This window comes from Tamandua tetradactyla, chromosome 3 (assembly GCF_023851605.1).
Source record: "Tamandua tetradactyla isolate mTamTet1 chromosome 3, mTamTet1.pri, whole genome shotgun sequence".
NCBI lineage: Eukaryota > Metazoa > Chordata > Mammalia > Pilosa > Myrmecophagidae > Tamandua > Tamandua tetradactyla.
Genome location: NC_135329.1, coordinates 18,692,209 through 18,836,387, shown reverse-complemented (window position 1 = coordinate 18,836,387; position 144,179 = coordinate 18,692,209). Strand labels below are relative to the sequence as shown.

The following is a 144,179-nucleotide window of genomic DNA, read 5'->3' as shown; positions in this document are numbered from 1 at the left end:
AATATAGTATGGTCTCTTAGAAAATACTCATAAGAAAATTGGAGCCTAGTTAGTAGGTTCTTATGGCTGTCACACTTAGTCCAGAGTTGTAAGCGTATATCTAGATTCTGAGATGCTGTGCTATATACATATAAGCTGGTATTTCCCAGGAACTTTAGGTACCTCTGTGACACCTAAAGACTCAGCTGGAGTTCTGTGGCTCTGAAAGTCATCACTGCTACATACAATAACTGTTAAAGTAACCAAAAAAGAGGTCAGACTTCAACTAGAGATAAAAATGACGCAGATTTGGTTGGAACTAAGGTAGATCAGAATACAGGGCAAAGGATGATAGTGTGTGTACTCTAGAGTTTCATCTACTGTATGAGACCACAGGCAGAGAAGTTGATTGTTTCTAGAACCCAAATCTTCTGTAACACACAATCTAAATCAACCTGCCTGGATAGGTCATTTAAACAATCCAAGGACATGGAGCCCAGAACAGGAACGAGGCCTCATAATTCTGTATAGCTTAATGTAATACCTGGATACGTCCCAGACCATGGTGAGCTGATACTTAAAAAGTATTGGCGGGCGGGCCGCGGTGGCTCAGCGGGCAAAGTGCTTGCCTGCTATGCCGGAGGACCTCGGTTCGATTCCCGGCCCCAGCCCATGTAACAAAAACGGAGAAACAGAATACAATAAAACAAGAAAATGTTTAAAAATGTTTCCCTTTCTTCCTTCCTTCCTTCCTTCTCTCTGTCTTTCCTTTAAAAAAAAAAAAAAAAAAAAAAAAAAAAAAAAAATTATTGGCAAAGTCCCTTGAGGGACTGGAGAAAAAAATATGGAACAACTAAACTTTTCCTCCTTGGAAACCCTTGGTACTCTCTCAAACATTAGGGACTCCCCAAGAAAATAGGCCAAGCACATGATTTTGAGGCTTGCCCTTATGAAACTTATTTTTATAGTGGAGAAGATAAAACTACCTATAAAAATTATGCCTTAGACTTACTCCCAGGAAACCTCTTCTGTTGATCAAATGTGGCCTCTCTCTCTCTAAGCCCAACTCTACAAGGAAAATCATTACCCTCTTCCTACATGGGACATAACATCCATGGGTGAAAGTCTCCCAGATAACACGGGACATGACTCCCAGGGATGAGCCTGGCCCAGGCACCATGGGACAACAATGCTTTCTGGACCAAATGGGGGAAAAGAAATGTTACAGAATACGGTTATCAGTGGCTAAGAGATTTCAAATGGAGTCAAGAGGCTATTCTGGAGGCTACTCTTATGCAAGCTTACACTAGATATTGCTGATTGCCATGGTTTGCTAAATCCCAACCACTATCATTCCCGTTAACCTTAAAGAACACCCAAGGCTCTATCTTCTACAAAAGTTTCACACTGAATTTACTTTACAGAAATCGAAAACCTTCAGATGGCTCCTAGGCCAGATAAATTCTGAAACCCAAAGGTGCCAGCCTCTGGGTTCAAGAACATTAACCAGTTCCATTCCCCTATCCCATATTGTCGACACCCCTTATCTTTTTTTTTTTTCATTTTTATTGCTACAACAACACACAAGCACATACATTCTCAACATACAATCATTCAACATGGTGTACATTCAACATGGTGTACAATCAATGGCTCACAATATCATCACATAGTTGTATATTCATCACCATGGTCATATTTTAGAACATTTGCATCACTCCAGAAAAAGAAATAAAAAGAAAAAACTCATATATACCATATCCCTTACCTCTCCCTCTCCCTGACCACTAGTATTTTCCTCTATCCAATATATATTTTTCTAATTTTAACATTTGTTCCCCCTATTATTTATTTATTTTTAATCCATATGTTTCACTCATCTGTCCATACCATAGATAAAAGGAGCATCAGACACAAGGTTTTCACAATCACACAGTCACATTGAGAAAGCTATACAATTATACAATCATCTTTGCAAAACATGGCTACTGGAACATAGCTCTACAGTTTCAGCCCTTAAACTAAAAAGGGGATATCCATACAATGTGTAAGAATAACCTCCAGGATAACCTCTCAACTCTGTTTGAAATCTCTCAGTCACTGACACTTTATTTGGTCTCATTTCTCTCTTCCCCCTTTCAGTCAAGAAGGCTTTCTCAATCCCTTGATGCTGAGTCCCAGCTCATTCTAGGATTTCTGTCCCACACTGCCAGGGAGGTTTATACCCCTGGGAGTAACGTGATACCCCTTTTCAAGATGAAAAAGTTAGAATGAACACAGTCGAAATATCCCTAAAGATTGGGAGAAGGAACAAAGGAGAAGGAGGAGATAATAACAGAGAAATTAGGGTTTAAGAAATGAGTATGACTACTGAATTGTTATACTGATATTTTTTTTTAGTCTCCAATGTCTTGGAGCAGCTAGAAAGAAAAACCTTAAATTGTGGAACTGTAACCCATACCAAATTTTGAAATCTATTTTATAAATACTTTTTAAAATTGTACTTTAAAATCTATTGCTTTTCGTGTATATGTTATATATCACAATAAAAAATGTAAAAAAAAAAAGGAGGGGGAAGACCCTTCCGCTGCTCTTCCTTTCTTCCTCCTGCCAAGACCATGATGTGTTGGCTGGAGCTTTAGCAGCTCCTTTTGACAATGAGTTTGAAGACTGTGTTCAAGATTTGGGTGCAGAAAACTAGAGGGATTATTCTTGATAACTTTGTGGATCCACCAATCCATCCCTGAATTACCTACTCCTGACCTTTTCTATGTAAAAGAGAAATTAATTTCTATTTTGCATCATCGTTGTTCTTTAATTTACGTGCAGGCAAACATATTCCTAACTAGTACAGATGGCTTCACACTGTCTGGGCTGGCGAATACATAAACCAGACTCTCTCTCTTTCTCCTGGGTACTTTGTGGATTCTCCAGACACTCTCCTGCTGGGCCCCTCCAAACAAAATCCCCATGATACGGATGAATCACTCTGATCTTCTCTTTAATCTGCCGCCTCTGAAGCTACTCTACCAGCTCTCTGCTGAGTATATCTCTTGAACAGAAGTCAAATGGTTCCAAGTTGGCCCTCCATGCCCGCCTGGGTCATATCCGATCCATGGGGATGGATATATGCATCCTTCTCTCCACCTAAGCCTGGGGTGCAGCCGTCTGCCAACAGCAAGTTGCTCTCCTTCACTCCATCACCAAAATAACTCGCCAGAGAGTTGAACATGAGTCTGCTGTCCTCCCAACTCCAGGGGACACAAAGCATGCTCTGTCCAGGCAGCTTGCTGAACCTGCTCTCTCCAGGAAAGAGTAGCTCTCATCCAGAAAGAGAAAATGGTAACATTTGCAGCAGAGACTTCTTCAAATAAATCCCCTTACAAATCCCGTATCAATGCTTTTTATACTCTTTAAAGTGAAGAAGGATCTTCAAGAGCTATGAACCTGCTGTTCAGATATTTCTTTGAAAACTTCCATTTTGGTCTTTCTCACAACTTATTTTGGTAACTGCTATCTAGTGTATCTTGAGGCATTAGTCAAAATTTCCAATTCAGCAGCCTGTCAGAAACACAATAAATTATTTAGGGATGCACACTTGGGGCAAAATGCGAAATAAAAGTGAGGAAATGATTAATACAGTACTTGGCAGAGCAGCTACCCCTGGGGAGAGAAGGAAGGAAATACAACCAGGAAGCACATGCAAGGAGTTTCAAAGGGAATGTTCTAGATCCTTATCTGGATGGTTATTCATTTTTATTATTCTTTTTAGTTGAAATGTACATGCATTTTTCATATATGCATATATATTCGTATCTTATTATTTTAAAAATAAACAAAAGGAAAAACTTAAACAAGATAAAACCTACACTCCATAGCAAAAGAATTTGGAAATAAGATTGCACTCTGAGGACTAGGCTATGAACACAAGACAAAGTGCAGGAAGCTGGTCAAAGGTAACTTTTAGAAGGGGGTTGAAGGATTTCCTCAAAGGGTCAGGGTATTGTTCTTTGGAACTCCTGCAGTGGTGGTTAGTTCTGGGACCTACAAAATTCCCTTAACACGTCTAATCTACTTAATCATCTGGACGAAGGAGGAAAACAGACTTGATCACCTGCACCCTCAGAGCTATCTGTAGTAGAGAAGTCTGCAAGCCCTCAGAGCTGAAAATGAGCTTCGGTCAAAAGGCTCAAGTGAGCTGATCTTGCTGGCAAGGCTGTACTTTGGCAAGACCAAAACTACGTGAGCCAGAGGGACATTTTTATAAAGTCTTCTGAATTCTTTTTGCATTTATTTTGTACTTGCCAAAGCAACTTTCTGATTATGATCCGGCCTCTATGGAGCTTTCCTTCAGGAGGAGAAAGTGCTGACTGTGGACATCTTGTTGTCGTTATGAAAATGTTAGCCTTACCATAAAGCATGACGATCAGAGCTAAGACTTCTGTCGGGCTTATCCCACTTGATCCTCACTCACATCGATCTTAATCCTATTGAGAGACAGCGTGGGGATGTGATAAAGGGCAACAGACTGCTGAGATTCAATTCCTGCTGCTAACCCTCAATAGCTGTATATAACCTCGGTTTCCTCATCTCTAAAATGAGGATACTAATTATTGTGAAGATTAAATGAGTTAATACACCTAAAGCACTGAGAAGAGTGTCTGGCACATAGCAAGCACAACGTAACTGTTTCTTATTATTCACATTTCACAGTCAAAACAATAGAGGTTCAGTGGTAAAGGAACTTGTCTAAGTTCCACAGCTAGTAAATGGCAGGTAGCCAAACTCATCTGCTGAACTTCAGGCTCCATGCACCTACCCCCCACGCTGTCCAAACCTGGAGTGCTCCAGCTCCCATACCAGTTATCAGCCAAGGTATACCAGCCTGTGTGCCTTCCGGATCCTCCCCCAATTGGGGGCCCTTTGGTTAGATGACTTACTCAGGGCCTGGTGAACACCCTACCTAGACTTCTGCATGACAAAACCAGGCTCTCCAGCTGGGCCCTGGTGTGGCACAGCCACCGCCACCTTTCATTTGGATAATTCCATGACAGCTATCTGCTCTCCTATCTAATGCCCTACTGAACTCTGAGATTCTCAAAAGCAGATTCTGGAACTTTTCTTCATGGGTTCTCAGTTTCAAGCAATATGCCAGTTAGCCATTGCAAAATGTAAACTCCTGTAAACCCACATAAATTTAGATTATACCAATTCTGTCTTCAGCTGGCCAAAAGGCAGGAAGCTTTCCTTTGACATCTTTCTAAGTTATCCAGCAAGATACATCTGTGAAAGGCCTAGGAAACAGGAAACGGTTCAAAACATCATCATCCAAGACTCTCCACCATACTGGGAAAAAAAAGGAGGCAGAGCCCCAGTTCTATTCCTGCCACTAACACCATTGTGAACCTGGGCGAGCTATTTAGACTTTCCAAGCTTCAACTTCCTCCATTTGTGAAGCAGAAACCTGGACCAGAGGGTCCATAAGCTCCCTTGCATTCCTTGGTCTTTTCATTTACATTTTAATTCAGAACTGATTCTCATTTTGATTTGATCACATTAAAAAATAACTCAAAACAAATTCTCACGTTTAGAAGACAGGCACACTGCTTTCCATAATGCATAAATGGACATCAGTGTCGTGGCTATTTGCAGTTGTGACGGGATAAAGGCACTTTCAAAAATGCCAACATGAGCTATGGACACCACTGGGAGAGAAAAGCCAATTAGCCTGATAACTATACTGAAAGTATGGCTTAAAAGGTTTTTCTCCCTGAGAATAATAAGCAAAAACTGAGCCTACTCTTAATCTGGTTTGTGCCAATCAGCCCCAGATTGCATGTACAAGTAGGCGCGTGTCTGCGTGTATGGAGGGGTGTGGGTGTGGTCATAGTAGGCTGCAGATTTTTTTTAGAAATTTAAATAATAAATGAGAAAATACTGCGAACACCTCAAAAGGGCAACGTTGATTAGAGTGGCAATCTCAAAACGATGTTAGATAAATTATCAGAGATACTAGAATGATTCATAACCTTATTTTTAGCCCCATACTGATAAAATGTTTGCTATTAAATTAATGGGGGAAATACATTTTTGATTTAGACTGCACAGAACAAATAAGTTGAAAAGCACATAATGGAGCACATGGACTTCCAGGTGATAGTGGTTTGATATCTAAAAGCTTCCTTTTTATCAGCAGCATGTATAAAATGTGACCAGTGGCTGGGTTTTCTCTTCTTCCAAACATCAAAGCTTGAAATGTATATTTTTATCCTTTAATACTATTTTAAGATACCTTACTTTAATAAACTTCATGAAATAACTCATGTATATTGCTGTTCAGAAGACTGATTCATGAAAAATGCAAACTAAAGGTAATAGATCTCTCCATTTTATATATCTTTAAAAGATTTCAGAGTCTCTGTAGCATGGTCCCTCTTCAAGGTCCAATTGTGCTGCACCCTTCATCAAACTTTCGCTGGGGCTCTGAGAGCTCTGAGAGATGCAGGGAGTAGGGGGTGGAGGGGGACATGTGAGCCAGGAAAGTGGAGCACGTCACAGAGATGACCAGGCTATCAGGCTGAATGATAATGCCACTGAACACTTGCCCAATTAGACTTCACGCACAGGGGGAAATATGCTTTAATATTTAACAAAAGCAATGGTGTAATCAGCGTACACAAATCAGACCTGATAAGGAATACTGCTTATTAAAGAGAGAGAGACAGATGACTACGGGAAAGATAGAAGCATTAAAGATCAAATCTCATAGGCTCCAACTGTGAATCCCAACAGCTTACTTTAAAATTACCGCATCAACCCCTGAAACTCAATGCACTCTTTAGCCCCATCCCCTTGCTCAGTAGATTATAGATGCACGCACAACATCGATGTAATAAAATATGTTGGTTGCAAATAGATCATCTTTGCTCTTTCTCAAAACCGTCTTTTCTAACCACTTTTGCTGATGTCAAACTCCCAGTGAGTCAAGATGTCCAGCATCTCTCTTATAATCATTTCAGTTAGATCATTTGTCCTCTATTTTATTACCTTCAAGAACACTTAATGTGCTGGAAGCCTTCCTGGCTCCATTAAATCCATCCAGCCTACCAGAGGATTATGAATATATCATTTGTTTATAAGTAGGTTTTAAGGAAACAGGGTGTACATGCACGAATATAGTTAAAAATAGGCATGCTTCTGAACTGCAGATTATGGTAAGAAATTTCTATGGTTGGGTTTTCTGTTTGGTTTCTCCGAGGTGAGCTTTACACTCAAACACAAGGACCCTCAAGAGTAACTTGCCTATTCATGAACACGGTTGCTTACTAACCCTGATCTCTACTAAACTGCCACATTTATTCATTCCACACATATTTATAACACATTGTGCTACACTCTTTGGAAGACATCAAAAACTGATGTAAACTGTGGTCCGTGGGCTCCAGAAGTCTACTACAGACAGGTCCAAGTATGACACAAATGCAACTGCGATACGCCCCGTGATACACCGTGTTACATTTGGTTCCACTGGGAACCCCATGCCAGTCTTGGGAGTAGGGGCGCTACAGGTCAACTGGTCAATGTTTAAATGCTGGTTCTGCCACCCACAGTCCTCTGACCTGGCCGAGGAATTTCATCTAGCTGAAACTCAATTTCTTCAATTATTTCTGTACGGTTATTTTTTTTTTAAATCTACACGTAAAGTGCTTCATATGGTGTTTAACACACAGTAGACTTCTTCCTCACCTTTTGCCTTTTCTATATTCCTGGGAGAAAAAAGTGGCCTTGTTTTAATTGAAAAACCAACTATTTAACCCCTGACTCAGCTGCAAAGGTACCTATATCCAGACTTGATCTCTCTCTTTTGGCACATACAATCCCATTTTTCCTTTGTGTCCCTAAACAAATGTCTCCAGAAGTATTCTTACCAGGTCTTTCCAGAAACATGGATTTGAAGTGCAGAGAACAAAGGATTTCAAATTTTAGTTCAGTAGCTCGATACATGCAGATGAAACTGACTCTAAATTGACAAATTTAGAGTCAATTTGGTTCATGAAGCTCATTGCTATTTCCATTTCTGATGGTTTAAAAACAACAGAGAATAAAAACCAATCCCCTTGGCCTTGAAGTGGGCACTAGTAGCCTACTATCCTCATGGAAGATGTTCCACGTGTCAAAGCTATGGCGTATCAATATATTTTCATTTCATTTCACTATGCTTGAAGCAGGAGCTCCATAACCAGATTCTGAGCAACTGAGAGCAGGTAGCTGTGTGAGTGGCATCAATTTAAGGACATCTTAAAAATACCTGCCAGCCTGCCATGGTATCTAATGATATTGCATGACCCATCAAGAGCAGCAGAATGGAAACAAAGCACCCGGGTTCCATTCCTAACAACGTCACTCCTCTAAGCTCCTGAATCATCTCAGATAAGTCACTTTACCTCTGCGGGCCTCCATCTGCTCATCTGAAAATATGGAGTTAGACCAGATGATCTCAGACATACTATTATTTCTCTTCATGTATCCCTACTAACTCCAGCAAGTTACTGACAAGAACATCCAATGAAGTCAGCAGATCTCCAGGAACCAAGGGTTCCTCTTAAATGCACAATTTTGCCATTTCAAAGATTACAAGCTTGTATAAATTGTATAATTGAGCATGACAGTCTTATTCAAAGTTTCTCCATTCATTCTCTGACCCTCATTCCTAAGGGATGGAAAAGCAAGGAAAGAAAAGGTAATTTGGAGCAGCAGCCATTCCTGCCCATTGGCCCAAGAATAACCCCACAGGTCACTTATCAAGAACAGGCAGAAAGGGGCTAAAGAAGCTGGTGTCCCCTAGGTGCCTTCAGCCCAGGCTGGACCATGTCCACAGACTGAGCAAGTACTTCCCCATGCTTTCTGACAATGAGACTGCTTATGAAAGACTGCCAAGCCCTGGTGAAAAGTACACACACTCACCCCATGAGCGTTACTCCATGACCACTAATTGCCTTTAGCATCCCGAGATGATGGGAAAGCAATCACAGCCCTGGTGCTCCATGAGCAAATAATTTCTACAGTTGATTCATGTAGTCATTGTCTTGAGCAGGAGAGAAATCAAAAAGCAGAGAGCTCCTGCATCTCCTCCTACCTCATTTCCATCAACACACTGAACATGAAGACACCATCTTGCCATAAGGGACTAAGGAAGTATTTGCCATGGCCTCTGTTACCCACACTTGGAAGAGCCCGGACATTTGGTGCAGACTTCTTAGAGGAAGGCAAAAGGGTAATTCCAGTAAAGTCAGAAAAATTCCCCTGTATACCTAAGGATATTAAGAGGGGAAAAAAAAACTCAGTATTTTTAATTACTTAAGTGACTAATACACTTCCTACAAAGAAAAACTATTTTTGATATAACCCAAGACCCAAGATGCTGCGCTTACTTTCATGGTCAGATTTTGGCTCTGGCCACCATTTGGATTGATGAATCAATTCACGGTCTGCAAGTTTTATGGCTTCACATTTGAAAGGCCCTTGAGTCTCAAAGATCAAATTCTTATTTTATGGATTAAGAACTTGCTCATAGCCACAGAGTGAGTCAGCTCTGGAATCCTTTTCCCACCAACCTGTCTACACCTCCACCTACAGGTGAAACACCAACAAATCTGCTCCAACTCAGGTCTTTCCTGTCATTGGTCTCACAAACCCGTTGGCTCTGAGTTTAGTGAAAAGACAAAAGGAACCTCTCTGCCAGGGAGTATGCTTTAGATAGAAGCCAGAGCTTGGAAAGTATAGGCACAGACAAAGAAATGTTCCAAAACATATCTTCTCTCTTGGTTCCACATTATGTAGACACAAATCTCCTCAAATAAACTGTATTTCTATGCAAATACAATGTCCAAAGATACCCTGGGTGTTCTGAGTTACTCGTGTCTATGGAGGCCTAGGAAAATGTACTTATTTCCTGTCTACTCATATATACATTACATGGTAAATAAGCAAAGGAAAGTTGCTATCCTCTGATCAGCTAATTAAAACACCAAAGCACATTAAAGAATACATTTTTCAACAGCAAATCTCAGTCACTGTCTCATTTCCCTCAGTACTAAACTATCAGCTACATAAATCTACCAGGTGATTATCTGGAATTTGTTTCCATATCCAAGCACCTTAGCATAATGACACATGCACACTAAGTATAAGACATATTTGGTTGATTATAATAGTCTAGAACTTAAAATATTAAAAAACCATCTAAGAGTAGTATTGGAATATTCAAGATTCAGGGCAATATAACATGGAATATTCCTCCTTCTAAATGCTCCTCGATCTCTGCTTTCTCTTTCTTGCTTCTTTCATGTGCTCTTTAGTAAAAATAAGAGCTGACATATATTAAGTATCTTCTATGTACTAAGCATTTACACACATTAGCTCAATCAGGAAATCACCCAATGAGATGGACACTATGTTCCTTTTTATAGATGAGAAAGCTGAGATTTAAAGAGTTAAGCAACTTCCCCAAGATCACATAGTTAAGAAAGCGGCGTTCTGTTCCTGGGTAAACCGACTCTATCCCAAAAAGCCTCATATCAGAGGCGCTGCTTCCGCAGTCAGTTCACTGCTTCCCGTATGTATTTTCTCACTGATTAGAATGTTCATCACACATGCATCCTATTAATCTCCCCAAGAAACTAACTTGGGTTTCATTTTAAAGGATACTCCACTTCCCACCAAGCCTTTCTCCCGGTTACACAAATATTTTTTTTTAAGTTGGCCGGTTCGTTTCCTTTAATACACTCTGTTAGTTCTATAAAATGGGCTTTTGAAAATTACGGTAACTTGGTTTAAACAAACAGTTCCCCAATTCGATACTGTTTCTAAATTTTTTGCATTTTTAACCAAACCAAACCCTGAATCAAGCTTCTCTTGCACCTGGGCAAGTTCTGTTTGCTTCTTCACAGAAGGGCTAGTTTATGCCTATGTGCCGATGCATAATAAATACTGAGTCAAAACCTCCTGCTGCCTGGCTGAGGTAGATGTTCCCGAACTGGAATGATTTTGTAACACCCGCACTCCCTTCCTGCCACCCACAGCATCTACCCGGGACACAAACAAGGCCGTTCATTATCATAAAACCACTAGGAATCTCTCTCTGAAAACACTCCCTGACCTAACAACACCGTCCCCTATACAGAAAGGCCTGCAGGAACCGCTAGGGGGGCTCCCCTGGGGTTGCCTCCTGCCTCCCAGTGAAGCAGGACTGGATGTATTTAGCCAAACCCTCAATGGGGGGAGGACGGGGGTAGAGGGGCAGAGCCCAGTTGGAGAAGGGGGTTTTGTCTATCGTGGGACACCAGCTACCCCTGGAAGATCTAGAATGGAAATTAGCAGACAATGAATACTGCTGAATTAGCTACTTGCTGACAGTGGATGCACTCACTACTATGTAGCCTTTGGAAAAACCCTGCAGTGAGAGGCGAGGGAGCTGGAAGTATATAGGAGGCAATGCACCAATGTGGGGATGCAGAAGGGCTGCGGATCTCTTCCTAGCTCTTTAGCAGAGCCTGCCCAGCCTGGCACCGCGCATCTGAGCCAGCCAACCAAACCTCACGTGACTCAAGACCACGGTGCTCCTGTTATCGCCTTGTTCTCTACCAAGACCCCAATCCCCTTCCGAAAGCCCACCTCAAACTTCATTACTAAATCGTTCCCTGTTCTAGTTTGCTGGCTGCCAGAATGCAACACACCAGAGATAGATTGGCCTTTAACAAAAGGGGATTTATTTTATTAGTTCTTCAGAGGAAAGGCAGCTAACTTTCATCTGAGGTTGTTTCTTACGTGGGAAGGCACAAGGTGGTCTCTGTTGCCCTCCTCTCCAGGCCTCTGGGTTCCAACAATTTTCCCTGGAGTGATTCCTTTCTGCATCTCCAAAGGCCTGGGCTGAGCTGCGAGTGCTGAGAGAGATATGCTGAGCTGCCTGGGTTGTGCTACGTTGAGTTTCTCATTTAATCACCAGCCAATTAAATCAAATGTCATTTATTGCAGCAGGCACGCCTCCTAGCCGACTGCAGATGTAATCAGCAACAGATGAGGTTCACGTACCATTGGCTCATGTCTGCAGCAACAGAACTGGGTATGCTCACCTGGCCAAGTTGACAACTGAATCTAACTACCACATTCCCAATTTCCACGAGACCTGAGTTCTTGGCTGCTTCTAGTCAAAGACTTACCCTCACACCTTGGCCCCAAAGCTGATTCCACATCACAGGCACCTATCCTGGGCTCCAAGCTACTGTTGCGTCCTCTTCTGGCCAGCCCAGATAGCAGCCCAGTGGAACAGGGACCCTTGTACTGGCACCAGCCCACATGTCACTCACACATCACTGCTAGGTTTGTCCCAGGCCCCATGAGAGAGAACCAAAAAATAACATTTGGGGGGGGGGGGAAGTGGGGGGGCGGGGGGGACGTGTGCAGGTCCCGGGTATCAAACCCAGGTCTCTGGTATGACAGGTGACAATTCAAATGACCAGAAAATAACAGTTTAAATGAATTGATCACACTCCCCTAGGATTTCAGAAATGTCCGTCTCTATCAGCCCCGTCCGTGTGTCTGGGAGGAGAGAAGAAGAAGCAGAGGACGGTGAAATGAGAAGTAAGAAGAGGAAGGGCACTGCTGACCACCTCCTAGGGGCTCAGCGCTTTACCGGTGGACCTCGTTTAACTCTTGCAACAACCCTATAAGCTGTTATTATCCCCATTCTGCACACAAGGAAACTAAGCCTCAGAAATATTCAACAACGGGGCCAGGCCCACTCGGTCAGTAAGTGGCAGAGCCAGGATTCAAACCCCAGACTGTCCAGCCTCAAAGCCTCAAATGCATTCCTCCCTGGCTCACGGCCTTGCGCATCTTTTACTCCCTGCAGTATCCAGCAAAATGCTTTCACATAGCAGGGGCTTAATATTTGTTGTATGAATGCATGAATGTTGAATCAAGCCTTCACACCTTAAATATTCTACAACCCACACACTTGATTTTATTCATATATTCTGCTTATAACATGCCTGCAAAGCGCCTTGGTAAGAAGTTAAATGTTGTACAGAAATAAGTTCTACTATATTGTGTTTTCAACTACTAGAAAAAGCCACAAATACAAACCTATAAATAAAAATTGCTCAAGCAGACCCACTGTTAAAAAATTCACTTGTCATCTTATTCCAGCGTGCCTAGAGATGGAATCAAATACAGTTATCTACCTAAAATCAATGTGTTCAGGTTTTTTAACCCTCAGAACTCCAAGACATTTCCAGGCTGCCAAGTCAGTGAGTTTTTACATTGGGAAAGATAGTGAAGAGGTTATAAGCTCAAGTCCTAGGAGTCTGTCAGAGAGGAATTGAAAGTCCCAGCTCTACCACTTGACCTTAATCAAGTAACTTCCCCTCTCTAAACGCTGGTTTTCACATCTGGTAAAATGCAGACAATAAGAGTGCCTACTTCATCAGGTGTTGTGCTGATTAAATGAATAACTCACACACCACACTTAGAGCACCTGCTACGTAGTTAAGTGTTCAGTCGGTGTTAGCCATTTTTATCACCTGAAGAGTGCAACTGTAACGCAAGTGCAACAAGAAACCTTAAATGAATTACTTGCCTTGGCAAACATCAATCTAAGCGTTAAGTTCACCTAAATCCTCGGTTCCAGATGATCGTGACTCTTAGTGTTATCTTCCCTGAAAGCAATGGAGGCAATAAAAAGAAGAAAAACCACCAGCAGTTGTACATACCCTTTACAAACAAGAGCATCCAACAGTGTTGTGCAGATGGCACCCGCACAGGAGTACTGAGTAGGGAGGTGAGCAGGGGCTGAAAAGCAGTCCATGCTCTGCTGACCAAGCTGTGCTCCATGACACTGAACTGTCCACCAGAGAGGAAAGGGCACCGTTTTTTTTTATTGCACAATGGCACCTTACGGGCTAGCAGCAGCCCGGTTTGCATGTATTAACTGACACATCAACTTGAGCAAATTTCTAATGAATGAGAGACTGAAGCAGAAAGCCACTTTTGAGAGTCTGCAGGACCTAAGTCAAAGACCACCATTTTAGTAATTTCATGAACAAAATCGCCACCAAACAACCGCTCCTAAGGCCCACAGGCCTGCCTCGTGAGCACACTCGAAGTTGGGTCCTAATGTTCAGTAGGAAGAGAAATCCACCACCACCTCCTCCCTGTTTTTCACTCCCTTTTCCTTCATCAACCCAGATGTCCCTGACCGTAAAAATGAAACAAAGAATCAGACGTGACCCCAGGGTAAACAAATGTTATGCTTTCACTGTCTAAAAACAACAAAAATTATCAGTGAGGCAAAGCAATGTTTTGTTAAGTGTAAGTTTCAAAACATTTCATTGAAACTTCTCTCAAACGACTGCCATGTATGTACATTCAGGAAGCACCTCCAAGCGTATATTGCTAAAATGTCTCCCAGGTATAAAGACTCAGTCATTTCCTTCCACCTCAGGCACTGATAATCCTGGTCAGCACAACTGCTCTTGCCCAAACTAAATCTCCTGGTTGAACACAAAGGTTGAAACGCCTTGCTTTTGGCCTAGATTCTGCTTCAATCTGGGAAAAGGAAGAGGAAGCAGAGAGATGCCACGGCCTTCCCTGGCTATGTGTTTGGAGGTGAAAGCACCATTCTTTCCAGTTCTGAAGAAACGTTCGCTTGTGCAAGCAGGATCTGTGTAACATTTTGATAGGTGCAGAATCCTAAAAATAATGCACAAAGTTTAGCTGAATCAGGGGCACATGATAAAAATTATCTGCAACCTTCATACAAAGTTATCCCTCTTACCCCGTTCCTGAAGGAGCACTGACCTAGACCATTCTGGATAGAAAAACAGGGAAAACCAGATAGTCTTGTTTCGAAATCCCTTCATGCGCAAATCAGCATTGGGTGTCTGATAATTTTCGGAACCCAGGGACGTACTGCTAAGTAAGATAAGCCCCTTGGTAAGATTTAAGGCTGCAATGTGCAGAACACTTTTCTAGACGTTGCTAGGTTTACTTCATAGATGAATGTGTTTTGTCACTTTAATTAAATTTCATTGAAAACCTGAAAATATAATGCTCTCACTCATTTACAGACAACACAGCGATATTTTTAGTAACAGCGTTTGCTCACATACTCTGTCTGTATTTTTCTACCACAAAGCCAATTATATCTCACATATAAAAACACCAACACACCTTCAAGTTGTTCAATGACAGTTCCCAAGCCAATAACTTCATTCAAACTAGGATTTAGAAATAAGACATCTAGTTAAAAACTCACACAGAAGAAAGCTACCTTTCAATGATGCGTCTTGGAAAGTGAAAGAATGCATTTTTAAGGTGGACTTTAACATGGCACGCTTTTAAAAAAGAAAAGACACCAGAAGTTTTTACTGGTCAGACAAAATTCCTTAAAACACTTCATACTGTTTGTTAGTACTATAAGTACCTATTTAGGAAAAGGAGCGATTTTAAAACACATTAAAAGATAAAAATAAGTTCCACCAAAGACATAGAAAAATACTCGAATTTATCATACATTTGAACACAAGAATATACAAAGTGAAAAGTCCAATTTTTAAATCTCCTTAAGCCCTTAACTCTGAAGATATTCTAAAATAGTACCGAATCCATCATTTAAGAGCAGTTTCATTTATTTTTAGGCCTTTGGCAATGATTTTCACACAAGGTCGCCCTTTTTTAATAACGTATATCTATATCGAGAAACCCAAGAAGTTAAATTCCTTTGCTACCCTAAAGGAGAGAATAATGGTAATAAGTGACAGCCTGGAGTGAGACATTGTGCAAAGGCCGCCCCCTAGCGGTGACACTAATGCTCCACCTGGGCTTTATACAGTTTATTCACCTGCTTCATTGTGAGGGCAAAGTTAATAGGTAATCAAGTCTGTCTGAGCTTTGCCTCCTTCATAACCTCTATTAGCCCTAATACATAGCGCTATCATTTAGAATCCCAAGGCCCATTCATAAGGAATATAAAAGAAGGATGTGGCCTGAAGAATAACTTTGTCACAGTCTGTATTTCGGACCAACAAATATTCATTGAGCTCTTCCACCCTGCCAGGCACCGAGCTGCGTGTGGACAGGCGGAGGTTAACAGGAGAGATAAGGCCCCTCCCACATCTTACTGTTATTTCTTTTCAGTGCAACAACATTTCATTAAGGAGACAGCTAGAAACAACAGGCAGACTGGGAAGTACAGTTCAGCATATGACCTTATGACCGGTCCTCGCCAAGAGGAAAAACCTAAAGTACTGTCCACCCCCAAAATGTCAGCTCCTCGTTTTGGCACTCCCACGTGGGGCAGCATCTCAAGTTGTTCAATGAAGGATGGTTGAGTGAATGAATGAATGAAAGATAAGAGTGCATAGAAGAAGGAATCTTACATAAAAATTTTAAATGTGCTGAAACATGACAGATTTGGGGACTCCTTAAAGTACAGGAAGGCAAAGCACAGGGCACATTCATGGAGCACTTAATGTACTCCAGGTACTGGGATAAGTTCCTGAATGTTAGTTCATCTCTCAGGCACCTCTATAAGGTAACAAGTATTACTAGCATTGTACAAATTAGGACACTAAGGCTGGGAAATGCAAGTGACTTGCCCATGGTCATACAGTTCATTAAATGGGAGAAGCTGCTTGGAGCCCAGGTCTCTGCAACCACAAAGCACACGCTCACTTCACCCTAGCGTAAAACAGCGATTCCAAATGTTTGAGATTTTGCTTTGAACTCCATTACCACAGTTTACAAATGTTCATATGAGATCTGGAACAGAATTAAAGCATTTCAATGCTACATTATTTCGAGTATATATAGTATGGCAGTTCAATGCAGAGGAATTATTAAATATGGGTTCCTACAATGGGTGTGGCCCATCTCTTGCTTTCCAGGAATTGACATTCTCTGGAAGCACAACACGGGGTCCCACATCATATCATACACTGTTACACGTATTCAAGTTACTTTTTATGCCTACAGCGTAAATTTGTCTTTGTTTTATGCCTCTACTTGCATGTTTGAAAGACTGTTCCCTTTCCCATTAGCAATAGGACGGCACTACAGGGGTCACTGATGTTCACCGTTAAAGTGGTATCACGATAATTATGACTTTCTGGCATTAATCTTAAAATCTAAGAAATTTGATAGAATGAAATGTAAGTTTAAATTTCATGCAAAAGAAAAATTATGAAAGAAGAGTTCATTATCTTTATTATCTAGACGAATCTAATGACCTTCGAGTGAAAACTGCCCCCCACCTGGCTCTGAAATAAGAATAAAAGTGGAGACTGCGAAGTAACCACTCTCATTTATTAGCAACTCGTTTATTAGTATTTTCCAAGGCTCTCTGTTTTGGGCACGCACAGTGCTGTTAAAATCTTTTCCTCTCTCATCGTTCCCTCTGCGCGCTTGGATGAAAAGATAACTTCAGACTCACTGATGGGAGTGCAGGTGCAGGAAGCGCCGCGGAAACAAACAACTTTGCCTTCTCTTTGTACTGCCTGCCCCCTCCCCGCCCTCCAGACCCACTCGTACCCCAATACCGTGCCCTCGAAAGATGCTCCTCGGCTGGCCGCGCACTCCACCTCCTCCGGCCTCCCCGGAGCGCAGCGACCCCCGGACGCCCGGGTTCAAGGCAGAGCACGCCGCGCACCCGCCGCCCTCGGCACGCCCCCTCCACCCGCCCATCGCCGCAGTCAAATGCAACCACAGCCGCCAAGGAACCGTGCGGGCATTTGGAAGGGCCACTCTTTAAAGGCTTTTTGAGAAATACATTAAACCGTGAGAGGCCATGAGAAGGTTAGTGAAGCCAAACCGACCCCTGGCGCGGTGGTGGCCGCGGATCCCCGGCAGCCGTCCTCAGCGTCCCGGCGCGCGCCCCCCGGAGAAGCCGCGCGCTCTCCGTGGGAGCCCCGCTGCCCGCAGCCCCCGGCGGCGCCGAGCCCCGCAGTGCCCGAGGGAGGCCGGGCGCGGCACCACCCGCCCCGGCTGCAGGAGCCACCCCGAGGCGGCGCGAGGAAGCCGCTTCGCTAGTGGCCCCGACGCCCGCCCCGGGCGCCCCCCGGCCGGGCAGCCCAGGGAGAAGAGCCGACTCACCCCGCGCCGTCCCCCGGGCGCCTCCGGGCGGGCTCCGGAACTGCTGCGACGGCGGCGGCTCCCGCTGCTCGCGCTGCTCGCGCTGCTCCCGCTGCCGCTGAAGTTTCCCTCCTGCGCGGCGGCCGCGGGCCCGGCTCCTCCTCCTCCTCCTCCTGCTCCCGCAGCCGCGGGGCCTCGGGGGCCCGAGGGGGCGGGGAGCGGCGGCGGCGGGCGGCACCGCGGCCAAGCCCCTGCGCCCGGCGGCGGGACCGGTGGCGGGGGGGAGGGAAGGGGAGCGGGCTTGTCTGCGCACACCCCGCTGCCCCGACCGCCCCCCACGCCCTGCAATGCCCTCCCCAGGGCTCTCGCCGTCGGAGCCGGGCGCCCTGGCCGAGCCTGCCCCGGGACCGGCGCCTGTCAAGGCTGTCTCTGAACCAGCCACCGCCGGAGACTAGGAGCCCCGCGCAGGTGGGTGGTGTTGCACGTGACTGGTCACGGCGACCCGCAGGAGCCGAGGACACTTTGGAGGGCCCCGTGCCCCAGGAGACGGCAGGCCGGGGATGGGATTCTGCGAGTTCTGGTCCTTCCTCTTTGGGCATGGGGTGCCCCAGTAGCCCCGCACCCCCTTCGCAGTCTCCTTTGTCCATTTAAAGCCCTCGCCTCCACGGGCAGACATAGATGCAAAAACTTTGTAAATTGAACTTCGGAGGATTGATTCTTTAGTCGCTGCCTTCGCTGTCCTGGTAAATTATAACGCCCCCCTCTAGAGATCTTTTTCTTTACAGCGAAAAGTCAGAAACCCTTTTAGCTATGAGGCCCACCACACTGAGGAAGCGACGTCTGCAGGGAGCCCTGGCCGCCACTGGGAGGCCTAAGAGGGAAGTTGGAGAGGAAGGCGGCTGGGCCAAGACTTAAAGCAGGCAAGTGGGGTAGCGAGTTCATAAAAGCCCCTTCCCCCTTCCTTCACCCACCCCATCCCCGCCACCCCGTCCTAACATACACACTTGGGACCACAGCGCGCCCTTTATTTATTTACTGTGGCCCTAATCAAACCTTCAGCACTTTTGGAAGGGAGAGGGAGTTTGGGGATTTTATGATCCACAGTTATGATGGAGACTCAGGAGGAGTCTGGGCTAGCGCTAGGAGCGGTCATTGCTCCGCTGTCGGATGCAGCTAAGCCTCTCGCAAGGGCCGGGACGGAACCATTGCAGAACCTGAGCTAGCAGCCAGTCCTGTGATTCCTGATGCAGCGCTCCTTCTACTGCCCGACAGTAGAGGCATCAGAATGCTCAAAGTTCTCCTCTGAAAAATTTCCAAGCACTGGACTTGATGATGGACACAGGGTAATAATACATTGCCTGGAGGCAATGTAAAGTCACTGGTTTTCCATTAAGCACCCATTCACCTGCAAGAAGCAGCCCTAAAGCAAACCTGGGTTCCCACAGTTACTCCCCAGCCAAGAGGACCCTTGGATCTGGGGGAGAGGAGGAAAGACTCTGTTCCCACCCCACCCCTTCTCCCCAGGCACGCTATCCCCTCACCCAGCTCCACCCACTCCCACAGTGAATTATTCACCCTTGTGACTTGAGGTCCCCAAGCAACTCAAATTCCAATTGGAATTTGAGAAAGAGTGAAGAAGCAAGTGTTTACCAAATGAATGAAAAACATGTCTATTTTATTAATGCCAAAAAATACTGCTGGGTAATAGAGGCAGTACATAGTTAACCCTTACAGTGTACATGCGCAGATTCAAGGCACTGGCCAAGCCTCACCCATATATTATCTCACAGCAACCTTATCAGGCAGATCGTACGACAATCCCCAGTTTGCAGCTGGAGGGTACAGCATGGAAGCTGAGGGTTAGTTACAAACTGTGTAAAGGTTGGCACTTTCACAATCAAAGACGATTTGGGCAACCAAGTAAATTCCTCAAAGCCTTCTAACCATCACCAAAGCATTCCCGTAACTCTCCATATTGATGGGTGAGCTGTTCAAGTGTCTCCTTCCTCTCCTGAAGTGCCTCCCATCTCTTCTGTTGAGTGATGTCTCTGGAATATTTATACAGCAGGGTTTAAGGGTAGAATCTGGTTTGGAAGATGAGTAGAAGACTTGAGTAGGAGTTGCCGTGGCCCAGAAATCATACTGTTTGGCTCAGATTCTCTGGTTATATGGACTGGCTTGGGGAGGGTAGAATTTTCTCAATTCTAGCCATCTAGAAGAAAGAGGGAAGGAGGAAAATTTAAAATCACGGAACTTTAACCCATACCAAACTTTAAAATCTGTTGTATAACTACTTGTTAAAAATGTACTTGGAAATGTATTTCTTTTTTGTATATGTGTTATTTTTCCACAATAAAAAAAAGTTAAAAAAAAAAAAAAAAGAGGGAGATCACTTCAGGATTGATTACATTTCCTTTAGAGGCTCTTAACACACTTGTAAAGGTAGGTGAAGTTATCATTTTCCAATCTTTTTCAATTAGGACACTGAAATATGGGCAGAGCAGTAGACCTACAATGTATCTTATATGTGTATATCATCACATATCAATAGTCATGAAGCCAATGCTAACTAAGGGTTTGGGTCCCCAGGATACATTTTGACAGTAATGAATACATGAAAAAAATAACTATGTAACTAAGTAATAGTGTCTGAGAAAAGATAGTAGACAAATAATAGTCTTTTAGTTTGGGTAGATATTATGAAGCAATGTCAGAGTAGTTCCTCAGCCCCTATCATTAGGAAAGACAACAATGTATGAGGCGAGAAGAGCAACCAACTTCCCTCGGCAGCTCCCATTTCTTACTGATGCCTAGCTGAATTAAGACAGTGAAATTAGAAGAATGGGAACCTTTAGACTTCAAAGACCTAAGAACCAGAAGAACCAGGTTGAAGGCCAGATGTAAAAATCAATTTTTAAGACTTACTACCAAAAAAAAAAAGAGAAAAACTTTATATTTTAGCTTTTAGCTACAATGTTCCTATGTAGTCAAATATTTTTTATAAACATAATGATTTAGGAATCAGAAAATGTTATTTGAACTTCTGAAGCCATCAGAATGGCTCCTTAATATGATGCTGATAGTGTGGTAACAGTAAAGAAATAAACAGAAAATTCTGGAAAGAAGAGCATGATGCCAGAGTGCTTTTATACCATTAGGGGAAAAAGTCCATGTAAAAGTATGTTTAAAGCAATACATAGAGGATGAAATTTCTACATTTATAAAATATGCATATTATAATATTTAATGTTTGTTTCAAATATATACTACATAGGTATTAAACTTTAAGAACAGAAATATTTCACACAGTTCAAAGTCAAACTTTTCAGCCTCACCAGGATCCTAAGAAACTAGACCCAGAACCATCCAGAAGCTGAAAGAGCAGTTGGGAAGCTCATTCATTAAAACTCAATTACTTTACTTTCTAAGAGACACACTCAGGTGTTCATTTATGTTATGTTGACTCTTACTTTAAATACAGTTCTCATAATAAAGGTTATCTGATTTCTTAGATCACAGCAAATGTGTAGTTAGAGAGCTCATTAGATGGGAGAGGTCTGCTGTGCTCAAGCATAGAGACTAGCCAGACGATACTACTGTGGGTGAGTCACTAAGATAGGGTTTAATTAAATTCCATATAGCCTACTTAAATAATTTTGAAAACACAGAATATATTTCCAAGTATACTTCCATTTAAAATTGGTAAAGTAAATAATGTTTGACCCAAAGAGGTAAGATTCATTTTTTGTAGAAAACAAAAATCACACATGTCCAGGAACTCTTTCTGTAAGCATTGTAACTGAAATGTAGTGGAGGCTCAAAAAATATTTGTTGACCAAAAAAGGGATGCTTTTGACTTCTACTGGGTCTTTTACATTAACAGCTTTAAATATACACATCAAAATCCATGCGGGAGTTCATAGTATTTTCAATTTTACATTCTCAGTTGCTCATGTCATTTCTCCTTGGGTCAGTCCAGGAAGAGGATGAAAAGGAGAAAATGTGTTCTTCTCATGTCACCACCACCAAACTCTCATCTCCAAATGATAGGAGACTGGAGCAGCTCCCTGGGGCAACACTTTTAGCAGTATAACTGAGATCTCACGGACAAGCCCTCCAGTACAGCAAGTGCTTCACAAGTTGACTTTTCCACTGTACTTCTGTATACACAACGTTGCTGCTCCCCCATCTATAGAAGAAAACAGAAGAGTTATAGAGCTAACTACAGAAAAACCAGATCAATGAGACAGCAGAGACTAATTCCATCTGGTCCGCATCTGCCTGACATAAAATCCAGATATCTAAACACAGATCAGCTAAAATGATGTCTTTTATTTCCAACTATTTGCACTAATTCACAGATGTGCAGTTTTAGCACACCCAGGCCTTTATTTATGTATAGGAATACTGGTTTCCAACATTCTCCCTTTGATTATTCAAGTCTTTGTGTTTTACTGTAAATGGGTCTTCTAACTTTCACTCCAAGCCCTATAGAGCTATAGACTATTTTTAATTATTATTTTTAATTATTATTATTATAGACTATTTTTAATTATTATCAGTTCTTTTTAACCTTTTTTCCTTCCAAACATTATTAGCCTTTTAAAAATAGTTCATTTATCATTTAAATCGTTATCCTCGAACTCCTGTCCTACTTTCACGCTCACTCTGAGCCCTTTCACTGCTATAAATATACACTATAGTAATATCTCCATTAATAAAGAGAATGTTTCAACAATACACATAATTGTAAGTATCTTTATTACTCACAATAGAAAGAGGATGCATAAAAGTACATTCAAGGATATTAGAATAGAAGGGCTATAGTATAAAATATTAACATTGAACAATCAGGAGGAGAACGCAGATGCAGTTGGAATTAATGAGTCCAAAGATAAGAAATGCCTAAAGGAAAAGCAACAAGTGGGATAGACAACAATAACAAAAAAAGAAAAAGATATAATGAGGCAAAAGATAAGGATGTAGAAAACAAGCTCTATTGATCTCCTTCTCTATTTTCATAGGCATCTGTTTTTATTCCCTTGGCTGCTCAAGCAAATACCATGCAATGGGTTGAGCTAAACAATGGGAATCTAATGGCTCATGGTTTTGAGACTACGAAAAAGTCCAAATCAGGGCATCCTCAAGGCGATGCTTTCTCCCTGAAGACTATGGCATTCCAGGGCAAGCTGCCAGTGATCCTTGGTCTTGGGCTCCTCTGCCACATGGCAATGCATATGGTGGTCTCTGCCTTCTCCTCTGGGGTCCACTGACCTTCACCTTCTTGCTTCCATGGCTTTTTCTCTGTCTGAATTTCATTCACTTATAAAGGACTCCAATAATAGGATTAAGACCCATCCCATTTGGACTGGGCTATACCTTAACTGACGTAACTCATCAAAAGGTCCTACTTACAATGGATTCATCCCCACAAGAATGGATTAAATTTAAGAACATGTTTTTCTGGGGTTCATAGCTCCAAACCACTTTGTATCTAAAAGTTGTGCATGGAAGTGGTTCATTGTTAGAGCCACACACATGTGCATCTGAAAAGATACTTTGCCTTCAAATTAGACAATATCAATATTGCTTCCCATACTGTATGAAACAGAAAATTTTTAAAGCAAATCATTATTCATCCAACAAATAATAACTGAGCAGTTACCATGTGCCTAGCAATATGCCAGGCATTGTGGGAACTACAAAAATGATTAACCACATCCTTGCCACTGAAACAAAAATCTAGCGGAAAAGACAGAATGCAATATTGTAAGAATTCAAAAAATGGAAAAGAAGGAGATATCCCTGAGTTATCCATGGATGGAGCTTCATGATACAAATGGCTTTTGAAGCAATTCTTGGTAGGTGAATAGGATTTTGATGGTGGGGAAAATAGGCGGATGGAACCCAGGAAGTAAGGAATGATCAGCAATGCAGAGATAAAAAGTACTGAGCATGACCTGAGAATGGTGATCCAATATGGCCAGAACACAGAGAACATTCAGGAGGAAAGATAACAATCTAAACGGGACCTGACTCTAGATTATGGTGGGCCTTTGAGTGCCCAGGTAAGGAATTTATTTTTTGAATTTTAGTGTGATGGGAAGATGTGTGTGTAGGCAGACACTGTTAGTTGTCTAATTAACAGCCTTTTTCCCTTGCTGGGAAAACCCTAATTTGGTTCAGAACTCATCTCTGTGTGGCCTTCCATGAGGTTAACTCCAAACAGTAGATTAATACCACCCGTAGCTCCCAGGGGAGGAGGAATAGATTATGATGGATTTAAGCCAACAGGAAAATCAATGTGAAAAATGGTTGAGTTTATGGTATCTGTGAGATACCCCAGACGAGAAGTCTGGTAATTAATAAGAAAAAGGGAGCTAGAGTACAGGATAATCTAGGGCTAACGATAGAGAGATAACGGGAAGTTGTTCATGTATAAAAATATAATTGTTTAAATAATGAGAATGAATAAGATCATGTAACAACAGTTTATAAAGTAAAAAAAAGATGATGATTGACATGAGAGTCCAGGAGAATATTAGAATTAAAGGAACAAAAAAAGAAGAGCCAATAAAGAAAACTGGGACAGAATGGCGTAACGACAGAAGATCCAGTAAAGTAAGGTATCCTAGGATCCAGAGAGTTGCAAGAGATCCAAGGGATGGGGCAAAGGCTAGAAGCATAAAATTCTGTCATATCCATTAGGTTTGTCAAGAAGTTAATTTAGCTGGAAGATAATAATGAAGATCCATGAGCCACAATCAGCATTTCAAACAGTCAACAGAAAAAGTACATTTACCCATAATGGGGCCGCATAAGTTAACTAAATTTTTAAAGTTTGAGTCACAGAAAATAAATGTGGCACTATTAACACTTGGCAGTGATTCGCTGCTAGTAACACATGATTCCCTGCTGATTCTGCCGTTTCCCTGCTTATAACCTCACCAGAATTTGGGGGGTATGGGTGGCAACCCTGTGGCTGTGCACAGAGCCGAGGCACAGTACCAGAGCTGAATACACCCAGTGTGCCATCCGCCTTGGCAAGGACCCGACAACCTTCAGAATAAAACAGCCAGAAGCAGTAAACCACGCCTGAGTGTCTGTGTTTATTTATTCTGATTGAGTTTGTTTTTTGTGGGGTTTTTTGGCATGGGCAGGCACCGGGAATCAAACCTGGTGCCTGCTGAGCCACCGTGGCCCACCCAATCCTGATTGACTTTCAACATCACAACCATATCTGAAATTCAAGTAATATTATAAATTTATTATGTACCTCTCATAATTGTGAACCCTTGGTTACAATCTGGATGGATCAGAGATAAAATAGAAAATTAATGATAATACAAATAAAAAAATTTAAAAAAAGTCATTTGTGTAGGCCCCTTTATTCCCCAACCCTGCGGATATGGGATCGCAAGATCTGTAGCCTACAGATTCAGGCCAGGTCAAGCCCTGAGTTATCTTAAACAAGTATAGTCATCTACTGGTGTCCCCAGCCCCACCATGCAGCAGCGGGCACAACGGTCTGTGTCCTTCTGAACCTCTACCTGCCACCAACAGCACCCCTTCCCCTTAGCACCTTCCTTTTTTGATGATTGGGTTTTGCTTTTGCCTTGGTTTTCTGGAGACAAAAAACCCCCCACTGGGAAGAATTTCTACTAAGCTTGATCTATGATCCTTTCTTGAATTTTGGGTTTGGGGTTTTGTTGGGTTTTTTTCCCAGTTTCACTTCACCCACCTTCAACATTACTCTGTAACTGAATCCAGCTCCAACCTTGACAGCTCATGCAAAATCAACATAGAGTTCTGTGCATGAAAAAAAAGTACCATCTCTTCCCCCAAATGCCTAGTGCCTACTCCCGCTCTGCAGGCCAAGCGCCTTTAGGATACAGCAACATCACTCAGACTACAGTTTACTATATATCTCTGGGCCTGGTGGGTGGACATGTTAGTCAACCCCCACAAGGACCAACCATTCCATGTGGCTAGTAATTTTTTGGTGCTTTTGCCTTGTTCCAGGTACTGGTCTAAGCCATATATATACATATATACTTTCCAGAACTCTATGAGGAACTGAGGCTTATAGAAGTTATATCATTTTCCCAAGTTCATACAGACAGTAAGCAGTGGGGTCAGAATTCACATGCAGACCAACTTCCTTTCCCCTTGGACACATAGCAGGGGGGGTCCCATAAGTTTACAAATCATTAATAAAGCCTTTCAAAGCATTGTATGTACAGTTCCTCTGTGGTTAGGAACCACTGATCAAACCAAAATTCCCCATAGAAAACAAGGTAACCTCAAAATTGGGATCTAGCCCACCTGATTCCCAGTCCACTGCTCCTCTGTTATGTCATATGTGTTCTTCTCACAACTTAATTAGCAATATTAGGAAGTGTGACTAAGTGTTTCAGTGGAAAGACAGATAAGATTTTAATTAATGGATTTGCTTCTTTGGTTATTTGCATATACTCTAATTGAGGTGATATCATCTATGTATTCTTAATTTATTAAGCCAACAGCTAGAGTCATACTAACAGTGTTTACATAGCTAAATACAGACGCTTTCCTGTTTCTTCTTTTCCTTCTCACAGAACAGATATTTCTCCCCTGCACCCCCCACCCCACTTTCTTTTACTGTTATCTTGGAAGACTATCAGTCTTAGGATCTATAAACAGTACTTTCCTTCAGATAGAGCTTTTATCTCGATTGGGTAGAGACAGTTTACTCCCTCACTGATAAAGGGCTTTTTGAAGATTTTTATATAATTTCTGCTATGAGTTGGAGAATGATGCTCAGGAAAAAGGAAAAAAATATTAAATCCTTATTGCTGGATAGAGAGTTCTATATTTTTCTGAGTAACATGGTGATTACAGATAAAATAAAATAAGAAATAATTTGACATCACCACATTGCAGTTGAATTTCATCAAAGGAGAACCGGGCACTCGTCCATGAACTTACAGGATAATTTGCACATGCTGTTTCTTTCCCTAGGGAAGAAAGAGGTTGCTGGAACCAACTAGTCCTGGAAAATCTATCTAAAGCTCTAGTTCACATAAGCATTAGCTAGGCTTACCCTCTATTCCAATCCTACCACCAACCAATCTGCTTAAAGAAAATGTGGGGAAATAACACCATATTTTGAAGTCCAAGTGATTAGCTGTCAAACCTAAAAAGGAAAATGTTTTCTAGGCAGGGTTCCTTGTGCTTATCTATATGCAGAATCCCTAGCACAGCTCTTAATTTCTAGTTACAATGAACAGGAAATTTAACTTCAACTATGCTATTTTAGATTGGGATTTTTGCAAGGTCTAGTTATATAATAATAAACCTAGTCTTAGCTTTTAGATGCTCTTCCTTCAAAGGCATCACTAAAAGCCAGATAAATTAAGAAGCGAGGCAGGCAGCTTCCTAAAGCAACAATCTATAAGAGGGACTAACATATCACTAAAATAAGCCATAAATATAGTTCCAGTTACCCTGAGTAAAATGTAATGGGTCTCACTAATCTTGAAACAGACAACATTCTGGAGTGGGAAAATATACACATACTTACCCATTTCTGTTGAGTATTTTGGCAGTACCCTTGTGCAAAAAAGTAATTAGTTGCCCTCAGCTGAAATTCTGAAATCAACGAACATATGGCATAATGTTTACTGAAATGAATGAATTTTTTCATTATCCAAACTTTTAAACTGTTTAATATACCTCTTAAGATTTGTGTAGTTCAGAAAATCAAACACAAAAGCAAATAAGAACTGCAGAAAATTAGAAAATAAATTCAAACTAATTCATCATCAGCCAATGAAGTAAATTAAATAAGTGACTCTAACTCTATGCAATTTTCATTACTGTAAACTAGTTTCTTCCCTCTCCTACTAAAATAAATGTTAAGTAATTACTTAAAGTGATTTTGAATCAGTAACTTACTTGGAGTGCTCTTATGAGAGTCTTGAGCCAATGTCAGAACCACTCAAAATTTTTCAGTAGAAAAAAAGGAAGCAAGGAAGGGAAGGAGGGAATGTGGGAGAGGAGGGGAAGGGAGGGTGGAGGAGGTGAGGGAGAGAGGAAAGAAGGAAATTTGCCTCCGTCACCTTGGAAAACAATTTGGCAGTTTCTTCAAAAATTAACATGTATTGACCACATGATCTAGCCACTCCACTCCTGGGTATTTACCCGACAGATTTGTATACAAATGTTCATAGCAACATATTTGTAAATACCCCAGAACTGGAAACACCTCAACTGTCCCTCAGAGGCAATGAATAAAGAAACTGTGCTACATCTATACAATGGAATGCATCTCAGTGATAAAAAGGAATGAACTATTGAGACATACAACAACATGAATGAATTTCAAAACAATTTTGCCAAGTGAAGGAAGCTGTGCTGGTTTGAAAGGATGTATGCCCCCTAGAAAAGCCATGTTTTAATCAAAATCCCATTTCATAAAAGTAGAATAATCCCTGTTCAATACTGCATGTTTGAAACTGTAATCAGATCATCTTCCTGGATGATGTGATTTAGTCAAGAGTGGTTGTTAAACTGGATTAGGTGACCACATGTCTCCACCCATTTGGGTGAGTCTTGATTGGTTTACTGGAGTCCTATAAAAGAGGAAACATTTGGGAGAATGGAGATTCAGAGCCAGAGAGGAATGAAATAGCCACAAGAGCCCATAAGCCAGCAACCTTTGGAGATGAAGAAGGAAAATACCTCCCAGAGAGCTTCATGAAACAGGAAGTCAGAAGAGAAAGCTAGCAGATGATGCCTTGTTCACCATGTGCCCTTCCAGCCAAGAGAGAAACCATGACCGTGTTCACCATGTGCCTTCTCGGATGAGAGAGAAACTCCGAACTTCATCGGCCTTCTTGAACCAAGGTATCTTACCCTGGATGGATGCCTTAGATTGGACATTTCTATAGACTTGTTTTAACTGGGACACTTACTCAGCCTTAGAACTGTAAACTAGCAACGTATTAAATTCCCCTTTTTAAAAGCCATTCTGTTTCTGGTATATTGCATTCTGGCAGCTAGCAAACTAGAACAGAAGCCAAACTAAAACGAGTACAACTGTATGGTTCCATTTATATAAAATTCTAGAAAATGCAAAATGATTTATAGCGATAGAAAGCAGATCAACGGTTGTTTGAGTATGAAGTGAGAAGGAAGGGATGGGGGAAAGGATTAACAAGGGGTACAAGAAACATTTGGGGCATGATGGATATATTTACTATCTTGATTGTGGTATGGTTTCATGAATATATGTATAAATGGCAAAACTTAGTAAATTGAACACTTTAAATAACTGTAGCTTGTTGTATGTCAATTATACCTCAATAAACCTATTTTTTAAATTAAAAAGGTAGTCCTCTGCATTTGAAAGAACACATTCTATATCACGCTTCCAGTAAGAATCAGGAAGAAACTGTGGAGTTAAAATGATCCTGATCTTTCCAGTCAATGGCTAAAACAGTGGTTCTCCAAATTTAATAGGCAATTGAATTCTTAATACTGAAGAAGCAAATTTAAAATGCATACTCCTGATTTTTACAAGAGGTGAGGTGGGCTGGTAAATGTTTAACAACCTGCTCTCCAAAAAAATGTAGGTGTGGTATGTCTATCCATACATAGACATATTTTGCTGACAAAAAGGTCATTTAGCACACAATTCACAAACATAATTCAATATGTGATATTCTTTATTGTAAATTTCATGAAGTCAGTTGAATTTTACACAAGGCTTCTGTTGATTTTTGCCAGACACTTATCCATAGTCCACTTATGGTTGCAATTGAACAGTCCTGTGTTTTTGTTTTTGTTTTTGCATAAGCAGGCTCCGGGAATCGAACCTGGATCTCTGGCATGGCAGGTGAGAATTCTGCCACTGAGCCACCATTGCACCACCCTGAATAGTGCAGTTTCAACAAAAATGTTGTTTGATATTTTAATTTACATTAACAAGTAAAAGAAAGCGAAACAATTGACTTTATTCATTTATCAATGATGTGAGCAACTTCTTTGCTGAGTTCGATAATAGTTTTTGAGCACTGAAAAACTATTTCCTCCATTTGTATGCTATTCACAAGAAAATGGCACATTCTAAATTTAATCTGCATTATTAACATTTTCTAAATAACTTTCTTAAGTCTAGACAACCAGTAGAACATAAAACAATAACACTGATTGGTGGGCAGCGCAGAGGTGGCTCAGAAGGCAGAGTTCTCGCCTGCCATGCGGAGACCCAGGTTCGATTCCAGAGCCTGCCCTTGTAAAAAAAAAAAAATTGATTTTCATTTGCCAATTTCTGTGCTGTAAATACTCCCACCATGACCAATATCAAGCTACCACTGAAGCAACATGTGGAAGAGGTGTGTAGCAGCGTGCCATTATTAATATTTCCAACATAAAGATCTAATGAGCATAAATAACCTCAAGAGCACCTTTTACTATTTACTATTGTAAAAGGTAGCAAAGTCATTAGAAAGTGATGAGCTTTCAGTATCTATTATCTTTGTTTTTAATACAGTTTATTTGATTGTAAATTTTTATAGTTTAATAATTTTTAATAACTGGCTCACAAAAATTCATAAAAATTTAATAGTTGGCTCTCAAGGGCCAGTATAAGCTGGCTTTAACACACCACTGGTTCTACCCCAGCCTTAAGGAATTACAACCTCTGGAGCTGTGGCTTAGGAATGTGTATTTGAATGTCTACCAAGATTATTCTGATATAAAAATAAATTAGTAGAGAAACTACCAATTTCACATTTTTATTTATTCTTCCACTTATTAATTTAGCTATCTAGTGAGTAGCTAATCTTCAGACAACACGTTATGGGGAAGAATACAGTATAAGAACTAAAGTTCTCACTCCAGTGCTGCTACTCATTAGGTGGCCTTGGACAAATCACTAACCTTCTTAGTTCCCTAACTTAATAAACAGGGAGTGGGACTAAGAAAGGATTAGTAGAGTAATTTTTAAATGATTCACTTGCATACTCAAGTATTTATGGGTTTAATGACCTGACATCCATGATTCACTTAAAATGCTTCAGGAAAAGAGGAAACAGAAAAAGCTTGGACTGGGAAGTAGGTATGGGGAGTGTGGGGATTTATTCTGTCTACTTTTTGAGTACATTTGAAATTTTCCAGAGTAAAAACTTCTGTGTCACTAATAATCTACTAGGATACCTTCTATCTTAAAAAAAAAAAAATGTTTCACATCATCCTCGGGATTCAAAATTCTTTTATGGGTCCAGGAATGGGAATTAGCATGTATGGAACACTCACCATGTATCGGATGCTTAGGAATCCAAAGCTACTTCAGAGTCACAGTGCAAATCAGTGATGAAGCCAGGGTTTTCACATGGATCTTCTTGGCTTCGAAGCCCATGCCGGCTATTCCAGTGGCATCAAGCAATGTGAGGGTGATGCTGTCCATTCCAGCATCAAATGTGAACAGGGAGATGAGAAAGAGGAGGAAATGGGTACACTGGCTCAGATACTCAGAGCAGAGCCTCCCTATCTTATTCAAAATGCATACTGCTTCAAATTACATGCAAAACTGGGACAAACATTACTGCAGGCAATTAAGAAATGAGTCAAGTAATCTTCTAAGGAAGGTTCTGGACTGTTGAGAAACTGCTTATATCGTCCTCATCTCCACCTATCATTTTAGAATGAAAATAGGTAAGAAAGGGTAAAATAGTTCTAGTCAGTGGAGTATTTTTGTTTGTTTGTTTCAACTAGGCTGGCACCTGGTACAGAGCTTAGCAAATACTAAATATTCAATAAATGTATTTGGCTGAATCTAGGTAAACCTGAACAATTTCAGCTATTCCCGCAATATTTTTAAGCATCTTATCATGTGCTTGGCAACATTCAGAACTTTGATATTATGGATTAATTTAGTAATTTTTGATGTATCTAGTTGTTAATAAACTATTAGATCATTAAACGCTACTCCAAAGTTTTCAAGTTGGGAACTTAGAGGTCCCTTCTGTAAAATTTCATATAAAGGTAGCTCTATCGGCATCAATGGAATAAGTTCTTACAACTGCTCTCACCAGAATTACTGTCATAGTTATTTCCATCACTGCTGATGGAACAAAAGTGGAGCGGTAAACACATCGTCCACTGACTGTTTCCAACAGCGTGGCTGACTCTGAAGGGCATTCCCACCACAAAACTACCTAAACCTTACAGAGTTTTTAAGTGTACTGTTGAGACTTATCCTTCCACTTGGATGTAGAAAGCTGAAAGAGTTTCATTTCTGCTCTAACAATAAGAAAAAAAGTTGAAGAATCTATAAAATCATAGCTTTTCTTGAACACATCAAAGAGATGAGGCCAGAGGAAAACAACTAACCCCAACTCTAAAGGAAAGCAACACACCTCCAAGGAGAGATAGAATGTGAGACTGGCTTACTTGTAGCAGGGCACAGGGGGAAAATGGGGCAGCCATCCAAGTGGGTAAGAAGAGTTCAGCTAAAAATTTTAATGAATTGCTAAAGGCAGACTGTGGACTAGCATGGGTTTAGAACCCCTGAAAGTCATAGCCACAAAGGGAGTTTACACCAACTTGTAGGCTCTTCTCTACAGACCGCTTCCTGGATGCTAACAAGAAAATTGGGGACAGGGCAGCAGTCATAAGAAACCTCTAGATAATGCAGCCTTGGGTGAGGGTAGTGACCCTGGCTTCAGGAAAGATAAAAAGTCCTTCTCTTTTGTTCCCTGAAGAAGTAAAAGCTTAAAGCCACTAGAAGAGCATAAGAAAAGACCCACTACATTTGGAGAAAGGGAAAAGAATGTACCTATGCCCCTCACCCAGAGATAGGAAATTCTTACTATCTTTTAGAAGACAATTTTAAATATAAAGACAAAAATAGGTCAAAAGTAAAAGGGTCAAGAACCAAAGCATAGGCTGAGTCCCCAGTCTTGGAGTTTGTTCATGTGAAACAATCTCACAAAGGATAGGTCAAGCCTACTTACAATTAGGCCTAAGAGTTACCCCCAAGATAACCTCTTTTGTTGCTCAGATGTGGCCTCTCTCTCCAGACAACACACAAGCAACTTCACTGCCCTCCCCCTGTCTACATGGGACATGACTCCCAGGGGTGTGGACCTTCCTGGCAACGTGGGACAGAAATCCTAGAATGAGCTGGGACTCAGCCTCAAAGGATTGAGAAAATCTTCTCGACCAAAAGGGGGAAGAGCGAAATGAGACAAAATAAAGTGTCAATGGCTGAGAGATTCCAAACAGAGTCAAAAGGTTATCCTGGAGATTATTCTTACGAATTAAACAGATATCACCTTGTTAGTCAAGATGTATTGGAGAGGCTGGAGGGAACTGCCTGAAAATGTAGAGCTGTGTTCCAGTAGCCATGTTTCTTGAAGATGATTGTATAATAATATAGCTTTCACAATGTGACTGTGTGATTGTGAAAACCTTGTGTCTGATACTCCTTTTATCTACTTTATCAACAGATGAGTAAAACATACAGCATAAAAATAAATAATAGGGGGAACAAATGTTAAAATAAATTTAGATTGAAATGCTAGTGATCAATGAAAGGGAGGGGTAAGGGGTATGGTATCTATGAATTTTTTCTGTTGTTTTTTAATTTCTTTTTCTGAACTGATGCAAATGTTCTAAGAAATGACCATGATGATGAATATTCAACTATGTGATGATATTGTGAATTACTGGTTATATATGTAGAATGGAATGAATACATGTTAAGAATGTTTGTGTTTGTTTGTTGTTATATATTTTTTAATTTAAAAATTAATAAAGAAAAAAAGCAAAAGGGTCAAAAAGATATAGCATACAAACTCTAATCAAAATAAAGCTGGAATAAGTCCTGAAACTTAGAGGGCCCAGCCTCTCTAGAACATCAGCTAGCTCCATCTCCCTACCCCATATTATTGACAGCCCCTTCCAATATGAAAAAGTTAGAATGGTCAGAGCCCAAATACCCCTAAAAAATGGGACAGAAAGATCAAAGGTGATGGTGGAGTTATACAGAGACGGGACAGAAAGATCAAAGGTGATGGTGGAGTTATACAGAGATGGTAGTGTTTAACAAACGAATATGATGAATCATTAAATTGATATCTCTTTTAATCCTCAGTATCTTTGAGCAGCTGAAAGCAAAATCCTAAAATTGTGGAATTGTAACCCATACCAAACTCTGAAATCTGTTCTATAACTAATTGTTGTGCTGTGCTTTGAAACTTATTGCTTTTTGTATACGTTACTTTTCACAAAAAATAAAAGAAAAAAATTTAATTGTGATAATAAAAATATATTTATTCCTTCTAGCCTCCTATATTCTGGAGAAGCTAGAAGGAAAAATCTGAGATAATGATATGGTAGCTCATGACAAACTCTGGGATCTGTCTTATAACTACTTATTAAAAAGTGTTTTGAAAACTATTGCTTTTTTCTTTCTTTGCTTTGTATATATGTTATATAATATAATAAAAAGGGTTTTAAAAAAAAGAAAGCTGAAGGGACTATATTAATATCAGATAACATAGACTTCAGAATAAGGAATACTATCAGGGATGAAGAGAGACTTAGCATAATACAAAGGGGTCAATTTACCAAGAAGACACAACAGTCTTAAATACATATGAGCTTAACAACAGAGTTTCAAAATACATAAAGCAAAACTAATAGAATTGAAAGCAGCCCTTGAACTCACCACAAGATCTAGGAGTGAAAGTTGGGTCTACTAAAGGGGGCTGACACAGTCTCAGATAAGTAGCACCCCTGGCAAACAAGTGAAGGTAAAAAAAATTATTTTTGGAGGAAAGTGTACTTGATTCCTGAGGATTTCAACTGATTGAGATCAACCAAATATGAATTCACAGTGAAAGATCACTAAACACATATAGATATAAGCTACTATGAATAAAAGTTACAAAAACAACAAGGACTTAGAATCCCAAGGACTTTAGCATTGGAATTATCAAACACAGAACATAAAATAAATTTGTAGGAAGATGGTATTTGAATATACAATATACATCAATAAAAAAGTTTTTAAATGTTGTGTTAGTTAATTTTTTTAATAAATAAAAAGTTCTTAATGTAAAAAAATACATGGAAAAAATTGTATGAAGAGGGACAAAAATTTGTATAAAAGAAAGATAAAAATGAGCAATGCACAAGGAATAATACATATCAAAAATGAGCAAATTTTTTTTTAAATAATCAGATAGATCTTTAAAATGGAATTGTTAGTATTAAAGACTCAATGGATGGCTTATTGTAGGTTCTATGTAGTTGAAAGACAATTAGGAAACTCGAGGATAGATTAGAAAAGATAACCCTGATGCAAAGAGACAGGGAAGAATGTGCTATGTACCAAGTGGCACGAAAGAAAATAAACCTAATTCTAGACACATTTTAGTGAAACTAAAGACTACAAAAGAGAAAAAGATCTTAAATGTTAAAGTAACCATAATATTTATTGTTCAAATTGGGGAACTCTTATGGAGCAAAAGAGGACACTCTTAACAATAACCCTAAGATTAAACTGGGCTGTCCCAGGCAAACACAGGTGTAAAGGCACCCTATTAAAAGCAGTCCATGAGAAATAAAAGCTTTCCCTCTGAGATCAGGAACAAGACAAGGGTGCTCACTGTCACCACTGCTATTCAAAATTAGACAAAAAAAAAAGACATCCAAACTGGAAATGAAGATGCCTATTTGCAGATGACATGACCCTACACACAGAAAATCCTGAAAAGTCCACAGTAAAGCTCCTAGATCTAGTAAATGAAGTCAAAAAAGTGGCAGGTTACAAGATCAATACCTCAAAAATCAGTACTGTTTCTATATACAAGCAATGAACAATTGGAACGTGAAATCAAGAAAAAAAATTCCATTCACAATAGTAACTAAAAAATTAAAATATCTAGGAATAAATTTAACCAAGGATGTAGAGGCTTTATACACAGAAAACTATAAAGCATTGTTAAAAGGAATTAAAAAGACTTCAATTAATGGGAGGATATTCCGTGTTCATGGATTAGAAGACTAAATATTGTTAACAAATGTTCCATACCAATGCAAGGTGTTGTTGGTGTGGTAAATCGGAATCCTGGTTTTTATGCATGATTGTTATGTAAGCCCATAGTTTCTCTAATAAAGAAAAAAATGGCATTAAAAAAAAAAAGCAATCCATGAGAAATGAAGATCATCTACAGAAAATTATAATTAGATTGACCACAGGCCTCTCAGCTGCAACAATGGAAACCAAAGAATACTTGAATCATAGCTAAAAAGCAATGGGCGCAAACAACTACGGACCTAGAATTATGAACTCAGCAAAGTTATGTTTCAAGAATATAGCTGGGAGATAAAGGGTAAAAATTGGGTAGATTGACATAGTATGGGTCAATGAGAATAAGGTGTAAGGAGTATGGGTTCTTTTTTCTCTTTTTCTTTCTTTTTCTGTAGTGATGCAAATGTTCTAAAAATGATCATGGTGAAGACTACACAATGATGTGATGATATTGTGAGTCATTGTGTAATACGGTTGGACCATATGTGTGTGGATATTTCTCAATAAAAATATTTTAAAAATAAAATAGCAATTAAAAGAAAAAAAAGAATAAAGCTGACACAGGTACTTTCAGTGGTAGAACACTCACCTACCGTGTGGGAGATCTGGGTTTGATTCTTGGTATATGCACCCTCCAAAAAAAAAAAAAAGAAAGAAAAAGAATAAAGCCAAAATAAAGACATTTTCAGATAAACAAAAACTAAATTTGTCTCTAATGCGTCCTCACTAAATGTACTTCTAAAAGAATTGCAGGCTGGGAAGGACCTACTACAGGTACAACGTGTGGAATATATATAAGATGGAATGAATGAACAAAGAAACAAAGAAATAGTAAACATGTGAGTCTACCTAAATATATATTGTCCATATAAAATAGTGTGCTAGTTTGAGGCTGTGTGTACCCCAGAAAAGCCATATTCTTTTTCCTAGTCCAATCTTGTGGGGGCAGACTTAGTATTTGGGTAGGATCTTTTTGATTACATTGTTTCCATGGAGATGCGACCCACACAATTGTGGGTGGGAACTTTTGATTAGGTGGTTTCCATGGAGATGTGTTTCTCCCCTTTCAAGGTGGGTCTTAATCCTCTTACTGGAGTCTTTTAAGAGGGAACCATTTTGGAAAAAGCTCAGACCAGAGAGGTTTGGAGATGCAGGAAGAAAATGCCCCTGGGAAAGCTGTATGATACGGGAAGCCAAAGGACCAGCAGATGCAAACCACATGCCTTCCCAGCTGACAGAGATGTTCTGGACATCATCAGACTTTCTTGAGTCAAGGTATCTTTCTCTGGATTCCTTAGTCTGGACGTTTTTATGGCCTTGGAACTGTAAATTTGTAACCTAATAAACATCTGGGCAGAGCTGCAAGTGCTGAGATGAGGTATACTGAACTGCTGAGCTCTCTTCCAGTCAATTAAATTAAGCCTTCAGTCAATTAAATTAAACTTCACTCTTTGCAGAAGGCACTCCCCTAAGCTGACTGCAGACATAATCAGCCATAGGTGAATTTTACATGTGATAATTTAAGTCCACAGCAATAGAACAACGAGGCATCATAACCTGGTCAAGCTGACACCTAAACCTAACTATCCCAGGAAACCACTAAAATAAAAAAAAATAAAGGAAATAATCCCCAAATCAGTGGAAGAAGTAAAACGGAACAAGAGAATTTCAATAAAAAAGGAAGAAGGGCAACAATTAAGAAGTCCAACCGCAGCAAGATTTTGGAGTTATGGGAATTATTATACATTGGGAAACTGTTTGGCATTATCTTAGTAAAGTTGAGATATTCATTCTAAACAATCCAGCAGTTCCATTCTGGCCAATACAGTAGAAAGAATCATGAGTCTATGTATAGAAACAAGAATGATTTTAGCAGCATTTGTTTATAATATTAAAAACTGTAAATGACCTAAATGTATATCAACTGGAGAAAGGATTAATAAATTTTGGATTACCCAAAGTAATATTATACAGCAGTAAAATGAATGAATTACAACTGCTTGCTATAATATATATGGATAATGTTGAGTAAAAAAAGCACATCACAAAAGACTACCTCTATTATGATGCCATTTTTATATAGCAATAAAAAAGCAGAACTAAAAAGCAAACAATTTAGGGATATATGCATATTTCTAAAAGGCAAGGCTGTGATAAAGATGAGATTCAAGATAGTGGTTACCTCTTGGGGAAAAGCAAGGCAATGGGACTGGGGAGGAGGCCACCAGTACCTTCCAGTTTTGGTAATGTTCTAATAAGTTGGCTGGTGGGCATATGAGCATTCATTTAATGCATCATTATTTATATATGCATGTATAATCATATATATAATAGTCATATATAATATACATATACGTAATCACTTACACATATTCTTTTTTTGGGGGTGGGGTGGGGTGCATGGTCTGGCAATCGAACGCAGGTCTCCCGCATGGAAGGCAAGCATTCTACCACTGAACCACCTATGCACCCACGCATAGTCTCTTTATATATCAAATATTACATAATAAGTTTAGATATTAAAACATCTCATAACATTTTCACGTAGGTTTATTTGGGGATGAATGCTAACTCATTTATCCTACTTCACATTTGACCTAATTTCTTGTCATATTCATAGAATAATTTAGTGTTGGGTATAGAATTATAGGACGTCTTTGCAGAGAATAGAATGTGTCTCTGGTACTTGATTAACCATATGTCAGAGTCTTCCCCCCTCACCACTGAAGTTAGAAATTTGTGATATTTTATCCCATGACCATGGCAATAGCATAAGCAAAATTTGCCAATTTATTTTCTTCTCCTTATCCTTGTAAATGTGTGATTGTGACAATATAATCATATGGACTACTTTCTTTAGAGCAGAATTTCTCATCCTTGGCATGACTGACATCTTTTGGGTGAGATATTTCTTTGTTGTGTGGGTTGTCCTGTGCAGCCTAAGATGCTTAGCAGTATCCCTAGAATTTACCACTAGATGTCAGTAGCAGTCCCACCCCAATCAGGACAATCAAAGTGCCCCAGACATTGCAAATGTTCCCTGGGGGTGGCAAAATCGGCCCCTGTAGAGAACCACTGCTTCAGAGCACCCCTGATGAAAATGACAGTTAGGTATCCCACATTAAAATTATTTTTCTTTTCTTACTCCACTTTGCTTATCTTCCCAAATTCTTGTTTGCTCTTTAATGTGAGATCGCAGTTGGCCACCAAAACATGATTGACTGCATTATCACATGAAAACACTACTGATTAACAAACCTGATTTATTTTGTCAGAGTTTCACTTCATAAAATATCTGTGAATGCAGAGTGAAGAGAAGGCACCTGAGCCTCTCTGCAGTGTCCTGGTAACTTTAATCTTTAATCTTCTATAGATGTGGACCAATTCAGGCTTTATTTAAACTTCCTCAATTATATTATTGGACTGTCAAACAGTATACAGGAACCATTTTTCTACTTTTTCAAATAAAGCTCTTTATATATTTAAAATTATTTCTTAGAATGAATTTATCAGAAATGAATTAGTGGGTCACAAGTATAAAGATTATAAAAGTTCCTGAATATATGCCAAATTGTTTTACCAAAAGATTGTACTAATTCATACATTCATGAGCTCTAGCTTGAAATAATACCACCGACTAGAACTCTACTGAAACAATGAGACTTTCCAACTGCCTTGTGGAAATCAGCTTTCTCAATTCTTTGGAATGCTTTCCAATTTCTAGAAACCCTTATTACTGTGATCAAAAGTTAAAAGCTTGTTTTATGGTCTTTGGCCTTATATCTATTGATTGACAGCTAGCTATTATCTAGGCTTTAAAGTGCTACAAAAAAAAATTTGATCAGATAACATATCTAGAGAAGCATGCAAGTTGTAGTTAAATTCAGAAATATGCAAATACTATCCTTCTTAGTCCATTGTTAGTACAGTGGTATCACAACCAGGATGTGACACATCTTATATCATTCCTAAGACAGAATGCCTCATCTTGGCGCTACTGCACGGAAGCGTGAGTAGAGCTTACTATGATGCCTGGAAACTCTCATTCTGGAAACACTGCACAATTCAACCTAAAAACCATAGCCTTTGCTCCTGACTCAAGCCTCTAATGAAGGCATTTAGCTTTCCTTTGTTTTCCAAATTCCCTAGAAAACTTTTGAGAGTTTTGCTTCCAAAACTTCAGTTCCAAAGATTACCCTCCTGAGACACAAACTACATGAATTAGGAATAATCAGGTTTCTAAAACATTTTAATTCAATTAATTTCTCCCTTTAAAAACATTATTTCATACAATAAAAAATAAACATAATAAAATTTTTATTTCATGCTTTTATGATATTCATACAATTATAAGAAAAAAGTATGAACAGATGTTTGAAGTAGCAACTAAGCAATTAAGCAGAATTAAAATCAAGTCAAAAAGTTGAAATCAAGTTTTAATGGATGAACCAAATTTTGAAAATCTATACACCCATAATTCAGTTGAATATATTTAATCCCTGGTTTTACATGATTTAACTAGATACTGCACACCAAATTCTTTTAAAACATTTAGGTAGTAATATTTAGGTATAGTACCAAGTCTTTAAAGAAAAGATGTAGTTCTTAATTAGAAAATAAGAGGACTTAATTCTCAAACTTATAAGAAGGGTTGACAAAATTGGTGGGTAGGGTGGCGGGGAGAACATTCAACTTTTAAAAAGCACTCAGCCATGAATAAGAAACAAACCTGAGACAAGTGCTTAGTTTCTTCCTCTGTAAAATGGGGTTAGCAATGTGGATTCTGAACCACCTTCTCAGCCTGCCTGTTCCCGTTCCCTAAAATTTATATGCTGAGTAGAGCTCAGACTCTAACTTGAAAACAAGAAAATAGATCATCATATTTTTTTAAAGCAGTAATCCATGTTTAAAATACATCTCCAAAAATGAATAGTACTTTTAAAAAATCTGGTCTTTTTGAAGTATAGCACCTATTTTTAACACCTTTTTTTGGGGGGGTGGGGGTTGCATGGTCCTGGAATCAAACCCAGTCTCCCACATGGAAGGCAAGCAGTCTACCACTGAACCACCCATGCACCCTATTTTTAACACTTTTTAAAAATAGATTAAATGACACAGAAATCAATAATACAAGATATACCAGAAAGAGTCTCTGTTATATATCAGAACTAAATACATGATAATAGCTTCAGTGTGAGTCATGGGGGCACTGGGGGGTTTATTCAGCCCATGGTTTGTGGACACCTGACTTGCAATTTGGAAAAGAAAAATCATTTAGATCATCATCTCACAATACATGTCAAAATAAATTGCTTGAAAAATACAAACTGCTTTTAGATCATCACCTTACAATACATGCCTAATGAAGACTAAGTGAGTTATTTATTGAACCTGTCTGAGCAGGAAAGAATTTTTTTAAAAAGCACAAAATCAAAGATCAGCAAATTCGACTGCAATAACAGAAGCCAAAATTAAAAGGCAAGCAACAAACAGGAAAAAAAATATTTCTAGCAAGTACAAAAGACAAAGGTTAGTTAATATCTTTGCTTGATAAAGGACTCACACCCTGCCCACCCCGCCTCCACCACCATCAAAATAACGCCTAACCTTAAAGTTGAGAGAAAACTCTGGCGGTATACATAAACCGCCAGCAGTGATTCTTACAGGAGCAAGAATAAGGAGATGCCGTGAAGGAGAAGGCTTTCTGTTTTTAATGATATTTTGTATGTTTTTATATTTTATAATAAGCGTGTATTACTATTGTGATTTTTAAAATATACATTTTGGGGGGCTAAAATGCAATATCAATAGATAAATATTCAAAGAACATAAGGACACAATTCATCAAAAATGAAATAATACTAGTCGATATGGGTAAATGCCTAAATAGCTATAAACAAGGACAAGCTAATTAAAAACACTATCATTTTACTTCTATGAAACTAGAAAAATGTAACAAAGCATAATTCCCAGTCCTTTTATGCATAACGATGATGGTGGTGAGGTAAACTGACAATACATTCAAGAGCTCTGAAACTATTCATTACATTGATCCAATAATTCCATTTCTGATAAAACCATTCCAAGAAATAATCTTAAGTATATAAAGAGCTTTATGTGTCAAAAAGTAGAAATCATTAATGCCCAACAATATGGGAGCACTTAAATGCACTATATACAATCATTCAATGAAATAATGGAGCGCTAGTAAAAGAATACTTCTTAAAAACTATCTGAAAGAAAATACAGCACCACAGGGAAACTTTTAATGAAAAATCTGAATTCAAATCTGTTTATATACTACAATTCTAAGCATATACTTTTTACAATGACTATATACAAAAGCAAAGAAAGGAAATTAATACGCCAAATGACGACTGTGTTTGTTGATGGGTGTAAGTTCTAAAGACAGAACTGGCACATAGGAAATATTCAATAAACGTAGCCGCCATTGTTGTTTTGTGGTTATTGTTATTCATAGGACAAAATGTTTCTTTTATTTCTCTATTTTTTATTTAATAAGTATGTGTTACTTTAAAACAAAAACTAATTCTTTTAAAATATATTAAAAGTTACATGTTGAATGGTGGTTACATGTAGGCACTGAAATTATGGGTAACTTCTATTCTTTTTCTCTTGTCCCTTGTTTTTTTTCTGAATTTCATACAAGGAAAAACCTATTAATCATGTAAATTTTAAAAGACATTTAAGCTTTTTCATTCTGAACACATATATTTAACACATATGGTTATTTACTGATCTGAATACATTGTTGTTCTTAAATTCACTCCGAGCCAATTTAATAAATCATAGTCACTACAGTAAGTTAATATTGGTCAAAATAAGTGTCCAGGGAAAGAAGACATATTTTTGACACTGTCTTCTGTATAGTTTGACATTCTTATACTAATAAATGTATTGCCTGTATAATTTTTAAATAAGTTAAAAAGAAAACTTAAAGAAAAAAAACTAAAACTGCTTTGTTCTCAGACTAAAATCATGGTATACAATACTCTTGTATTAAATCAGTAACTACTCAACTACAGTAATCTCAAACTGATGCCAATATATGTAGCCTTTAGGGTGGAAATTACCGTAGTTGGAAGGTAGTTCAGAAAAAGAGAGGAAGGCCCAGTAGCCAGTTATTTCTTAGTTTTGTTGTCTTGGTAACTAAGGCAGCTGTATGAACTGTTTTCTATTATTTTCCAATCCTATCACAGAAAGAAAATTTTCAAATGAGAAAGCAGATGTGCCAAGGGTTGAAATAATCTCCATGAAAATACCCCATTAAGATAACATTAGGGGACACAAGGATAAAAAAGAACTTAAACAAACAAAAAAACAGTAAAATATAAACCTAAAGCCAGAATACCATACATGTGTTCCCTTTACAGTATGAAAGATTGCAACAGGCCAAAATTCCCTGCAGCCAGAATCTACGGAGGCCCAGGCAGTCACGATTACTCAGAAACCAGCCAGAGTGGGAAAAAATTTGCTTGGGCCAAAATCACTAATAGAAAGGGATAAAACATCCACTGGTAAAAGCTCCAAAGAGGAAAGAATATGACTTCATGGGATAAATTCTTCTAGATGGATTTCAACAGCCATGTGTAAATATGAGAAATTAACTCCACCATAAGCAGCCAATGAAGAAAACAAACCTTTGGGGCAACAGTACACACCTAACATTTCAGAGCCGTATTACTATAACGACACGTCATAAAGCACTTGCTGGTGTGTAATTTTCTAAAACTGGTCAATTATAATCAATTGCATACATTCCATCAATGTCTGTGAAGTTAAAATGTAAATAGAAATACATTGCTCTCCTTTGAATGAGATATTCAACTAGTTTCAAGTCACCTCGACTTGACACAATGGAAATGTTAACATTCTTTGTACTAGACTGTAAGAGGATCTCATTTACTCCTTTTTTTTTATCACTCTCCACATTGTCCAGCACAGATGAATGATTTCTCTTTCAGTAAATCAATAAACCACCTGGAGAAATGTCATAGAAGTCATTAATTGAAAGAGAGACACCTTCAGATTCAAGTGATTCATAGATAGAATTATTTTCTGGGTAGGCTAGCTTCAAAAAAATTTTAAGCTTAAAAAAAACTCAGATCATCCTAAGAACAATACTATTTGATCTATCCTTTTCATAGGAAGAAAACATTTTAAAATTTAATTATAGACTCTTATTTTTATATATTTCAAAATATAGTTTCCAGTTATTTTCCTTATGACACAAATATATTGTTCATTATTCATTGGTTTCCCTTTTCTAAAGAAGAAGAGGGAGGAGGGGAAGAAGAGAAATAAGAGGAACAAGAGAAGAGGAAGATGGAGGAGGAGAAGGGGAGGAAAGGAGAAAGAAGAAGAGAAATATGAGACAAACAGAAAAAGAAAGGAAAATGAATGCTAGTTTCCAATTTCCAATTGCAAGTAGTCAATCTTTGTATATGCGTGTCCAGATTCTTTTCTTTCACCCAAATATTATTTTATAACTTTAGGTCCACATAAAAGTATACGCTATGTCTTTCTCTTCCTCTTCTCCCTTTCTTTTTCTTCTTCCCTTCCTTTACTGAAAAATTAGCTTCCCTTCCCTAAAGAGGAATTAGATCATTACAAAGGACAGAGCAAGTCAAGCACCCATGTGGCTGTGAGTGAAGGGATGGGTTGGGGCAGGGGGAGCTGTGGCAGCCCAGCATGCAAGATATCTGAACCTAAGCAGAGTGAGGAGGGCGTAAGGGGTTGGGGAACAATATCGGCAGCCCAGTTCGGGGTGTCAGAATCCAAGCGGGTAAGGAGGGCGTCAGCATGCAAGACAGCCTGATGCGCTGAAGCCCTTGTAGGAGTTAGAGGCTAAGCAGGGTGAGGACGCCATCTGCAAACTGTTGGGGCAGCCGTGATCTACATACATACAGGGGCTTAATTTAACAAATATGTGGAGTATGAGAATCAGGTTTCTCATTGTTATAGAAGGAAAGTACTAATATATACTCTCTTATGGAAAGGGAGAAGGCTAGAATCAAACTTTTGGCCTTAGATTGTGATGGGAGATAGTGTGAATTCATGGTTTTTAATACATATTTATATTTATACTTATATATGTAAGTAAATGAATGCATATATTTCTTAGCTTTGGGAATATCATCTCCCAATAACAATGAGCACATCTAGCACGCATATCTTAGTTTTTATATAGCTTTCTTCCCTAAGAAGTACCAGAGCTCCTTGGGGAAATGGCTTATTCTAGAGTTATAACAAGGAAGGCCATGATGATTCTGGAACATCTTTTGTTTTTTTTGAGTGCATGGTTTGGAAATTGAACCTGGGTCTCCCACATGGAAGGCGTGCACTCTACTACTGAACCACCCATGCACCCGATTCTGGAACATCTTGTTCCAGAAAGTAAGGAAGGGCTCAAAGAATGATGGGGATATATCAAAAGAATGTAAAGGCTAGCTTGTAAAGGCTCTATTGGCCAAATATGGGACAAGTTTAACATTAAACAAATAATGACAGGAACAGTTATAACCCAATGAATAAAATAGGAATCCATATTTCATATAGATACAAATAAAAATGAACAAATTGAGAGTTTTATAACACCAAGAAGTCTACACAGTCTCGATGTACATCCCCACAAAGTACTTATAAATTACAAAGCCTTAATCAAGTGTCCCATTAAAGAGACAAATTGAAGCTGTATACCGCCTGATAGGATGCAGTGAGATGAATCACATCTGAGATCTTCTTGTCAAAGATATATTACCTGAACTAATCATGAGAAAACATCAGACAAACCCAAAGTGAGAAACTTTCTACAAATAACTGGCCTGTAATCTGAAAGTGTCAAAGTCATGAAGTCAAGGAAAGATTGAGATGTTCAAATTATCTGTCATTTCAGTCAAAATACCCATAGTGTTGACAAAATTATTCTAACATCCCTCTTGAAGAATAAATGGGAAGAATTAGTTAAGAAAATCTTGAAAATGTTAAAAGCAAGGAAGGTTCCTGCACTTAGAGATACTAAAAATGACAAAATTCTGGTAATTTAAAAAGTGTGAGGTAGTCGCAGAAATAGAGAAATGGAAGTGACTCGAGAGCTTAGCAGTAGACTTAAGTAAAAAAAAAAATATTTAGTTTATGATAACCAAAGTTTTCAAATCAGTACTACGATAATTGAGTAAATGATATGTAAATGGTTATTTGGAAAAATAAAAGCAGGTTCCTAAATCTCACCAAACACCAAAATAAATTGTAGATGAATTAAAATATTTAATGCAAGGAAAAAATAAAAAATATATGAAGATACTTCTCTGATATTAGAATGTAGGAAGCCAGTCTAAGCATTAAAATAGCAGAAAACCATAACATTAAAGATTGAAAAATTTGACTACATTAAAATTTAAGACTCCTGCAAGTCAAAACAAAAAACACCATAAATGATTCTGGGAAGTTTATATACAGCAGCAATGAACAATCACCAACGAATTCAAGAAAACAATTCCATTCGCCATAGCAACTAAAAGAATCAAATATCTATGAATAAATTTAAGCAAGGATGTAATGGACTTATACACAGAAAACTATAAAATATTTCCAAAATAAATTAAAGAATGCCTAAGTAAATGGAAAGACATTCTGTGTTGATGGATTGGAAGAATAAATAACGTTAAGATGTCAAAACTCTCAAAGCTATTTATAGATTCAATGCAATCCCAATCAAAATTCCAACAACTACCACCCAAAAATGGAAATACCAATCATCAAATTCATATGGAAGGGCACAAGGGTACTTAATCATTTTGAAAAAGAAGGACAGAATTGGAGGACGCACATTTCCCAATTTCAAAACTTATTACAAAGCTACAAGGACTGACATATAGACCATGGAATAGAGTTGAGAGTTCAGAAATAAGCCCTTACATCTATGGTCAATTGATTTTTGACAAGGGTTCCCAATCTACTCAATGGTAAAAAAAAAAATAGTCTGTCCAACAAATGGAGCTGGGAAAACTGTATGTCTATGTGCAAAAAAATGAAGGTGGACCCCTACCTTACACCATATACAACAATTAACTCAAAATGGACCAATAGTCTAAATATAAGAGCTAAATTTATAAAACTTCTAGGAGAAAACATAGGGAAATCTCTGTAGGGCCTTGTATGAGGCAATAGATTCTTAGACTTTACAACAAAGCAAAAGCAACAAAAGAAAAAAATAGATAAATTGGACCTCATCAAAATAAAAAACTAGATGATGACAGCACAACATTGTGAACATAATTAATAGCACTGAATTATATACATATATATATATGGAGAAATATATATATAAGAAGAAATAGATATATGGAGAAAGGTTAGATTGTATATATAATTATAGAATAAAATTTTTTAAAAACCCAGCTACACAAATAGTGAACCCTAAAATAATAATAATAAAAAATAAAATTTTTGTGCCTCAAAGGGCATTATCAAGAAAGTGAAATGACAATCTATAGAATGGAAGAAAATGGTTGTAAAGCAATTTGAGAACTCCTACAACTGAACAACAACAAAATAAGAGCAAACAACACAATTTTAAATGGACAAAGGACTTGAATAGACATTTCTCCAAATAAAACATACAAATGACTAAGCACAGGAAAAGATGCTTCACATCATCAGCTATTACAGAAATGCAAATTCAAAATCACAATGAGTTACCACTTCACATCCATTAGAATGGCTATTATTTTAAAATGGAAAATAGCAAGTATTGGTGAGGATGTGGAGAAATATGAAGGCTCACACTGATGGCGATGTTGGTGAGAATATAAAATGGTGCTGTCACTGTGGAAAACATATGGGTGGTTCCTTAAAAAGTTAAACATAGAACTATCATATGACCTGGCAATCCCACTTCCAGGCTTATATCCAAAAGAACTGAAAGCAAGGATTTGAACAGATATTTGCACACCTATGTTCATGGCAGCATTATTCACAATTGTCAAAATATGGACACAATCCAAGTGTCCATCGAAAGATGAATGGATAAACAAAATACAGAATATACATACAACAGAATTATACTCGCTTGTAAAAAGTAGTGAAGCTCTGATGCATGCCACAACACGGATGAGGCTTGAAGATATCATGATGCATGAAATGGATCAAAGAGAAAAGGATGGATATTGTATAGTTCTCCCTATATGAAATAACTATAATATGCAAATTCATTGAGATAGAAAGTAGAATTTTCAGGTTTCGAGGAGAGGTAGGAAGGGGCAATGGGGAGTTAAAACATAATGTGTGCAGGTTAGTTTTGGGGTGATGGACAAGTTTTGGTAATGGTGGTGACAGTAGCACAACATTGTGACTGTGATTAATGTCACTGAATTGCATGCTTAGGCCTGGTTAAGATGGAAAATTTTATATAACATATTGTACCACAGTTTCAGAAAGAGACAGAGACTAAACAGACAATGACAATTAACTACAACACAGGACCCGGAACTGGATCGAACAGTGGAGGAGAACGTGGCCCAAAGGACATTTGGGGGACAGTTTAAAAAAAAATGGAACAAAGGCTGAATGCTCTATAGAATTGTTAAATTTAACTTAATAATTGTACTTAATGTGGTTATATAAATGAATATCATTGATCTTAGAAATATACAAGAAAATATAAAATTGTAAAGGAGCATGATCTATGCAACCTACTCTCAAATGTTTAGAATAGATGATGACGATGATTATGATGATGATGAAGATATACAGATGATAGCTATGATAGACACAATAGATTGATACAGATAGAATGATATTACAAATGTGGCAAAATGCTAAAATTTGGTAAATCTCGGTATCTGGGTAGGGGGTATATGGGAGTTCTCTGTATTGTTTTTGCAACTTTTCTGCAAGTGCAAAATTACTTCAAAATACAAAGGTTTAAATTAATTAATTTTAAAGGATATATTAATTTTTAATGGATAAATCGAAAATAAAATATCTGGGAATGCACACTTGGTTGCTAAAACCATAAAATAGTCAAAGAAGTTATTTTATAAAAATCAGGATAGTGGTTACTTTTGGGGAGTGGGAGGTAGGGATATTGGGATGGGTTGTATGAGGGGATTGCAAGGAAGCAAGTAAAAGTTGTTTCTTGACCTTGTTACCACACAAAGGCTGTGGATTCTCTTGCCCAATGCGCTCAGTAACCAACTCCTGAGACCTTGGGTTTCAAAGAGAGAAAGAATTTATTACTAGGAGAGCAGCAGGAGAGCAGATGGCCTGTTGTTCCAAAATCTGTCTCCCCAAACTGCAGTAATTCTGATAGTTTTATTAGAGTAAAAGATGGGCACGGTTTAACATAATGAGCACAGTGGCCCCAGATGATGTAATCAGAGGTGAGCTAATTATTGAGCACGTCCAGACTGATTACATGCTCAGACAATGTACGTAAGAAAATGGCGGTATGAAGTATAGGTGACTTGTAGGTTAAAGTCTAAGCTACTGCGCGTGTCAGGCAGGCCTACTTTGGTTAGACTCAATCTCGGTTATAAAGATAACTTTGGACTTGGGGTGGGTTAGTTCTGAGCTGACCCAAAACCCTTCATTAATAACATTAGGGACTGTCTTTAAGAATTAAAAGACTCTAAAGTTGAAAAACTGGATAACTGGGTACAAGTGAAGATTAGTCACAAGATTTTACAATCACAGGGCAGAAGCTAAGGGTTATACGATCATAATCAGAGATCAAGGCAGCCGGCACAATTTAGAGATTTCAGGTATTTCCCTCTGTCTACCCCAATATACTAGAAAGCAAAAAAGACTATCCATATAACGATTCAGCAATCAAAATTATCCCTTAAATTCTAATTTCTTAGTTACAATCTGGGTGTTAGTGTTAAGGAATTTTTGCCCTAGAATAATTAACTAAAGCTGTACTTTTGGGTTGGCTTCTATATCCACATTTCATTTGATTAATGAAAATATTATTTTTAAAAAAACACCATAAGCAAAATTAAAAGATAAACTGGGAAAAATACACGTGACAAAAAAAGATTAATATGCTTATTTAAAAATGACCTTTTAAAAATTAACAAGGAAAAACAACTGCAGTAGAAAAATGAGCAAAGACACTTTATGGAAGACCTAAATGGCCAATAAACACTTTTTCAATGTTCAATTTCACTGATTATCAAAGAACTGCAAATTGAAGCAAAAATAAAAATGTTGACCAACCAAACTGGGAAAGATTAATCGAATAGCAATGCCTAGCATTGTTGATGATGGAGAGAATTGGCATCCACCTACAAAGCTGATGGGAATCTGGTTTGTCCCAAATTTTTTGGAGAGCAATTTGGCAACTTTTATGAAAAGCCTTTAAAGTCTGCATGCATTTTATTCATATAATTCTATTTCTAAGAATTAAACCAAAAGAAACTATCATGAAAGTCTGAAAAGATATAATTACAAAGAAGTTTAGCAAACTAATATTTGTAATAGGAAAAAACTATGAATAACCTAAATCTCCAATAAGTAATTTGTAAAATAAATTATCAATCCAAGGAAATACTATGTGGTCATAGAAGAAGTAGACAAATGATGTTGAAAATGTTTACAACGTACTGTTTTGCAAAAAGCAAATTTAAAAGCAATATTTGGTGCAATATCTGTTTCATTTAACGCTTATTATTGTCTAATATAACACACATACAGAACAGTGTACAAAAGCTACGTACACAGATTTATCATCTCTAAAAACAGCTTTACCCCTTTTGTATACTTCAATACACACTGTCGTTTAGCTTTACCTGTTTTTAAATGTTATGTAAATGGAATCATATGATATGCACTCTTTTATGTCTGGCTTCTTACACTTAATATTATGGTTGTGAAGTTCATTTCTGTTGTCGCATTGTAGCTTTTCATTACTATATATACTGCATGGAGAAAGCCTTCCTAAACTGCAGCATGCTTATACCAGAATATATTTATTCATTCTGCTCTTGAAGGATATTTAGGTTGTTTCCAGTTCAGAGTTATTATGAATAATGCTGCTATGAACATTCTTCTTATTCAGTACACAGGAGAACACATTTCTGCTTGGTGCATATTTAGGAGTAGAACTACTAGATGACATTTGTGGACCTTTAGCTTTAGTAGATAAAGTCAAACAGTTTTTCTTGTACCAACTGATACTCTCTCTGGCAGTGTGAATTCACATTGTTCCACATCCTTAGTAATATTTGGTAGTATCAGTCTTTGTGGGGTTTTTTTTGTGTGTGTTTTATTACAGAAATTGTGGATTTACAGAACAAACACGCATAAATACATACCACCCTGTTATTAACACCTTGCACTGGTGTGGGAACATTCGTTACAATCGATGACAGCACATTTCAATAACTGCACTATTCATTAAAGTCCATGGTTTAACTTAGAGTTCACGGTTTGTATAGTGTAGCTCCGTGGATTTTCTTTTTTTTAATTTGTATTCTGTTCCCATGTATACAATCTAACACTTCCTCTTTTAATTATATTCAGATACACATTTTAGTGCCGTTAAATGTGTTCACAATGTTGTGCTACCATCACCATCGTCCAATATCAAAACATTTCCATCGTTCCAAATAGGTACCCTGTACATTTTAAGACTTAAATTCCCATTCCCCACTTTGTCCCATGGTAATCCATACTCTATTCCTGACTTTATGAGTTTGCCTATTATAATTGTTTCAAATCAGTGAGAGCATACAAGATTTATCCTTTTGTGTATGGCTTATTTCACTCAACATGATATCCTGAAGGTCATTTCATATTGTCACGTATATCAGGACTTCATTCCTTTTTACAGCTGAATCATATTCCATTGAATGGATATACCACATTTTATTTATCCATTCATCAGCTGATGGACCTTTGTGTTGCTTCCATCTTCTGGCAACTGTGGATAATGCTGCTGTGAAAATTGGAGTCAAATATCTGCTTAAGTCCCTGTTTTCAATTCTTTAGGGTATATACCTAATAGCGGGATTTCCAGGTTAATGGTAATTCCTATACTTAGCTTTCTGAGGAACCTCCAAAGTGTCTTCTATGGTAGCTGAACCATTTCACATTGCCAATAACAATGAATGAGTGTTCTTATTTCTCCACAACCTCTCTAATACTTGTTATTTTCCATTTTTTAATCGTAGTCATTCTAATGGGAGTGAAATGGTATCTCACTGTGGTTTTAATATGCATTTCCTTGTTGGCTAATGTATTAAAAGATACTGAGCATCTTTTCATGCCTTTTCTGGTTCTTTGTATATCTTCCTTGGGGAGATGTCTGTTCAAGTATTTTGCCCATTTTTGTTTTAGGTACATGGTCCAGGATTCGAACCCAGGTTTCCTGCATGAAAGGCAAGCATTCTACCACTGAACCACCCGTGCAACCTCTTTTGCCCATTTTTAAACTGGGTTGTTTGGCTTTTTTTTCCCTAGAACCAAGAAGAATCAGTGAGACATCTCATATTACCCCATGTCCAGTAATAATTATTGTCTTAGGTTGGGTTACCTAGAAACAGCACCTGAGACCAAAATTTGTGTCCACATGATTTTCTCTTTCAAGAGAAATCTATAAGGGAGGGAAGCAGGAAGGGGAGAGTCAAGCAAGGATGTAGTCTCAGATGAGAGGAGTGGAGTCAGGGAAGGCTTCCCTGAGGAAGTGCTACCTTATTACCCCGGTGACGCTGGCAGCAGGCGTGTACTAGGCAGAGCAGAGGCAATAGTATACATGAATGTATGAAAATGACACAAAACATACCACACTGAGGAACTGAAAGAAATTAGGGGTAGGGGGAGGAGGCAAAAGATGAGCTGTAAGTCAGGTAACAGCACAATCAGAAGCCATCAAAGGGTTTTAAGAAGGGAGTGATTACAGTCTTATAAAGCTAAATATGGCCACAGCACCCAGAATTTGCAGGAATTTAAGTCTGATGGCCTCAGTCTTCTCAGCGAAGGGCAATACCACCGGCTCAAAGTGAAGAAAACAGTATTTCGGTGGGGCATCTGAGAAAAGTGACAAAGGTTTGAAATAATCGTTGAAAGAATGGGATGGAGTGGGTGAGGGCCCAAACTGATACTAACACTTAGACTCCGTTTCAATTTCAATTGGTTGGCATTTAAAATTCAGAGTTCTCTTATTTAGCCTCTACATTTCAAATTTCATTTTACAATTGTTAACACTAGAGAACTAAAGATTCAGGAACAAGTTTGTAATCTGCACATGTGTTTGCTATTCTCCAGCAATCACCTCAGTATTCACTGAACAAATAATTATTGTATACCCATTATAAGCCAGTCACAATTACATTCATGATTCAGGGCTGGTAAAGTGTAGGATGGATACAGTGGTAGGAAAAGAGGGCAAAGATGTTGAACATGTTTAGAAAGTCTTACCCCAGGCTTTAGCATGGCAAGAAAAGAATAAGGCGAGGGGGAGGCAAACATACCAGAAAGAAAGTAAGGTGTCAAGTGAATAAAAGATCTCTGAAGCTAAAAAGAGAGAGAAGAAAAACGACAGTATTACTGAAAAGAACCAAGGAGGGAATAAGGGCAGTGAAGTCAGGAGGCTGTGTTCAGAGACTGCTATATTAGTTTTAAGATTGTTGAAGTGGAAAGTAAAAAGCAATGTAAGGGTGGGTGCATGGGTGGTTCAGTGGTAGAATGCTCCCTTTCCATGCAGGAGACCCGGTTCGATTTCCAGGCCATGCACCTAAAAAAAAAACACGAAATGTAAGGTTGAATAGAAATCATTGCACTGAGTTCATGGAACTTGATGCTAGAGTGCTGCATGATCAGCATTTTTCAAGACTTAGAAGTTATGATGGAAAACATGAACTCAGTGCCCAGATTCTCAGTGAGGCTTGGAGTTCACACCATGGAGGGAAAAAGGTGGTAACTGACTTGGCATGGTACCACCTTTCTCTACTTTGAAATGCCTACATGACATCCTAGGAGAAATGTTTAGCTGGAGAACATTTAAAATCAAGAGAAAATAGCCACAAAAGTGTTACGTTATATTCTGGTGAAAAGGGCAGACAATTTCAGTTCATTGAAGTCTAAAATACAGCCAGAGTTCTCTTATTTAGCTCCTACATTTCAAATTGTAGTTTACTACTATTACTCAACAGAACACTAGAGAACTAAAGACTCAGAAACAAGTGTACAGTTCCTTTCTTATAACGTGGAGATTCAAAACAGAAAGATTAATGACAGAAGCAATCACTTTCACCACTTGGAAATTCTTAAGAATTTTCACAAACTAAAATCATTGAAATAATGAAAAAAAAATTTGTCAGTGATGTTAAGGACCTTCACTTTACAATAATCATCCTGATCTGTGTAGATTCAATTTTCTACCTTCTTCTATTCTGCAAAGCCAAAAGAATTTTGTCATTGAGCAATCCTAGCTTATCAAATGTTCACACAATTAAGGTGTTCCTTTACATAATCAGGGGACATTAAACAGCACATTTGGACTTAATGCTTTCTGGAAAGATAATATGGCAACCAATATATTACAGAATGACTGAGGTTAAAGCAGTCAATTTTGGTTAAGGATATCATTGAGGAAACTAATGAAACAAATCAAATTTTGAAAAATTCGAATATCGAAGTAGCTTTTTTTAGTTACTATTGCCCTTAAAAAATAGTAAAAGCTCAGACTTTAATGGATGTTATAGCATGCCTGCCTTATTCATTACTATCTCTAAAACTAGCACACTAGCTCACCACTAACTCTAAAAGTATATTTATTCATGACTAAGTATATGTTTTATTTTACATATGATAAATAGTAAAGCATGTATAACATTCATATTTGTTAAAATATTTAAAATTTTCTCGTGTATATAGCTGCATAATTATAATTTTTTGCATACCTAAATCAGCTTTGAATGCTTAATTTCTTAGTTTTTTAAGTCGAAGATATCAATGGTAAAAGAAATTTGCTAAAATTTTTGCAACTAGAAGTTTGATTAATATTTCTCAGTAGTTACTCAGAACCCACTGTTTGGTACAGCCTTCCTATTAGGCAAATAAATACTGCTTTTTTAAGCTCTTAAATGTAGCCCCTTTTCATCGTAGCAGGGAGATTACTTTGTTTTCCTTCTCTCAAATGGAAAACAAATGCGGAGTTTTGGTGAAAATGACTTTGATTCTGGTCGGAGGAGAAAATTAAAACAGTACGGTTATTTTTCTGTAGGTCACCCGTCCATAATATTATAAAACCTTGATGGGATAGTGAATTAGTCATTTTGTAGCTCCCGCAGCATTTAGCAAAGTACCTTCCAAGTACTAATTACTCCAAGAGCTCAACGAGCGTCAGAGAAACAACACATGTAGGCAAGATAAAAGGCACCAGACAAGACACTAGGCATTATCATTCCCCTCTAGGCCGAGGACGGTAACCGAACCCCAGATTTTTTTCTTTCTTATAAATCTCAGACGGGAAGGCGAGTCCCGAGCACAGTGACCCAGGGGAAGCTTCCTCCAGCCGCCCCGAGCCCGGGGGCTTCCCGCGCACACAGCCCCGCTCCTTCCCGTCGCCTCGCGGGAGCCCTCCGGAGTCACACCAGAGCTCCCTCCCTGCCTTTCCCCTCGAGTCTCCTCCCAGCCAGTCCAGGTACCAGGCCTCGGGGCACGCTCGGGGACCGCCGGTATCCCCCGGCCTACCCACCAACCCCACAGCTTCCCCGCACCGCGCAGCGCGAAGGCTGCCGAGGACAACAAGCGGAACGATTACTTGCTGCCACGCATGCTCACAGACTTGACTGGGGTCACACTGGAGCGCTCAAGAGTGGAAATCCAGTTCTCCATGTTTTTGAGATGACCTGAAAAAATTGGCATTAAAAACGCCGGTTTCTCATAGGAGGAAGGGACTTGGCGGTTACTGAGATCTGAGCGGAGGGGGCTGCTCACAAAACCCGGAAAACTTTTCGGGATTAAGTCGTGTGCGCCCGGGCGGTCTGAGGCATGCGCAGTAGCCTCCCGCGGCGGCTGCGCTTTCCGAGCCGGAAGGTCCGGCGGCCTTCAGCAGGGACTCGGCATCTCCTGGGTCATGTCGGCCCAGGGTGACTGCGAGTTCCTGGTGCAGCGAGCCCGGGAGCTGGTGCAGCAGGACCTGTGGGCAGCGAAGGCATGGCTGATTACTGCCCGCAGCCTCTACCCGGCCGACTTTAACATCCAGGTGAGGTCAGGGCGGTGTGGGTGGCCGTCCTGCGAGGAGGGAGCCCGGCTCGGCGCCCCTGTTGCGGGGGGCGGGCAACTGCGCCAGCCTCGGGGTCTCAGCCTGGGGGTGTCAGCCTGGGGGTCTCGGCTGCCGCCGGCCCGAACTCGCCCTTCTCTTTCCGCCCTATTTCTCTCTACTTCTACCGCCCCTGTTCTCCTGCACCTTTCGCACGCCTTCTCACCCGCAAGGCCAACACCTGGAGAGACAGCGGACTCCCCCTGAAGTCCCGTCTGGTTGGACCCGTGGGGGCGTGGCCTAGACCGCACTTCATCGCCTCTAGAGAAAAGCCGTCCTCTTGTTCATTCATAATAATGTCAGCCATTTGTGAAGCAAATGGCTTTTTAGATATTATCCCACTTAATCTAGGGGCCGAGGGGGCGTGAGCCTGTGGGTCACGCACCCACGCCCTTACAGAAAGGCTGCCATGCATGTGGCGCTGTCACAGCTGCTGCCATACTCTCAGGCCCTGCGGCCCGCGCGGGGGCGGTGCTGGTGGACGCCAGCGTGCGATGCCCGCGGGAACGAGGACCTCCCCCGGGGCTACAAGTTAACGACCCCTGGACCTCTCTGTGTTGCAGTATGAGATGTACACCATCGAGCGGAATGCAGAGCGGACGGCTACGGCTGGGAGACTGTTGTATGACATGTGAGTGATGAGGCTTCACTTCAGCACTGCCCTGGATTTCTCCATGAGGTTTGGTTGCTGTGTATGGAACTGGGAATTGGGGGAGGATCTTTCAAATTCATCTAGATCTCTGGTATCTCAGGCTTACTTAGTAATAAGTCTAGGCCTTTCGTTAACTGCTGACATGCCTTGTGCAGAGAAGTCATCTAATTCTTATGTTTTATGCTTAAGACTTTTCTATCCAATTTTTTTCTTTATTATTTCTGTATTTATTATTATTTAGAAATAATACGTGGTCCTTGTAAAAGTTCAAACAGTAGTGAAGTATATAGAATAAGAAATGAAAGTCCCTCCTAAACATCCCAGAGTTAAGTTTTGTGCCTATATGTATACATGTAAACACACATGTGAAAACACAGTATTTATATAAAAAAAAGTTTGGGGGTGTATTTACAAAAATGAGATCATGCTATTCTTATTTTTCTGCAGCTTTCTTTCTTCACCTACTATGATGGATCTCTTTCCATGTTAATATGTAGATATGTACTTTATTCTTTTTCTTGCCTGCACAGCATTTCATACCCATACTTTTATTTGTAGACATTTGGATGTTTTCCAAATATCTGAATTTATAGTCAGAGTATCAGTAAACAACTTTGTACTCATTTGGGTTTTTTTCTGTAGAATAGATTCTTTGATATAGATTTTTATAGTCAAAGAGTATGCATATTTAACATTTTGATTTTAAATTTTAATGCCATCACATTGCTCACCAAACAAATACTATTCCAAAGTATGTTTCTGCCACCCATGTGACAGGAGAAACAATGACATCTTGATTTTTTAAATTTGTGTTAATTATATTACTAATAAGGTTTTGTATCTTTTCATATGTTCTCTTTGGCCATTTATATTTTCTGTGATTTTCCTTTGTTCATTTTTTCTTTTAGGTAATTTGGGTTTTTGTTGACTTTTAGGAGTTCTTTATATATTATGGTGACTTATTTCTCTTATAAAAACCTTTAAAGATTTATGAGTACCCTCATTTTTCTTAGTTTTGGTTTTTGTATATTTTGGTTTGTTTGGGCACGCTAAGTATTCACTTAAGTATTCACTTAAAGAAATAACTGGGTTTTTTTTCGAAATGCTAATGTTCTTTCTTTTTTGGATACTATATAGAATCTGACATTTTAATTTAATGCATTCATTTTAAAAATAGGTTTGTGAATTTCCCAGACCAGCCGGTGGTGTGGAGAGAAATCAGCATTATTACGTCAGCATTAAGAAACGATTCACAGGATAAACAAACCCAATTTTTAAGAAGTAAGAATGGAGTGATAACTTAATGGTCTATAAAACTACCATTTCTGAATACCAAATTATATAATCTCACAAAAAGTCTCATCTGTGATGTTGGTATCCATATGTATAATTTTGGGTCCTTTTTTTCTGAATTTCATACAAGAAAAACTTATTAATCATATAAATTTTTAAATGTCCCTTGACATTTGCTTAGAATCCTTGAGTTTTCTTAAAGGATGTGGATTTATCAATGAGTTCAGGAAACTGAATATATTTTTAACAGGTTTTAGAGTAATCAGAAAGCATCTATAAATTAGGTCTCCATAAAACAGGAGAAAAACTTTTATTAATTTATCATCTCCTTTATCTTTAACGTCCTCTCTGTGTTCATTGCTGTAGCCAATCAGAGATTTTATATTCTGGATAAAAAGAAAGTAAATGGTTTAGATCATTTCAGATTAAACAAACAAATGCTCTTTGTCTCACCCTTACAGCAAGCACTGCTGAGACCCTTCACATACATCATTCTTGTCTTCTGGATCTAATAAAGACTCCAAATGTTTTATGGTCATTCAGCAAACATCTTGTGCCACATATTGTCTGACCTAAAAACCTACCAGATAATAGTTGAAACCCAGCAGCAGTGATTCTTCATGTAGTGTTTGTAAATGTTATATGAAAATGCCTTACTTACACTTTTTGTTTCAGTATTTTCTTTCACTTTCACCTTCCAAAAACTTTTAAAAGTTTTTAAATGTGTTGTGTACAGGTTTATTTGAAACCCTTCCTGGTCGGGTTCAGTGTGAAATGTTACTTAAGGTTACAGAACAATGCTTCAACACGCTGGAACGATCAGAAATGTTGCTTCTGCTTTTGAGGCGCTTCCCTGAAACAGTGGTACAACATGGGGTAAGAGTCGGCCCTTTCCTTCCCCTTAAGAACAAACTGATAATCAGCAGATGAATCAGTATGGTTAAGAGCTTCAGTATCTTTACTAAAGCAGAGATTTTAAGGAGTACTTGATAAGACTAAATTTAAATCAAGAAATCATTGTCAGTAATGCTAAAAAGATATAACTGTTATCAAACTTTAAAAATTTTGTCTTACCAGCAGTAAGAAAATAGTCACCAGCCATTGACAGTACAATTTATTTGCAACCTGTAAAGTACAGTGAAATTTAAAAAAAAAATCTTACTCCATTCTATTAAACAATGCATGTTAATTTAAGTGAGAGCAATACACAGTCTATAGTCTTAACGGACATGTTTTTCATGTACATCTGCCCTAAGAACACTTTTCCCTCTATTCCTGCCTCTTCCCTATATCTGTAATAATTATGAAAGGCTGTTGGCAGGCATTGTTAAGTGCTAGGTATCTCCTTTTTACTCCCCAGACCTCCTGAGGTAGTTTCCCACCTTACAGATGAGAAAACTGAGTCTTAAACGTCTTCAGTAACCCCCCATAGCCAGTAAATGGTAGAGTTGGGATTCATACCATTAAGTCTTTTAATTCAGCCTCTTGCTTATTCTTTCCCATGCCATTTTTCTGGCTTCTGGCACAGCTTAACCTTCTCCATACCTCCTTGTCTGATATTCTAACTTCTAACTTTTTAAATGTAATCTCCTACATTGTTCCACCCCTACCAAAGAGCATCTCTATGTGGTTTCAAAGAAGATAATGCAAATGTGTTGTAAGATTTTGATAAGCAGACTTTCTACTATATTAGGCAGACTTTCTACTATGTTAGGGCATCATTAATAGAAAGATGCCTTAAAACTTAAATAGTTCTGCCAGCCTAACCCAGCTTGTATGAATGTCTACTTTTGAGAACTCTTGAAAGGGATACATGTTATCTATATAATACATCTTCATATAGAGAATAAAGTTAGTTTCCACATTTCTTAGAAACTCTCTACATCTCTTTTATTATTCTAACTCTAGTTGCAATACTTTCCTTAAGTTTCTGTAGACATTTTGTTAGCATTTTAATTTTGCTAGTTGAGAGGACAATAATTGACGCAGTGTTCAGGTAGTCAGGTGAATTTGGGATCCATTCCGAACTGTGTTGCTGATGCACTCTTTTGCTTTCTAGTCTTTAAAATTAGAATGTTTGTTTCTCAGGGAAATTTAAATGTACAAACTATGTGAAAAAAAACAAAAATGCCCTCCTTCATGTGATTCTGACATTTTAAATGTTAGCACATTTTTAAACTATTAATTTTATTTTGAAACAGGTTGGCCTTGGGGAGGCATTATTAGAGGCTGAAACAATCGAAGAACAAGAATCTCCTGTTAACTGCTTTAGAAAATTATTTGGTAAGAAGCTTGTATTTTGTTCTGTTTACCTTACAGTAAGTATATTATGCTGGGGTAAGGATCACCTCAGGAGTAAGTGATTTGTAAAAAGCAAAGGAGCTCTTCATATTATGGAATTTAAATCCTTGTTTATTATTATATTTAAATCCAGAAAGCATTTAAATAACTTTTAAAGTTTTATTTTATAATATTTGATACCTCCAAAGGAATACATGTAACCATTCATAAGTATGAAGCAGCATAAGGTCATTGGAACCTACCTCATTTAAGAACTATAACCTTCCCAATAATGTAGAATCTACTTATGTGTTTCCTCCCTGACTCCATCCACTAGTGTCTCTCTGCCCAGCAATTTATAAACAAATGTGCCATAGGGGTCCCTCCCCCTACCCATTTTTAAGAAACTACATGAAATAAACTCTAAAATTAATTTTGTTTTTGTCTGACTCATAGGGCGGAGAAACAACTAATGAATTTTTTCTTATTTCTCCCCTTCAACAGTTTGTGATGTCCTTCCTCTAATAATTAACAACCATGATGTTCGCTTGCCTGCCAATTTATTATATAAGTACTTGAACAAAGCAGCTGAATTTTATATCAATTATGTCACTAGGTCAACTCAAATAGAAAATCAGCATCAAAGTAAGTGCAAATATTTTGAAATTTCATTTAGACAAATTTATCATAAACTCTTGCTCCAAATTGCAGATTTAGAAATCCTTCATCATTCTGATTATCCTCTTCTGGTTGCCTACCAGTTTGAGAGGGTTTCTAAAATATGGTACTTATAAAAAGATACTGCAAGTAAGAGATGAGACTTTTCTAGAACTACTTCTACCCTAATTGAAACACTCTCCTTGCTGAATTGTAGCATTAATGCCCTGAACTTTATATACTTACCATTGCTCAAAATTCACTTCTGCTCACTCCACTGACCAGTTGTGAGGGTCCTTGAACAAAATACGTTACCTGTTGGGATTTGAATGGGAGGTCAGACATTTTTCTTTCTCTATCAAGTACCATATAAATAATAATTAGTAATAATGTTAATTGTGGGTTACTTTATTCTTCACATTTCAGGTGCCCAAGATACATCTGATTTGATGTCGCCTAGCAAACGTAGCTCTCAGAAGTACATAATAGAAGGGCTGACTGAAAAGTCATCCCAGATTGTGGACCCTTGGGAGAGGTTGTTTAAGATTTTGAATGTTGTTGGAATGAGATGTGAATGGCAGATGGATAAAGGAAGACGGTAAAAATTGTTTATTTCTAGAATTGCCTAGTAGATCTTTTGATTGCCTATTCTCAGGATCCTGAGAAACAAAAGCACTTTTTTTCTTAAAGTATGTAATGTTAAGATACACTATTCATTGAGTAAATTTTGTAACATTCAGTATTTACTCAGAAAGAGGCTAGTTTTTTTACTTTATTAAAAAATTCTTAACTGGAGTATGAATTCTTAAGGTAAAGTTGGGTTTGAAGCTCTCCTTGGCAGTTCAGAGAAAAGAGAAACTACTTGGCATGTTTATGTCATGAAGTATATGTATATTTTTATTGGTTAATCTTCACACATACACATTCCATACATATGTCATGAAATCTTGCTCTGATTGCTGCCCTAATTTGGAAGAGGAAATTTGCCACTTATATGCAGATAATAGAAAATAATTGTACATGCCTAGAGCATGTTTGGTAAAAATAATGGTTCTATCATGGCATTTCTTTAGATCTTTTGCTAACAAGCCCAGAGTAATTTTTATCATCCTTCATCTTTCAGAAGCTATGGTGATATTTTGCATAGAATGAAGGATCTCTGCAGATATATGAACAACTTTGATAATGAAGCTCATGCAAAATATAAAAACCAAGTGGTTTATTCCACTATGTTGGTCTTCTTTAAGAATGCATTCCAGTATGTCAACAGCATACAGCCATCTCTCTTTCAAGGTTGGTTTAAAAATTTTAGGAGTGTCTCAAAATACTAGCCTCCTTAGGGATGGTGAAGAAGGTGAAAATGTTTAATTCAACCATTGTCCTTGGATCCAAATAATTGTGGGTGGTGCCAGTGCTTTTTTTGGTTGATAGTGGTTTTAAGTATGTTTTCATTATAGATTTCTATATCTAATGATATAGTGGTACTTTGAAACTAAATTCAGAGATCAAATGCCTTTATTTTGAAAAAGCAGCAAATATAACGGAGTGCTGAAGTAGATTTCACAAAGACCTCCCAAGAGTTAAAGAAAAAAAAAAAATATATATATATATATATATGTATATATGCTAGCAAAAGTTTGAAAAATAGAAATAAGGAGTATAATCACTAATAATCCTTGACAAAATAACACAGCTCTCCTTTTTATATATTGCCTTATAGCCTTTCAGATAAATTTGTTTTGTGTGGAATTTGTAATCATAAGGTACATGTAATTTTGTGGTCTTACTTTTGGTAATTTTATGATTCATGATCATTTTTTAAAAATTTGCTGATATATCAGAACAAATACAAAGAAGGAAATATCACCTGTAATCCACCACTGAGAGTCTGTGAACAATTTGGTGGATAGCTGTAGTCTTTTTTCCTATACATCCATACTTGTTTGTTTACTTAATTGGGATCACAGTGAACATATTTTTTAAGACCTTTATTTTCATGTTACAATTTATTTAGTAAACTTCTACTTGCTGCATTTCTAAATGTTTGGTTTTTTCCCCCCATCCATAGGTCCTAATGCTCCAACCCAAACTCCATTGGTTCTTCTTGAGGATGTATCAAATGTATATGGTGATGTAGAAATTGATCGTAATAAACATATACATAAAAAAAGGAAACTAGCTGAGGGACGAGAAAAAACCATGGTAATCCTTTCAGATATAATTTTTAATACATTATATTTTTATGGTCGCTAAAGGTGAATCTTTGTAAAATGTGGTTTTAGAGCTACAAGGTAATTACTGTATAAGTCAGTAGTGCTTTACTGGAGGTTGTTTAGCCCCCAGAGACATTTGGCAATGTCTAGAAACATTTTTGATTGTCACTGTTGGGTGGGAAGGGGTTGCTATTAACATCTAGTGGGTCGAGCCAGGGATGCTGCTAAACGTGCTGCCCTGCACAAGAGAGCCCCATGACAAAGAATTATCTGCCCCAAAAGGTCAGTAGTGCTGAGGGTGACAAACCCTGGTCTAAGTTATTTTACCTGTTTTGACTGAAAGGTATTGATTAGAGTTTTGAAAGGAAAAAAAAAGTAAAACCTATTGGCCATCTAGATTAGGGCACCGTGGGTGCTGGCCTCAGAATGGAAAGTGCTGAGGCATTGAAGGTAGGAAGTAATTACAACCCACAGGGAGATCAGTAAAAGTATCATGAAGGTCAGCATTTGAAATCAGCCTTGTAGAATGTACAGGGTTTTGTCAGTGGGATTGGGAGGTAGAGTTTGTCAAGAGAAGACAGTTTGCACTAAGAGGCAATATTTAGCACCACCAGGCTTCTCATTTGGCCAAGTCACAAGGCTGTGTAGGACAGTGATTTTCAAGCTTCTTTAACTCAGAGAAACCCTTTCTTTCATTTAAATCTTTAGCAGAGGTTAATTGGGACGTTCCAGTTCAGGAGTTGCTCAACTTTTTCTGTAAAGAACCAGATAATAAATATTTTAAGCTTTGCAGGCCATATAGTTTCTGTTGCAACTTTGCAACCATGGTACCCCCTGCCCCATATATAAACGAATGATGTGACTATGTTCCAATAAAACTTTAGGCCGATTTGGCTCACAGTCATTGTTTGCCAACCTCTGCTTCAGTAGAAATGCCCATGGGCAACAAGGACCCTCCATACTTTCAGTTTCCCTTCCCCTCTGTACTTCAGTCTTTGAGTCATTTTGCCAGACCCTGGGTATCATTAGAAATATGCCTTGATCAGATTACATTGATGTCATTATAGACTCTATAATATAGAGGATGAATTGGAGCAGGAGACACAGCCTTTCTGAATGTTTGTAAGGGTATTTACCCTTTTGATAAACTAATTTAAGTTATGTTTCCTCAAGCAAAAATATGCACATATGCACAATTTTGCACATAATCCCAGGGGTTGACAACCTATGCAGCCCAGCAACCCCAGGTTGAGAACTGTGCTAAGCAGGCTCTCCCAAATGCTCTCTGTCTTCTCTCTCTTTGTTTCCTCCTTGCCTGCCTGCCTGCCTTCCTCCCTCCCTCCCTCCCTCCCAAGCAGAGGTTGGCAAACAATGACTATGAGCCAAATCGGCCTTAAGTTTTATTGGAACACAGTTACATCATTTGTTCACACATAGGGCAAGGGGTACCAGAATTGAGTAGTTGCAATGGAATCTGTATGGCCTGCAAAGGCTAAAATATTTATCATCTGGTCCTTTACAGAAAAAGTTGACCAACTCCTGAACCCTTCCTTCCTTTCTCCCTCCTACCCTCCCTCCCTTTTCTGATTTCTGAGGGTACATGGCTTATCCTGGTACCTCACCATAAAACCATAGCTACTTTTCCCAAGCAGGTGGGATAACAGGTAATATATATTATTAGTTTTAACTAAAAGTGATCATATGTCCCCATGTAATTCACTGCATATAACATAGCCCCAATCCATCCATTTCTGTCCATCTATGCCACTTCCTTCCTGGTTCAAACAATCATTATCTCTTTCCCAGACAATTGGAATAGTTGTCTTCTCTCTCTACTTTCACTCTTTGTCCCTCCAGTCTCTTTTGCGCACGGCAGACAGGACGGTCTTTTTAAAACATAAATCAGACTTCACTCCCCTGCCTCGCACTCTGTAATGGCTTCCCTTCACACTTAGAGGAAAGCCAAACTCTTCACTTTGCTTTCTAGGCCTTGCATGGTCAAGCCCTTCCATGCTGCTGACAGTTCGGCCTTCTTTGTGCACCTCTGGCACGCTGAATCCATTCCTATCTCATGGCTTTTGCACCTGATTATAGCTGTGCATTGTGATAGGAGTGCTTTTCCCTCAGATCTCTGATAGGTTTAGATTGAGAAACGGGTCTGGACATCTGTGTCACTGCTAAGGAGAGGGAAAGATTATGGGAACTAAACAGGGTGAGGCAGGGTAGGGTCCCCAAGCATCAAGGAATAGGAGGAAGAGACTAAGCTCTTAAAACAGGGAAAAGAGATGGGTAGTAGGAGGTATGTGCCAAAAAAATATTGCCTATTTTGACAGAAATTAGTTTGAGGAATGGAGCTTTTTAGCTAAAAAAAAGCTTACAAATATTTGTTAATGAACTTAATGTAGTAAAAACCTGTAAAAGAATTTAATTTGGGTCCTTGAATTCATAAAATCATCTAGGTAGAATGAGAGATTTGAGAAATTCTCAGCAAAATAAAATTAAATAGAGCTGTTTTATCTTCACTGCTTTTTTAATAAATCATCTGGCTATACCCAGTGCCATGTACAATAGTTACCTTTATAGGCAGCACTCTTTTTTCTTTGTGTTTATATTACTTGAGATGACGAGCAAAAAAAATAGAAATCTGTTCTGTAAAATACAAAAGACACTAATAGATAAGTGCAGACAACTGGAATTTCTGACTATATACCTTGTGTTGACAGAGAGCAGAGTTAAAAACAGGGGTTGCTATTGGAGAAGGGTTATATGTAGTTATCAGACGATAAGTAACAGTCTTTTCTCTGATATTACTTCCAGGGGACTCAAGCTTTAATTGTATTTGGAAGCAAATTAAATAATGTCACATATTGGGAAAATAAACTATAAAACAGTTGCTACTTAAATTTGTGTCTCTCAATGTAAAAACCTAAGTTTTTTGCTTTTATCAACTGGTTGGAATTTTAACTGCATTAGCTTTGCTCTTAAGCCAACATAGCCTCAGAATTTATCATCAAAAAAGAAAAAAACTCAGGTGGGCCATAGTGGTTCATCAGGTAAGAGTGCTTGCCTGCCATGCCCAAGGACCCAGGTTCGATTCCCGGTACCTGCCCATGTAAAAAAAAAGAAAAGAAAAGAAAAGAAAAAAACTTAATTTAAAAATAAAAATTGTGCAAGAGTGAAAAGGTTGAAATTTTGCATTATTTTTCAAACCTAAGTAGTTAAATTTTAAAAATTTATTATACCCATGATACCATCCTTTGATATAAATCATATAGTCAGAATTATCAGCAATAAACATAATAGTTTCAGTAGATGACTATATTTGTAACTTTGAATTACATGTGTTCTTCACATTCTTTAAGCAGAGTTCAGACGATGAAGACTGTTCAGCAAAAGGAAGGAATCGTCACATTGTAGTCAATAAAGCAGAGCTTGCGAACTCAATTGAAGTGTTAGAAAGCTTTAAATTGGCCAGGGAGAGCTGGGAGTTGCTGTATTCCCTAGAATTCCTTGACAAGGGTAAGAATGTACTTATATTGGTGTGGTACTGTTTAATTTTTGTATGTAAAATAATTATGCTAAAAAAATATCCTTGTGAGGGGTGCAAGGGTAGTTCAGTGGTAGAATTCTCACCTGCCATGCGGAAGACCCGGATTCAATTCCCCGCTCATGCACTTCCCCAAAAACAAACAAGCAAGCAAACAAGGAAAGAAAAAAACAAGCAAACTAACAAGAGTTCAACAAATGGTGCTGCTATAACAGGATACTCACATGGAAAAATAATGAAATGTGACCCCACCATACAGCATACAAAATATATGTATATATATATATTCCTGTGCTAGTTGAACTGCCAAGTCATTGATGGATAATTGAATTGATTGCAGTTCACACATTTTATAGAATTCTTTTTTTGAGCAGGATGCCTAATGGGTTATCAATTGTCAAATAACTATTTGCATCTCTGCAAATAGAGAAATTTGCCTCTCTAGACTTATTTGTTTCCTTGCTGTGTTTGTTTTATATTTTTAGTTCTGTCCCATTGCTTTGCATCTTCCTCAAGCCACATGTGGCTAAGAATCCAAAGGGTATTGTTGTTTTTGTCTGCATTAATTTGTTTGTGTGAAAAACTCAAATTCTAAACACTGTAGAAACCTTACATGCTTTGTATATAGACATAACATTTGGAGGAGTTTTATTTTCATAATATTTAAACTATTGAGTATTTCATCATTACTTAGAAATCACTGACACTTTACTAACCAGCATCTTTTTTTACTATACTTTGGAATCAAGGTCTGTTACTTTCCTTTTAGCTAGTGGACAATTCATCCCCTGGCTTCCTTCTATCATTCTGTCAGTACAGAGCCCATTGTTGGATATGTCAAATCATATTTTTGAAGTAAATATAGCATCATTTGGATTCTCGTCACATCTAGAATTGTGAACACTTGTGTGATTATTTTGGAGGGTTTTTTCCTTTAGTTAAAAATTCACTGTTTTAAAAATGAATTAAAATTCTTTGTGTTATATGTTTAATATTTTATATTTTAATTGGTTGAAAATAAGTCAGGACCTTATTCTAGGGAAAACAAAATATTTTAAAAGATAAAGTAATACAGGATAAGCACCTTGAACAGTTCTCAGCATATGGTACATCCTTAGTAAATATTGGTGCCTGATAAAAGTATTGCTGATATATGTGTAACGTTCTGCCTCTACTCTCCAGTTGTTTTAGAAATCAAAGTCTCAAGTTCCTCCCTTTTTTTGGTAATTTGTCTCTCTGCTGTTTTCTCTTGTTGGGTTTTGTTAGTTTGTTTTATGTTTGAATTATACGTTTTCAGTAAATTTTGTTTTGAATTCTTGCTCAGAATTTACACGGATTTGTTTGGCTTGGAAGACAGATACTTGGCTTTGGTTAAGAATCTTCCTCACTGATATGATCATCTATCAGGTAAAAAAAAAATATCCCATGGACCTACGTCTGTGCAGGATGATTATTGTTGCAAACCAGGTTTAACATGCAAGATATATTACGTTCCCTCTGTGGAGGAATCCTTGCTCCTTTAGAGATGTTCTGATTTCTGTGGCTGAGGGAGTACGGTCCTCTGCCATCTCAACATGACTGTACAGTGACGAGGCTTTATCTTCTATGTTACTCTGGGTATGGCCAGTCACACCCCTCGGTAATTACAAAGTAAGGCTTTTACTTTTTCATAAAAAATACATACTTGTCACTCCTCCTTCTCTTTACTTCTTCTTTGCTGTCTGGAACTTGAGCTGCTTGTGCCTAAAATGGAGAGAGTAGATAATTCACCAGTGAACCAAAATGAGATGTACAGTTTCCAGCCTTTGTTGTGGAAATGGACAGTTTGCTGTTAGCATCCTTCATAGAGGAGAAGTGGTGTTAGTAAACTATTTCTATGCCCAAAACATACTTTTTCAAAGGGCTGGTGTTATTTTTTCAGTCTTAAGATTTAAGAACAGAAAGGAAAATCTTTGTACTTATAAAATGGGATATACAACCCTAATCTAGCTTTCAGGTAAGTCAGTTCAATTCTGTTCCCAAGTCTCCTTTCTCCTCCCCCGCTGAACAAGCAGAGGTACCTTATATATAATTTCTTGCTAATTGCTTAGGTCTGAGGCTTTTTTTTTTTTAATGGCTGTGTTTTTTTCCTCCTTGGTGTTAAATCTTTCTAAGGGTCAATATAAAAAGGCAATAGCCAGCTTGCATCATTTGGCAGCTCTCCAGGGATCACTCCCTCAGCCACAGATCACAGGACAGGGGACCTTGGAGCATCAGAGAGCGCTCATCCAGCTAGCGACCTGCCACTTCGCTCTAGGGGAGTACAGGGTAAGTTAACAGACCTCGCACGGGAACCCTCAGAATGCCTTAGCTCCCCTGGGGGTTTCTCTTTTTCCTAGAGAGCTGTTTCTCTTACTTCAGTGTATATTTACTTGAAATTGATCTTCCGCCTAGATTTATTATCTAATCTGCTGATGAAAATCATGATGATTTTGTTTTACTTCATTTTTTCTTTACTATAGCATCCCCGAAAGTAGCCTTCACTTTTTTCACTTTCTTGCCTGGAATCCTTTTAAAGTGGAATCAGTACTGTTATCCTTGGAAAGAAGAATCAGTTATATTAAGTGGGAAATGGAGAATTTACATGAGGCTTATCCATACCTCATGCTCTCCATTTTTAATGAGGTGATGACACCTCATAGGGGTGTTACAGAAGCAGATTTTTCTATGGGTATGTTTTCTTCCAGGAGATTGTGAGCCCCTCAACTTACAAAGTGGGAACTGTTTTTTTTACCTTTGAATCCCTCACAGCATCTGGTACAATGATTGCACAGAGTACATACTCAATAAGCAACTGAATTCAATTAAAATGAAAAGCATATTTCATATATATATATACAGATATATACATAAGTACTCTATAAAGTCAAAGCCACATCTTAAACACACAAACTGACTTCTTGTCTCTGTATATTAGTTGATTACTTCATGATTAAAAATCCTAAATTAAGTATTTTTAAGACATTTCTTCTTAGCTTTTTTAAAAAATATTTTTATTGAGAAATAGCCACACACAGTCCAACCATATTATACATTGTGACTCACAATATCATCACATAATTGTGTATTCTTCACCATGATCATTTTTAGAACATTTGCATCACTACAGAAAAAGAAAGAAAAAGAGAAAAAAGAACCCATACTCCTTACACCTTATTCTCATTGACCCATACTATGTCAATCTACCCAATTTTTACCCTTTATCTCCCCCTATTATTATTTTTTATCCTTTTTTTTTTTTTAACTCATCTCTCCATACCCTGGTTAAAAGGGGCATCAGACAAGGTTTTCACAATCACACAGTCACATTGTAAAAGCTATATAGTTACATAGTCTTCTTCAAGAATCAAGGCTACTGGAACACAGTTCAACAATTTCAGGTACTTCCCTTCAGCTACTTCAATACACCATAAACTAAAGATACCTATACAGTGCATAAGAATAACCTCCAGGATAACCTCCTGACTGAAATCTCTCAGCCACTGAGAGATCTCTCTCTTCCCCCTTTGGTCAAGAAGGCTTTCTCATTCCCATGATGCCAGGTCCAGGCTCATACTCAGGAGTTAGGTCCCACGTTGCCAAGGAGATTTACACCCCTGGGAGTCACGTCCCATGTAGGAGAAAGGGCAGAGTTCACCTGCCAAATTGGTGTAGAGCGAGAAGCCACATCTGAGCAACAAAAGAGGCTCTCTAGGGGTGACTTTTATAATCATCAGTACACTTATCCTCTCGTTTGCAGGACTAAGTTTCATAGGGCTGAGCTCCTAGATTGAGGGCTCAGACTATTGAATTGCTTGCAAGAATATCAGAAATTTCCCAGATGGGGAAGTTTAACATTTCCTCCTTTCTCCCCAGTCCTCCAAGGGGAATTTGCAAATACTTTTTTATTCTCTGCCCAAATTACTCTGGGATATATTGGGGCATCACACTAACTTGTACAACCCAACAAGATCTCACACCCTATTCAAGATTCCATGTAATTACTGTGTTCAAGTAAACTGACCATACAAGTTAAATTAGATAATGTGCTGTCCCAAATATAAAATTTGCATCACATAAACATCTCTTCTTTTGATCTTGCACAGAGGTTGAACTTTTAAAATATGATCCATATCATCCTCAATCCAGTATTCTGATTTACTTTAGTCCTATCCAGATCAGTTTCATTCATATCTCTAGATGAAGTCTAATCACTTTTTCAGCTTTTTTAATGGTTGCTGAATGGGGTAATGTTGACTTTGATAGCTTCAGTGCTGTAACTCTGAGTCTCAGGTGTCACATAGATACCTGAAGTTTCAGGGAACAAGCAGGTTATATACAGATAGCTCAGTATCTCAGAATTTAGAAATATCAGTTACCACTCCTAAATAGATGTGACTGCCATAAGAGCTTACAATCTAAGAACCTTTCCAATAGGCCCCAACCTGATAATCCATGCTCTCGACTTCAATTCTCAGAGTTTATATATTATAATTAATATATATATGAGTGAGGCACGATAATATTTGTCTTTTTATTTCTAACATTTTATTCAACATACTGTCCTTAGGATTCATTTACCTGGTCTCATGCCTCACAACTTCATTCCTTCTTGCCTCTGCTCAGTAGTCCATTGTGTGTAACCACGTAACCACAGTTCCCCCTTCCTTTCCTCAGTTGTTGTATCCTTAGGCCACCTCCATTTATTGCGAATTGCAAACATTGCCTGCTGCCACAACCACCATTGTGCAAATGTCCATTCATATCCCCACTCTCAGTTCCTCCAGGTATATACCTGTCAGTGGGGTTGTAAGAGCATATGGCAGCCCTACCCCTAGCCTCCTGTGGAACCACCACACTGACCTTCAGAGGGCCTGCACCTCTCATCTTCCCTACCAACAGTGAATAGGTACATCCTTTTCTTCACATTTTCTCTAGCACTAATCTAAATGAAGACATTTCCTCTTCTTAGTTACGTTTTTAAAGTTAAACTCTAAAGTATGATTTATAATTTCCCATAATAATTTTTTGAAACAAACAGTTGTAGAGCATGTAGAATATGTGGATTTAAAATTGAAAACATTTTTCTACTATCATTTATATAATTATTTGGTACCCAGATTTTAATTTTCAATTAATTCCTTCTGATAACTTAAAAGAGAGTATATCTTCACCCACACAAATATAGACAGATCAATACAGATCATGTAGCATTAGAAAGCTCTATAAAACACTTCTATTATCCATTAGAGTAAGGAACATAAAATAAATTCGTAGATATAATTAAGCTACGCAGGCTCATCTCTGAGGGTTTCAGTCACCACCTCTTAGGTGGTCACTATTAGGCCTACAAGTGCAGTACTGATTCATGAATCTCCAGTACTCTGCCTGTCTTCAGTTCACTATCATCATGTCTAAATATAAGTTTCCTTAGTTCCTTGGACCTTAGATATGAAACCTTTGAGTCATGGTTGACCCTTACTCTAGCTAATTAATCACTAACTCCTTTAGATTCTTCTGATATGTACTAATCTCTTTGGTGTATTGCCCTTTATTTCCATTGCCACCACAACATTAATCCATGCCCTTTAACTGAGCAAGTCTACAATTGATGGCCATTGTTGTTGAAAACATTGCTTTCTTCATTCCACTTAATTGCAGTATTGACTCTCTGGGTGCCCAGTGTTGACCCAGGCACTGGGTGTGTGTGCCTAAAGCAGAACGCGGGGAATATAGGGGCCCCCATTCAGCGATATATCATTTGAGTTGGAGAGAAAAGTATAATTATTTGTATAAGACAGTGTAAAATCAAATATTAAGAGATATGCCTCAGACATATATGTGCACAGTAGGCATTCATGGGAATGTTTATGCTATGATCCATGTAGTAAAGGAATGATTTATAGGAAGGGTTGGCTGGAAGTGGGCACTAACAGATGGTGACCCTACATGACTCTGAAGTACAAGTTCTGACCCTACCACTTGCTAACTATGTGCCTTTGGAGACCTCACCAGAACTGCCTAACTCTGTAGTTGAAATTCTTAACTGCCAAGCTACCAGTCTCTCTAAGTTAGAGCTTCACAGCACTGTGGCCATGGATGGCCTCCACATGTGCCAATATGTGGGCCCCTCAGTCCTCTGCACAGAGCACCTGGTTGGTTGCTACTAGCTGTGAACAGCCTCTTGTACTTACCCTATTGTGCTGTACAAGTATTATTTTCTAGATGTGCCCAAGATATGAAAAAGGTTGGGAAATAAGGCTTTACAATTCCATGTCATCATCTGTAAAGTGAGAATGATATGAGAGTCGTGCCTGACACAGAAAATACTAAATGGAATCTTAATAGTAGTAGTAGGATTTTAATAGGTAGACGGAAGGCGAATGGTGATGCTTTACTTTTTGTGGATCAGGACCAGCCTGCTCAGTAGCATACAAGTTCTTCCCTAATACACCAACATCGCATCTATCCAATTTCTTATCTCTATATTTCTGTCTTAGTTTGCCAGGGCTGCTCTGACAAATACCACGAACTGGTTGGTTTAGCAGGAATTTATTGTCTCATAGTCTGGAAGCTAGAAGTCAAAATTAAGGAATTGACAATCCATGTATCCTCCGCAGTCTGTAGTGTGCTGGTGGTAACTGGCTGGCAGTCAGTCTGTCTGCTTCAGTCTCCTCCTGTGGTGTCTACTCCTCTTGCTCAGTCATCTGTCTGGATTTGTCTCCTTATAAGGACTGCCATCATATTGGATCAAGGCCCACCCTGATTTAGTTTGGCCTCATCCACATAACAACTTCAGAGCTCCTGTTTACAAATGAGTCCATACCCACAGGACCAGGGGTTAAGGCTTGAACATGTCTTTGTCGGGGACATGATTCAGTCTACCACAAACCCTTCTTCCCCTCAAGTGAATCACCTAACACTCATACACAGCCCTTTCACAGCTCCTTTCTTCTGCTTTAAAAACTCTTTTTCTCTCTTCCACACTCCAGATATTCCCCTTTGAGGCTTAGTTCAGGGTAACTTCCCTACCTGAACTTTTTCTCTAGTTTAACCTGTATACATTTCTCCTTTGATTCAAATTATGGTCTTTACTACTGTTTGGGCCTCTATATTTTCTTATTTTGTTATTTTTCTTTTTAGTGAGTTAGTAAATGTCTTTAAGTCAGGACAGTGACTTCTACTTCTTTTGGATTCCACTGGGCTGTTAAACATCTTGGTAGAAGGTTAGATAATACTTGATTAATTTTTTTTTTAAGTTTCATTCTTTGTTTCTTAATAGCAAAGAATAGATTATTATTCCTGCAAAGGCTAATACAGAGATTTAATCTGTTACTTTTTCTATATTTGTTGTTGATTTAAAAAATAATCATATATAGAGAGTATAGTCTCGAGGCAGAGCTGTAGACCTCCCTGTACAGAAGTTGCCCAGTTTTTCTTTTGTATGCAGATATTTTGGTATTACATTTGATTTGGTTTTGGTTTCAGTATCAGAAAACTTCAGGTTATTTCCTTTTGGTCTTGTCTTCTTTAGATGACATGTGAAAAAGTCCTTGATCTGATGTGCTACATGATACTTCCCATTCAAGAGGGAGGCAAATCACAGGAGGAGCCATCAAAAATAAAACCCAAATTTAGAAAAGGTACAGTGATAAGTTTTATTTTAATTTTGTAACAAATAGCTTTAGTATCCAAGCCTTGGAAATGTTTTACAGTTCCTAATAAGATAATACTGTTGTCATCTTCAGGCTCGACAAATTGTATAAAAAGTTAACCGGTTGCCAGTTTCCCCTTGGCTTTAATTTTATAAACAGCTGTAAATCTGCCTTTCTTCAAAGTACACTTCACTTCCTGAGTTTATCTCTTTGAAGAACATTGGTGAACTCCTTTTCATATCTTTACCAATTCTAGAAAACTTGTAGTTAGTTAAGAAGTATCTTTTAGTGTAATTTCCTTCTTGGGTCATTTGAGCTCTACCTCAAGTTGTACATTGCTTGAAAAAACTACATAAATTTATAGTTTGAAAATACTTATGTAAGAAAGGAAAATCTTGATTACTATCAGTGATCTAAGTTTCCATCTTAAAAGTTAGAAAAAGATAAGCAAATAAGTAGAAGGCAGAAAATAAAGTAAAGAGTAGAAATCAATGGAATAGAAAAGAAAATTGTTAAAATTAATAAAGCCAAAAGTTAGTTCTTTGAGAAGATTAATAAAATTGATAACCCCCTAACTATATTAATCAAGAGGAAAGTGTACAAAAATTCTCACTATTAGGAATGAAAGGGGGTGTCACTACAGATCCTACTGAAATCTAAAGGTCAGTTAAAGAATACCCTATGAATAACATTATGCCAGTAAATTCAACACCTTAGATGAAATGGAAAAATTCCTTGGAAAATCAAATCTTACTAAAACTGACGCAAAATGAAGTTGAATATCTGAATGTTCCTGTGTCTATCAAAGAAATTGAATTTGTTATCAAAATCTTCCCCACAAAGAAAACTGCAGGCCAAAATGGCTTCACTGGTGAATTCCACTGAGGATTTAATGAAGAATAAAACCAATCCTATGCAAACTTGTTCAAAATATGGTGGAAGAGAGAAAATGTCCCAGTTCATTTTATGAGGGCAGCGTAACCCTGATAACAAAATCAAATAAGGACAATACAGAAAAAGAAAACTAAAGACTGGTATCCATCATGACCATAGATGCCAAAATGCTTACAAAATATTAGCAAATACAGCAATCTAGAAAAACAATAAAACATTATAGCCAAATATTTTGGGAAAGTAAGCATGGTTTACAGAAATCAGTATAGTTCACCATATTAACAGAATAAATTAGAAAAATCATGTAATTGTCTTGATATGGACAGAATTCAGCACCTATTCATGATTAAAACTCATAGCAAACTAAGAATAGAAGGAAACTTCATCAACGTGATACTTAATTTGAAATATCAAATGCTTCCCCCCATAAGAGAAGAACAGCAGATGGAGTCTTTCTCACCACTTCTGTTCAGCACACTGGAGAGCCTAGCTAACAGGGCAAGGAAAAGGATAAAGGCATAGGTTGAAAAAGACTGTCTTTATTAACATATTTGGCTATATAGAATCTCAAAAAGAAAATTACTAAAATTAATAAGTAAATTTTCTAAGACTATTATTCAAAAAAATTCAATTCATATATGCTTAGCAATAAGTAATTAGGAAATGAAATTTTAAAGTGCTGTTGAGCATCTAAAAACATAAAATACTTAGGGATTACTTTAATATAAAATGTGAAAACTTCTACATTGAAGATTACAAAACATCACTGAAAGATTTAAAAGAAGCTTTAAAAATGGGATAAATCATATTCATAGATCAGAAAGTCAATATTGTTAAGATGTCATTTCTCCCCAAATTTATCTATAGATTCAATATAATTCCAATTAAAATCACAGCAGGCTTTTTTTCTTTTTTCGTAGAAATTGACAAGCTGAATCAAAAATTTTTATGGAAATATAAATAATACAATTTAGCCACACAGTTTTGAAAAAGGTGAAAAAAGTTAAAGGGCTTAAACTTAGCAAGACTTAATATAAACTACAGTGATCAAGACAGTATTATACTGGTATAAGAATGGAGAGTTCAGAAATTGACTCACACTTATATGGTCAATAATTTTCAACGACGGCACCACAGTAATTCAGTGGTATAAGGAAAGTCTTTACAACAAATGTGCTGGAATAAATGGATATCCATATGGAAGAAAAAAAAAAAGGTGGGAAGTGGGTAGCTCAACCCTACCTCACATTATTCACAAAAACTAATTTGGATTGGACATAGACTTAAATGGAAAAACTAAAAAAAAAAAGTAACATTTTTAGAAAAAAATATCTTCATAACTGATGCTAGGCAAGTTTCTTAGGATACTAAACTTTCTAGAGCAAGAAAGAATGACAGTTATGATAATTATTGAAAGCCTTTACAGGCACACAGTTTATTGTACTGTTCTGTTTATTTTGTATATGTTTGAAATTGTCCATAATAAAAAAAAAAGTTTTTAAAAAGAAATAGCCAGGACCTTTTAAAAATTAGATACCTCTCTAGAACAGAAGCAGACCAGGTGAATGAGACTTGATCTACCTGACATCAAGATTTACTTCAAAGCTATAATAAGATGGTTTATTGTTAGCATAAGGATTGACTGGTGGACAGACTAGAGATCCTAGGAAAAGAGGGCATTACAGTTCAGTGGAGGATGAATTTATGCTATAAGTAATATTGGGAGAATTGATCATCCAAATAGAAACACCAAAATAATTTGATTGGAGTTTTGGTTTGAAAACCATTGCCTACACAAGATTTCCACAAGTGCACACACATACATACACAAACATATTTTGTATATATAAATGTTTATTTCAGCATTGTTTATAATAGTGAAAAATTGGAAAGCTGAGCATCTACCATTAGCAGAATGGATAAGTCAATTGTGATATATGTAAACACCTGAAGTCTTAGAGCAGTGAAAATCAGTGAGCTAGAGCTACATATATCCTTCTCGATAGATCTCAGACATATGAGGATGAGTGAAAAAAGCAACATGGAGAATACAGTATGATGCCAAAAATATACAGAACATTCTTTTGTTGTTGATGGATATATAGTTAGGTTGTAAAAGTTTATAATAAGCATCAGAATGATAAACATCACATTCAGAATAATGATTAACGTCTGTGGGGGTAGGAAGAGAATTGGATCAGGGATGGATACACAAGAGGCTTCAGCTGAATTTGTGAAACTTGAGATTAAGATGTTTAAAAATCAACACAAGGGTGCATGGTGCTTCAGTGGTAGAATGCTTGCTTGCCATGAGGGAGACCCGGGTTCAATTCCTGACCTACGCACCCAAAAAAACAACACAAAACGTTAACATTTTCTAAAGCTGGCTGTTGAGCACATGGTGTTTTTAATATTCTCTGTATATAATCTGTATATTTGAAATATTTTTAAATGAAAGGTATTTAACCAAATGAAATCCAGAGCCCATTCAAAAACCAATTTCCCCATCACTAAGTATAAATGTTTGTGACTGTGGCTTGTCCTTTTTTTTAAGGAGCCTGTCTTAAACATTTGCTTTGCAAAGCATGTTTTCTTTGATAGTAACATGCATGTTATGGACTTTTGTTAGGTTCGGATCTGAAGCTTCTGCCTTGTACTAGTAAGGCCATTATGCCTTACTGCCTGCATTTAATGTTAGCCTGTTTTAAGGTAAGATGAAAGCTGATAAGTCTGAATAACTTTTAGTTTGAAATATTGTTCATCTTGATCATCTTGCATGACATGAGTGGAGAGCTTTGTGAATGAATGCTCGTTTAGTACTTTTAAAGTGCGGCTTGGTAGCGTGGGAAAAGTACATGGGCTATGAAATAGCAAATATTTATTAAATAACAACTCTTCTGGGCAAAGATGAGTGGAAACTATCCCCATCCTTGAGTTTACAAATAATAGTAGGACAAATATGCAAATAACCCTGCCCTTCATACGGATCAGTAAATATTTGGGGAACTAATATACTATTCAGAATGTTATTAGCTACCAGAAGAAGGTAATACAAATGCTGTTTGGTTCATAGAGGGATGGACAGTGTATTATAAAGATATGGTGACTGAAAACATTTTAGGCATTAAGATAAATACCAGCAAAGGCCTGATAGAGTTGGGAGGGTTAAAAGAGCACCAAGGTCCTTAGCTGCAGGTAAAGCAGAGCCTTACAGTAGAGAGAACTTTCATGGAGGTTTATGAGCAAGAGAACAACAATACTACTATTTAAGTGTAGTAATTCCCAAACTTAACCCAGCATCAGAATCACTTGACCAATGAAAACAACTTCAAGTGTGATTTTAAACAAAGCCGCTCATTTAAAACAAAAATCCTCTGGTTGTTTCTGCAGCTCACACCTCAGCTTCCTGCCTTGCTGCTTGCTGCCTTTCTTTCTCTTTAACCCCATGCTCTCCTCAGACCCTTCTCTCCTAAGGGCCTCCTGCCCACCCTCCACTCCCAATTGCCCCCTTAAAAGATGTCTGTAAAGTCTTCTCTGTTGTACAGAACTGTCCAATTTTCTCTAGCCCTTTTTCTCAAATTCACATGCTTCAGACTCTGCCATGCATAGCTGACTCCTATGAAAGATGCCATCTAAACACACAGTTGGCATCCCTGTTGACAGCCCAGAGGGATCCGGAGCCTTCCTTTATTTGAATCCACCCTCCTTAGAAGGAAGTTGTGGAGTTTAATTAGCATTTTTTTCCCTGCTTTGTTCCTTCCTTACTCTAATGATCTTTATCATACATTTTCAAATAACAACTTTTTTTTTTTTTTTACGAAATTATATTTGGGGTATTTTACATTATGCCATGATTTCCTTTTCTTTCTTCTGCAGCTTAGAGCTTTCACGGACAGCAGGGATGATATGGCTTTGGGGCATGTGATCGTATTGCTTCAGCAGGAGTGGCCACGGGGAGAGAATCTTTTCTTAAAAGCTGTCAATAAGATTTGCCAACAAGGAAATTTCCAATATGAGAATTTTTTCAATTATGTTACAAGTATCCTTTTTCTTGTCTAGCATAACAGAGTCTGATATTTTAGAATGACTGTATGGGACAGAAATGAATGAAGTGTTCTGGGTAGAAATAATGGTTTTAACTATTTACCTATGTACTTATTAGCCCCTTTTGGGAAAAAAGAGAAGGAATGGTGAATAAAAAATGGGACTGTCTGCTTGTCTTTTGAAAATCATAAAAGGTTCCAATGATGAGTATCAGCAACCTCTTTCCATTTCTCATATCTAACAGGCTTCCAGGAAGGTACCTTAAGGTACCCTGAAGTCAAAGCCCAGTGGCTGTGTTAGTCATAGAACATGATAGTTCATTATCTTTCATCTGCCAAAAGGGTTCCTGCCCACTGTGGCCTCCTCCTGGGACGTTAGCTATCCCTCGCCACAGCTCTCACAGCTGCCATTGTGTACTCACCAAAGATGTTGCCCCATACAGGAATTGCTTTTTATGACAGATGATGCTTTTTTTCACTCAGTTTATTAGGCAAAGACCTTTGAATTGAAGGTAATTATATTTCATTGCTTATCTTAGTTTCATTATTTTTGAGTTGCAGGGTATCTGGTAACATTGTCCAAGTGCCAAGAACAATAGTTTTTAACCTTTCTTTGGATGCAAATCCCTTTTGAGAATCTGATGAAAGTTATAGAGGTTTTCACCAAAAAAAAATGTGTATATGAAATGCTCCATCATTTTGAATAAAATTTGGGGGATTCACAGAAAGCACATAAAAATCCTTGTACCCTAGGCGTGAAGAAATAGTCACTTTATTTTTATGAATTTCATAGCTTGTAATCCAAACTTAATCCCCTCCCCTGCCACCACCTCTATCATTTCTTAGTAAGCAAATAGAAAATCGGTTTAATTATAATATAGATGAGGAATATGTTGTTCTAATGCCATTTAGCCTAGCAAATCTTATGTCAAGAATTAGCTTTGTGTGGCAGTTTTTGATGTAAGAATCATACATTTGGAATCAGTCAGACCTGGTTTCAGATTCAGACTCTGAAGTTGGTAATCAGATGGCAAGGGGCATGTCCTCATCTGCGAGAACGGGCACTTGTTTTTGTGGTTAGCCTGAATCTGGCCTACAGATATTGATATGCTGGAGGAATTCGCCTACTTACGAACTCAGGAAGGTGGGAAAATTCATCTGGAATTACTTCCCAATCAAGGAATGCTGATCAAGTAAGCATACTATCTTTTGCTCTTCCATGTTGATACTTATCTTTTGTGAGCTTGTAGGAAATTTTGTAAGTTTCTTAGCTTTTCAAAACTTCATAGAAGGGAATCTGAATCTGGTCCTCATTTTTGAGAGTAGATTTGGTTCTGGGTACCTCTTTTAAAACTTGCATTTCCTTAACTACATTTCTGACTCAAAAATGTTTATATAGGACTATTTCTATCACTGGAAACTTTTTCACTAGATAAAGGTCTTGTTCATTATATCTTTTCCTTTCCAAAATTTACGGAATGATTCTTTAAATTTCTGATTGGACATAAAGTGCTTTGTCCAATTAAGAAAAGCTAGGCATAAATAAAGTTGTGGTGGATGAGGAAAATTCATTAGGAGCAATGACAGTTTTTTTTAATAAACTGTATTATGGATTTAAATATTTAATTGAAACTCTCCTAAGCAATCCTCATTGCTTACTTAGTACAAAGTAAAATAGCCATGTCAAGTGCCTCAAAGAAAAACACACCAGCTTAAAGAAATGATAGTGGAGGGCTCAGTCTCTGTCACCCCTTCCATACCCACAAAGTGTTACCAAAATTTCATCTTGGCCCAGACGAGAACACCAAGTTAGTGACCATTTATGATTTTTAAATAGCTCATAAATCTTGCTTCTATCCCCCAGTATGCATTGTAGTTTGGAAAGTATATCCTCTTTGCTGTAAGTGCCACGTGTAGTTTTATTTTCATACTACCTCCTTTGCTTCCTGCTTATTCAGCATGTCTGAAAGTGTTAGAGTCGCTGCAAGAGACTGAATCCTCAGAAGAAAGTGTTGCTAAGTCTGAAAACATTTTTCTTTCTCCCTCAATTGTGGAATAAATGAGTTCCAGTTGTTTAAAGCAAAAATCTATCTCTTATTCTCTCTTTGTAGAATCTTAGAAACATTGAGGGAGGGAAGTAAGGAATGTTTGTTCTGAATATCTACTAGTTTAGTGCATAGCAGACATTTATTTTTAGGTCCTGGCAAAACTAGGATCTTGTAGGATTCACTCCAAAGGATGGAAAGATTAAGTGGATTTTTTTCTTCATCTTGAAAATGCTATTAAATATTCTAACCATTTAAACTAAAAAGAAACAAATATTCTTGTTTTTAAAAATGAAATCTTTATGCATTATATTACTTAAGCAAGAGGTACTGGACACATTCATCTTCCCATTTCCATTTACTTCTCTAAGATTGTGAATAAATACCATGGGAAAAATAGTTGCATGGTTAAAAAAAGTTCTTAACAGTGTTTGAGAATAAAGATGACTGTTTGATGTGGGTGCCAGGTAACCACTTTTCTAGGTTTTGAGGCTGAATATACAAACATACCTTTAATAGCTATTTTTAGTTTATTCTCATTTACAGTCACTGTACAAATTATCGTAATATAGAGACAGCCTCAGTAGAACCAAACCCCCATTTATTTAGAATTAAGCCTAGCAATGATTCTCACTTAACCTCGGTCAGGCCTTACTGCTTGTGGGAATGCGAGAGAACAGATTGTCAAAAATGGACAAGTCAAACCTCAGACTTAATCATACTGAACCATTTTCCTTTTACCAAAGAGTTTTTGTTGATAACCCCTAGGACAAGGAAGGCATATTGGACACCCTGATAATATCACTGTAATGGGTAGTTTGGGATCAGTAGGGATACACATCATGCAATTCTAGGCTTTTTGTAGGATAACTCCATGCTTTCCTGCCTTGGTCAATATAATCCTTAATTCCTTCTGAGTTCCTAGAGAAGACCATTTAGTCACTTAGGAAACCTGCTGTTTTGTCAGCTTGGAGGCAGGAATAGGCTTTGTTACCTAGTGAGCTGACCTTGTAGGGACTTGCCCACACTTCACTGCCTGAGTCTCAGAGTTCATTTGAAATTTACATTTCACATTACTTATGCCTGTTACAGAGGTGAAAGCAAACTGCCTAAGACAGAGAGCTCTTACTAATAGAGGTATGATTCAAATCTTGAATAAAATTATCTGTATTCCTTTTCCCTTTGGGTTCCAACACACTCCCTGAAATCATTGCAGAGCTTGTGGGTGGTCCCTGCAGATGAGTGACAGAGATGATGTGTGCAGTGTATGGCTCTCCCCTTGGGTAAGGTTGTAGAGCTCGTGCTAGTGGTGGCACCTTGGATGCCTGCAGGTACAGTACAAACACTGATGCCTAACTGAGAAGAGGGATACTTGGTGCTAAAGTCCTGTCAAAGATGGTTACAAAAAGTAACAGGGCGCCCCCTGTTGAAGAGCAACAGTGGCTCAGTGGCCGAGTTCTTGCCTGCCATGCCAGAGATCCGGGCTCTTTTCCCTGAGACTGCCCATGTCAAAAAAAAAAAGTAACCAGGCTCACTTCTGGGATTGGAGTGTTCCTGAGAAGAGGTGGGAGTGAAGGAAGCTAGATTTGCAAATGTGTCTTCTCAAATGTTTACCCTTTCCCCACTGAGATTCATGGATCTCTTTCCTCACTGGTTGTTTTTTATGCTAAGGGGGCTGAGCTCTGGGACCAGGAGCCAAGATGCCTCTGGGTGTGCACTAACAGCCGGTGCAGCAAGAGGGATTGCTAGCTTCTCTCTGGCCTCCTTAAAAGCACAGCTGCAGCCGGTGCTTGCCGGAGATTAAAGGGCTTCTGTAGAGTCTGCTTCCAGTCTTTTGCATTTTCTCTGGAGTATTGTTTTTGCAGTGCAGGGTGAGTCGGTGTGGGTGTTTGAATGCTGCTGTTTGCTGTTTTTTAAAGGCCTTCTAGCCCTCCCCTGGGGTTACTGCAGCAGGAATTCTTACCTGTGCTTCAGCCCAGCATACAGACTGCTGACAGGTACCAAGTGGAAAAACACCTGCTCATAGTGTGCTGTTTTGTCAACATGTTTTACCGCCCATGGTTTTCAGCTCTTTGTTATTCAGTGCCCTTTTTCATGCTTTATTTTTTTTTAATTTATTCTGCATTCCTTGGCAAACCATCTGGTTGTAATATTGTAACATTTCTTATTTTTTTTCCATAAGTTGCCAGTGTGTTTGTGTTCAATTTAAAAATCATTATGGCTCTTTAAAAAAAGTTATAAAACTGTATTAGATTAAGTACACATTAGATTAGGTGCTGAACTATGGTTCCCTCACAATAAAACATAAGGCATTCAGTCAAAAATGCTTAAGGATCCTGAAGTTTAAATTTTCATTTTTTTGATTTTCGTATTAGTGACCATTGTTGAATTTTTTCTTTTTTGGTCTGAATAAACTCTAGCACAGTTTTCCTGCCACTAATGTTGTTTTCTTTTTTCATTTTGCCCACCGAATTGAAAATATTTGATAGGATAGAATGTCATATTTATTAGCTGTCTTATCCTGTTCTTGAACCACCACAAAAGCTAACTAATTTTCTTCTTCATCCAAGCTTAACCAGAGTGATAAAGGCACTGATAGAAATATAATTGAGCTGTGCTGCTTTTTATATGTGGAAATAACACTATTGAACCACTATCAGCAGATTATAGCATTTGATTCTATTTTTACTAGCATTAAGGAGAGAGTTTCCTTTGATCTTTTGATGCTGTTTAGCTTAGTGTCTGCAAACACCGATACAATTGGTCAGAAGGTCAGCTCCAATTTGGGGTCATAATCTGGGGCCCAGAAGAGAAGTATCATAAATGATCTGCATCCATCCCAGTGGGGTTCATGACCTTAACCTCACCGATACTGTGTCCTCATTACTTAGTTAACCAGCCAGACTTGACTAGTGATGTTCACAAAGAATGGAGAGCATTTGCCCCATGGCACTGCTGTTTGTGCTGTTCTTTTGAGAATATCTTCACTCACCTAACAAAGCATGATTTTTTTAATGTTGCATTGCAACTTTATATTCTGACTGCTGTTATACTTATTTTATATATGATAGTACAATTTATTTTTAAAAAGAAACATTTTAGATTGGCTTTCAATGGTTTTATTTTGGCCAGTGCATAAAAATCTCATTTTAAGTCCATTACTATGTCTGAAGGAAGTCAGGCAGTAGGACTGGGAGAAAATGGAGGTGGCTTCTATTTGTCTAAATTTACCAAGCCACTGAACTAATTGTTAAAGCCCCTTTCCTCTTAGCTAATCCCCACTGATTTTTGATAGATTTTTCTTTTCCTTCTTGATTTTGGTATCTTAAGTTTTCTAGGATTTCACTGTGATTTCCTTTTCTAAAGCACAATTGGGGGGGGGGGGGGGGCGTAGTTAGAGACCTCTTTGCATGTCTTCCCACTGACCCTTCCACAGATGTTGAGGTCTCTGAGCACCTGGACCAGCTTTGCTCTCAGTAGGATTTCATAGGCCGCCACTTCTGCTCTGCAATAATTCTGCCTCTCTCTCCACCTGTGCCAGACTTCTCTCAGGACTTCCTATCTCCTCTGCTTTTTCCTCAAACAGATGTGAATCTGGATGGGCTCAGCACTTAGGAGAGTTGTCCTGTTCTGGCATCAGAGGGTGATGACAAGCTCTAACCTGGCAGCTGTGCAGAAATTCCTAGCCTTTCATAGAGCCAGGGCCACCAGGGAAGCTCAGTGTAGTGACTGGCTTATTCTGGTCTCTCTCCTCCCTGCTGCTGCCTCTGGAAGGTTTGCTGGCCTGGCAGAACACAAGGGCTTTATGGCCAATGTGGACTGGACCCAATCAGCCCTTAATAACTGAATTGTGCAAAAGTCAGCAGTAGAGATACCTAACATCAGACCTCCAAGAGTTCAAAAGCAAAGCACATGGCATTTTACAAAAAGTTTAGATGTTTGAAATAACCTAGAATGGAAATAATGTCTCTATTTGAAGTCTTTCTGTGAAGGAATGGGGAAGGGTGTTCTTTGGCTAGGTCTTTTTCATTCTTAAAGATTTTTTTTTTATGTATGTATTCTTAGAGCTGAGATAGGCTTTACTTATTAGATCCTACCCTTTTGGAGTTACCCTGCCTCTGCTCAGTTGCCAGTGCTAACTCCTGGTCTCGTCTGTTTCCCTGTCGCTGCCCTCAGGCACCACACGGTGACACGGGGTATCACCAAAGGCGTGAAGGAGGACTTCCGCCTGGCCATGGAGCGCCAGGTTTCCCGCTGTGGCGAGAACCTGATGGTGGTGCTGCACAGGTTCTGCATTAACGAGAAGATCTTGCTGCTTCAGACTCTGACATGACTGAAGACTTTTCTGCCAGATAGCCTGGAGCTGTGCAGTTTTGGAAGGAAGAACTAAAGTAGTGCTAATGTTGCTGTTACAACTCGTAAAGAGAAAAAACTTCTCTAAGTTCTAACTCTTTGGTTGCTTCCCAGTAGTTCCCACGAATCCAAGAAACTATTTCTATTTTGAAGAGCCATTTTTTTGTAATTTTTGTAAAACAAAAGCATCAATTCATTTTGTAAATAAATGTCATCCTAAAATACAGGGTTTTGAAAAAATTATTTTAATGCTTATGAGTGTCTCATCAGGGATGCATTTTTACTGTACTTTTCAAAGCATTATTGGTAAGGGAACAACATCCAACATGAATTGAGCAGCGAATTTTTTATTGTAGATCCTTAAAAAGACAGTATGCCTTCCATTTCAAGATTTTATTTTCCATAGTTAGTCTTCGGTGAATATTACACATCAACCTCTTACTCATTCAGGAATTTTAATAACAAAAACCTATATGCAGGTCTTCCGGGAAGATTGCAGAATAAGAGAGGCAGACCTAACTTCACCATAGAATAACTAGAGAAAAGGCAGAAAATGACAGGGCAGGGGTCCCAGGATACAAGCAGCCAGAGAGGGACTTCTACATTATATAAGCAGAACCTGGGTGAAAAAGTGGGGAAATGACAACTGAAAGGATGGGGTGAGTTTATTTACTTATGACCAGCCCTGGGGCTAGCAGCTGTGTACCAGCCCAGAGCAGATGAGGGGGTTGCTCCTGCAGCTGGGAGCTCCCCAAGGGGAATTCAGGAATCAACAGACTTAGCCACAGACAGAAAACTTGGTAGGATGTACGGCACCTACCCCCAAACCTGAAGCATGCATGGATAGGCATCTGGTTTGGGGAAGATTGCAGGACCTTCCCTCAGGAGGAAAGGGGTTGGAGAGCATAGCAGAGCCAATCTGACAATTAGCAGGTGAGAGATACGTTCTCTAGTCATTGCCTGTATCCTTTTGCCATGGAACACACAGCATGCACAGGCGGAGAGGCGGGAACAAGGGAGAGAACCCCGAAGCACCAAAAACCACCCCCAAACACCCCAGTGGCCCGGGGATACACGGAGGGCAGGGAGCTTGTGGGCTGCCAACTAGCAGGGCACTTCCAAGCTGGCTGAGGTCTGGGGAAGGTGAAAACCCCAGAACCCGAGGTTTTTCCACTGGAAAGGCTGGGAATCACCAGACCCATCGTGCCCTCAAGCAGATTCTAGCAGACATGCACAATGCCCTGCCCCACCCCTGGAGCTGGCAGTCTCCAGTACTCTTGCAAACTTGTTCCATTATTTGGAATTCCTCCTGGTTTGGACCCCACCCACCCAGCAGCCACAGTCCGGAAAAAGCAGGCTTGAGGGAAAGAGGGAAAGAGGCAGCCCAAGAGCACTATCTGCTGGGAAGACAGGGAAAGTATACCCTGGTAAACAGGTGTTGGGCCAAATTAATAGATGTCCAAATAGACTTGCATTTCGACCCGCAGGAGGTCTTGACCTCATGAGGCCTGGGAATTACTTATAAACGAAGTGCCAAAGGAGACATTCAATGCAAACTCAAGCAACTATAAAATCTTAGGTGAGCGAGGGATATCAACCTTCAAAAGGATCTTATCAAGATAATCAAATGAGAAGAAATCAGAAAGTAACAAAGCACACGCAGATGAAAGAAGAGATGGCTAAGCAAATGGCCAAATTAAAAACCGGAGAAGCAGAATTTGAAACTAATTTAAAAAGTATATATAGAGGGGCCAAGATGGCAGCTTAGCAATGTGCACATTTTAGGTCGTCCTCCAGAACAACTACTAAATAACCAGAAACAGAACAGAACAGCTCCCGGAGCCACGTCAGTGACTGGACACACAGCGTACCCCAGTCTGGACCAGCTGGACCGGCTGCAAGCCTTCCCAAAACCGTGAGTTCCCCAAGCTGTGGCGGCTGGCGCCCGGTGCCCCTCCCCCACAGGCGGCTTCCCAGAGGGAAAGGAAAGAGACTCTAAACCTGGTCGAGCTGAGTTTGCTCATCGGGCTCACAGAAAAAGAGGAAAGGGGAGGAAACGGAGGTTTTAGTCGCTGTGTTTCTACGGAGACTTGGCAGCCTCTGGATTCAGCGGCGAGACTTCTCGGGCTGCAGCTGCCCCAGGCATAGGCAGAAACAGGCTGCTTTCAGGGCTGTCTCCCACCTGTGCCTTCCCCAGGGGAGGGGTGAAGCCCAATCAGGTGGAATCCCTCTCTCAAGGAATTCAGAACCCAGGACTTGGCAATTTGAAGCCATTAAAACCAGCCTACAACCTCTCCTCCATCTCCACCACACCCCCAGCCGGGAGAGTCTTCCAAACTTAAAAGTGCCGCAACTTTTTTTTCTGGTGGGACCCGCCGGCAGACAAGCGCCACATACTGGGCAGGATAAGAAAAACAGAGCCCAGAGACTTCACAGGAAAGTCTTTTAACCTGCTGGGTCTCATCCTCAGGAAAAACTGACGCAGGTGACTCCTTCCCCCTGATAGGAGGCCAGTTTACTCCGGGAAAACCCGGCTGGAGTCTATAATACCTACATAGACCCTCCTAAGGGTGGGGAGGGAAAAGGCACCATATAAGCAGGGCAAGAAACAAGAAAACAAGAACTGAAAAATTATCCTCTGTTAAACAAAACCTAAGCTAGAGGTCTGGAAAAAGCTGAACTGAAGGTCAAAGAACAGATAGACAACAAATTCATCTAGCAAGAAAACCCTAGGTAAGAGAAGTGAAAGCAATTTCCAGAATAAACTAATTAAGGTAATTAAATGCCAGCAAAAAATAACAAATCACACCAGGAAAATTGAAGATATGGCCCATTCAAAGGAACAAACCAATAGTTCAAATGAGATACAAGAGCTGAAACAACTAATTCAGAATGTACGAACAGACATGGAAAAAAACCTCATCAAAAACCAAATCATCGAGAATAAACTTGGAATATGTCATTGGTAACAGAGTCCAGCAGGAGTTAGAAACAGGGTAAGATAATGGGTAATTGGAGCTGAAGGGATACAGACTGTGCAACAGGACTAGATACAAAAACTCAAAAATGGACAGCACAATAATACCTAATTGTAAAGTAATCATGTTAAAACACTGAATGAGGCTGCATCTGAGCTATAGGTTTGTTTTTTTTTTTTACTATTATTATTACTTTTATTTTTTTCTCTATATTAACATTCTATATCTTTTTCTGTTGTGTTGCTAGTTCTTCTAAACCAATGCAAATGCACTAAGAAACGATGATCATGCATCTATGTGATGATGTTAAGAATTACTGATTGCATATGTAGAATGGTATGATTTCTAAATGTTGGGTTAATTTCTTTTTTTCCGTTAATTAATAAAAAAAAAAAAAACCAAATCAATGAATTGAGGGAGGATATGAAGAAGGCAAGGAATGAACAAAAAGAAGAAATGGAAAGTCTGAAAAAACAAATCACAGAACTTATGGGGATGAAAGGCACAGTAGAAGAGATGAAAAAAACAATGGAAACCTACAATGGTAGATTTCAAGAGACAGAGGTTAGGATGAGTGAACTGGAGGACGGAACATCTGAAACCCAACAAGATACAGAAACTATAGGGAAAAAATGGAAAAATATGAGCAGGGACTCAGGGAATTGAATGATAATATGAAGCGTACAAATATACGTGTTGTGGGTGTCCCGGAAGGAGAAGAGAAGAAAAGGAGGAGAAAAACTAATGGAAGAAATTATCACTGAAAATTTCCCAACTCTTATGAAAGACCTAAAATTACAGATCCAAGAAGTACAGTACACCCCAAAGAGAATAGATCCAAATAGGCATTCTCCAAGACACTTACTAGTCAGAATGTCAGAGGTCAAAGAGAAAGAGAGGATCTTGAAAGCAGCAAGAGAAAAGCAATCCATCACATACAAGGGAAACCCAATAAGACTATGTATAGATTTCTCAGCAGAAACCATGGAGGCGAGAAGACAGTGGGATGATATATTTAAATTACTAAAAGAGAAAAACTGCCAACCAAGACTTCTATATCCAGCAAAACAGTCCTTCAAAAATGAGGGAGAAATTAAAACATTTTCAGACAAAAAAATCACTGAGAGAATTTGTGACCAAGGGACCAGCTCTGCAAGAAATACTAAAGGGAGCACTAGAGACAGATATGAAAAGACAGAAGAGAGAGGTGTGGAGAAGAGTGTAGAAAGAAGGAAAATTAGATATGACATATAAAATACAGAAGGCAAAATGGTAGAGGAAAGTACTACCCATACAGTAATAACACTAAATGTTAATGGATTGAACTCCCCAATCAAAAGACATAGACTGGCAGAATGGATTAAAAAACAGGATCCTTCTATATGCTATCTACAGGAAACACATCTTAGACCCAAAGATAAACATAGGTTGAAAGTGAAAGGTTGGGAAAAGATATTTCATGCAAATAACAACCAGAAAAGAGCAGGAGCAGCTATACTAATATCCAACAAATTAGACTTCAAATGTAAAACAGTTAAAAGAGACAAAGAAGGATACTATGTACTAATAAAAGGAACAATTCAACATGAAGACATAACAACCATAAATATTTATGCACCAAACCAGAATGCCCCAAAATACATGAGGCAAACACTGCAAACACTGAAAAGGGAAATAGACACATCTACCATAATAGTTGGAGACTTCAATTCCCCACTCTCATCAATGGACAGAACATCTAGACAGAGGATCAATAAAGAAACAGAGAATTTGAATATTACAATAAATGAGCTAGACTTAACACATTTATACGACATTATACCACAACAGCAGGATGCACCTTTTTCTCAAATGCTCATGGATCATTCTCAAAGATAGACCATATGCTAGGTCACAAAGCAAGTCTCAACAAATTTAAAAAGACTGAAATCATACAAAATACTTTCTCAGATCATAAAGGAATGAAGTTGGAAATCAATAATAGGCAAAGCACCAGAAAATCCAAAAATATGTGGAGGCTCAACAACACACTCTTAAACAACCAGTGGGTCAAGGAAGAAATTACAAGAGAAATCAGTAAATATCTCGAGGCAAATGAAAATGAAAGTACAACATATCAAAACTTATGGAATGCAGCAAAGGCAGTGCTAAGAGGGAAATTTATTGCCCTAAATGCCTATATCAAAAAAGAAGAAAGGGCAATAATACAGGAATTAACTGTCCACTTGGAAGAACTGGAGAAAGAACAGCAAACTAACCCCAAAGCAAGCAAAAGGAAAGAAATAACAAAGATTAGAGCAGAAATAAATGAAATTGAGAACATGAAAACAATTGAGAAAATCAATAAAACCAGAAGTTGGTTCTATGAGAAAATCAATAAGATTGATGGGCCCTTAGCAAGATTGACAAAAAGAAGAAGAGAGAGGATGCAAATAAATAAGATCAGAAATGGAAGAGGAGACATAACCACTGACTCAACAGAAATAAAGGAGGTAATAACAGGATACTATGAACAACTTTATGCCAATAAATACAACAATGTAGATGAAATGGACAACTTCCTAGAAAGGCACGAACAACCAACTTTGACTCAAGAAGAAATAGATGACCTCAACAAACCAATCACAAGTAAAGAAACTGAATCAGTCATTAAAAAGCTTCCCAAAAAGAAAACTCCAGGACCAGACGGCTTCACATGTGAATTCTACCAAACATTCCAGAAAGAATTAGTACTAATCCTGCTCAAACTCTTCAAAAAAATTGAAGTGGAGGGAAAGCTACCTAATTCATTCTATGAAGCCAACATCACCCTCATACCCAAACCAGGCAAAGATATTACAAAAAAAAGAAAACTCTCTAATGAATATAGATGCAAAAATCCTCAACAAAATTCTAGCAAATCGAATCCAGCAACACATTAAAAGAATTATACATCATGACCAAGTAGGATTCATCCCAGGTATGCAAGGATGGTTCAACATAAGAAAATCAATTAATGTAATACACCATATCAACAAATCAAAGCAGAAAAATCACATGATCATCTCAATTGATGCAGAGAAGGCATTTGACAAGATTCAACATCCTTTCCTGTTGAAAACACTTCAAAGGCTAGGAATACAAGGGAACCTCCTTAAAATGATAGAGGGAATATATGAAAAACCCACAGCTAATATCATCCTCAATGGGGAAAAATTGAAAACCTTCCCCCTAAGATCAGGAACAAGACAAGGAGGTCCACTATCACCACTGTTATTCAACAGCATGTTGGAAATTCTAGCCAGGGCAATTAGACAAGAAAAAGAAATACAAGGCATCAAAATTGGAAAGGAAGAAGTAAAACTATCACTGTTTGCAGATGATATGATACTATATGTTGAAAACCCTGAAAAATCCATAGCAAAACTACTAGAGCTAATAAACAAGTACAGCAAAGTGGTAGGTTACAAGATCAACATTCAAAAATCTGTAGTGTTTCTATACATTAGTAATGAACAATCTGAGGGGGAAATCAAGAAACAAATTCCATTTACAATTGCAACTAAAAGAATAAAATACTTAGGAATAAATTTAACTAAAGAGACAAAAGACCTAACAAAGAAAACTACAAGAAACTGTTAAAAGAAATCACAGAAGACCTAAATAGATGGAAGGGCATACCGTGTTCATGGATTGGAAGACTAAATATAGTTAAGATGTCAATTCTACCTAAATTGATTTACAGATTCAACGCAATACCAATCAAAATCCCAACAACTTACTTTTCAGAAATAGAAAAACCAATAAGCAAATTTACCTGGAAGGGCAGGGTGCCCCGGATTGCTAAAAGTATCTTGAGGGAAAAAAACGAAGCTGGAGGTCTCACGCTGCCTGACTTTAAGGCATATTATGAAGCCACAGTGGTCAAAATAGTATGGTACTGGCATAAAGATAGATATATTGACCAATGGAATCGAATAGAGTGTTCAGATATAGACCCTCTCATCTATGGACATTTGATCTTTGATAAGGCAGTCAAGCCAACTCACCTGGGACAGAACAGTCTCTTCAATAAATGGTGCCTAGAGAACTGGATATCCATATGCAAAAGAATGAAAGAGGACCCGTATCTCACACCCTATACAAAAGTTAACTCAAAATGGATCAAAGATCTAAACATTAGGTCTAAGACCATAAAACAGTTAGAGGAAAATGTAGGGAGATATCTTGTAAATCTTACAATTGGAGGCGGTTTTATGGACCTTAAACCTAAAGCAAGAGCACTGAAGAAAGAAAGAAATAAATGGGAGCTCCTCAAAATCAAACACTTTTGTGCATCCAAGAACTTCATCAAGAAAGTAGAAAGACAGCCTACACAATGGGAGACAATATTTGGAAACGACATATCAGATAAAGGTCTAGTATCCAGAATTTATAAAGAGATTGTTCAACTCAACAACAAAAAGACTGCCAATCCAATTACAAAATGGGAAAAAGACTTGAACAGACACCTCTCAGAAGAGGAAATGCAAATGACCAAAAGGCACATGAAGAGATGTTCAACGTCCCTGGCCATTAGAGAAATGCAAATCAAAACCACAATGAGATATCATCTCACACCCACCAGAAAGGCCATTATCAACAAAACAGAAAATGACAAGTGCTGGGAAGGATGTGGAGAAAGAGCCACACTTATCCACTGTTGGTGGGAATGTCAAATGGTGCAACCACTGTGGAAGGCAGTTTGGTGGTTTCTCAAAAAGCTGAATAAAGAATTGCCATATGACCCAGCAATACCATTGCTAGGTATCTACTCAGAGGACATATGGGCAAAGACACAAATGGACATTTGCACACCAATGTTTATAGCAGCATTATTTACAATTGCAAGGAGATATAAACAGCCAAAATGTCCATCAACAGATGAGTGGCTAAACAAACTGTGGTATATACATACAATGGAATATTATGCAACTTTAACAGTGAATAAACTTATGAAGTATGTAACAACATGGATGGACCTTGAGAACATTATGCTGAGTGAGACTAGCCAAAAACTAAAGGACAAATACTGTATGGTCTCATTGATATGAACTGACATTAGTGAATAAACTTGGAATATTTTGTTCGTAACAGGGACCATCAGGAGATAGAAAGATATTGGGTAATTGGAGCTGAAGGGATACAGATTGTGCAACAGGACTGGATACAAAAACTCAGAAATGGACAGCACAATACTACCTAATTGTAATATAATTATCTTAAAACACTGAATGAAGCTCCATGTGAGAATGATAGAGGAAGGAGGGCTGGGGACATAAATGAAATCAGAAAGAAAGATAGATGTTAAAGATTGAGATGGTATAATCTAGGAATGCCTAGAGTGTATAATAATAGTGAAATGTACAAGGTACAATTTTAAAAATGTTTTTGCATGAGGAAGAACAAAGGAATGTCATTATTGCAGGGTACTGAAAATAGATGGTAATTAATATTTTAAAATGTCACCTTCTGTGTGAGACTAAAGCAAAAAATGTTTATTAGCTACAAAATTTATATTTTGACTAGTGCATTTCCTAATATAACTTATGTAGATAGTTTGAATGCCATAAGTACTTGGAATCTCAGGTAGGACATGAGATTTTGCTGGTTTGTCCAGAGTGATGCCCCGATGAATCTCAGAGTGACTCGATCAGTGAGTGGAAAAGTATCTGCAAAGCCCCCTTCGGGGAGTGGTGAGAATGGGGAGAAATTCAACTTCCCCAAGTTGAATTCTTGATATTCTCACAAGCAGTGTGGACAAACAAAGCTATAGGCAGAGCCCCAGCCTTTGGGTTTGTTCATATGAAACTTAACCCCACAAAGGATAGGTCAAGCCTGCTTAAAATTAGGCCTAAGGGTCACCCCCAAGAGAACCTCTTTTGTTGCTCAGATGTGGCCCCTCTCTCCAGGCCAACACAACGAGCAGTCTCACCACCCTACCCCTCTCTACATGGGACGTGACTCCCAGGGGTGTGGACCTTCCTGGCAACGTGGGACAGAGATCTTGGAATGAACGGAGACTCAGCATCAAGGGATTGAGGAAAACCCTAGAATGAGCTGAGACTTAGCATCAAGGGATTGAGAAAACCTTCTCGACCAAAAGGGGGAAGAGGGAAATGAGACAAAGTGTCAATGGCTGAGAGATTCCAAACAGAGTCAAGAGGTTATCCTGGAGGTTATTCTTATGCATCAAGTGGATATCATCTTGTTATTCAAGATGTAATGGAGAGGTTGGAGGGAACTGCCTGAAAATGCAGAGCTGTGTTCCAGTAGCCATGTTTCTTGAGGATGACTGAATAATGATACAGCTGTCACAATGTAACTGTGTGATTATGAAAACCTTGTGTCTGATGCTCCTTTTATCTACCCTGTCAAAAAAGGAGTAGAACATATGGAATAAAATTAAATAATAGGGGGAACAAATGCTAAAATAAATTTAGTTTAAATGCTAGTGATCAATGAAAGCAAGGGGTAAGGGGTATGGTAGGCATAATCTTTTTTTTTTCTTTCCTGTGTTCATTTTATTTCTTTTTCTATTGTCTTTTTATTTCTTTTTCTGAATTAATGCAAATGTTCTAAGAAATGATGAATATGCAACTAAGTGATGATATTGTGAATTACTGATTATGTATGTTGTTTTATTTTCTTTATTTTTTTAATTAATAAATTAATTAAAACAAAACAGAACAAACAACAACAACAAAAAAGTATATACAAAGCTCCAAAATAACTTCATGGGTTGGCCAAAAACACAGAAGATATGAAGACACTAGAAGAGCATACGGAAGAATTTGAAAGAGTAAATAGAAAAATACACACTACAGGAACGATTGATATTCAACAACTTATTCCATGATGCTACTGTGCGATGGAATTGTAAGGGAAGGGCCATAGAATATAATGGAAAATCAGATCCGAATGTACAGAAGAAGGAAGCAGGCAGATCTGATCAATAAGCAATTGCCTGGGCAGAGCTATAACAGACAGGATTTGGGTAGACAGAGGCATCAGCTTATCAACCAAATGACATTTGGAGTTCAATCAAATCTCAGAAGAAAAAACCGTCATGTTTAGCTAGGTAACACCCTTCTGCTTTACTTAACAGGACAATTTTTCTTCTGTAGGATAAAATTTAGAACAGCTAGCTGTGAAAAAATGTGAAAATTAGAAAAAATAATTGATTTCTACAGAGGAAGTTCCAACAGGACAGAGTTCTATCAGAACCCAAAATAGTCATGGATACTGAGGGAAGCCATGTGTGTCACACTACAGGAACGAAGCCAGCTATCCTGTTAGTCTTACACTGAATGTTTTGGATGGAATTCTAGAAAGGAAAGCCAGCAAGATAACTGACATCTTTTGTTTATTATAGTATTCTGACATACACAATTAGATAAGGGATTTATGAAGTCTGAGGCATTTTGTGACATAATGCAAACATCTAGCATTTCCATCAACTTTGAGTTTGGGATGCATTTAGCCTAAAGAAAAACAATGTTTGAGAACTAATACAATAAAAACTGATGACCAGGGCGGGCCGCGGTGGCTCAGCGGGCAAAGTGCTTGCCTGCTATGCCGGAGGACCTCGGTTCGATTCCCGGCCCCAGCCCATGTAACAAAAACGGAGAAACAGAATACAATAAAAACAAGAAAATGTTTAAAGATGTTTCCCTTTCTTCCTTCCTTCCTTCCTTCTATCCTTCCTTCCTTCTCTCTGTCTTTCCTTTAAAAAAAAAAAAAAAAAAAAAAAACTGATGACCAGAAGAAAAATGTTGGCCCACTACACCTGTGAAAATAGTTAAAAACTACACAAACATGTATCTAAAGACAAAGGCCAACAATGTGTTCTCCACCTATTTCAAAGTTTAAACAAGAGTGGTGTTAAAGATGTCAAAAGCTGGAATTATACCACAAACTGTGTTTATTAATAGATTGCCATATGGTTTATATGGCACATTGCTTAACATTTTAAAAAATCTACCCCTAGTTTTTATGATTGATACAGAGATCTCTTTCTCAAAGAAATTATGCTAGATTGAAAATGTTGTGTACCCCAGAAAAGCCATGTCCTTTAAACTCAATTCAATATTGTAGGGTGGAAACCTTTGATGAGATCTTTTCCACGGAAACTGACCTTCTCAATTGTGGATACACCTTTTGATTACTTCATGGAGATGTAACACACCCAATTGTGGCTGTGGCCTTTGCACTAGATGGAGGTGTAACTCTGCCCAGTCAAGGTGGGGCTTGATTAGTTTACTGGAGTCTTTGAGAGAGCTAATGGAAAGAGAAAGAGCTCAGAGCTAACACAGATGCTTGAAGAACAGTTGTTTCAGAGCTGACAGAGATGCAGACATCTGGAGATTCCTGAAGTGCTGACAGAGAGAGTAGATGCAAAGACGCAGACGCTTGGAGATACAGAGCACAGTACATGTTGCCATGAGCTTTCCAATAAGATGCTAAGCAAGCCAGAACCCAGAGGAGCTAAGTGAAGGCCCACAGAAGCCTAGAAAGGAAACCACTGACATCAGAAGCTAGAAGTAATAGAAACAGGAACAAGGACCAACAGATGCCAGCCATGCCTTCCCATGTGACAGACATCGCCTTCCCATGTGGCAGACAGAAAAGGAAAGGTATCTTTCTCTGGATGCCATAGTTTGAACATTTTTATGGCCTTGTAACTATAAACATGTAACTTAATAAATTCCCTTTTTAAAAGCCATTCCTTTTCTGGTATATTGCATTCCAGCAGCATTTAGCAAACTAATACAGGCAGTTTGGTGTATTGAAGGATATTAGTCAGAGTCCATCTGTCTTCCCATTTATTTGGACAACAGGATTATGCTAAAGGAAAAAAAATCCAGTATGTTGATCATATAAATTGATGCCCTTTGAATATAAACCAGATTACTGCACGTTTATAGAAGATGCCCTTTCTTGCTCACAGTGAAAAGAGGTCATTTATAGGAGCAGCATTCTATTCACTCTGTTATAAATGGGAATTAGGAATAAGAATAATTATTAATATTTAAAATAACCTAATATTTAATTATTAAAATGTGATGATAGGATAGGATAGGCTGAGTTCACCCCTGCTCCAAGGAACAGCTAGAGAACTGATGAGACGGTGACTGGGACAGCAGTTCCAGGGTGTAAGTGACCTGGGAGGGTCTTTTACACAATATAGGAAGGCTCTGGCAGCAAAAACTGAAGAACTGAGATGCAGAGAATGAGAGACTGTCCAGCTAGTACAAACAGCCTAGTGGAGCCAATTTCGAAACAGAAACCCAGAGCCCTCAGGAGTACACAGACAGGGAGACAGAGCCAAGGAAGTGAACCAAGCCAAGCTCCTCGAACGTGCTACCTTAATATATGCCACCCCCACCCGCAACTCCCCCCACACCCCACAAACCTGAACCCCATCAACTGCCCCGCCACCATGTTCCAAGCGCCCCTGTCCTGAACCCCGTGTGTCTCCCACATACCTCTCCCACACAAGTACACAGTCTCTCTCCAACCCTCCAGAGATTCATGCTCAGCCACTTGATACTTACCTCCCCCTCCCTACCCCTCTGCAGGTAGCTACCTATTCATCCAGGCTGTAGACATCACCTTCATGCCTAGGCCACACCCACCCATTCAGTCATGAAACCCCCCCTGAGATCTGCACATGTGTACATCAGCGTCCAGGCCCCCCAGAACCCTGCACCTGCATGCACACACCCCCACCACACCCCTTAGCTCTGGGCAAGCACTGACCTGCGCAGCCAGGCACACCCACCCCCAGCCTATGCAGGTGCAACCCCGGCCTGTTGCCCCTGAGCTCTACACATGGCACAAAAGGGCCCCGCCCCACAGACCTCTGCACCTGCACAGCAACATCCTCCCCGCTGGGGCCCCACACATCCATGCAATGACTTCTTGACCCCAGCACCCAACCCCCTACCCAACACAAGTGCATACCCTTGCCCAACCCCTGGCATAAGTGCCCTGCTCCCGCACACATCTGTGCTATACAGACACTTGCCCCAAGCCCCTGTATGTGTGCAACCACACACCTGACATCATCTGCCCTGACTAATATCCCTCGACCTATGCCCTGTCCCTACAAACTCACACATCTGGATCCCGGCACCCTTGGACTCCTCCCCCTGCACAAGGACACACCAGTACCCTGTCCTCCCTTTGCCCCAACCTCTGTGCCCCATACCCCGCATCCTGATACACACAGCCCCCCTGCTCCACGTGCCCACTCACATCCTGTCAATGCACCAGCCCCCATGCATCTACACAGCCCCCTCATCCACCTCCCCCGACACCCTGCACAACCCTGTGCCCCTGCACAACCCTGTACCCCATGCTCATAGGAACAAAGTACCATCTCCCAACACATGCCTATACCTGTACCACAACCTATCACCTCACTGTTGTGCCCTGCCCCATGCCCTGCATCTTGTTTCACATCCATCCTGCAAATATGAAGCTTTAGACTACTGAAGGAAGTCAATTTCCAAAGTAACCTTATCAAGCTATTTATGTGCCTTGAAGGCAACAAAAGATCACTAAGCATATCAAGATGCAGACAGATATAGCCTAGTCTAATAACCAAATTAAAACACCAAAGGAGACACAGACTTTGGAACAACTAATCAAAGTTCATATAACTCTACCAAATAAAATCAACAGGATGGCTAATGACATAAAGGAAATCAGGAAGACAACAGAAGAGCATAAAGAGGAATTTGAAAGAATGAATAGAAAAATAGAAGCTATCACAGACATTAAAGATGCTGTAGCACAAATCAAAAATATACTAGAGACACACAACAGCAGATATGAATAGGCAGAAGAAAGAATAAGCAAACTAGAGGAGAGGACAACTGATTCCCAAAACACAAAAGAGCAAATGGCAAAAAAGATGGAAAATTTTTTAATTGGATCTGAGGGAGATGATAGACAATACAAGTGCACAAATATAAGAACCATCAGTATCCAAGAGGGAGAAGAGTAAAGATTAGTTGAGGATATAATGGGGGAAAACTTCCCAACCCTTATAAAGGACATAAATTTGCAAAAGAAAGAAGCCCTATGAACTCCAAATAGAACAAATCCAAACAGGCCTTCCCCAAGACATACTAATCAGTCTGTCAAATGCTGCAGAGAAGCAGACAATCCTGAAAGCAGCAAAAGAAAAACAAATCTACTACATACAAGGGAAACCACATAAGATTGAGATTGGACTACTCAATTGGTACTATGGAGATGAGAAGGTATGATATGTTTAAGATCCTAAAAGAGAAAGAATTCAAGGCAAGAATTCTATACCCAGCTGAGTTGTCCTTTAAAACTGAGGGAGAGATTAAAATTTTCACAGACAAACAGGGTGCACAGGTGGTACAGTGGTAGAATGCTTACCTTCCATACAGGAGACTCATGTTTGATTCCTGTACCAGGTATCCAAAAAAATTTTTTTTTCACAGAAAACAAATGCTGAGAGAATTTGTCATAAGAGACCGATCCTCTAAGAAATACTAAAGGGAGTTCTGCCAGCTGTAAAAAAAAAAAGACAAGAGAGGTAGGTCTGGATGAGGGCACAGAATTGAAGAGTACCAGTAAGACTAATTAAAAAATAAAAAGAGAAAGAGGGAAAAGAATATATAGATACGTCAAATAAAATAAAAAAGATGAAATGGTGGGCTCAAGAAATGGCTTTACAGTAATAACTATAAAGTAATAACTTTGAATGTTAACAGATAAACTTACCAATGGATTAAGAAATATAATCCAGCTATATGTTGCTTACAAAAGACTCATCTTAGACCCAAGGATACAAATAGATTGAAAGTGAAAGGATGGAAAAAGATGTTCCACACAAGCCAAAACCAAAAGAAACAGTAGTAGCTATATTAACATCAGACAAAATAGATTTTAAATGTAAAAACATCATAAGAGACAAAAAAGAACACTATATATTAATAAAAGGGAAATTCACCAAGACAAAATAACAATCATAAATGTTTATACTCCCAATTAAGGAGCACCAAAGTACATGAGACAGACATTGGCACAACTGAAGGAAACGACAGACATTTCAACAATAATACTAGGAGACTTCAATACACCATTCTCATCTATAGATAGAACAACCAGACAGATGATCAGCAAGGAAATGGAGAACTTAATTTGATAAATAAATTAGACCTAACAGACATACATGGGTTGTTACACCCCAAAACACCAGGATATATATTCTTCTCTAGTGCTAATGGAACACTCTCCAGGATATATCATATGCCTGGGCATGAAACAAGTCTATAAATTTTAAAACATACAAATTATTCAAAGCATTCTCTGATCACAATGGGATGAAGCTGGAAATCAATAACTACCAAAGAACTAGAACTTTCACAAATATATGGAGATTAAATAACACACTCTTAAACAACCAGGGGGTTAAAGAATAAATTGCTAGAGGAATTGGTAACTATCTGGAGATGAATGAAAACAAGAACACAACATATCAGAACTTATGGAATGTGACAAAGGCTGTGCTGAGAGGGAAGTTTATTGCCCTAAATGCCTATATTAAAAAAGAAGAAAGAGTAAAAAAAGAGGACTTGACTGCTCACCTGAAGGAACTTGAGAAAGAATAGCAAATTAACCCCAAAGCAAATAAAAGAAGAAAACTTTTAACAAAGTTTAAAGCAAAGTTAAATGAATGGGAGAACAAAAGAAAGAATTAATAAAACCAAAAGCTGGCTCTTTGAAAAAAAATCAACAGACCACTAGCAAGGTTGACAAAGAAAAAAACAGAGAGGATGCAAATAAACAAAATCAGAAATGAGAGGAGGGTCGTTACCACAGACCCTGAAGAAATAAAAAAAAAAGTCATAAGAGGATACTATAAACAACTATTATGCCAACAAACTAGACAACTTAGATGAAATAGACAAATGGAAACACATGAACAAGGTATACTGACTCAAGAAGAAATAGATCTCAACAAACCAATCACAAGTAAAGAGATTCAGTCATCAAGAATCTTCCTACAGCAAAATAAGCCAGATATGAAAGAACAATTATTGTATGGTTTCCTTTAGAAAATGCTTATAAGAAAACAGGAGTCTAGATTGTAAGCTTTTATAGCAGTCATTTAGTCCAGAGTGGTAATTATTATTTCTGAATTTTGAGAGGCTGTTTTATATATCTATAAACTGGTATTTAGAGATAAGAATGAAGCTGATCAGGTCAGGATTAAGGTAATTCAGAACAGAGGGGTAAGGAAGATAATGTCTATAACTTAGAACCTCACCTACTCTTTGAAACCAAAGGAAGAAAGGTTTATTTTGTCCTGAGTCTAAATTTTATGTAGCACATAATCTAACTCAACCTATCTGAGTAGCTCATTTGATCAATCGAAACACAGGGAACCCAGAATAAAAATGAGAGCCTTTAATCCTGTATAGCTTAATGTAATGCTTGAATACATCCTAGAATATATTAAGTACATAATCAAAAAGTATTGGCAAAGTCCCTTGAGGGATAGGAGAGAAAATATAGAACTATTAAATTTTACCACCGGGGAAACCCCTGATATTGTGTCAAACATTAGGGACACCCAAATCAATAGGCCAAGCCCTTGATCTTGAGCCCTTGATCTTGTGAAGCTTATACATGTAGCAGAGAAGCTTAGCCTACCTATAGTTATGCCTAAGAGTTATTACTGGAGGACATCTTATATTGCTCAGATGTGGCCTCACTCTTTCTAAGCCTAATTCTGCAGCTGAAATCACTCCTCCCCCCTATGTGGGACATGACATACAGGGGTGAACGTCTCCCTGGTGGCGTGGGAGAAACTCCCAGGGATGAGTCTGGTCCTGTCACCATGGGAGCAACAATTCTATCCTGACCAAAAGAGGGAAACAAAGTGTAACTAATAAAGTATCAGTGGCCGAGAGAGAACAAATAGAGAGTTGAGAGGCTACTCTGGAGGTCATTCTTATGCAAGCTTCAGTTAGACATTGCTACTTACCATAACTTGCCAACCCCCAACCAAAACCATTCCAGCCTATCTTAAAGAACACCTAGGGCAATATATAAGATTGTACAAATATTCCATGCACTAGGGTAACTCTCCAGAAAGTTACAACCTCCAGATGGGTCCCTGGACCAGTAAGTCCTGAAATCTTGAGGGCCCAGCCTCTCCAGAGCATCAGCTAGTTCCATCTTCCTACCCTATATTATTGACAGCCCCTTCCAAAATGAAACAGTTTAGAATGGCCATAGCCCAAATACTCCTAGAGAGTGGGATAGAGAGATCAGAGGTGATGGTAGAGTTATACAGAGAAGGTAGGGTTTAACAAACAAATACAATCGCTGAATCATTAAATTGATATTTCCTTTAGTCTCCAGTATCTTAGAGCAGCTAGAAGTAAAAACCTAAAATTGGAATTGTAACCCATACCAAACTCTGAAATCTGTTCTACAACTAATTGTTGTGATGTACTTTGAAATTTATTGCTTTTTCAGATATATGTTATTTTTCACAAAAAAGAAAAAAAAAAGTTGACTGTAAAGATTAAAAAAAATATTTATTCCTTCTAGCCACCAATGTTCTGGAGCAGCTAGAAGGAAAAATCTGAGATGATGGTATGGTATCCCATGACAAACTCTGGGATCTGCCCTGTAACCATTTGTTGACAGTTGCTTTGAAAACTATTGCTTTTTTCTTTATTAGCTTTGTATATTATGTTATATTATAAAATAAGAAAAATTTGAAAAAAAAAAAAACTTCCTATAAAGAAAAGCCCAGTACCAGATGGTTTCACAGGGGAATTTTATAAAAAATTCCAAAAAGAACTAACACCAATACTGGTCAAACTTTTCTGAAAAATTGAGGAAAAAGAAATACTACCTAACTCATTTTATGAAACTAACATCAGTTTAATACCAAATCCGAGTAAAGATGCTATAAGAAACTGCAGGCCAATCTCCCTAATGAACATGATGCAAAAATTCTCAACAAAATACTATGAAACCAAATCCAACAACACATTAAAAGAATTATACAACACGACCACGTGGGGTTTATACCAGAAATGCAAGGATGGTTCAACACAAGAAAATCGGTTAATGTAATACAGCGTATTAACAAATAGAAAGAGAATGAGTATCTCAATTGATGCTGAAAAAGCATTCGACAAAATTCAACATCCTTTTCTGACAAAAGCATTTCAAAAGGTAGGAATCAAAGGTAACTTCCGCAATCTGATACAGGGCATATATGAAAAACCCATAGCCAGCATCATACTCAATGGTGAGAGGCTGAAAGCTTTACCCCTAAAATCGGGAATGAGACAAGGATGCCCTCTGTCACCACAATTATTCAACATTGTAGTAGAAGTTCTAGCTAGAACAATCAGGCAGGAAAAAGAAATAAAAGGTATCAAATTGAAAAGGAAGAAGTAAAACTTTCAGATCCTGAGAGATCTACAACAAAGTTACTTGAGCTAATTAATTAAAAATTAATGTCCAAAAATCAGTAATGTTTCTATATACAAGCAATGACCTGAGGAGTCAATTAAAGGGAAAATTCCATTCAATATAGCAACTAAAAGAATCAAGTATCTAGTATTGAACTTAACTAGGAATATAAAGGACCTGTACACAGAAAATACATTACATTGCTAAAAGAAAGCAAATAAGATTTAAATAAATGGAAAGACATTCCCTGCTCACGGACAGGAAGGTTAAATGTAGTTAAGATGTCAATTCTACCCAAACTGATCTACAAATTCAATGCTGTCCCAATCAAAATTCCAACAACCTTCTTTGAAGACCTGGAAAAGCTGGTTACCAAATTCATCTGAAAGGGAAAGAAACCCCAAATAGCTAAATGCATCCCCTAAAAAAGAAGAATGAAATGGAAGGATAAATGCTTCCTGACTTTAAAACTTATTATAAAACCACAGTGGTCAAAACAGCATGGTACAGGCATAAAGACAGAAGTACTGACCAATGGAATCAAATAGAGAGCGCAGAAATAGATAACCACATCTATAGTCAACTGATCTTCGACAAGGCCCCCAAATCCACAGAACTGGGACAAATGGGTCTTTTAAATAAATGGGCATGGAAGAACTAGATATCAATAGCCAAAAGAATGAAAGAGTTCCCTTACCTTACATCCTATAGAAAAATTAACTAACAGTGGATCAAACACCTAAATATAAGAACCATTACCATACAGCTCCTAGGAGAATATGTAGGAAATATCTTTAAAACCTATTAATGGGAGGTAGCTTCCTAAACTTCACCCCCAAAGCACAAGCAACAAAAGAAAAAATAGATAAATGAGAACTCTTCAAAATCAAATGCTTTTGTAACTCAAAAGACTTTGTAAAAAAGGTGAAAAGGCAGTTAACTCAATGGGAGAAAATATTTAGAAATCACATGTCAGATAAAGGTTTGATATCCTGTATACAGAAAGAAATCATACAACTCAACAACAAAAGAACAAACAACCCAATTATAAAAAGGCTAAAGACATGAATAGGCATTTTTCTGAAAAGCAAATACAGGTTGCTAAAAAGCACATGAAGAGATGCTCATTTTCATTAGCTATGAAGGAAATGCAGTTCAAGACTAAAACGATCACACAATGTAATCATTATTGCAGGGTGTTGAAAATTGATAGTAATTAATATTTTAAAATTTTAACTTATGTGTGAGACTAAAGCAAAAAAATGCTTCTTTGGTACAAAATTTATATTTTAACTAGTGCATTTCCTAATATAACTAATGTAGACAGCTTAACTGAACACCATAAGTACATGGAACCTTGAGTAGGGCATGAGATTTTGTTGTTTGTCCAGAGTGATGCCCCAATAAGTCCCAGAGTGATTTGAACAGTGAATAAAAAAGTATTTGCAAAGTCCCCTTCGGGGAATGGTGAGAAAGGGAAAAAATTCAACTTCCCCAAGTTGAAATCTTGATATTCTCACAAGCAGTGCAGACTACCAAAGCAACAGGCTGAGCCCCCAATCTTGGGATTTGTTCATATGAAATTTAACCCCACAAGGGATAGGTCAAGCCTACTTAAAATTAGGCCTAAGAGTCACCCCCAAGAGAATCTCTTTTGTTGCTCAGATGTGGCCTCTCTCCAGCCAACACAACAAGCAAACTCACTGCCCTCCCCTTGTCTACATGGAACATGACTCCCAAGAGTGTGGACCTTCCTGGCAATGTGGGACAGAAATCCTAGAATGAGCTGAGACTCAGCATCGAGGGATGGAGAAAATCTCTAGAATGAACTGAGACTCAGCATCAAGGGATTAAGAAAACCTTCTCGACCAAAAGGGGGAAGAGTGAAATGAGACAAAATAAAATGTCAATGGCTGAGAGATTCCAAACAGTCAAGAGTTATCCTGGAGGTTATTCTTTCGCATTAAATACATATTACCTTGTTAGTCAAGGTGTAATGGAGAGGCTGGAGGGAACTGCCTGAAAATGTAGAGCTGTGTTCCAGTAGCCATGTTTCTTGAAGATGATTGTATAATGATACAGCTTTCACAATGTGACTGTTGATTGTGAAAACCTTGTGTCTGATGCTCCTTTTATCTACCTTATCAACAGACAAGTACAACACATGGAATAAAAATAAATAATAGGGGGAATAAATGTTAAAATATATCTACATTGAAATGCTAGTGCTCAATGAAAGGGAGGGGTGAAGGGTATGGTATGTATGAATTGTTTTCTGTTTTCTTTTTATTTCTTTTTCTGAATTGATGCAAATGTTCTAAGAAATGATTAAGATGATGAATATGCAACTATGTGATTATATTGTGAATTACTGATGTAGAACGGAATGATCATTAGTTAAGAATATTTGCATTTGTTGTGTTTTTTTAAAAAATTAAAAAATTAATTAAATATTACATATATATATTGGGTAGGAAGATTATACCAAACGTATTATCAAGTATGCTTCAAATTTATAAAAAAAAAAAGCAAAAACAAACAAAAAGACTACAATGAGATACTACCTCACCCCTATAAGAATGGTTGTTATTAAACAACTACAAATGTTGGAAAGGTTGTGGAGAAATTGGGACACTCATGCACCGCTGGTGGGAATGTATAATGATACAGCCACTATGGAAGACTGTTTGGCGGTTCCTTAGGAAATATAAAGTTGCCCTATGAAGCAGCAATTCTGCTACTCAGTATATATCCAGAATTGCTAAAAGCAGTGAAAAGGCATTTGCACAAAAATGTTCATAGCAGCATTATTCACAACTGCCAAAAGATAGAAATAATCCAGCGCCCATCAACAGAAGAGTGGATTAACAAAATGTGGTATATACATATGATGTACTATTATGCAGCAGTAAAATGAAATGACATCTTGAAGCACATGACAAGATGGATGAGCCTTGAGGACATAATGCTGAGTGAAATAAGCCAGACACAAAAGGATAGATACTGTATGATTTCACTTTTATGACCATGGTAAAGGTAAAATCAGAGGCATATAGTACAGAATATAGGGGACCTAGAGATACATGGAAGCTAGAGATGGGTGAATAGTTACCTAATGAGGTTGATCTTAAATGTGAGGGCAAAGATAGAAGCGAATGTGGTTTATGTGTGGGTCTATAAGTAATATTACCACATTGAAGGTGAGCATGACTGAAAGAGTTGTATAGATACATGTGTCCCACTGATTAAAACTACAAATATTTTAAGTTCTTGCATCAACTACTGCAAAGGTATAAATCTTGTACAAAGAGTGTAAGATCAGGTATTGGAGGAAAACTATTAATGCATGCTATGGGCTGTGTTTAACAGGAAATCAACAGTACCATAGCAACACCAGGGGTAAATAATGGGGGAGGGACAAGAGTTAAGGGGAGGTTTGGATTTTCTATTTGCTGAATATGTTTATTGGTTATCTTTCTCTTGGGAACAATGAAATTATCTAAAATTGAGAATGTTGATGGACTGTTGACTTTGGACATCAAACATGATGCCCAGTGAATGGAGGTGTCTGAAGGAAGCACTGACTGAGAAGTAGACTGGCAAACGGTGATGTATATATATGATCAGATAGTGTGCTACTACCAGAAGGAAGAAAGATGTGAGGCATACAACATTGTGAATGAACCTGTGGGACATTTGGTGAGGCAAAATAAGCCAGAAACAAAACAGCAAATATTGTATGGTCTCATTCAGAAAATACTTATAAGAAAACAGGGGCCTAGATTGTAAGCTTTTATAGCAGTCATTTAGTCTGGAACAGAATTGTTATTTTTGAATTTTGAGAGGCTGTTTTATATATTTTATACCTGGTATTTAGAGATAACAAAGCTGATCAGGTCGAGATTAAGGTAATTCAGAATACAGGAGTAAGGAAGACATTACCTATATTGTAGAACCTCATCTACTCTTTGAAACCAAAGGAAGAAAGGTTTATTTTGACCAGAACTGTTTTCTGTAGTACATAATCTAACTCAACCTGCCATTTAAACAATCCAAACACAGGGAGCCCAGAATAATAATGAGGGGCTTTAATCCTGTATAGCTTAATGTGATACCTGGATACATCCCAGAGCATATTAAGCAGATAATCAAAAAGTATTAGCAAGGTCCCTTGAGGGATGGGAGGAAAAAAGACTGAACTATTAAACTTTACCACCAGGGAAACCCGTGATACTGTGTCAAACAATAAGGACACCTCAATCAATAGGCCAGGCCTTTGATCTTGAGGCTTGCTGTTGTGAAGCTTATGTATGTAGCAAAGAAGCTTAGCCTACCTATAGGTATGCCTAAGAGCTACTTCTGGAGGACCTCTTATGTTGCTCACATGTCGCCTCTCTCTAAAGCCCAATTCTGCAAGTGAAACCATTGCCCTTCCCCCTATGTGAGACATATCAAGGAGTGACATTCTCCCTGGCGACATGGGAGATGACTCGCATGAGCCTGGCCCTGGCACCATGGGATCAACAATTCCATCCTGACCAAAAGGAGGAAAAGAGGCTAACAAATAAGGTATCAGTGGCTCAGAAAGTTCAAATACAGTCAAGAGGCTACTCTAGAGATAACTCTCATGCAAGCTTCAGTTAGGTGTTTCTACCTATTATAGCTTGCCAAACCCCAGCCAAAACCATGCCTGCCAATCCCAAAGAACATCTTGGGCGTTATGTAAGATTCTACAAAGGTTCCATGTGGTAGGGTAACTTCCCAGAAACCTACAATCTCCAGACGGGTTCCCAAACAAGTCCTAAAATGCAGAGGGGCCAACCTCTCCAAAACATTAACTAGTTCCATCCCCCATCCCATATTATCGACAGCCCCTTCCAACATGAAAAAGTTAGAATGGGCACAGCCCAAATACCTCTAAAGAGTGGGAGAGAGATCGAAGGTGAAGTTATAGGGAATGAGCATTATTGCTGAATCATCATATTTTTCTTTCTTTTAGTTTCTAGTATCTTAGAGCAGATAGAACCTAAACCTAAACCTAAAATTCTGGAATTGTTACCCATACCAAACACTGAAATCTGTTCTACAACTAATTGCTATGATGATCAATAAGAAAAATAAATAAAGGTGGAGTTATAAAAGAGAAGATAGGATTTAACTAATAACTTCTGAATCATTATACTGATATTTCTTTTAGTCTCCAGTATCTTGGAGCAGCTGGAAGGAAAAACCTAAAACTGGAATTGTCACCCATACCCAACTCTGAAATCCGTTCTTAACCTAATTGTTGTGATGTGCTTTGAAATTTATTTTTTTGTATATGTTATTTTTCAAAAGAATGTGAGAATAGTAATAAATAAATATGAAAACACTATCAAATTATATCTTCTACTCTGTAGAATACTGTTTTGCTTTATTACTTAAAACTGCTTTTCCTTCCGTGTAAGATGCAATGTGCCGTGTGTTTATGGCATCCAATGCTGGTTGTCTTCTCCACACCAGTTTCCCTCACCCCAACACAGCCTACCACACTGAACCCCGGTGCTGTGCAGGGTCCCATGTTCCTCCACACAGTCATGGGCTTGGTGAATCCATGTTCCCTTGTCCTTGTTGGTTTTGAGGCAGCTGAATGAGGCACTTCTAGCCAAGGAGACATGAGAGGCCTCTGGGAAAGGTTTTCTGGCTGATAAAATCATGAGACACACTGCATGTAGATGCCCTTACATCGAGTGTTATGTTAGCATGTAACTCCTGTAATCACAGTGGTCATCTCACAACTGTGAAGTGAACTGGCTGGAGTGTGGGAGCCAGCCTCACTCAGGATATGTGTTAACTCTTCCTTATAAGTCACCTAATCAGAATTTCCTGTTCCTTATAGCTCAAGACATCCTGATATAACACCCAACTTGGGAAATGCTTTTGGAAAAGTTGGAAAGGCCCAACTTGCTTAAATTGCTGAGATTTTGGATGGCACAGCTATGATCATCCATAATGGCTTGTTATAAGAGAAGGTTAACAGCTGACTCCCTCACAGATGACTGTCCTTACACATATTAGCTCCATGAACATTTTCAGGGGGCACTCCTGACATGGTAATTAAAAAAAACAAACAAACAAAAAACCAACTCACCATCACTTTAATAATTGTTTATTTAGTGACTGCATACAAGGCACTGTGTTTGGCGCCATGAAGAATACACAGATGATAATTTGTGCCCTTAACAAGCTCAAGTCTAGCACTGGAAACTAGATGTGTGCACAAGTAACAATCATACAAGGCAGAAAATGATGCCATGAAACTGCTACCAGTAAAATATTATGAGGACCCAGAGGAAGAAATTATTACTTTGGGATTAGAGTAGGAGAGTGGAGAAGGCTTCTTGGAAGGACAGGGTCAAATGTACTTCAAAGTATATTTAGTAAGTCAAATGTATACAAGAGAAAATTCAGGGGAAAAGCAAATTCAGGATTATAATGAAAGTCAGAAGCAGGATGTATTGTCTATGTTACAGAGGTCATGAGGAGTCTCATTGAACTGGAATAAGTAGAATGGGTAAAAGGGGATGGGAAAAGAAATCTGGAAAGATGTACTGGGCTCATCTGAGGATGGTTATGTGTGCCAAAGACAATTCAACTTTAATGGAAGGTATGTGAAAAGAGATGATTTGACCCAAGCTCTGCTTTATAAAGCTTAATCGGCTGGCAATGAAGAGATGACTTTGTGGAAAGAGTCCAGTTTAAGAATGATTACACGAGTTCAGACTAGAGTAATGAGATAATGATAATGAGAATTAAGAAGTTACAGAATTTGGAGGACCTGGCAATGAATGAATATGGAAAAAGGGGGAATAGAGGAGGTAATAAGTGGTGAAAAGGTGATAATTTTTATATTAGAGATAGAGAATAATCCATTCAAAGAGCTATGAAAATCAGGAGGAAGATATTTGAATTTGAGGAAAGAAAAAAGGGAAGATGGTGAGCCTGAGATGCTAGTGGCAGTCCAAGTGGAGGGATCCTGCAAGCAGAATGAGGGTCAGGGCAGAAGACAAAACTGGAAACAGACTGGGAAGTTGTCCATGTAGTGGTGACAGTTGAGGCAATGGAACAGGTTGAGATGGCACCCCCTCACCATAGAAGGGTGGTCTAAAGTGCAACCCTATTGTCACATTTTCCTTAAATATGGAATTCTCACAGAAAATTCATTAAGTATGATGATGCATCATATGAAAAGTGTTGTTTCTCTTTGTATACTCTCCTACCTTCACTACCGAGAAACTACTTCTACAGTTTTGTGATTAAGAGCAGGAAAGGTGCCTCCACTGTGGAGGGTCATTTTGAAAAGATGTACTCCAATGAGAGTTTTTTGTTTGTTTTAACTTTTCATTATCATTTTATTTGAAGAATTTTCTACAATAAAAGCATTTTTCTGAGGATTTCAGAAAAGCTATTGATGTATCCTACAACTCATCAAATCTAAGAACTGGAAGAGACCTGAGAGGTCATCTCCAACCCCCTTTTTTCACAAATGAGGAGACCAAGGCCCAGACAGGCCAATGGATTTGCCCAGAACCTTACAAAATCGTTATGGCAAAGCTGGACCCACAAGCAAAAGCAGTTTGCTTTCCTCTGTTTCCCAGCTACCTCCCTGGGTACCCAGCTACCAGACAGATGGACAGATGGATGGATGGATGGATAAATAGGTAGATAATTATAAGTAAGAGTGGTTAGAAATAACACATCTATATTTAATTTTCTTTGTTCAAGTAGGGAAAAGGAATAAATGGCTTCTTGATAGAAAGGTATTTTCTGGACCCATCAGTGCCTTGCAGATCTGAAAGGAAACGACTCTTTCTTGAAATATTAAATGACAATTAAAAAATATTAGACTGCATTACTACGTATCACACTCAGTAAGGAAGCTTTGTGGGCAGCCACAATAGAAATGATGGTATTCTCTATCGGCTTGTATACACATGAAAAGGCAGCTTACAGGGAAACAAGATCAGTAAGAACTGGGCCTTAAATTGTTTTAACCCTCACAGAAGCAAAATGTCCACGGTAATTCCCTTTTGAGAAGCTAAGTGGTATCTTTTTAGAATGTCGTTTCAAAAACATCCATTTACACAGAAGATGAAGAAAAAACAAGTACATTCCAAATATGCAAGTCACTAATATACAGGCAGAGTTCTGATGAGCTGTGTCACAGTAAACAAGTTTGAATATGTCAAGCATCTTCTCCAATAATCTGGAAATGCATATCCTATTAATTTAATAACAAATATTCCCTTTGATAAAGGCTGCTTTGATGCTACCCCCAGGCCCACTAGAGTCTGCCAGCAAAATATATCAGTTATAACTATCAGATTTTCCAAAAAACCTTCTTTTTATAGAGAACGTAGGCAATGAACACCCAGAGTGCAGTGGCGACTATGTTCTGTATTAGATGCTCTTTGTGTGACTGGTTATTCCCCAGCTTCCACTGAAAGGGGAAGTAGTTCTTAAACACCTCATGGCCGACGTACACCAGAATAGAATTCATTCCTTAAGGAGAGATACAGAAGACAATCTTTTCCTGAGTCACATCAGGCAATCAGTTTAATTTTTTAAATCTGACTTTATTTCAGTGAGTCACAAAAAGGATGCACATATTTTATTGATTACTGCCAAAAATAAATATGTATCTTAAGTAAGTATAAATTAATATAAAAAGTTAGAAAATATTCATCTTATAACAACGTAATTCCTGCATACTAAATCTCAAAGGAAAATTAAAAATTAGTAACATATTTTCTAAACAGAAAACTTGAGGTGCAAAGAATGCAAATATTACTAGAATCAAAGGACTGAAACAAGTCACTGAAATTATCTGACCTATTCCTCTGTTTTCAGGTAGAACTACTTCTGAACCACTTCATTTATTTCTTGATATCCTCTCTTGCTATTTTTCATAATGCACAATCTTTAAGGTAGTACATTACATTGCGAAAAAACGGATGGCCCCACAGCTTTCGTATCAGACCCTGGATATGTCCTGGGTCATTCCTGATGCTCTGCTATTTGGTATTGCCCGAATAAAACGTGAAACAAGTACAGCTCATGAACTGTCATACAAGAACCACATCCTAGACGGGTAAAAATGGGGTGGACTGCTTCCAACAGCCAAGCGACGTCCCATGTGACCTGGGAGCACGTGGCCTGAGCTACTTTGTCCTGGGCCTGCTTCTCAGAAGCATGCCCCTAGGGCAGTGGCCTCAGCTCCCAGGACTGAACATGCTCAGCAGTTTCCTGGGACAGTCCACCTCAGTCTGCTTGGGGATGGAAGTTTGGAAGTGACTTACCTGGGTAATAGAATGGGGCCCCTGTCCATAGTCCCCTTACATCTACCACGGGGTACAGGATCAGCAGGATGAAAAAGGCAAAAGAACTGAGTGTGGTCACATATGAAATGGACCTGCAGAGAATGGAACAGGGTGTTTCAGTTCTGATTGTGTTGAAACTGATTTCAACACAATCAATCATCAAAATTAAAAATACACTTTTTTTCTATACCTACCAGAAATTTTTTAAAACATCTTTTTATTGTGAAATATAACATATATACAAAAAAAGCAATAAATTTCCAAGTATATTTTAACAAGCAGTTATAGAACAGACTTCAAAGTTTGCCTACCAGAGATTTTTGTTTACTGGAATAAAGCCTTCGTTTTCAGAAATTTTCGTCAAAGCCATAGAAATAAGCCCCTATAATGGGGGAAAGGATGTTAAAGATTTATATATTATTTTAAAGTAATCAATTTCAACACAATCAATCATCAAAACTAAAAATACACTTTTTTCTATATCTACCAGAGACTTTTTAAATATTTTTTATTATGAAATATAACTTATACAAAAAAGTAATAAATTTCCAAATGCATTTTAACAAGCAGTTATAGAACAGATTTATATATTATTTCAAAGTAATTGTGTTTCAAAACCAAATATTAGTTATATAAACTATTTAGAGAGGAATGAAAATTGTGCCTCCTACCTTTTCAACCAGAAAAATATTTTTAAGATGTATAATTAAAATTCCTGTGAGGTAGGGATGGTAAACTAGTTGATAAATCACAGTGAATTCTCAATTGCAAGGTCTGGGGTAAAATGAACAGTCAGTCAACCTGACTTTCAGGCTCTTTTTCCACGTGTAACTCTGGAATGTGATGATTTTGAAAACCTATTATTTGCCCTGTCTTACTGCTAAGGTTCTCCATGCAGAACCCATACTTCAATTACATTTCTTCATGCATTCCTGACTTGCCGTTTAATGTCAAAAACGTCATCTATTTATAAAGACATCCTCCTAGGAAAATAAATCTGAGCATTTAGGTGTAAAGATTTGCTCCTCTCTGTCATTCAAGTAAAGGTTACTTATTGAAATGTCGTAACAGCTGCTCTACTAGTGTTGCTATACATTTTATTTCTTTTTAAATTCATACGTGTGAAGAAAAGAAACTTTAGTGAGAAACATTGCTTACTTACTAGAACACAACACCAGGCAGCGAATCTAATCAGGATGTCTTTGGTCTGATCCTTATAATACAACAGTATTTTTCCTGCCTGGAGAAGAAAACACAATATGACCAAGAAAATCACCTAAACTATATATATAATATATGTATATATTCATGCCTTGATTTACTCATTCAACAGACTAATTTGCAGCACATGCTCTAGATACTGGGATCACAAAGGTGAACGGAGCATTACCCCTGGCCTTGATGAGCAGAGACTGAGAAGCACATGGAACCAAACAGTGGAGGCACCCATCTGAGGGAGGGAGGGAGACATCCTAGAGGAGGTGGTGTCAAGTTGAGGCTATGATTATGGGTAGTAGGCCTCAGATGGCCAAGGCAGGAAAGAGTATTCCAGGCACAATGGAACAGCATGCATGGAAACATGTAAAAAAGTATATAAAAAAGCATAGTGTCTCTGAAACACTGCAGGGAAACTCAGAAAGGTTAGGGAAGGGCAACAGAATGGGGTAGGTAGGTAGACTCTGCAGGTCTCCCTGAAGCATGGACTTTTCTCATAGGTTATGGGGAGCCAAAGAAGGTTGCGCCATGAGCGTGACAAGGGACCAGCTCAAAGGGCCTGTTAGTAGTGTGGCAGCAGTATGGAAGATGGACAGGGACAGAGTGGAATTGGAGACAGGGAAAACATTTTAAAAACAGTAAAATCTGGACTTCATATAAAAATTCATCTCTGATAACATCAAAGGATAAGAAAGTGTTAACTTATACTAGCTAACATTGTGAATATTTTCTATGTGCCAGTTCTTAGAACTTCACATAAATTTACTTATTTAACCCTCACAGTTTATGAAGCAGGTGCTATTGAAGCACAGAGGGATGAGGTAACATGTCACGTTCACAGCTAGTAAGTGGCAGAGCTAGTAAGTGGCACAGCTAGTAAGTGGCACAGCTAGTAAGTGGCAGAGCTGGTATTCAAACCCAGACAGTCTTGTTCAGGTCCATACTCTTAACCCCTATACTATACTGTTCCCATGGGTACAGACTGAGCTAGAAAACATACATAGGTATTAAATGGATATATGTACAAACACAACATAAACTATAAAGATCTACAGCAGTAAAGATAGTGTTTCTAAATATAAAATTAATTACCAAAGCATGTAAGCTTTAGACCTACATTATCCAATATGGTAGCCACTAGCCACATGTGGCTATTTCAAATTCAGTTCCTCAGTTGTACCAGCAGCATTTCAAGTGCAAAACAGATACGTGTGAGTAGTGGCTACCTGCTGGACTGTGCACAGATATGACATCTTCATCACTGTAGAAAGTTCTATTGGACAGCACAGCTCTACACATTTTTTTCCTCTCAGTTAGATCCTTTCAGTCAATAGTTTCATGTGATAGGAAGAAGTTTAAAAAGACAATTAGAGAGTGTTCAGAATTTTAGCATGCAGAGATAAACCCAGAATAACCAGAGTCTGTACTGACTTTGGCATAAAAGATGCACAACTTGGAGCCATGTAAAATGTACATAAAAGAAATGTGACAAGTAATATAGTGACTTCTCAATGTTACCAATACCCAAATACACTCAGCAGTCCAGCAGGGAAATCTTTTACCTACAAGCTGTTGTGCCTCTGTTTCTAAGATAAGTCATATAAATAATAGGAATTTTTTTAAGAATACAGGAATTACAATTACTTATTGTAATGTGCCAAATTTCAGCAACCTCTACTTTTGGTCAATCTGTAGAATATAAACTGAACATTTTATGAGGTCTATATTACAGAAGAATATATGCTTCCAATTACTTATTTTGTTTTAATAGTTTCAAAATCAATTATGAAGTAATAATCACAAATCATCAGAAAAATGTATCCTAATAAAATGAACAAATACCTGAACTCCTAAAAATGCCATCACGATGGAATTGATGGTTCCTAGGATTCCTTCAGGATCATAGGCCATCTTGGTGTGGTAAAGCACCTTAATAAAACAGAACAAGAAGGCAGCACTAACTGACCATGGAAATATACACCAATAACTCTTACACTAAATACACACAAGAATGAATTCCAGTATTCCACGTTTTTGTTTTCACTACAGAAATTCATTGTCAACTTAAGGGAATAAGAGGGAGAATACTTCTGGCCACAAGAGTATAGCAGATGACACTTCAGAAAGTAGTACAGAGCCCCAGCAATGAGCCACGGGCCAGGGCAGCTACTTCAACTTCAGCCAACTCAGAAACCAGAGCTGGGGACCCACTCCCAGCCACACTATGCATTCCTCCCAGTTTAAATTACATGCATAACATCTTCAAAATTCATTTTCAGATTTATTCTTTTTGGCCCACGCTAGTATAACACCAACAACTTCTTATCTTCTAAGGCAAAGAATATTTAAAAATATAGTTGTATTTTCTGCTATAAAATGAATGTTTTTGTAGAAATCTGGAAATATACAGTGTATGGTACCACCCTGAACCTTTCACTCTTTCAGGACTAAAACGTTCACACCCCCTGTTGCTAGAAGTATTAATGAACAAAAGCTCTCAGCTAAGTCCACCTAGGATTTACCCTTGACTGAAGAAAGCTGCTTCACCAGAGGTCACATTCCCTTGCTAAGGGCAGTCCACATCCATTCAAGGATATAAAGGGCTCATTTCCTCAGCACACTTCAGAACAGCTCTGAAGGGCCCAGCTCCAGATGGGATTAACAGAGTCCTTTGTCGTGACCGCCTGCAGCTCAACTTCTCCCTCAGCCCAGTCCAGTTCCCTCCATTCACCAACAACTGTAGATTCCAAAAGCCTCCCTGATAAACTTCCTGCAAAGGAATCCATGTCTCCTAGGCTATTGCCCAGGAAATCTGACCTGAGACTTACAGAAAAGCACTCTGCTACACATTTTATACATGCACTCTTACTTTCATGTTCATTATGTTGCAGTATATCAACACAGTAAACATTAAAGCCACTCAAATCAGCCAACATTTAAAATAAAAATTAGGTTTCCATCACATTTTATTAAATGGTCACAGTGTCAACTTGGCCAGCTCTTTCTATTTCTCTTCATTTAGATACCCTAAGTGTCAACTCCCAAGTACAATGTCTCACTCACATGAGAAGAAGGATGCTGGTAAAGATGATCGTCGCCCAGGAGCAAGCGGTCAATGTAGCCAGCGGCTCCTCCAGTACAATTTGGAAACTTCCCCAAATCTCCAATGCCACCAGGCCCAAGATAACCACTAGGGAAGAAAAAAATGTATATTATTTGGTAAGACTTCAGAAAGGCTATACTGGCCACTAAGCAGCCCAAAAAAAGAGCCTTGGATATGTACAAGCCTAAAGAATCCTCTGGCTCCATGCACGTGACTGCTGCCCACACTGTTAAAGCAGGAAGGAAAATTTCTATTCAAACTAACACTAAAAAAGTCTCAGAGACATTTCTCTGGACACATACCAGAGTCCACCTCCAATACCAAGGATGCCTTGGAGAAGAAAGAGTGAAAGAGAATTCCTCTGACCTGAGGAAAATGAAAACTCAGAACCCAGAAACTCTGACTTGGCAGAAAATAATATGAAAAACAGGGGATTACCCAAAAGAGGTCACTTACATGGGGCAACCAGGAACTGGTAAGAAGAATGTCAGGCCCAGCCAAATGCTTTCCAGCATCAGAATGCAGAGCCACTGTGGCCAGCTAGGTATGATGTCCCGAAGAGAAGAACAGCTTCTCTCCTAGGGGAGGGGCAAAAAGGAGAATATGTAGGAACTAAGTGCAAATAGAACTGAAAATAATATACAACATAAGTATTTGGAAAATTCCTTGGAATTCGTTTCTTGGCTATTACAGTATTGCAGTATTAATAATAAAACATACACTTACATATTTATTTAATATGCGTTACATTGTCTCGATGCTCCCTCTCTATGAAATATCACAGTAAAAACATCGGTTAAAATAAATCAGTGGATAATTCTATTCCTTGATATATACCCAAGAGAATTTAAAACATATGTCCACACAAAAACTGGGACACAAATGTTCATAGTAGCATTATTCATAATAGCCAAAAATTGGAAAATACTTACCAATTGGTGAATAGATAAACAGAATGTGGTAAATGCATATGAGGGAATATAACTCTGCCATAAAGGAACAAAGTACCAACACATGCCTCAACGTAACCGAGTCTTGAAAACATTAGGTTAAATGAAAGAAGCCAGAGAGAAAAGGCCACATAGTGTATAATTCCACTTACATGAAATGTCTGAAACAGACAAAGCTATATAGAGAAAATAAAGACCAGTGGTAGCCAGGGTCTGAGGGAGGGAGGAGTGAGGAGTGACTGTTAATAGGTATGGGCTATCTTTCGGGAGTGGTGAAAATGTTTTGGAATTAGATAGTAATGATGAATGTACAACTCTGTGAATACACTGAATTCTACATACTAAATGGATAGGTTTTATGCTCTGTGAATTATACTTTAATAATGGTTAATAAAAAAAAAAGAAGTTAAACTTTCGGAGCTGTTCTGGCTAAAAAAGGGGTACAGCCCATCCACTCTTGGTGTCCCATCTTCCACCTCCCACCCAGCCCCTCTCCCAATCATGGCAGCCCTGAAAGAGTCTCCACAGAACTCCTGAGTCCCACAGAAGGGATGTGAACTACTGCGCGATAGGGAACTATATACTACTGATATAGAAGGTTAACTGCGCTCCATGTTCACTTGTGCATGTCCAGTCTCCTCCTCAAGGAAATCTACAGCCAGAGAACAGTGACACATTGACAAGGAAGGCAGAGATGAGATCAAGTTACAATACTTAACAAATACCCTCCAAAAATATAAAACTAAGCAATCATTATAGAATAGAGAGAACAGGGAATTAATGATGAATTCGCTAGTTAGAAATACTGAAAGAAGCTAGAAAACAAATAAAACTTGATTGATTTATTGTTAAGGAGGACCTCAAATGGAAGAATTTGAGGAAATGGAAGAATTAGAACTTTTACCTTTATTAAAAGAAAAATATAGCTCCCACCTAGATAAACTCAACTCAGATATTTATAGTAGGACAGGAAAACAATCTCAAAAGAGATGATATTCTCACATATTTATTTTAAAGAGAAAATATGCAATAGCCAAATACAACATTGTCATCCCCAGGCCCTGCTTTGGCATTTTTTTTTCAAATTTGAATCTTTATAGTATTTGTATAGATGCTAAAATGTTATGAGTTTTTATGTATCTTATTTCCTCAAGGAAACTGGAAAAAGAAAAGGCAATAATGCCCCAAAAGACTCTAGTCTCTAGATGACAGTGAGGCTATTTAATGTCATCAAGAACACCTGTGATTAAGGGCGTTACATCTTAGAATTTACTGAAGTCTAGCATTGCTTTTAGAACTCAAAAAAGTTCTAAAAACTAAACACTAAATTCTAAAGTGATTTTTCCCTCTTTATTAAAAAAAAAAAAATTTCTCACCGAAGCACAATTTTCAGGCACAGGTTTAGCAAAAAGGAGCTCTAACACAGCAACCACCAAGTAAGTCACTCCCAGCCTCTGAAGCACACCAGGAATTCGCACTTTATTCCAAGACACTGCAGGAGACACAAATTAAAATCTTAACTAACATTTCTCATCTCACCCCAAGATAACATTACTTTTTTCCTAAGGGGGAATGCACATCTATACTATACTTAAATAAGTCTTTTTTAAGCTTTCAGAGGCAGAAATACAATATGGTCAGGGAACAAGGTTCAAACCCAAGTTCCAAGAACAGAACAATGCCAGTCAGTAGAAGGATGGTCAGGAACAAGACTCAACCTCAAAACAGGAAGCTGACCAGTTGAGAGATTGGGTAAGAAAAAAGTATGTTATTAAGGTGTGAGGACAGAGCAAGGACTACCTTTAGTCATAAAGTTCATCTCCCAGCTTTCTCATTAGGAATCTGGATTCAACTATCAGATACACCAAGAAATTGCAGACCCAGCACAGCCTGTCCTCCAGGCTACACGACTGTATCACCAGAGGAGAGTAACCCTGTAATGAAGCTGGTCCTACCGGGAGCAATGGCTCATTTTTTGGAGTGCCATCAAATCAACTTTTCTTTGACACTTTCCCTTTTAATCCCAAATTGGAAGTGACCTTTCCCTCCTCCGAATGTTTAGTCTTCCAGTAAAATTGCTTATTCCCGAGGGATTCATTTGGCTATTCTCTAGATGTGTGTTTTTTGCCAAGGACACTATAAGCCTCTGGGGGAAACTGGCCATTGCCTTCCCCCATTCTGATTCTGGTTCCCAGCACAGGGATTATATCCTTCCCTCCCTCTGCTTTCCCATCTCACTGGACACCACTTCATTGATGATATAGCTGCTCATCCCTCCAAGCAACCCAGCTGACAGACAAGTGATGACAAAAGTGGATTCCTGAACTATCATATAATAATAAAAGTTGAGGAAATCAAAGTGGCAGGGTCTGAGAACCAGATAACCTGGTGTGGTCCTTACTCTACCCTTTACTATATTTAGCATGATCTAAAGAAAGCACTTTGATCTCTCTAGGCCTCAGGTTCCTCCTTTGTACAATAGAAGGTTTAAACAGTCTTGGAGCCTCCTCCCAAGCCTAAAATTCCATGAAGATAATATAATAATGCCCAAAGTTACGTAAGCTTTATATATACTTCTCTAATGATGATGCTTTTTTTGCAGGAAACTGAGATGAGGGAATTACATTTCTCTCAAATTATAATATGTAGTTTCTGTATTTCAACCAGAATCTAACAGAAGGGGAAAAAATACTTACATGGACCAAGGCAATAATTGGGATTCACGATAACAATTCCTATGCAGATTAACAGAAAACTCCTCCAGGCAATTTTCCCCAGCAATTTTAATTTTGAGGATCCCCGCTGCAGTACAGAAGTCATTGATAGAAAAATCGAAGATCCCATAATAAATACAAACCTAAAAGAAATTACTATTAATAGGCAGCCATTTTCAATTTTTATCTATATATCATAAACATTTTCTAACATACTACATAACTGAAGCAACACGAAGTGTTTGTTTTTTGTATGCTGCGTGGCAAGGTCACATTTCATTCTTTTTCTATTTGAGTATCTTGTTATTACAGCATCATTTGTTGAAGTTTTGTCTGGCTGGTTTTTTTGTTTGCTTGTTTGTTTGGTTTTTTTGGGGGGGGGAGGAGAGCGCATGGGCCAGGAACTGAACCTGGGTCTCCCTCATGGCTGGCGAAAATTCTACCACTGAACTATCCTCGCATTCCCCTACATGAGTTCTTTAAAAGTAGCCAAATATTGAAATAACACCAGGTTAGTAGTGGAGAAAAAGACGTAATGTAATCCTGTGGGACTGTGAGTTTGCTGACAATACATCTTCAAGTCCTTTTAAATGAGGGAAATTGTTAATGCAATTCCCAAGGACAATCCTATTATTTAGTTATTAAAGTTAAACAATGATGAAGATGTCAAAATCCTCCCAAGGACAACCCTATTATTTAGTTATTAAAGTTAAACAATGGTGAAGATGTCAAAATCCAAATAACTAGATAGTTACTAACACTCAAAGTCCTTGAGAAAGCAAATATTTCAATAATTTCTAAATTTACTCCATTTCTTGAAAAAAAAAAACTGAAAGCTTTATTTTTTCTCTCTCATTTGGTCTGAGCCACACATCTCTTTACTTTCCTTTCCTTTACTACACATTAAAACCATTTCTTTTTGATTGTATAATGATATAGCTTTCACAATGTGACTGTGTGATTATAAAAACCTTGTGACTGATGCTCCTTTTATCTACCTTATCAACAGACGAATAAAACACATGGAATAAACATGAATAATAGAGGGAACAAATGTTAAAATAAATTCAGAGTGAAATGCTGGTGACTGGTGAGGGGGAGGGGTGGGGGTATGGTATGTATGAATTTTTTCCTGTTTTCTTTTTATTTCTTTTTCTGAATAGATCAAATGTTCCAAGAAATGATCATGATGATGAATATGTAACTATGTGATGATGTCGTGAATTACTGATTGTATATGTAGAACGGAATGATCAAAAATTACGAATGTTTTGTGTTTGTTTCGTGTTTTTTGGTATTCAAAAAAAACATTTCTTTTGAAAAAAAAATCAGAAGACTAATTTTTCTAATTATTTGGCTAGAGGTTACAAAGATGATGAGTGTGCTCCTGCTGCATTCCTCGAAATCTTGACTTCTCTTCCTGGGGTCAATTTAATTGGAGAAAAGCCTCTAGTAATAGGAATAGGAGTCAAATCCACTTTCTCTGCAACCTCAGAGAATATACATACATAACTACCAGGTTTTCAGGAACATAAAACTTCTCCCTACCTAAGTCCTTCTCAAAAAAAGATGAGTATCTCCCCAAAACCCTGAATTCATATGAGCAGTGAAAGACAAGGGACCAAAGACATAAAACAATGGATGGTACTATCTCCTAGGAATAAAGCAAGGCTTCTCAAAGCATCACAGTGCATCTCACATTGTAGAGACTGTGCTCCTTAACAAGAACAGCATGCCATATATGATAAGAGAGAGTCAGGATGTTCCTCTATTATTTTAAATTTTAATTTATTACTATCGTTGCCCTGCTACATATTTATCATACTTGCTGACACCAATTTACTGAATTTAAGAAAATGTGATTTTATTCTTATTTTAACAATTATTAAAATAAAAGAGTATATTCAGAATTTATGATTTCCTATAAAATCATATGAATTTCATCTATGAATTCCAGGATCTGAGGACAGAGTACATCATACCTACATTAACAAAATGTTTTCCCCTATAAAATTATGCTTTCATGTTCCCATGTCTTATATAAGAACAAAGCCAACTTGAGAACTATTCAGTAACACATGGTCCTTATAGCAGCAGAAATGTGCAAGTAACACGTGCCTCTGGCCCAGAACTCAAGGCTGGTCTCTGAGAGAGACTCCAAGCCATTCAGGGAAAAATCAAAACAAAAACTGCAGCTAAGCCATAAAAAAGATGATGGTAGATGGGGAAAAACTCAGTGCCAACTCACCATGGAAACACAAGGTCAGCCACTGTCAGTCCTGCAGAATAACATAAGTAGAGACATTAAGAAAAAGGACTCTGGAATACATGTTCCCTAAACCTAAAATGGACTTGATTACATACTGACACAGAAAGTAAATTCTTTATCAGAGGGTTTAGAGGAAAACACTTAATTAACACACACAGATACAAAACACACATACAAATGGATTATTCCCTTGAGGCTGCTCTACAACCAGTCATTGGGCTTGGGGAATTTCTAATTGAACACTTCTTTGGAAAACCAAAAGAGATGTAAGTAGGCAAGTGAGTGATCTCTAAGCAATATATTAAGAGCGATTCAAAACCCATTCTTAAATCAACTACCAAGCCAGATTCACAGGCATTATTCAGTACAGCATAGACTAATCTTAGTTCAATACCATCCTAAGTAGATGTGAGTCTTAAAAGAGAATTCTCAACAATCCTTTGTAATAAAAAGCATATCTAGAATATAACACTGATCACTGTTGGGGATTCAATCATATCCCCCACAAAAGACATGTTCAAGTCTCAATGTGCACTCAGGTGAGTGTGAACTAATTTGTAAATAAGACTTTTGAAGATGTTATTATCAGTTAAGGGGTGGATTTATTTGTGAACAGGATTCTCAATGATGCCATTCAGATGAGACCAAATTGAAACAGGGTGGGGTGGGCCTTAACCTATATGACTGGAAACCTTATAAACATAAGAAATTCAAACACGTTCAGTCAGTAGAAGTCAGAAGTTAGAAGAAGACAAAGAATGAGAGGGATCACCAGAGACAGAGCCAGAGATTCAAGCCAAGGAATCCCAAGGATTGCAGCAAACCAACACCAGAATGCTACAGCCTCCAGGAGAAAGCACGCTGGCTGAGACCTTTATTTTCGACTTCTAGCCTCCAAAACTGTGAGACAATAAATTCCCATTGCTTAAGCTAACCAGTATGTGGTATTTTTCACAGGAGCCTTGGAAAACTAAGACAATCATTTCAAACCACATTCTTAACAGAGCCCCACAGCCAGAGGCTTTGAGATTTCATGATCACTACAGTGAAGCACTACAGATTCACAGCACACTAAAGGAAGAACACAAACTCAAGGGCTAAAAGAATCGTTAAGGTAATGGTCATTCTATAGGGCAGGAGTTCAGCGGCTCAGAGGAGGCTGTGGGCCCTCATCTCTAAATCCTGAGCTATTCTGAATGATTCTCCTGCCCTGCAGCTCTCTGAATGGACCTATGCAAGCGATATTACCTTTTGGAAATACCTTACCATTCCAACTCGCATGCTTGAAGTACCAATATTTTCCTCCTCCATAATTAACGAAAACCATGAGTATGAGAGATATCCTATAAAGCAATAAATAGAATGCTATCAGGGCTTGTATATGTAGCAAGACATGACCAAGTTGCAAGAGATACGTTTTTACTTACAAGTTACAGTCATGCAATAATGCCATTCTACTGGACAGTTTATGATACAAGATGAGACTTAAAAGAGCAAGAAACTATTATTTTCTAATCACTACAATTATAACCATATATTTAAACTCTTCTGTTGCCAACATTTGCATCATTATGTCCTCAGGAAAATTTGGAATGGCAATAAAAGATATAACTATATAAACATTTCCAATAATTCAATTTTACGCTATTTAGATGTTTTAGATGAATAAACTGTAGCAGAAGGGCCAGAGAGTTGAGGGCTCAAATCCTGGGTCCTTCTCTCTTATTTGCCGTATGACCATGGGCAAGAGTCACATTGGTTATTTCTGTTCCTTCAACTATAATTTTAAACTTTATTTGAAGAGTTTGGTCCAGACCTTCATTCTTCTACCAGAGTTATAAAATGCTAACATTTTAATATATGACTCTGGAGATCTACAAAAAAGGGCTGATATTCAAGATGTTTTACTAGCAGTGGTGAAAGGCAAGCACTTTTTTGACCACACTTTGGAGTTTTATTTCTAGACTACACCATCTTCTCAATTGTCAATTATTGACTGGACATGGAACTGCAGTTTGTAGGCCCAAGTGCAGCCACTTGCCCAAACGCAAATGACAAAACTATTCATATAAGCCAAAAATGATTTCCAGCTTTGTCATACTACTGCTCTCCAACAACGTATTATACTGGCTACCGGGAACAGTTTTCAAGAAAGGAGAGGTTACTGACAATATCTTTATATCCAAGAAATCTTCTCTGATACACAAAATAAAAGGCAAGTAAAATAATGATTCAAAATTTAAAATGTGCTTACACATAAAGTGTAATCCTACAACTACCTGTGCCCACAATGTTATAAGGAAGCCCCACGTACCCCCTGAATGTGTCCACACAGCGGAGGCGGTGTGGTAGGGCAGACGGGCGCCATGTTTCTGACTGGGCATCACCACTGAGAGCGTCTGCCCTGCTTGGAGATCCCAGATCCTTCAGAAAACAAAGAAGAAAGAGATAGTAATTCATAACACTAAGGCGTAAATTTCATTTTACTGTTTTTTAGGGAAGAAATTAACAGAGTGGAAAGTTAACATAGTTTTTCTGAGCAATACTTCACTTTTGTAAAGATCTAGAGGTTTCATTTCTCACTTTGCTTTTCTGTGAGCTTGCCAGTGGCAATGCTGATAAACAGCCACAAACACCATGTTCATAAATGCATCCAGTGTTAAGAGCAGAAGCAAATGTGTCCACATATGAAACTGAATTTATTAACACAAACTCAATGATATATTTAATTATAGTAGATCATCAGCATTTGGAAATTTAATATTGATGCCTCTTTTTGTTTTAATTTTGATACTCTCTACTTAACTTGATCAATTCCAAAACATATCTCTTTGTGTGAAAAATGTCTCCAACCTTATGATATCTGCTCACAGTTTCAACCTCATGGAAAAAGAAAGAAGCTAAGGGAAAGGTTGCTATTTATTAAAATACAGGGTATATGCCCTGCCTTCCACAGAATATATAAGATTAATTAAACTAAAAATAGTAATTAAATAGGGAATTGTAAACTCTAAATTTACAGACTATCCATAATGCATTCTAATAACTCACAGAATTTATGAGGCGATCAGTTTCTCGAGAATTTATTGCTTTTGAAATCCAATTATTAAAGTCATCCAAGCTGTAAATAAATAAAGGCTCAGTTGATTTATTTCCTTTGGCAGAATTTTCAAAATAATTAGATATCATAATTAAAATAAATTAATTTAAAGGTCATATTCTCTTTGAGTCAAAGAATTAAACATTTTTTAAAGTTTTTAACAAAGCAAAAATAGAAACCAACTCCTATAGCAGTAGCATTTATTAATGTACAACTTTTACAGCAGTTCTCTCATCAATAAAATAGGAAAAATGATAGAGTTTCCACTAAAGAATTGTTGTGAGGTTTACATGAGATAATCAACTTGGCTGAAATTTTCATCAAGAATGAAAATTTAATTTTAATTTTATTAAAATTAAAACTGCAAACAATTAGAAAAAAAACAAATGCTCACATCTGTGTTGACAGGATGAAATACAGCTATTAAAATAACAAGAATGCAGGCTCTTCCCATACAAAGAAACATGATTAAATATAAAAACAAAAGCTCAACTTGCATTCTTGATTGCAACAAAAAAAATGCAGCGCATACACTAAGAAAGTGTGAAAGTAAATTTGAAGTGATTCAAATAATGTTAGCATTTGTTTTTTTCTATATGATTGCATTAGTTCAAATAGATATCCAGATTATATTAAATTGATTTACATGATAACAAAAGATAAAAATGTTAACTGGGTTTTTTCTTTAAAATGAGATTATGACTTGGAAAGGAATCTTTCAAGGAATATCCCTTAGCTTGGCAAAAACAAAACCATTCATTTGTTTTGCATAAACTTTGCCATAACTGAAATATCCAACGGATAGAGGTTTTTTTTTTCCCCCTTTTCTTCTTCTATTCTTTTTTTCCCCTTTGGTCAGGGAAAGGCTCAAGCATAAACAAAAGGAGAAAAACTAGTATAATGAACCTCCAGGTAATCATGACCCTGTTTCAACAAGTACTTGCCCATGACCAATTCTATTTCATGTATACTCCCACCCACTGCTCCTCACTCCTTCGTTGGATTATTTAAAAATCCCAGATATCATATGATTTCATCCATAAATACTTCAGTATGTATCTCTAAAAAATAAGAGCTTTTTTATTTTTAAATATATCCAGACTAGCATTATCACATTTGAAAATATTAACAGTAATTCCTTCATTTCATCAAAAAGCCAGTTTAATTTCCCCAACTGCCCCAAAAATGTTTTTTTGTTTGTTTGCATGGGCAGGCACTGTCTCTCCAGTATGGCAGGTAAGAACTCTGCTTGCTGAGCCACCGTAGCCCACCCCAAAAATGTTTTTTAAACAGCTGAATTGTTCAAATCAGTGTCCAAAAGTGATCACACAACCAATGCATATGCTTTTAATTTCTTCTCTCCCCCCCACTATTCAGCTCCCATTTCTAGTTTATTTAGCACTAATAACATCACCATCACATGAAAAACATTAAAATAGAAACATCTAAGGAAGGATGAAAAGGAGAAGTCAAGACTATTTTAAAACACACAAACAAAAAAACTTAATTCTCTTATATATGCTCGTTCTTCAAGTAAAAAGCAGACAGATACTTTATTCTCATTACTTTTCAGATTCTTTTCTGGGTCAGACTAACCTGAACTTCCTAGACTTTCATAGGTATGCTAGGAAGTGATGGGTCAAGGAATGGGACTCTTGCTTTGCCAATAACAGCATTCTGCACAGAGGCTGCAAGAGCAGAATCACTTGCAAAGAGAAGTTTCAATTTCACAGTGGAGTAACAGGAATTTCTTCTTTTTGCAAGTATTGATCTCAGCAATCATTTACTTAAATAAGTGATGTAATAAAACCCCATTCATTTTAAAAGCACCAAATGAAACCACCCTAATAAACCTGAGCAGCACTTGCAACTTATCAAAAGACTGACAACATGATTCCTTAATTCAAAGAAATGAAACACATGTGCTGGAATTTTACTTAGTCACTAAAAAGACAGGTTAAATGTCTGCTTCTATGCAGCAAATAATTCTTTTGCCCTTACCACACAGTCATGTTTCTCATACTTGGAATTAAACTATTCCTAGGATGCACAAAGTTAGAGTCAAAGCGCATAAATGCTCCCAAAGTTTTTAGGGTATCCCCTAAAGGCTAGTTTTGTTTTGTTCTTTGCTTTGTATTCAGCTACAATGAAATCTTGTGATCCTTCCTGAGACCCTAACAGGCTAAGCATGTGACAATTCAATGTCACTCCTTTTAAAACATGAAAGAATTTTCCTTTGAAAGGTGATGAAACCAGACCTGGATCTATCTTACTTTCTCTCTTTTTTCTATTCTACTAATTCCCTCTCACCAGAATTGCTGCTCACCAGAAAGAAGACAGCAGGATCCCTCTCCAAGTTGGCTCACCCCAACTGGACCACCCTGTGATCCAGAGGCAATCCTCCCCCTCTGTCACCAGCTACCCAGGCTGGGAGAGACCTGGGAAGCCGGACAAAAAGGATGGCCCTCAGGGCTCAGGGCCAGAGAAGACAGAACAGTTAGCACTAAAATTTATCATAGGCCACTTCTAGTCAATATAAAGCAGGATGTAAGATTCTTTCAGAAAATAATTATTTCACAAACCTTTCCTTCTACTTTTTCAGCCATGTAGGAAGATCAAAGGCAAAATTCATTAGAACTAAATTATCATTTTCCTGGAGCCAGGGACTATGTCTTACTCTATATTGAACATCTAATAACTAGGATTGGACTGGGCATGGTAGACACACAGTAAACCTTCATTTAAAACTGAAATAAATCATTTGCAGAGTTAAAACTAGCCTTCCCAGATATATAGTTTCTATGTTCTCCTTTCCTCCATTGTGCACTCCCCTCATTTCTGCTTACCTCAGTAAGAACCTTAGAAAGGATATTGCAATGATGAGTACCAGACCAACAAGGAATGCGATACTCACAGCTATAAAAAGAAAAGAAAAAATATTCTCACCAAAACTATCATGAGCATCAAAGTTGTTTCATCATTACATTTAATCTATAGATGAAAACTGAAAACGAAAATAAAAAGAGGGAAAAGCCCTTTATCCCCACGTCAAATTTCCTATAAAATAACTGAGAACATTCTTCATGAGGAGAGTGCTAATTTTCATTATAAAAAATATCAAATGTACACAAAAGTAGAATTTTATAATGAACCTGTATATATCCATCACTAAGATTCTAGAATTATCAAGATTCTTATACTGTTGCTTCATCTATTAGTACCTCCCCAATCTCCTTTTTTTGGCTGAAATACATTAAAGCAAATCCTAGATATTATGTCATTTCATCTCTATACACTTCATCCCTACATGCAGCTCTAAAGTAGATGGACCTTGTAAAAGATATATCAATATCATGTACCTCCAGACACTATGCACTGAGAAGGGCACATCACTTCTGCAATATTCGTATGAGAAGGGCATACCCCTCCTAATCATGAGAAAACATCAGGCAAATCTAAACTGAGAGATGGCCTACAAAATAACTAGCCAGTAATCTTCAGAAGTGTCAAGGGTCATGACAAACAGACAGACCAAGGAACTCTAAGATTGAAGGAGACTAAAGAAACTTGATAACTAAATGCAATGTGGCACCCTAGATTGGCTCCTGACCAGAAAAAGGATATTAGATGGTGTTGCTTCCTGTAAAGCGGAGCTTGAAGGATATTAAGGAATGATGAGAAAGAAAGAATAAAAGACAAACAAAGATGGGTTCAGGGGGTCTGAAGCTCAGCAAAAACAGACCAGAGACATCAGACAACTTTATTCTTAATTGGTTCCTGCTTATATACTGCAGGATTCACATGACAAAGAGTATGCATGCACCTGGTGAGAATACAGAGTGCTTACTTAAGACCACCACAAAGAACCTGGGGCTAAGACAAAACAAACTTTCTCTTTCCCCTAGACTGTTCTCCATTAAGCAAATTACTATCTCCTCAATTTCTTGCCGCTACTTTGACACCAGCTGCTCCCAACAAATTTTGCAGGTCTTGTTTAAACCCTGGGCTCCTACAAGATGGGACAATTGGAGAAATCTGAATAAGATATGTAGATCAGTTAATGGTATTGTACCAATGTTAAGTTCCAGATTTTGATAACTGTACCATGGCATAACTGTGAAATGGTTTTTATAGTATGAGTTTAAAGGAAGCTGGGTAAAAGGGTATATGGAAATTCTTTTTTGCAAGTTTTCTGTAAGTCCCAAACTGTTTCAAAACACATAGTGTTTTTTAAATGAGCCTTATGTTATATAACCACAATGTCATACAAAACTGACAATAATTTCCTGTTAAACATCTAACATTATGTCCATACTCAGATTTTCCTGAGTGTCTCAGAAATGTATTTTTGCACTAGTGTGTTCAAATCAGAATCCAAACAAGGTTCACATTTTGCATTTGCTTGTTAGGAATCTTAAATCTTGTTTAGTCTTTAGCAGCCCCCCTGCCCTCTTTTCCCCAAGCCACAGACTTGTTTTAAACACTAGGTCAGCTGTCTTTTTAGTATGTCTAGATTTTTAGACATTTAGATTTTAGATTTGTCTGTATGCTTTCTCATGGTGTCATTTAACTTGTTCCTCTATACCTCATACTTTCTGGGACTGCGATATTGGCTGGAAAAGCTTAACTAGATTCAAGTTCAACTTTTTTTGGTAAGAATGCATCACAGTTGCTGCTGTGCACTCCCCATTGCATCCCATCAGGAGGCATCACCTGTGACTGATCATGTATCCGATCAATGTGTGAAGCTGGTAAAAGCCACATCCCTCCTTTGTAAAGCTCCATTTTATCTGAACTTTTCATCTACTCATGATTTTTGCCTGAATAAATTATTTCTAATTAAGAGGTTGAAAAATATTCTGTCATACCTGCCACATTTATTAGCTGGAATTATTCTGTAAAAAAACTTACCCTCATCAACTACAGCTATTCGGCTATCCTGAAATACAGCTGTTCTAGTCTGCTAGATGCCAGAATGCAATATACCAGAAACACAATGGCTTTTAAAAGGGGGAATTTAATAAGTTGCTAGTTTACAGTTCTAAGGCCGAGAAAATGTCCAATTAAAACAAGTCTATAGAAATGTCCAATCAAAGGCATCCAGGGAAAGATACCTCGATTCAAGAAGGCCAATGATATTCACGGTTTCTCTCTCATCTGGAAAGGCACATGGTGAACCCAGTCACAGTTTCTCTCTCAGCTGGAAGGGCACATGGCGAGCAAGGTGTCATCTGCCACTTTCTCTCCTGGCATCCTGTTTCATGAAGATGCCCAGGAGGCGTTTTCCTTCTTCATCTCCAAAGGTCACTGGCTTGTGGGCTCTTTGCTTCTCATGGCTATATCACTCTTCTCTGCTCTCTCTGAATCTCCTTCTTTCTCCCCAATGTTTCCTCTTTTATAGGACTCCAGAGACTTATCAAGACCCACCCCAATGGGTGGAGACATGTCATCACCTAATCCAGCTTAACAACCATTCTTGACTAAATCACATTTCAAGGGAGATGATCTGACTACAGTTTCAAACACAGAGCACTGAATAGGGATTATTCTGCCTTTACGAAATGAGATTTTGATTAAAACATGGCTTTTCTAGGGTCCATAAATCCTTTCAAGCATATTCCACCCTCTGGACCCTGAAAAAGACATGCTTTCCCCCTATACAAAACACATTCATTCCATAACAATATCATGGAACCTTAAACCATTCCAGTAACATTTCAAATACAAGATTAATACAAGATTAAAATCTGTACAAAGTCTCATCAAAGTTAGTTAAAAGCATGGACAGTCCTAAGGCAAAATTTTCCCCATTTGCTCTGGACCTGTAAAACTCAGAACAAGTCAGAAATGTACAAACTCCTATCAAAGTCAGTTACAGGAATAGTCTGTTCTAAGGCAAAATTATCCTGTCTCTGGGGCAAACTTACTCTCTCCACCGGCTTGGGTGGGTCCGCTCTCCTGGCCTGAGGGTTCTTGACTTCAGACCTCAGCCTCCATGGTTTTGCCTCTGAAGTTACTTTTTCTCCAGTGTGTCTCTTCTCTGAACCCCCCAAGTCCAGACTGGCAGCAGATCTGTTTATACAGGTCCCACAGCACCCTCGTTGGCTTTCTATGCAGTAGCCTTGGTTCATGCCCATTGACATAAGGAGTTTCCACAGATCCTTCCAGGATAGCTCCATGTCCAATCCTGGCTTTCTCTGAAAAGGCTGACTGGTTTCACATTTGGCCAAGTCCTCACGTGGGGGAATGTTCTCTGGTGTCTCCTTTCCAGGGAGCCCAGAATTCTCCAGAACATCAACTTCTGGTTTCTTTGTACCCGAGTTCAATTTTCAGCTTATCTCTTTCCTGTTGCCTTTCACTGTGAGAAGAAACCAGGCTGCACTTTCCACATTTAATTTGGAGATCTCTTCTGCTAAATATCCAAGTTCATGGCTTTTAAAATCTGCCTTCCAGCCAAAGCCACCAGTCAATTTTGCCAGATTATCTGCTATTTTAAAACAAGGCTCATCTTCCTTCCAGTCTATAATAACACAAATCTCATTTCTGTCTAAGGTTTTATCAGAAGTGTCTTTAGAAACCACATTTCTATCAATAGTCTTTTCAAAGCCTTCTAGGCCTTCTCTATCAAGTTTCTCACAACTCTTTCAGAATCTCCCCCTTATCCACTTAAAAAGCCATTTCAACATGTCTGGTATTTGCAAACTGCAGCAGCAGCACCCCACTCTTTAGTACCAAAATCTGTTCTAGTTTGCTAGCTACCAGAATGCAATATACCAGAAACAGAATGCCTTTTAAAAAGGGGAATTTAATAAGCTGCTAGTTTACAGTTCTAAGGCCGAGAAAATGTCCAATTAAAACAAGTCTATAGAAATGTCCAATCAAAGGCATCCAGGGAAAAATACCTTGGTTCAAGAAGGTCGATGACATTCAGGGTTTCTCTCTCATCTGGAAACGCACATGGTGATAACAGTCAGAGTTCCTCTCTCATCTGGAAGGGCGCATGGCAAACATAGCGTCATCTGCTAGCTTTTACTCCTGGCTTTCTGTTTCATGAAGCTCCCTGGGAGGCGTTTTCCTTCTTTATCTTCCAAAGGTCACTGGCTTGTGGGCTCTCTGCTTCTCATGGCTATGTCATTCTTCTTTGCTCTCCCTTAATCTCCTTCTTTCTCCAAAATGTTTCCTCTTTTGTAGGACTCCAGAAACTTATCAAGACCCACCCGAATAGGTGGAGACATGTCGTTACCTAATTCAACTTAACAACCACTCTTGACTAAATCACACTTCGAGGGAGATGATCTGATTACAGTTTCAAACATACAGTATTGAATAGGGATTATTCTGCCTTTACGAAATGGGATTTTGATTAAAACATGGCTTTTCTAGGGCCCAAACATCCTTTCAAACCAGCACAATAGTTAAAACAGGAAAGGCAGGATAAATCCTTAAATCTTTCCTTTTCATTGACTTTTTTTTTGTATGCTGCATGGTAGGATCATATTTCATTCTTTTTCCATGCGAGTCTCCCGTTATTGCAGCACCTTTTGTTGAATATTTTGTTTGTTTTTGTTGGTTTCTCTGTCTGGGAAGTGCATGGGCTGGGAATCAAACTGGGTCTCCTGCATAGTAGGCGAGAATTCTACCATTCAACTACCTTGGCACCACCTTAACTGACATTTTAAATCATCTTAATTACCATCAGGTGCTCCTGTAACCTTCAAAGGCAACCAAAGAATCATTTTTTACTTTTGTAGGGGGAGGGAGGGTGCAGATGATGGAAATCTCTTTGTCCTCTCTCTAGTTTGATGATGTTGTATATTTAAAGTGTTTTCATCGATAACATTCATTATTCTTTTTGATGCTTAAATTGTCCCACTTTGGCCCCTTCCGATTGGCTCCTAAATTCTTTTAACATGACCCAACGGTCTTCAATAGGTTCCTTGTGAACTGTAATGCCACAGGGATTCGTTACTGCTCCTTTAAAGTCAACATACGTAATATTATCTAAAGTGGCAAGGGATGGATGGAAGAGAGCTCAGAGTAACACATTTTCCTCATTGGAGTTATTAGAGAATGAATGAATGATGCTTCCTTAATCTAAGTGGACCTCTGGACTGTCAGCATAAGACACATAAAGGAAACACTTTACCCTATATTCTAAAACCTAAATGCGATAGATAACCTATAATCAAGGTTTTAAATTACAGAAAGTATCATAGATTGCTCTGGTTTACAAACAGCACCTAAAAACTAAAACCTTTAAAAATGGACATTTAAAAATAGCAAGAGTATACGTACGAAGGTTGCTGTCAACTGGATTCTCATTGACAACTATGTCACAAGCAACTTCGCTGACTCCATTATGGAGGGGTTTTACCAAGAGAGAATAGTTTCCAAATTCTCCAAATTTGTATTCCAGACTACAAAGAATAGATAAAATCAAGGAAAATGGTTAGATTAGGAATAAGGAGTTGAATTTTGCAGATGTCATCAAAGCAGAGTGATATGCATTCCTGGGTGGAGAAAAGGAAAGGTATAGAAAAATATTTTAAGGGGAGGAAAAAGTAAAACCCAAACAGGACAAAAACAGAAGAAAATGCAAACTTCAGTTAGGTCAACATCAAAAACAAGTACAAACCTACAAACTTCTCTCTCATCCAAGGTATCCTTAAGTTGCAGGAAGGATCGATACTGGGTGCTCACTGCCACAGGTGCAATGCTAGGCTTCCCTTGTTTTCTACTTCTTGAAACATTGACTAGAACCTGATACAAGCACTATATAAGAAAAGCACAAAAGGTAAACTGTTAGGGGTTTTTGAAAGTTTGTTGATTGTCAAAAGATCCTGGAATGACTTTTCCTTCATACGTATTTAAAAAACTATTTATATGTCAACAATAAAATTTACCTATAATTTCATATTAAAAAATAACTAATTATGTGTCACTATGGAATTATATAATATTTATTCATAGGCAAAATTTTCATAGTTAATATAGCCCACCTTAAATTTAACATTCTATGGTTTTACTTAATATTATTTAACATAAATTTCCATGATTCACCCCGATTTACATATTAAAATTTGCAATTTTTAATGACTGCATTATATTCCATCAAAAATTATAACTGTGTGTGTTTAGGTTGCTTTCAAAGCCTTTTTTACTTTCTTTTTGTTGTTCTTGTTACATAAATTATATGGTTTTAAAAGATCTGCAGCTGAGGTTCTTGTTCCTTTAAATTCTTTCCCTATAGAAAGAACCTCCAGATGGTTCTCTGGACCACATAAGTCCTGAAACTTAGAGGGCCCAGCCTCTCCAAAATATCAGCTAGTTCCATCTCCCTACTCCATATTACTGACAGCCCCTTCCAACATGAAAAAGTTAGAATGGCCATAGCCCAAATACCCCTAAAGAGTGGGATAGAAAGATCAAAGGTGATGGTGGAACTATATAAAATGAATATGACTACTGAATCATTAAACTGATATTTCTTTTAGTCGCCAGTATCTTAGAGCAGCTAGAGGTAAAAACCTAAAATCATGGAACTGTAACACATACCAACTCTGAAATCCGTTCTACAACTAATCGTTGTGCTGTGCTTTGAAATTTATTGCTTTTTCGTAAATATGTTATTTTTCACAAAAAAGAAAAAAAAAGGCGACTGCGATATTAAAAAAATATTCCTTCTAGTCTCCTATATTCTGGAGCAGCTAGAAGGAAAACTCTGAGATGATGGTATGGTAGCCCTTGACAAACTCTGGGATCGGTCCTGTAATTACTTGTTGAAGAGCGCTTTGAAAACTATTGCTTTTTTGTTTCTTTGCTTTGTATATATGTTATATTATACAATAAAAATTTTTAAAGAAAATTCTTTCCCTATGATAAATTTCAAAAAGTGACATTAATGAATAAAAAAATTACCATTTTAATGGTTCTTGTTAAATGTGGCCAAATCGTACCCATAGAAGTAAAACCACAATAACATATTTCCCACTAGCCTAATAAGGATTTTAAAATCATTTTTCTTTTTCTTCATTGATTATACTGAGATACTAATGATATCTCAGTATTAAGATTACATTTTAAATTAACTGAAAATGTAATTTACAGTAATAATTTCTCTTTTGTAATTTTATATTTCCTCTGGTGTGAGCCATACATTAGATGCCAAGTTTTCTTGAATATAATTTTTTAAATTTAATCTCATATATATTAATGTAAAAATTTAACCATTTCAAATATTTTTCCATTCTACTGCTTTCCTTTATATTTTGTTTTTAATTACAAGTTTTTTAAATTTTAAATAGTCATACTGGGGGTGCAAGGGTAGTTCAGTGGTAGAATTCTTGCCTGCCATGCAGGAGACCCGGGTTCGATTCCTGGCCTGTGCACTTCCCAAATAAACAAGCAAACAACAAATGAAAAACCAAACAAAAATTCTACAAATGGTGCTGTAAAAAGGGGATACTCACATGGAATAAGAATGAAATGTAACCCCTGCCATACATACAAGGAAAAAAAAAATAGTCATACTAACATGACTCATCATTTCTTCTATTCCTCCATTAGTTTAAATAAATTATTCTACCTTTTTTAGTATGCTTCATATAGAATATAAACTTTATTTTAATACAACTTTTACACACTTTCCTCAGACGTAAAAACTTCAAGCTCTTTAAAATAAGTTAGCATTATTTTTTTCCTAGAACTATTCTTATCTAGTTAAGTAATTCTTATCTGTTTTGCATTTGATTCTTCAATCTGTCACCTACATCACTTTGTGGCAACGATTCCTTTTTATTTAATGATGCTCTTACTTGCCCTACAGCTAATATACTCACAACATAGTCTTTTTCCCCTCAATTTGTTTTAACTTGGATCTTAGACCTTTTTCCCGTCTTTTATATAAAAGACACTTTGCTTAGTCTCTGAAGTATACGTTTCTTGTGGCTTTGGAATTTTAGATATTGCTGATTTTTATTTCAGAGTTATTTTATGGCCTTTTTGTAAGCCAATATATCTTTTCCATATCTTGGTTTACTTTCAAAAAAAAAATTATTTTCTTTGTTTCACATTATTTTACAGAACTTTTAATGGGTTCAAACAAATATAGGCATCCTCATGTATTACTCTATCATCTTTTCAGCCAGTGCCCAGACTAGAGATTTTGTTTGTTTTTAAAGTTTATAGTAGGCAAGCAGTACACATTAAATTATCTCCATGTACCAGTTTTAAAGTATTATGTACCCCAGAAAAGACATGTTTTAATCCCGATTCAATCTTGTAGAGGCAGCCGTTTATTTTAATCCTAATTCAATACTGTAGGTAGAAACTTTTGATTTGATAATCTCCATGGAGATGTGACACATCCACCTGTGGGTGTGACCCTCTGACTATATGGAGATGTGATTCCATCCATTCCAGGTGGATCTTGATTAATTTACTAGGATCCTTTAAAAGAGGAAACATTCTGGAGAGAATTAGAAATGACAGAATGGATAGAAACTTCAGAACAGAGCTGACACAGATGTTGACACTTGGAGAACAGAGACACAGATGGCTGGAGATGCTTGGAACCCAGCTGCTGTTGCCATGACATATTAAGCAAGCCAGAACCCAGCCACAGGAACAGAGGCTGAAAGCAACAGAGCCTGGGAGCAAGGGACCAGCAGATGCCAACCACATGACTACCAAGGTGACAAGAGGTATTCCTGGCCCATTAGCCTTCCTTGAATTAAGGTATCTTTTCCATGGATGCCCTAGTTTGGACATTTTTATAGGCTTACAACTGTAAATGTGTAACCTATTAAATTCCCCTTTTTAAGAGCCATTCTAATGCTGGTATATCGCATTCCAGCAGCTTGCAATCTAACGCATGCTATAATGAACCTCTCAATTTGGAAATAGAGTATATTTTATTTTACATAGAAGAAAGTCCTTAAAACACAACAAAGCTTACAACAGGAATAAAACTTTCAGATAAAATAAATTCCTTATTATCAGAGGCAGATCCCAGGAATAACTGCCAATGCCTCAACTTGTGCCTCCCCTCTGTTCTCATGAAACTTGTCTTTAGAGAACACCCACTTGTTTCACTCCTTCCTTTCTTCTTTGGTCCAACAAGAGGGTTATATATTAAACAAAGAAGTAAAATAAAAAATGATCTCTCAATTTTGCTCATCACAACAAAGCGCTTTTTAGAAAAATGGATAGGGAAAAGAAACTAACACCTCTCACTGCTAGACATTCTTCCCTGATTACGTTTCTTTCTATAAACAGCTTGCTTGTTTCCTTACCTATAAAACCGTAAGATACTATATGAAGGGCTTCAGGTATGGAAGCATTAAGAATCATATTAACCTTGCCCCAAAGCAACAGAATTGTGATAAGCACAATACATACATGATAACAACGTTCAGTATTCCAATAGACAGTCAAGTTTGTCCCAAGTAATTCATTATAAATGAGCAGCAAAGCCTCATCCATCTTCAACTCCACATGGCTTTTGTTGTCCGAGTCTGTTAAGAATTAGAAAGAAAGGTTAAAAAAAAAAAAAAGGCAATCTGGAAGAGTTTCTCAAATGCTTACACTCTAGGAACTCCCTTCTATCCCACTAGGGGTTCCTTTCATTCAATACTTTGTACGAGTGTGCACACACATTCCCTTTTGCACAACTGCCTCTACTATAAGGATTCTGTCACATCCAGTAAAAGGATTGTTTAAGGAACAAGAGCTCAAATGTGACAGGCACTGAATTTAGTTTCCACATATCTTCTAGTTCGATAATATGACCACCTCATGAGCTAGGTATTTTCTCCTTTTTATAGATGAGGAAATTAAGGCTGACAAGAATTTGATAACTGCCAATGACTGACAAAGTTACTCAATTAAATCACTGACTTGAACTCATTTGTGTGATTGCAGAGCGCAAACTTTTTCCTCTACATTGTTACTCAGCTCTGACCACAGCATGGGCATCCCCTGGCAGCGGTTACAAATGCAGAACTCCAAATCCCAGATGCCAATGACTGACAAAGTTACTCAATTAAATCACTGACTTGAACTCATTTGTGTGATTGCAGAGCGCAAACTTTTTCCTCTACATTGTTACTCAGCTCTGACCACAGCATGGGCATCCCCTGGCAGCGGTTACAAATGCAGAACTCCAAATCCCAGATGCACAATTTGTGTGTTAGCAGGGTTCCTGAGTAATTTCCACACACTTTACAGTTTGAGAAGCCCTATCTTATAAGACTTCGGAGTTCTGAATCTCCTTCAGTTTTAATGGTGGATATAAGACAAGCATGGAGAGAAGATACCCTCAGTCTGAAAGGCAGAAAGACCCACTGCTCCTATATCCACATGGCTTGGCTTACAGCTGTCTAGATAACTTATGTGATATTCTGGGGATAGCACAGAGACGATGCATATTTTTTAAATTATGTCTGCCTATGTGAATTGTTTCTGGCTAGTTAAAGCCAAGTGGTTCAAGTGAACAAAAAAGTATTTGCAAAGTCCCCTTGGGGGAAGGAGAAGAAAGGGTGAAAATTCAACTTCCCCATTTGCAGAATCCTTGATATTCTCGCAAGCAGTGGGGACAACCAAATCACTCTTTCAGTACTGCTAGAGTAACTATTTAGTTTTAATATTAGACCTTTATTTCATTTACAAATGTTTAATTTCTGGTACTAGCTCTCTGCTTATCAGTTGCACCTCTGCTGGGCATATGTTTTAAAACATATTTTACTTATATACATTTTTTTCTTTTCAACCAAATGTTGAGTCCTCAAATTATATGATGGAGTTCTTAGCAAGAAATTCTCAAGCCCCAATCTGGACACCAGATGGCACTAAGGCCCTGGGCTGTCGGGTCAACACTGCTTCATGAAGGTTCTGGAGGAGGAAAGCTTATGTTCTCCCTCACTACACAGAATTACTATTTACAAACCACTCATCTTTCTTAAATCTCTTTATTAAGTGGTACTAAACTACAAAGAGAAAAACACAGACCGGGTTTGGTCCCTGACATGCCGTGTGACGGGGCAGATTACGTAACCTCACTGCGTCTGCAGGGGGTGGGGGCTGCATATAAACGGTAATCGCCCGGACTTTTGCAAAATTCATTCAATCTCTCTCCTACTTAGGGAGGAGGCACAGTCTGAACTACACACAGAGACACCCAAGTCCCCAGATTCTGATGGGATGAGGAGGCAGAGGAAGGTAGGCGATTCTCACGTTCCCAGGTGATAGTCCACCTAAACCCCGGACTGAATGGGGTTTGCTACACACTTGACCAATTCCACTATCCCTGGCGGAAGAATCCCCTAGGGAGGGGCGCGTGCCCTAGAGGGCCTCGTTCCATGGGTCTGAAAGGCGAGCCTGGAATGTTGTGTTTTTCACTATTTCCCGGGTGACATTCTGAGCCCAAGTTAGGGAAACACTGGATGAAACACTGGATGAGCTAAGTGCCTCTCTCTACCCCTCCGCCTCACACGAAAATCATCTGGGGCTTTTGAAAACCACCACAGCCCAGCGACCGCCGCGGCCCCACCCAGGACGCGAGCCCGTGACTCGCCGAGGTGCACCGTCCGCCCGCGGTTCCGACATCCCAGCGCCCCGCACGGCCCGGCCCGCCCGCCCTTCACCCGCGCCTCCCAGCACCTCCGAGGCAAAATTCGCCTCACGGAGGGAGGCTCGCCCGAGTTATTACGATCTTTCCTCCGCTACCTTCTACTGAGTTTTTATTAGACCCAGAACATTTGAGAGTTCCAGCCCAAGCGCCTAGAGAGACCGTTCTCACCCATTTTCTCACGACGGGTAACGAGTTTCGGGTGGCCCGGCCAGAGGCTCCGTCCCCGCGCTCCTAGGCTCTCCTGCCCTCCCACCCCCGAGACTGGGAATGGTCTTCGTTCCAATCCCACCAAATCGTAGGCACAAGGGCCTCTGGGAAAGGGAATTCGGTAACGTAACCTCTTCCAGTTCCTCCACACAGTACAGCAGATTAAGAACGGAGGGTGAATAAACCACGTTCTGGGCCAGCCCGTCTCTTACTCACCCTTGCATTTGGGGAGAAACAGGCAGCCAAGTCAAAGGAATGCTAACTCTCAGAGAAAAAGTCAACTGAAAACCTTGCTGGGGTGTCCTAAACCCTCGTCCCGGGCGGGCAGGCGCGGAGCCGCCGGGCGCACGCAGCTCACGGAGAGGCGGTGTCCTCGCCTCCCGCTCGCGGCAAACGTAGCCGCGCCACCCGCCTTCTCCACCGCCAGGGTGGCCCGCGCGACTCTTTTTGTTTTTCCATTGCGGTGGGCGGGGGCAGGTAGTGTTTCAACGTTGGCGTCTCCATTTCACAAAGCCCCAGTCTCCACCACGTCCATAGCTGTGGTGCCTGCACCATGGCCAAATTTGTCTAAAACAGGAAGATTTCCGGTCGGGCGGAGCAAGCAAAAGCTAAGCCCAAACCAAAACTCCAGCTCCGGAGACTTGTTTTCAGGGCGCAGGCACGCTCCCGGTCCCGTGCTGGCTGTGGGGCGGCGCCTCGCCCCGAGGGGAGGAAGCAATCGCGCGAGGCCGGGAGCAGGGCGCGCCTCCCGCGGGCCCGACGGCCGGAGGGGGCGCAGCGGCGCAGGAGGCGCCCGAGGCCGCCGGGAGCCGGGAGCCGGGAGCCGCGGCGCTCACTCACCTGGCAGCGGCGTGGATTCGGCGCCGCGCTCAGGAGAAGCGGAGGGGGCCAGAAGCGCGGCGCTCAGCACCGACGCGGCCACCAGCAGCGCAGCCAGCGCGCGACCCGCGCCCGGCGCCCCGCTCATACCGCTCGCCGCAGGCGCCAACTCAGGCAACCGTTTCCGCCGCGCCGCCGCGTCGGACCCTGTTCTTTGACCTCCGCCGTGGCGCCGCTCCCGCCCCGCACACCCGGGCGAACCGCCGCCAGCGCCGCGCTGCCCTGCCCGGCGCTTCTCCGCAGCAGACGGCCGCGCGCCCGTCATCGCCTCCCCCTCCGATGCCGTCACCACCGCCGCCGCCTGAGTCACGCGCGGGGGGAGGACGGGGGTGGGGAAGAGCCTGCCCAGGGAGCTGGGGGAGTCCGGGGCGGTGCCGGCCAGAGGAAGGTCCGAGGGGCTGGGCCGCGCGGCCGGGGCGGGGCCCTCTCGGCCCTGCCCTGGGGATAGCTTACTAAGAAAGAACTGGAGTCCCTCCTCTTTGCGCCCTGGGGAGGCCTCCGTAAACCAAAAGCCGTCGTTCTCCCGCCCCTCTCCTCTCCCCTTTGCAAAACTTTGCCAAACTCCTGCATCCTGCCATTCATCATACAAATGGGTGTTAAGAGTTCTCTCTCCTAGAAATGTCGTGGTAAGCCAGACAGAGGCCTTCCCTCTAAGGCGTTTCCTATCCAGAGGGGAAGACTCATCTTAATTTGCCACGAAGTGGATTCTTCACTTTGAAGAGTTCTTTTCCAGTTTCTAATGACGTGAAAGGCACAATGACCCCATAATTCCACTTCTAGCTACATGTGTGGAGAAACAATCACATGGATAGGCAACATATACAATAGTGTTGTAGCAGCATCGTTTGAAATCGCAAAAACCTGTAAACGGTCATCAATAGGAGCGTGGATAAATTGTGGCATAATATACACAACAATAAAATGATTTCGAGCTCCATGTGATAACATGGATTAATCTCAAAAATAAAGCTGAGAGGAAAATGCTAGTTGCAGAAGAATACCTTTATAATACATTTATTTAATAAAGCCAAGCAAAACAATATTATATATTGTTCAGGAATACATACATATGTAATAAAAGTGCATATGGAAAGATAAACTCTTGTTCTAGTTTGCTAGCTGCCAGAAGGCAATACACCAGA

General features: G+C 38.6%; 2 protein-coding genes across 10 annotated transcripts; one reads left to right on the top strand and one right to left on the bottom strand.

Annotated features, from left to right (window-relative positions):
* Window positions 1-56,213: 56,213 nt before the first annotated feature.
* On the top strand, window positions 56,214-86,354 carry INTS10 (integrator complex subunit 10). Of its 5 annotated transcripts, none has more exons than XM_077152651.1 (18): window positions 56,214-56,423; window positions 57,044-57,111; window positions 58,310-58,413; window positions 59,162-59,301; window positions 60,627-60,708; window positions 61,210-61,350; window positions 61,789-61,960; window positions 62,486-62,655; window positions 63,431-63,564; window positions 66,938-67,094; window positions 68,447-68,529; window positions 69,277-69,429; window positions 74,675-74,783; window positions 78,319-78,398; window positions 79,566-79,728; window positions 80,832-80,925; window positions 83,697-83,774; window positions 85,954-86,354. In XM_077152651.1, the coding sequence occupies exons 1-18, from the start codon at window positions 56,295-56,297 to the stop codon at window positions 86,108-86,110; spliced, it is 2,214 nt and encodes a 737-aa protein (XP_077008766.1). In that variant the 5' UTR covers window positions 56,214-56,294; the 3' UTR covers window positions 86,111-86,354. The 5 variants fall into 5 exon arrangements, with proteins under 5 accessions (XP_077008766.1, XP_077008767.1, XP_077008763.1 ...); XM_077152652.1 differs by having other exon boundaries at window positions 56,215-56,423; window positions 66,941-67,094; XM_077152648.1 differs by lacking the exon at window positions 83,697-83,774 and having other exon boundaries at window positions 56,216-56,423; window positions 66,941-67,094.
* On the bottom strand, window positions 59,500-143,302 carry HGSNAT (heparan-alpha-glucosaminide N-acetyltransferase). 5 transcript variants are annotated; one of them, XR_013172374.1, is made up of 20 exons: window positions 142,999-143,222; window positions 139,722-139,837; window positions 135,958-136,094; window positions 135,618-135,739; window positions 130,169-130,238; window positions 127,274-127,343; window positions 126,537-126,646; window positions 125,489-125,565; window positions 124,202-124,232; window positions 121,936-122,096; window positions 120,616-120,731; window positions 118,746-118,867; window positions 118,250-118,376; window positions 117,029-117,115; window positions 115,134-115,211; window positions 114,283-114,353; window positions 113,951-114,063; window positions 68,807-68,865; window positions 61,609-61,677; window positions 59,500-59,550 (listed from the first exon to the last, which is right to left on the bottom strand). XR_013172374.1 is itself a non-coding variant. In XM_077152655.1 (18 exons), the coding sequence occupies exons 1-18, from the start codon at window positions 143,123-143,125 to the stop codon at window positions 68,810-68,812; spliced, it is 1,791 nt and encodes a 596-aa protein (XP_077008770.1). In that variant the 5' UTR covers window positions 143,126-143,222; the 3' UTR covers window positions 68,088-68,809. The 5 variants fall into 5 exon arrangements, 4 of the variants coding, with proteins under 4 accessions (XP_077008770.1, XP_077008768.1, XP_077008771.1 ...); XM_077152655.1 differs by lacking the exons at window positions 59,500-59,550; window positions 61,609-61,677 and having other exon boundaries at window positions 68,088-68,865; XM_077152653.1 differs by lacking the exons at window positions 59,500-59,550; window positions 61,609-61,677; window positions 68,807-68,865 and adding an exon at window positions 110,745-113,153 and having other exon boundaries at window positions 142,999-143,302.
* Between the last annotated feature and the right edge of the window lie 877 nt (window positions 143,303-144,179).

Bases quoted from the DNA above. Each gene is read 5' to 3' on its own strand.
- INTS10 (XM_077152651.1), top strand. From the start codon at position 56,295: ATGTCGGCCCAGGGTGACTGCGAGTTCCTGGTGCAGCGAGCCCGGGAG. The intron at 57,112-58,309 runs GTGAGTGATGAG...TTTTAAAAATAG, and splicing joins GGGAGACTGTTGTATGACAT to GTTTGTGAATTTCCCAGACC. The intron at 67,095-68,446 runs GTAAGAATGTAC...ATTCTTGCTCAG, and splicing joins CCTAGAATTCCTTGACAAGG to AATTTACACGGATTTGTTTG.
- HGSNAT (XM_077152653.1), bottom strand. From the start codon at position 143,302: ATGACGGGCGCGCGGCCGTCTGCTGCGGAGAAGCGCCGGGCAGGGCAG. The intron at 127,344-130,168 runs GTAAGCAGAAAT...ATTTATTTACAG, and splicing joins TTTCTAAGGTTCTTACTGAG to CTTGGATGACTTTAATAATT. The intron at 114,354-115,133 runs GTAAGTAAGCAA...CCCCCATTATAG, and splicing joins CTGCCTGGTGTTGTGTTCTA to GGGCTTATTTCTATGGCTTT.